This window comes from Pteropus medius, unplaced genomic scaffold (genome assembly GCF_902729225.1).
Source record: "Pteropus medius unplaced genomic scaffold, Ma_sr-lr_union100, whole genome shotgun sequence".
NCBI classification, from domain to species: Eukaryota; Metazoa; Chordata; class Mammalia; order Chiroptera; family Pteropodidae; genus Pteropus; species Pteropus medius.
The window spans coordinates 2066568-2209236 of NW_024344433.1; the positions used below are offsets into that span (position 1 = coordinate 2066568).

The 142669-nt window shown below is 45.6% G+C and overlaps 2 protein-coding genes, 1 long non-coding RNA gene and 2 pseudogenes across 7 annotated transcripts; 2 read left to right on the forward strand and 3 right to left on the reverse strand.

Moving 5' to 3' along the window:
- Window positions 1-5523: 5523 nt before the first annotated feature.
- LOC120610323 (uncharacterized) lies at window positions 5524-5641 on the reverse strand (annotated as a pseudogene).
- Window positions 5642-21183: 15542 nt separating this feature from the next.
- Window positions 21184-28493, forward strand: LOC120610281 (uncharacterized). Of its 2 annotated transcripts, none has more exons than XR_005654897.1 (3): window positions 21184-21707; window positions 23284-23458; window positions 23757-28493. It is a non-coding gene; the product is annotated as an uncharacterized LOC120610281 (long non-coding RNA). The 2 variants fall into 2 exon arrangements; XR_005654898.1 differs by having other exon boundaries at window positions 24988-28493.
- Window positions 25203-31935, reverse strand: LOC120610279 (mitoregulin-like). Of its 3 annotated transcripts, none has more exons than XR_005654896.1 (3): window positions 31675-31935; window positions 25833-26378; window positions 25203-25298 (listed from the first exon to the last, which is right to left on the reverse strand). XR_005654896.1 is itself a non-coding variant. In XM_039872587.1 (3 exons), the coding sequence occupies exon 3, from the start codon at window positions 26127-26129 to the stop codon at window positions 25959-25961; it is 171 nt and encodes a 56-aa protein (XP_039728521.1). In that variant the 5' UTR covers window positions 26130-26276; window positions 30386-30491; window positions 31675-31935; the 3' UTR covers window positions 25203-25958. The 3 variants fall into 3 exon arrangements, 2 of the variants coding, with proteins under 2 accessions (XP_039728521.1, XP_039728520.1); XM_039872587.1 differs by adding an exon at window positions 30386-30491 and having other exon boundaries at window positions 25203-26276; XM_039872586.1 differs by adding an exon at window positions 30386-30491 and having other exon boundaries at window positions 25203-26378.
- A 31-nt stretch (window positions 31936-31966) lies between these two features.
- On the forward strand, window positions 31967-102786 carry ANAPC1 (anaphase promoting complex subunit 1). 2 transcript variants are annotated; one of them, XM_039872584.1, is made up of 48 exons: window positions 31967-32199; window positions 34087-34323; window positions 35355-35516; window positions 38712-38763; window positions 38965-39065; window positions 39632-39714; window positions 40737-40810; window positions 42484-42629; window positions 42829-43049; window positions 43888-44097; window positions 46287-46382; window positions 47737-47827; window positions 47915-47980; window positions 50245-50379; window positions 52239-52379; window positions 52920-52980; window positions 54881-55068; window positions 58968-59042; window positions 59687-59955; window positions 61189-61280; window positions 62016-62164; window positions 64806-64887; window positions 65259-65295; window positions 65395-65465; window positions 67244-67422; window positions 69588-69802; window positions 71984-72102; window positions 75028-75299; window positions 77261-77495; window positions 79562-79653; window positions 80951-81085; window positions 81231-81313; window positions 82180-82258; window positions 82945-83019; window positions 84148-84224; window positions 84760-84850; window positions 84947-85000; window positions 85873-86066; window positions 89453-89539; window positions 91323-91440; window positions 92264-92341; window positions 92668-92735; window positions 93739-93877; window positions 95736-95822; window positions 97146-97241; window positions 98011-98209; window positions 101729-101863; window positions 102424-102786. In XM_039872584.1, exons 2-48 carry the CDS (start codon window positions 34111-34113, stop codon window positions 102537-102539), a joined length of 5838 nt encoding a protein of 1945 aa, XP_039728518.1. In that variant the 5' UTR covers window positions 31967-32199; window positions 34087-34110; the 3' UTR covers window positions 102540-102786. The 2 variants fall into 2 exon arrangements, with proteins under 2 accessions (XP_039728518.1, XP_039728519.1); XM_039872585.1 differs by lacking the exons at window positions 97146-97241; window positions 98011-98209; window positions 101729-101863; window positions 102424-102786 and adding an exon at window positions 97050-97070.
- Window positions 99061-99176, reverse strand: LOC120610331 (uncharacterized; annotated as a pseudogene).
- Window positions 102787-142669: the final 39883 nt, after the last annotated feature.

Genomic DNA, 142669 nt, shown 5'->3' on the forward strand with positions numbered 1-142669 from the left:
AATTCATAGTCATTGAGTGTGTTGTCCCCTGTATTTAACGAATTGTTTTTCTCTGGCTGCTTTTAAGATTTTTTTCTTTGCCTTTACTTTTAGTAGTTTGATTATGATATGGGTGGGCATGGATTTCCCCAAGCTCATTTTGTTTGGTGCTCACAGAGCTTCTCAAATCTGTAACTTTATGTATTTCACCAAATTTAAGGAGTTTTCAGCCATTATTTCTTCAAAACCTTTTTCTGCACTATACCCTTTCTCCCCTGGTACCGAGACCAAGGACAAGGATGTCAGACCTTCTCCTGTGATCTCGCAGGTTCCTGAAGACTCGTTTATTTTTTTAAATATCTTTCCTTTTTGTCATTCAGCTGGATAATTCATATTGATCTATCAATATTGATCTACTGATTATCTTCAGGTTCATTGACTCTCACCTACATTCTGTTAGAGTCCATCCAATCACTGTTTTCCTTTTGGTTATTATATTCTTTATCTCTGAGACTTCAGTTTGGCTCTTGCTGTACCATCTGTTTTTCTGATGAGAGCATCTCTCCATTCACTTCGAGGAGACCTGCCCTTACTTTGTAGAGCACAAATACAATAGTTGCTGTCTAACGTCTCACTTGCAGAAACAGTGTCATCTCAGAGCAGTCATCTCTTGATTGTCTTTTTCCTTGAGAGATGTGGAGATTTTCCTGGATCTTCAAATAGCAAGTAATTTTGGATTGTATCCTGGACATTTCGAATATTGTTATGGAATTGTGGGTCTTATTTAAATCCCATGGAAAATGTTGATATTTCTGTGTTTGTTTGCTTTCAGATCAGGCAGTCAGCCTAGTTAGGTCCAGGCTGAGAGTCCCTGTCTGCTTTCTCTGGGCTGAAACTACTAAGTGATGTCAGTTCTGTTTTTAAGGCTCACGGTGCTAGTCCAAACTGTTGCTGTGCCTGTTGGTGGGGGACCTGGGAGCTCAGTTCGGATATCCTTTGCTGTGTCGGGTCAGCTTTGGGGTGAGCTCAGACATTCATACTTTGCTTTAGGGGTCACTTTATTTAGCTCCCTCCTTTTTATGATCTTCCTGACACTTTCCAGTTCCTAGGAGACCCTGCCCCTCCAACCTCACCTTGGTCTTCTGGCTGAAAAGCCAGGTTTTAGTTTCTCTGCTCTGCTGTTCCAAAAAGCAACAAGATACAGGGGCGGGGAGGCGGGGCGGGGTGGAGAAGGAGAGAAAAGGAGAGAGGGGAGGAAGGAGGGGAGGAGAAAGGAGAAAGGGGAGATGGGATTCCCCCGAGTTCTCAGGACTACAGTCCTTTTGGCCTGAGAGAAAGGGTCTCTTTGCTCAGTGTTCTGATCACCAGTCTGGCTGCCTCTTCTGTCGCCAGCACCACTGTTGCTACACTGCCTGGGGGCTAGGCCAGACAGATGGAAACGGAGTTTTCTGCGTTCCAGCATGGGGGCCCTCTCTCGTTGTTCAGCCCAGCAGCCCAGGGCTTGTCCTGGAGAGACAGTCTGGTCTGTCTCCCAGCACAGGTCTGGCTTCCACACCGTCTCTGCACCTGGGCCCTGGGACACTGCAGGAAGGAAGATGGGAAACGCCACCAGTCTGGCCGTATTTTGAAATCTGTTTCCTTCCCTAAACTTTCTGCTCTTGTGTAATGTTTAGAGTCCTCAGAGAGCTGCCCCATGCCTTCTGTCCAGGGCGTCTGGCTGCCTTCATGGGGAGGGTGGGTATCACACTCACCCCTATTTGGCCAGAACCTAAACTACACCAGCTTGTTTTAATTCTCTGCATAGTGCTATCACTTTGCATCTTTGTTCACTGATTCACCTGCCCCAGTCCCTCCCCAGGATGTGAGCCTCAGGAGGGTAGTGACGTGGCTCATGTTGAATACTTCCCAGCACACAGCAGGCGCTCAACATGTGTCCTCGTACAACTGAATCTACCCTCTCAGCCATAAAGGCTTCGGGGGCAACTGCTTACCTCTTTTTTAACTCCTCCTCTTCATACTCTCTCTTCATCATAAATTGCTTTACATATGTTTTCAGAAAAGATTCATGGGTCATCTGACAAACAGGGAACAGGCCAGGGAAAGCCCAAGAGGCTTGAGGAAAGGATGGGCAGCTGTGTCTATGAGGGGTTCCCAAGCAAGGTGCAGAAGGCCACTCTGGCATCTGCCACTCAAGGAATTGCTGCCTCAGGGAAGCGTGAGCTTCAGAGGAGTGCTAGCTTCAGGTGGGACTTGAGCCAGTGACTAAAACAGTGCCACCAAGGACCTAGATCCTCTGTGTTTATCAGCCGGGCCTGTCACTGTCACTGCAGTTGGCTTCATCCTTAACCTCACGCAGTGCTGACCCCCAAGCACACATAGCTGCCAAAAATGAGGGAAGACTCTATGGGTAAGGTGATTGGGAGGCATCTACCAGAAGTGCTCAAAAAGCTGATAGCCTTTCTGCTTTCTCCCAAGGTGGCCTCCTCGAAAGGACAAAGTTCTGCAAACTTATCTTTGCTGGCAAAGCCAGACACAAATGAGCAGGTGAAGGTCCAGCCTGTCCCCAGAGCCTGGGGGATGGAGTACACAATACACACACGACCGAAGTCCTGAGACTGAGCTGTCCTCTGTTATGATTCTGGTTTTACACCGTGTCAGTCATCATGGAGTCATAGAGCCTGTGGCCCCATCTACCCACTGAGACACTCAGCCCTGTACTCTCCCTCACCTTTCCACCCAGCTGTCCCACCCAGCCGTCCCCCCACCCCCCACCTTGCCAAGTCTACTACTGATCACTGCACTCAAACACCCCGTTCACACAGCAAGGCTGGGCGTTGAGGGGTCCAGGCCATCTTGTCCACAAGTTCCAAGTTCAGATGGTGAACATGGGGAGTGCAGACGATAAGGGACCCTCCCCAAACTAATCTGAGCTAGTAGGTCCCTAGCATCAGTCAGTGCAGTGTGGAGAGTGGGCAGGAAGGGACAGCCACATGCCCACTCACTTTGTGCCTGCCCAGGGCTACTACCACCCCAAGCCGCCTCATCACTGGGTTGAAATAGACCAGCGGTAGTTAAAGGACACAGTGACAGCCCCTGAGCAGTCCGCGCCCTTCTTTGTGGAGGACCATCTGCCTCGCACACATGAGTCAGCACAGAGTCGTCAGGGCTGCTCCTCTGTGTCCTCCGGCCTGATTCTGTGCTCGGAGCATGGCAGGTGCTCGGTGACTGCACGGTGACCAGAAGATGACCAGGAGACAATTGTGAAGCTGAAATGCTCAGTGCCTTTGGGAAGTGAGGGTTGTCTCTGAGTCTGTTTTGAGGAAACAGGACACAAAGCAGTGAGGTGACAGCCAGCGACAGTCACCTCCTGCCCCCAAAAGACCGGCCCACTAGACACTTCACAGCAGAGGAAGCCAAGTGGTCCAGGGCACAGGATCACCAGGGAAGTGCGAGCTGCAAACTGATGAAGCCCTTGGCTGGCAAGTGACCACCAGCTTCTGTCTTGTCACACGATGGGTCTGCCGGGTGCTCCTCGGCCAGCGGGCCCAGCCTGCTCTACATGTGCATGAGGTGTTGTATCTCCACCAGTCCCTGTGGGTTGTCCCACCTCACTTACACCTTAGACCATGAAACTGCCCAGGGCAGACTATACCTGCTCTCTGGTGCTCACCTGTGCCCTTGCCATTCTGCTGAGCACCCAGGTGAGGGGATGGCAATGTTTATTACCTCCAGCAGACCTTGTGGACCTGACACTCTACCAGTTATAAGAGGTCAGGAGGTGGAGGGGAGTGGGCCTTATGTTGACGGTTTAGAATCCTGCCCTCCCAGTGGCTCTGATGTGGGAGCCCCTGTCCTCACAGGAGGCCCTGTGTATGTAGGAACCCAGCTGTGGGTACCAGCACAGCCAGCATGATTAACTTGGCCCGTTGCCAAGCCACGCCCCTTGACGCAGACCCCAGGACTCATTTCCAGGGTGTGTTTGGCTTCTTGACAACCTCTTCCTGTTTTGGAAGGTAAAAAGTGGCATTTAAAAAGCCAAAGAGGTTTCATTGTTTAAAAAGAAAGATTCCACTGCCTGCAGAAGGGACGTGGAGCCTTGATGGCAGAGCTGCTCTGGCCTCTGTGAACTGTGCCCTTCATTTAGGCTAACTGTCTCGTGCCCCTCTTTTTGGCCTGAGCGTTAGTGAAACTGTCCCCTCTCATGTCCCCATGTCCTTCTCACGTGTCAGACTATAAAGATGCACACACTCATCAACTGCGACACACTCATACCAGCACACAAGACAGTCTGTGGGGGCGCACCCTGAGACAGCTCCCTCCCTCAGTCACGGAAAGGGAGTCACCAGCGAGAACTTCCTTCATTCGAAATACCCCAGCTCTGGCTTACTGTAAGAATGAGTTAAAGGATTTAAAAAAAGGATGGAACTCAGGAATTAAAGATTCTGCAGAAAAATGACCTTCACCCAACAGGAGGGACATGGTTTCATGTCCCTTTAGACAAGACTGCAGGGTCCTAAGAGGTGGCAACTCAGTGACAAATCTGTTGCTCCACGAGGTAAGGGTGACCGGGCCTGTCTCATGATGCCTGGCATATAGTAGGCACTCAGTACATACCTACTTACTGATTTATTGAATTCAAAGAATGTCCAATAAGGTCAAAGTGGTTTTTTTTGGGAGGCAATTCTTATAACACATGTATTCCTCTTTGCAAATTCAATCATGCGTGATAACTCATTAATTTTTAAAAATTATTTTTAAACATTTTATTTGAAAAAAATTCAAACTTAAAAAAAAGTTGCAAGAATAAAAACAGTACACAGAATACCTCTTACCTAGATTCACCAATTTTAATTAACCTGCTGATATTTACACTCCATGCATTTAGAACCAGTGATCTTGTGTGATTTCAGTTTCATAGGAACAAAATGATGATAGGCATGCCAAATGCTCCATAAAACAGATTATTCAGCGACATTAAGGGAAAATATGATTATATCTGAGTTTTAGGATCTCAAATCTCTAGAATTTAAAATGCGAAAATATGTATATCGTGAAGAATTAAATACATACTGAGCACATGCAGGATACACACTGAGCACAGAGCTTTGCATCTGGGATAATTTATTGACTTTGATGATATTTGAAATTTTTATTTCAAATGTCACCTTCAGAAGCAGGAGATATAGACTGGCATCGGTTATACTTACTCGCAGCATGGGGCATTACCGTAATGAAAGCGCGGACTCGGCACCAGCACTGGGCATGCCTGCCCTGTCTTTCAGGAGTGCACCTCCGAGAAGTGGGTGAGAAAACACCAACCAATGAACGGAGCGCACGCTTGCAATGACTGTTTCTGGCAGTAGTCTAGTAAATAAGAAAAAAAATGTATTCATTAAACAATCCTCTACAATCCAACCTACAGTGTTTTTTATTTTTATTTTACTTTTATTTTTATTTTTTTTTTAGGTGAGGCAATGCTTAGTTGATCTCACAGATTGCAAGAAACTTGTCAGCTTACAATCCCTAATTTCTTTTATTTTTTTATGCCTATAGCATCTGGTTTTCCTAGGTGGTCTCCCATCCAAGTACTAACCAGACCCAACCCTGCTTAGTTCCGAGATCAGACAGGATCGGGCTTCTTCAGGGTAGCATGGCCATAGACCTACAATGTTTTTTAAATGTATGTTTATTGCTTTAATGAACAGTTCCAGGTTTGTTTCATTATTGGAAAAGTTGCGACAATTGTAAGGAAAATTCCCACCCTCAGTTCAACTTCGGATAACTTACATTTCACTTTCAAGTCTCGACTCCGTATTGCCATTTCTGTGCTTTCATTTTAGTGTATAAACCCACGTTAAATGTTAAATAAAAAATGGGAAAGTCATCAATTATGTGTTTTGAAAAGAAAGAGACTTGTCAGCTGCAAGTTTTAACAAAGCCATGGGGCTACCCCACCTGATGTGATGAATGCAGAGGAAATGTGAGTTCAGACCATTCATAGTGGTGGGTGGAATACGGGAGGGTGTGGCAGATTTGGACTAAATTCTGACTTTGCCGCTTCCTAGCTATGTGACTTTGGGTTACTTAATTATTCTCCTTGTGTTTTGGTTTCCTTGTTTGTAGAATGCAGATAGTAATACCACATTTTATAAGATTACTCAGAGGATTAAAATGAGGTGTGTGTGGAGTGCTTATTGCAATCTCTGGCACACAGTAAGGGCTCAAAAACAGAAAATAAATTTCAGTACTGAAATTACATTAGTATCAGTTTAAAATAGATTGTTATAACTTTAGGATGTGGTATGTAATCACTATAGTAACCACAAAGAAAAAAATCTATAGAATATACACAATGGAAATGAAAAGGGAATAAATATGTCACTTCAAAAAATCAAACAAAGGAAGGCAGTAGGGAGGGATCAAAAAAAAAAAATCTGAGACATAGAAAACAAATAACAAAAATGTTATAGTAAATCCTTCCCTATCAGTAATTACTTTAAATGTAATTGGATTAACCATCCCAATCAAAAGCCATAGATGGCAGAATGGAGAACAGGATCCAACTATGTATTACCTACAAGAGATTCACTTTAAATCTAAGGACACTCATAAGTTGAAAGTGAAAGCATGGACAAAGATACTCCATGCAAACAGTTAACAAAAGAGAGCAGGGATGGCTAATAATAATAATATCAGACAGAATAGTCTTTAAGCCAAAAAAACTGTTGCAAGGGACAAAGAATTTTATTATGTAATTATGTTACGTAATAAAAAAAAAAGGTCAATTCACCAAGAAGGTGTAACAATTAAAAATATACATGCACCAAACATTAGAACTCTGAAATATGTGAAGCAAACATTGACCAACTGAAGAGAGAAATAGACAGGTCAACAATAATAGTAGGAGACTTCAATACCCCACTTTCAATAAGGGACAGCACAGCAGGCAGAAGATTAATAAGACTATGGAGGACTTGAACAATGCTGCAGACCAACTGTAGCCAATGGACATACCCAAGATACTGACCAATGACAGTAGGATACACATTTTTCTCAAATGTACATGGAACATTCTCTGAGACAGATGGTATGTTAGACCTCAAAATAAGTTTTAATAGGTTTAAAAGACGAAATCATACCAAGCATCTTTTCCCATCATTGGTTAATTACATTAATCAATGTAATTGGTTAATCCAATTACATTTAAAGTAATTACTGATAGGGAAGGATTTACTATTGCCATTTTGTAATTTGTTTTCTATGTCTCAGATTTTTTTTTTTTGATCCCTCCCTTACTGCCTTCCTTTGTGTTTGATTTTTTGAGGTGACATATTTATTCCCTTTTCATTTCCATTGTGTATATTCTATAGATTTTTTTCTTTGGAATAAAAGTAGAAATCTACAGCAGAAGGAAAATCGAAAAATTCACAAATATGTGGAGATTAAACACCACACTCTTCAATAACCAATGGCTCAAAAAAGAAATCACAAGGAAAATTAGAAAATACTTACATGTAAATGAAAAAAGAAAACACATAGTACCCAAACTTATAGGACACACTGAAAGTAGTGTTAAGGGGTACATGTATAGCTACATACATACGTTTACACTGAAAAATAAAAAAGATCTCAAATCAACAACCTAAAAAAGAGGAGCAAACTAAACCCAAAGCTAGCAAAAGAAAGGAAATAATAATCAGAGAAGAGACTAGAAATAGAGACTAGAAAAACAGTAGAGATAATCAATGAAACAAAAGTAGTTCTTCAAAAAGATCACCAAACTGACAAACCTTTAGCTAGGTGGACTAGGAAAAAAAGAGAAAAGCCTCAAATTATTAAAATTAGAACTGAAAATGAGGATATTACTTCTAATTCTATAGAAATAAAAAGGATAATAAGAGAGTACTATGAAAAATTTAAGTAAAAAAATGGATAATCTAGATAAAATGGACAAATTTCTAGAAACACAAAACCTATGAAAACTAAATCACAAATTAATAGAAAATCTGAATAGACCTATTACTAGTAAGGAGATCGAATCAGTAATCAAAAATCTGACAAAGAAAAGTCTTGTACCCAATAGCTTCACTGGTGAATTCTACTAAACATTTAAAGAAAAACCAATTTTCGATTTTTTCCAAAAAAGTAGGAGGCAACACTTCTCAACTCATTCTGTGAGGCCAGCATCACCCCGATACCAAAGCCAGACGAAGACACCGTAAGAGAAGGAAACTACAGACCAGCATCCCTTATGAACACTGATGCAAAACTCTTCAACAGAATACTAGCAAACTGAATTCACAGCATATGAAAAGGTTTATACACTATGACCGAGAAGAATTTATTCCTGGAGTGCACAAATGGGTCAACATAAAAATTCAATCAATGTAATACACCGAATTAACAGAACGAAGGAGAAAATCCACCTGGTTTTCTCAATTGATGCCAAAAAAGCACTTGACAAAATTCAACACTTTTTCATAATCAAAACAGTCAACAAACTAGAAATGGAAGGAAAATATCTCAATACAGTAAAGGTCACGTATGAAAATCCCATAGCTTGTATTCCTATTTAACGGTGAAAAATTGAGAGCTTTTTGTCTAAGGTCAGGACCAAGAAAAGGACGCCTGCTTTTACCACTCTTATCCGACATATCACTGGAAGTCCTAGCCAGAACAATCGGGCAAGAAAAAAGAATAAGAGGCATCCACATTGGAAGGAAGAAATGAAATCATCTGTCCGTAGACAACATGATCTTATACATAGAAAATCCTAGAATGAATAAACAACTTCAGCAAAGTTTCAGGATATAAAATTGACATACAAAAATCGGTCATGTTTCTATACACTAATAATAAACAATTTGAAAAGAAATGAAGACAATTCCACTTATGATCGCATCAAAAAGAAGAAAACACTTAAGAATGAGAAAATAGGAGCAAAGATTCAATATTGAAATTTCAAAATAATAATCCGGAAACATGACAAGGGACTGCTTTAAAATCTTGACACATGACACACAGAAGTACTTACTGGAGATATATTAAGTGCAATAGTCAACCTTAGAAGAAAATATCTTGAATTATTCCAAATATACATTTCTAAATGTTATTTTTAGAACTGCATGAACTTTGTCACTAAGCATGAGGAAAGACCATATAGAAAATCTCAGAAACCTTCAAACAATGTCCTCTATCAAAAGAAGAGTATGTCTTTGGGCTAAGAAAACCCACCAAAAGTTTAGAAAGAGACCTTAACTTTTGTAAATTAATCCATTTCTAGAATGAGGATTTTGGAAGAAAAAATAATGAATCACAGAAGTGAGAGGCTCCCAGCCTGCTGACACCACAGTTAAGAGCCAGTAAGAGTGGGTCCCCTGTGATGGCCTGGGAGCAGGGCCCCAGGAGTAACTAGTTTCATGGAATTTGAATACGCATCCTTGACTGCTCCTTAACCCCTGCACTTCTAGAAACTTCCCAAAATGCAGGATAGGTTGTCTTATCACACTTACATGCATATACAGCATTTGTTACACCAAGTTAAAAACTATCTCTTTCCAACTCTGCCAAAATCCTGATCTTGCGCGTATTTCTGACCCAGATTTCCAAGACTGGCTGCAGGGGTCTCAGTGCCTTCCCAGTGTGCCTGCTGTGATTCCCAAGGGCTGTTCTCCTTCCAGCCCTCTGGTGGCCCTCTGGTAGTTGGACCAGTGGTCACTGTTTCAGCTGCTGCCAGAATTCCTGCCTCACGCTGAAGAACAGCCATTGAGCTTGCTCCTCCCATAGTGCAGGCACCCCTTTCCTCCTGGCGCCTCCCCCGAACAGAGGCCATGCCGCTTCTCTTCAGTAGCATTCTCTCTAAGACACACTTGGACTTCCCAAACCCAAGGTGGCTAGGAAACTCTGATACACTTTTTGCCTCAGAAACCAACAAACTCCACTGGCAGACGTGTACTGCACGTGGTAGGGGGGCCAGGGCAGGAACACTATTGCCTCTTTTATTTTTAGCAACACTACAATGGAAGTAACGGAGAAAAAAAAGTGGAATGCATAAAAAAGGCTGCCGACAGTGAACTATCATAGTGGATTCGCACACAGCCTGCCTCTGCAGACTGGTGTCCCTGATACCCAGGGTCCGAGTGTAAACTTAGGGCTTTTCCTCATCAGGGACCTTGGAACAAATCGGATCACCTGAAAGCCCTTTGGGAAAGAGCTCCAAAGTGAGAGAGGCAGGTCTGGTGACACTGGAGGAGCTACTGGCGGCCGCTCCCATTTCATGCCGAGAGGGTCACTGTGATCCCACTGTCTCTACGAGATGAGACTTGGCAGGACCCTATCTCTTCGGTAAAGGAGGCAAGCGGACAGCGACCCACTGCATCTTCATAGGGCCTCCAGCATCGTCACCTACAGTGGGAGAGAGGGAGGCAGGAGGCCACCAGCAAGGACCAGGGAGAAAATGGGCCCTGATGTGACTCAATTCGCTTCCCACCTGCAGCCCTGACACTACTGCTGTATGTCCCCCTGCTCAATGCAAAGAGCTTCTGGCCTTTCTCCTCCGGGAAGAGTGATTGGGCTGAACCAAGGTGAAGTTCATTAGCAAGCGAGGCTGAGACAGAGGAGGGTCCTTCTGAAGGACAGGAGGTGGCGGGTGGTACCATCATCTGACGTATTCTCCATCCGCTGAGGTGGTGGGTCATGGGAAAGGACGCTGAGATGACCGGTGCTGCCTTAGTGCCCACCTCCAGGGCTCACGGCCCAGAGCACTATGTCCCAAAGCACCCGCGCTGCTGCCTGGCCTTTCACCTAGATGGCGCTGCACGGCCCCACAGCATAGCCCGTGGCCTGGTTTCTGTGACAGCCAGCCTAAGCCTGGGGCCCACCAGCAAGGCCACCTCCCACCACCGGCCACGCCAGAGTGTATGCTTCCAACCACGTGAAGTGGAGTGGTGCTTTTAGGACAGCGCCCATGTTTCAGCATGTGTTCTAGGAGAGGCTCCGGGGGAGGCCGGCAACAGCAGGAGGCTGGGGACAGCAGGAGGCTGAGCAGAGCCCGAGAGGGACACTGTTACACAGGCAGGAAACCTCTACCTTGAACTCACTTCACAGACATTTTCAGGCCTGCTGTGTACTCTAATCAAACACGCGCCCCAGTCCCTAGGCCTCAGGGACAAAGACTCAGGAGCTCTCTTGAAAAGCCAAGCCCAGCATGCAGATGGTTCCCTGCCATGGAAGAAGGTGCGATCACCTGGCCTCTGCACCAACACCTTGGGCCAAGGAAACACCATTAGGAGCTGCGCTGACAGACACGCTCGCCCTGGAGAGGTCTGGGCTCTGGTGGGGGCTGGGGTTGAAGAAGGACGAGGAATGAGACCAAACAGGATGCTGGCTTTTCTGCTACAAAGACTGCTACTGTGTTTCTTGTTTTTCGATCTTGAAAAATGACAATTTTCCAAGGAAAGGTTGGCCAAAAGAGGGTTGCTCTATGAACATCCAAGAGGAAGCAGCCAAGAGATGAGCGATGCCCAAGCGCACAGTATAGAGAGCTACAGGAGGAGATACCTGTCGATGCTATGATCACAGAACACGCGCCAGTATCGAGGTGAGAACAAGGGGCATTTAGACTAACATCATGATGAGAAGGAGAAAAGCACCCATCCTGGGGGTAGGCTGAGTTTTTATTTGTCACCTACTTCTTGATAATTGCAACGACGTGCAGGCTGTGGTGAGACGGCCCAGCTGCTTCGGTCTTGTCCCCATGCCGTGCTCTCCTGCCCCCGTCCACTGTGCCCTCTGTGGGTAGGTCCTTTCCTCCACATTGTCACATCTCCACATGACACATCTCTCCAATACTTCAAAGGCTATTTCAAACACCCCTGATCTTACCAGCTATGGAGCGCGTCTTCATTTGGACAAATTTTATGACCTATAGCACCTGCTACCTGGCATTGTATTTGCACTTATTGATACATATAACCATAACAGTAATCAATAATTACAGCTCATACTTACTCTGCTTTACTGTGTGCCATGCATTATAAATACTGGCTAGGTGTTTTACGTGTCTTTTGTTTTTTGTTTTTCCATTAAACCTCATTATGGTTTATGGCATTGGTATTTCTACTGTGTTAAAGGCTTGGACCTTGACAGAGATGGCTCAATGACTTGTCCAAGAGGTTCTGAGTTAGAAACTGATAGCCCTGTGCAAATCAAAAACCATGAGATACCACTACTCACTTGTTAAAATGGCCCAAACAGAAAACACTGGTAATACCCAGCATTGTCAGGAAGAGGGTTAAATGGGACACTCACAAATTGCTGGTCAGACTGTAAAATGGTATAGTCACTTTGGAAGGCAGTTTGGCAGTGTTTATAAAGTGAACGAACACCAGATGCCTCAGCAACCCAATTCCTAGGTGTCTATATCCATGAGAAATGAAGACACATGTCCACATACGAAAAACTCATACATACATATTTAGAGCGGCTTTCTTCATAAATGCTTACATGGCTGTGCCTCTCCTGGACACTGAAGGGTCCACTTCAGCACTTCTGTCACACGAGTGCAGCCATTCATAAGAATTCGGAGTTCTGCAAAAGCGGGGTGTGCTGTCACGGAGGTCTGCAATGGACATTTTGAAACACAGATACGTTCACAGACATTTTGTTTATATTTCATTGGTGAATGAGAAGAGAACTTGTTGACTCTTCTGTGAGGTGTCATCTCAGTAAATAAAGTCTCCTTTCAGACAACGCTTCCCTTCTACTTCTACTGACACCACAGAGTGGACACAACCTCCTTACCATAGGACAGAGGGAAATTCCTGATGTCACTGGTCCCCTGCCGTCACCCAGTGGAGGGGAGAAGGGTGCTTTATTACCAGCTTCCACACCATTGGATGTAGAAGCCCAGGCTTCTTACAATTTGTGGGGGAGTTAATAATGTTCAGGGTTTTTAGCTGTGCTTCGTGGGAAGGAGAAGTGTGTCTACTTAATCTTTCCTAAAATAAAGTCACAGCTATTTTTCCAGACTAGAGAACTAAGCAGGAAAACAAAATGCCTAGACTTCGCAATTTCTACAAAATGACCCCCTTGGAAGGAAAATACAGCCAGCCTACTTTGCTGGAATAGGAATTCCATGGGTATCAAAAGCTTAAGAAACATGCAGCCACACTCAGTTCTCCTTTCCCTGGGTGACTAAGAAATAAAAAAGTAGATGAAACTTAATATATGAGGCAGTCAAATTTATAAGCACACACTGGGTCTTTTTAAAGGAACAAGATTTGTATACACCCTGAGAACTAAAAAAATCCCTCACAAGAAAATAAAGTGAAACACAATGGAATCTCTTTGTACTTGCACGTCAGCCACATAGTCAAGTGCAAATCTCACTGTGCTAAATTGTTCTTGAAAAGCCCTAGACCTAATGAGGGGAAAGCAGTGGCTGGTTCCTGTTGAGTGACATAAATATGTGGTGAAATGATCTCAGATCACGTCGACAGCACATGAGACCACAAAGCCCATCTCACAGGCAGATGGAAAGGGCAGGTTAAGTCCTTTAAGGGTTTTTCTGCTCAGAATTTTACCACTGGCAACTGTTAGGGGCCACTAGGGCTTCCTCGGGGAACCTGCTCCTCTCCTGCCCTCCCTACCTACAAGGGAACAGTGTAACACCCCTGATGTAAGAATTGGGCTCTCTGGGTCACCGTGAGGCCAAGTATATGCACTACACCTTTTGAGCTATTAGAATATGGGGCCGTTGAGTCAAGGTCACAGGCCCACGCCCACCAGTTCAACAGTTCATATGACATTACATTAATCCAAATTTTTCGTGTGCCCTTTAAAAAACCACCACTGTGCCAGGTCTCTTAATTACAACCCACATTCACAGGGTTAAGCGTGTTCTGCCTGTAGGACAGAAGGAAATCAGGCCACATCGGCTATCTCCTAGCACTTCCTGAAAAGTCCCATCCTCCCCACATTTTCTTTCTTTAAAAGCACTGGAGGTCACTCCAGCTATAAATGTAAGCAAATACACTTTTACTGATTTATTTTTAGTTTTTTTTTTCCTGCCTCCAATTTTCCCCCTTTCTATTACTATGAGCAGCTCGCTCTCCCCACCCCTGCAGGAATAGAAGGGCAACAAGCCCAGTTAAACGTTGCCATCCCTTCGGGTTCCTTTTCAGCTATGCGGGCACATCTGACCATCTAACCCAGCTGCAGAGATACAGATGGAAACCGCTAGGCAGAGCCTCGGGGAACCCTTTTAATGGGGGTAGATTGTTTGTTTCAGCTTCTAAGCTTTCGGTTATATTCGAGATTACAGGTAATAGTTGTTATAGTTGTTGAGCTGTGGCGTACTTGCTCTAGGTATAAGTCATATCTCATCTGGCAGATAAGCCTTAGGATCTGACCTATGGCTTTGTTGCCACTGTTTAGTTTCAGTGTCTCTGCAGCTTACATTCAACTTGAGTTTGTTTTTCTTCTTTGAAAGAGGTTTTTTTAAATCACTAAATAATAGTAAGCTTTTCTGGTGTCACTCAATAATTTCTCCCATTCCCCCACCTCAGCAACCACCAATCTGTTGTATCTATGAGCCAGGTTTTTTTTTAGATTCCGCATATGAGTGAGATCATATGGTATTTGTCTTTCTCTGTTTGACTTATTTCACTTGGCAAAATACCCTCAAGGTCCATCTATGTTGTCACAAATGGCAAGGTTTCATTCTTTTTTTTGTGGCCAAGTAATATTTCATTGTATATATGTACCACTTCTTCTTTATCTAGTTGTCTATTGATGGACACACAGGTTGCTTCCATATCTCGGCTACTGTAAATAGTGCTGCAGTGAACATGAGGATGCACATGTCTTTTGGAGTTGGTGGTTTTGTTTTCTTCGGATATATGCCCAGAAGTGGGATTGCTAGGTCTTATGGCAGTTCTATTTTTAATTTTTTGCAGACTTGCCATACTGTTTTCCATGGTGGCTGTACCATTTTACATTCCCACCAATAGTGCACGAGGGTTCCCCTTTCTCCACATCCTTGCCAACACTTGTTATTTCTTGTCTTTTTGATGATAGCCGTTCTGACAGGTGTGAAGTGGTGTCTCACTGTGGTTTTAATTTGCATTTCTCTGATGATTAGTGATGTTGAGCATCTTCTACACTCTAATTTTAAATGCTACTGAAAAAAAGCAGCACTATGTATAAATTAGAATCACTGCCATTTTCATTCCTCAAGGATTAAAATTCTATTACATGTAAAAATCTCAATTATTTTACCTGTAGATACAAGCTTAAAAAAAAAACACCACAGTTCCCTTTTAACTGATACATTAGAAAGCTTTATTTTTCAACTGACATACATTGTGAATATAAGAAATTCAAAGTTTAAATACTATCCCAAGATCTGGAGATGAAGAATTGGATGTGGGAAAACAATCACCATCAAGCAAGTACGGCCAGTTGCCAGTAACCAGAAACAATCAGAAAACTAAAGTTATCAACAAAAATTAAAACTGGGAGGGAGATTCCAGCTCCATTCATTTGTAACTGGTTTATGCCTTTGCATTAGAGTAAAGGTCTTTTAAAGGAAACAAAAAGCAGAAGGGTTGAACTCATCCCCACCAATGATTTGAAATTTAAAAGTTTAACTTTGTGTTGAAAGGAAATACCTTTGCCTTCATTTACCCTCTGCTTAGAGGTGAGGCTATTGTGAAACAAGTGGTGTTCCTAGGTCCCCAGAGGTAGACAAACATCATTTGCATATAAAATAAGATATTTATATTAACCATTGTTCTTTGTAAACAGAACTAAAAGCAAAGAACTCTGCACACACTGGTCAACTCCTCTGAGGCGTGCCTTTGGGATGAACACCTGCCCTCCCCTTTTGCTCTTCCCAGTCCCTCTCCCAGCACAACGCATCCCCCCTTCCTGACTAGAAAGCCCCACCCATCCTTCCAGGTCTAGTTTCTCTTCTACAAAACCTTCCTGATCCTATAGTTAATCTCCCCCTCCCCTGTGCTTCCACCTGGAGCCCTGTAACCTTTACATTCTGCCTTTGTGATAGTGACGGTGTCTACCCCAGTGGGCTACATGAGGATGACACGAGATAATGCACATGGGTTGAGTTCCAGAAATAGAAATATTGTTATTATATATCTGTAGGTTTCTTCTCTAGTACCACATAGAATACCTGGGAAGAATGCCTGGTACCTAACAGATGCTTAATTTCATTCAACAAAGTAACATACACTTATTAGGCATCCTTCCAAACAGTTCATCCTTATAATGGAGAAAACATTAGAAAATTCTGCCCTTCACACTTCATATGCACAGAGGCGCCATATTAGAATTGTGAAGTGCTGTGCTAAAATATAAGTGTTAGGGTGTTTAGAAGACCACACAGGGCCTTCAGGGGCTGTGCTCTAGACAAGCACAGGGACACGCAGCCCACAAGCATGGTGGCCGGCTGCCTCGACCGCTGGTGCCCTCTGTCTTGTCAACTCTGTCTTGCTTTAAGATCTTTTGATGCCATAAGAGGAAGTTAATGGAGGTTCTTAGTGTGCAGCGACGCATGGGAGCTAGTGTGGGAGAGAAGAACTAAAGCAATGAAAACTTGGAAGGAGAAAAAAAATAAAGTAAAATAAACCACAGAGAACTAATTTTATCACGAGGACACAGACCTCTTCGTCTCGTGGCCCTTAAGTAGCACCGACTCAGTGGTTTGGAGCCACCCAGTGTCACCCAGCCCTTTTTTCCAGTGTTGGCAGTGCCTGGGTGAGATGTACCAGTCCCTTAAGCGTCACCCTTGATTTTATCTGAAGAAAGTACAGCTCTCACTAACACAGAGATTTCCTTTTTGAAAAAACACTTCCTAAATGTTATCTTCAATTGAACGCTGAAATCCATTGAATAGGGTGATTCATAGGATTTATACCTCTGGTGAGTCAGAAACATGGTTAATTTTTATCAAAATCCTCAAAGAACATTAAATAATTTAAAGATTCAAATATGACCCCATATATTCTGTACTAAACATAATGTTATTTCAGAAATACACTTTGGCAGCCTCACCTCAGACATTAATTGCACAATACTTAACAGGAAAAAGATCCCGTTCATTCCATCCACTCAGCAGATGACTCACTTGGGAGAAAAGGTCCATGTTTTGGGCTTTTTAGGTTGCATGTGGCTCTGATTGTGTGAACGTTGCTCAGAACATTGCTCTTTCCATGAGATTTTTCCTGTTTGAAATTTTGCAGAAACTCCCTGAAACGTCACCATCTCCATGCCTCAAACGGTTAACAGTGGCTGCAAGTGTGGAGCAGAAAAGGAGGGGTCTTCTACTTCTTACTTTGTGCAATCCCGTCATTTCTTTTTTTTTTAACATCAAGCACATGTGTAACTTTTAAAACAACTAACAAAAAAAAAAAAGTAGCATGGCACTTATTTATAAAAGAAGGAACTAATAAAATGTATTCACACTCAGATGTGCTAGTTATAAAATATATTAAGTGAAATACTTCATATCTGAGATGGGTCTACCAGAAATGTAAGTGAAATTTTGGGTGCAAAGGGCCTTTCAGGAAACGTGACCCATGAGAGCATTTCATGAATAGTCCGTTACCCTGCCCCCAGGACAGACAGCGCTGACAGCTCAGACACACCGCTCAGTCTTCTCTAAGCTCTCTAGGCACCTAAATTATAGTCTCCTACAATTTAATCTCATAAAATGCTACTGCAAGGAGTCAGTCTTACAGTATACACAAAACAGTGAAACACAAAAGGAGCAATAACTGTAAAGAAGACTGCAAATTCTGTAAAGTCATGGCTAAAATTGACATTTTCCATAAGAACAGATAACATAAACATTTTTATTTTCGATAAAAATATTTTAGTATAGCACTTCTAAAACTAAGCTTTAAGCGTAATTAAAAATTATCCCAAACATGTCATATTAGGTCAAATTCAATTCACTGCCCTCTGAGGCCCGCCGCCGAGTGGTTTTTCACATAAAGAAAACTCCCATTTCCTCCACTTAATACGTAAGAATGTATTTAAATTCTTTCAAAAATAATGTACGTTCTCAGCCTGGACTCCTGGAGAGCAAACTCCTGATTATTACCTGCTGGCCAATGTGCGACTGCATCTTATTTATTCAGAGCTTCAAGGTGAGAGAAGAGTTTTGAGCCAAAAGTGTTAGGGAAAATAATGGCTGAAAATGCCACATATTTGGCAAAAGATGCCAGCCTACAGAATGAAGAAGGGGAACAAACCCCAAACAGGACAAATTTAAGGAATCCATGCCAAGATGAGATACAAACTTCTGAAAACTAAATACAAACATCTGGAAAGCGGCGAGAGAGAAACACCAGCTCAATTAACTGACGGGACAATTTGAAAGACATTGGTTCCTCATCGGAAACCAGAAGCCAGAAGAAAGTAACACGATATTTATCAAGCGCCGAAGGAATCACCAACCCAGAATTCTGTATCTAGTGAAAAAACCCTTCAGGAATGAGGGGAATGAGACACTCCAGATAAAGAAAAACTAAGAGAGTCTGCAGCCCACAGGCCTAGACGAAAAGGTCAGTTAAAGCAGTGGTCCCCAACCTTTTTGGCACAAGAGACAGGTGCACCCATGAGAATCTAATGCCTGATGAGCAGAGGCGGAGCTGAAGCGGTGATGCTAGCGCTGGGGAGCGGCTGCAAATACAGATGAAGCTTCGCTCACTGGCCCGCTGCTCACCTCCTGCTGTGCGGCCCAGTTCCTGACAGATACTGGTCCGAGGTCCCAGGTGTAGGAACCCCTGGGTTAAAGGATGTTTTCCAAACAGGAAGACCTCAGTAAAAGAAGGAATCTCTAAACATCAAGAAGGAAGGAAGAACAGTGAGAAGGGTGAAAATGAGGATGGATATGATACATTTTCTCTTGAGTTCTCTAAATTATGCTTGGTAGTTGAAGCAAAATTATAATACTGTGTGATGTGGTCCTCAATGTATGTAAGAGAAATACTTAAGATGATTATAAAGGAGAGAAGGTAAAGAGAATTAAAGGGAAGCCAGTTCTCTATACATTACTCATATCGGAACGGTGATACTAGAGGACTGTTTTAAGTTACATAAGTGTAATACCTGAAGCAAATACTAAAGAAGCTGCACAGAGAGAGCCACTTACAACATTACAGGCAACTTAGAATGGAGTGCTAAGAAATGTTCAAGTGACACACAACGCAGGGAGGAAAAAGAACAGAGGAACGAAAAAGAGAGGAAATAGAGAAGGAAAGCCCAGCTCACCAATGATTTCAGACCCCTCCAGTACTTGCCTGCTTTGGATGCTTTTCAGCACCTTCAGGGAGCTGCTCTTTGCACAGCAGCTTGCCCAGAATTTAGTTGTCATGACTGGGCAAGCTGCTCTGAGAGGAGCTTACTCAGCCATCATTAGAAGCAGTGTCTTCTCAATTAGTTTTATTAAAATGCCTTTCATTTATAATAGGCTTAGATTTATTAAAGAAGCACATTAAGTCAATAGCGGGAGTATTCTATAATTTCTCAATTGGGAAAGTTGACATAAATTAATTTAACAAATTAACTTCTATTATTTTTATGTAAAATAACTTGTCATTTTGATATTTTTCAGAATAAAATTCTAGGCTGTTTTATGTTCTCTTAGATGAACAAGAACAGGGAAAGGTGCAGCAGGAATTGTCAAACCAGATCTAAGGAAAAGAAGGCACTTCGCATATTCTTGGTCACTGATGACACCTACCGGCTCACTGATGGCAGTGGTTTTGTGCGGGGTGGAAGTGAGGGAAGGTCATTGTCAAAACACAAGTGCATTTATTGACTCGAGTTCGGATGAAAGAAAGGAAGGCACTTTCCTTGTGCTGTGAGGTGGAAGTGTACCCAGCATGAGCAGGCTAAACCCACCCACTCCTCCAGACCTGCTCTGCTTTCAGTGTTCCCGATCCCACTGAATGTCACCACTGACACCCACCCTCCCTCACCTGCCATATCCAATCCATCACCTCTCATCTCTACCTCCACTTCCTAATGAGTCGACCTTACCTATTGCACACTTACTATGTTCCAGGCATTGTTCCAAGTGCTTTATTTCTGTCAGCCCACTATTCCTCACACGACCATAGCCAGGAGGAAGGAGAGGGGACCAGGCAGAGAACTCTGGCTAGCATCCCATACCCAGCAGCCCCTGGAACTGGGGCCAATCCTGGAAGGTGGCTTCAGCTTTTTTATTCAAGGTGACACCTGCCACCCTCTGACCACCACACTGTGCATGGCTCCCAGATTGTCTACTCACATCCCTTCCGTCCCCTCTAATCCATCACCAGAGACTAGCCAGACAATCCCCCAAACATAACTCCAAATTGTGTCCCGTCCCCCAGTAAGTCTTTCTGCTTTAGGACAAAGACCAAACTCCTCACTGCATGGCTTACACTGTCCTCCACGGTGCTCCTTTATGATCATGTCTGGTAATTTCCTGGGAACAGGATCACCCAGCCTAAGAGCATGACTATTTGCTACAAACTGCTTTCCGGAAACGCTGTGCCTTTTACACCCTGGAGGGTGTACACGGATGCCAGGATCATCGCACGCTCCCCGGTACTAAGGGTTGTGATTTTTACAACGTCTGTGATATATTATTTCCTCTGAAATTACTAGATTATCTCTGAAGTTAACTTTTCCTAGGTATATGAATTGTTTGTATTTCCTCTTCAGTTCAAGTCCTTCCCTCTTACACGCAAGGACTCCATTCTCCGCTGAGTCAGTAAAGCAACAGCTCCCTGGAGGAAGGCCGCAGGACAGGGGCTGGCCGCCAGGGGGACGGGAATGGTGACAATTAGAAGGTCGGGTCTGGAGGTGAGGCGGGTTAAAGAGATGCTGGGGTCGGAAAGCGAGAGGCTAGGGGACGAGCGGGGAGGGCACTCAGCCGAAGGTCACGGTCTCGGGGGCCCTGGACTCCGGGGTGAGGTGGGGAGCAGGAGGGCTCAGAACCAGGGCTGGCGGGGGTGCTGGAATGCGGCGTTACAGTTGGGAGGGTCCGCGGGTAGGGGCCGGCTCCCAGCATTTGGGCACCCCGGTCTCGCCTGGCCAGCGCCCCGCCGCAGCACGGCGCAGGCGCCACGGGACAGCCAGACTGTCCCTGAGGCTTCAGCGCCCCACTGACGCGCTGCAGGGGCTGCAGAGGGTCGCGCGATGCCCTTTTCTCCGACTCTGCGCGGGCGCGCCCCAGTCGCCAGGGAAACCGCTGCGGCGGCCCCAGTAGGTGACGTCACCGGGTGACTCCATCAGTGCGCGCAACCCTCGTAGGCCCCGAGCATTCGGATCCCCTGTGCAGGTGGTCTTTTCCTGGCCTGTCCAAAGGAGAAGTAGCGACCTCGGCGTCCGAGACTGCACGTCCCACGATACCGCAGTATTGCCACGACAAGTCCGCTGGGGGACTCGGAACCGGCTTTGGTTTTCTGATGCCAGTATGCTAAACTAACCTTAAGATACCATTTAAGCATCTTAAACTCTTAAATTAATCGCAAGGGTAGCTCTCCAATACTGCCTCCATGGGGTACACGGTTGTCGCACACTCATTTCAAAAGGCGTTTTTTTTGTTCTTTGCCGTTTGGGGCATCGCTGAAGTTTCATTTCTCTGCGGTTTTGCACGTTGTCCATCCTGAGTTCTGCGAGGAGGGTGATTCCTTGGGTTCTACAGCACACTGGTGAGCAAATCATTATGGTTCCCATCTTACACCTGCTCTCAAGGAGATTGTAATAACATTTCCCCAAGTGGGACTGAATCCTATGATTCCAATTCCCAGACTTGCCACCACACTAAGAATGGTTATCTGAGCTCACTTTTCAAATGATAAACCACATTAATATAAATGTTTTTCAGTGCCACATACGATATAATTCCGCAGACTGTGATATTTGTGGTTTTACCTTCATGTATAACAAGTGACAAGTGTCCACCTCACTGAATTTTCACACTAACACACCCCCATGTGACACTGCCCAGATTAGGATACAGACCATTCATTATCAGCACCCTACTAATCTTCCACTCTGAGTCCCTACTTACCCCTAACACCGCCCACCAAAAGTAAACACCAGTGGCGTGTCCTGGCAGTTTGTCCGGCTTTTCACTCAACTTGTCGTCCATGAGATGCACCTGTTTGTTATCTCTGTGCTTGCTTGTGGTCTGTTCATTCTGACATTTCATTGTGTGATCTACTCTAAAATATTCATTCATTCTACTGTTGCTGGACATGTGCGTAGTTTCCAGTTTAGGGCTATTATAAGGAGTGCTGTCTACATCTGTGCACAGTGGGAGCACACATGCACAGGGCTGGCCCACAGCACATGTGTCATATCCGGCTTTAGCAAACACTGCCTATTTTCTCAAAGCTGTATCAGCTTGCTCTCTACCATCAATGTGGGTTTTTCCCCTTCCCATCCTTGACAAAGGTTGGTACTGTCTGCTTTTTGTAGCTCATGTCTTTATTTTGAATTAATTTCTCCATTACGGCTCATGATACTTAAAAGTTCACTTAAATAGTCACAGTATTTCCATTAAAAATGTAACATATGAGAAAGTAATTAAGTGCTGTAAAATATTTTTAATTGGGTTAATAAATCAGTACTTCTAAGTGATCTTTTTTTTTCCTGTTTCCACCAGGCCTGTTAATTTATTCACTGGAAAAACTATTCATTTACATAATGTTTTAACTGGTTTCAAAAAGTAACTTTTTTGGTAGGGAATGGATTTTGACATCATTTTCACAGAGCTTCTACAATAAATATACATGGATTCACACCTTAAATTATTTTTAAATTATAAAGTATTTCAAGCATTTGGATGAGAATACACAGTGACATAAATACTTGCATACTTATGACCTCACTTTATCGAATCTTGCCACGAACTGTCTCGTGGCTTAGGAATATGTTGACCTGCTTAGGCCGTAAGTATCAGTTAGCGTGGACCACAAGAACCATTTTGCCTGAGATCTGGAGGGTGGAGGTGAAGCAGCATCCACAGTATAAATGTTCTGGAGGTTGATGTGGTCACTTACCTGCTGCCTCCTCTCCTTGGTGTGGGGTCCTTCTTCAGTTCCCAGTTCCAGATGTTTCCTTCTGTGACAGAGGACACCAGCTTTACCTGGAGGACTCCCCGTTTTCAAAATGGGGGGCAGCAGGAGACTGACATGAATTCCGGTCTGTCCTCATGGGTTCCAGCTTGTCCTCACTGTCCCGTTTACATCCACCTTCCCTTCCTGACTGCCTGCTCTGCAGACTCCAAGCTTCAGCACTGGATGAAGGCAACAGCTTTATAGAGACTGCTGAACCACCTCTCAAAAGCGCCTACCTTCACCTTACTTCATATGAGAAACACCTGCCAGAAACCAACCCAGATGAGTGTGCCAGAAGAGGATGCTGGGCGGCCATTTCCTAAGTGATCTTGTAAGAGGTAAGCAAAAAGAAAAAATGCAGTAAGACATATCATTTAGAAGATCCTTATTTATTTTAAATGTCTATAAATAAATTAGGAAAAATATTCAATATCTGATTTATAGGGATTTCTATATTTTAAATGGAAAAGTTACAGGGTCATGAATATAGCTTAACTCTATGCTGGTAAAAGTAAACCCTCCCTTACATATGTGTCTATGTATAAGCAATGAGGAAGGATGCAAAAGAATTTATTACTCTTGTTCACCTCAGGTGGAAAGATGACTTTGATTTTATATATTTTGTACCATATCCAGATTTAAAAGCATTTATTCCTTGTGAGTCCTGGGACAGCATCAACATTGAAATGACAGGAGTGTGGCATGTGAAACATGTATTTTGACGAGTCAACAGTATCATTTCCAGGGTATGCCACTGGCATTGTAACCCATCTCCCAAACTCCTCATTGCCAATTTCAGCTAACATATATGGAAAAAGTAACATCTCCACGTGAGAGAATACTTTTAGGGGGAAAACACAGTTAAGTGGGGCAAAGGGTAGAGGGCTAGAGGAGAAAGGGCAACAGAGGAAATGTTGAGGGGAGTGCCCCACCACAGAGCTGGGGACACGCAGCCACACTGTAGAGAGAAGAGAAGCAGAAAACCAGTGAAGAATTAAGAGTGGCATGAGGTGATTTTCAACCACATAAGGACCCACACAGGGCTCAGGGGGTAAGCAGCACATGCCCAGAGAGGCGGGAGTGAAAGATCATTGAGGTGAGACAGAAGAAGGAGATGAGTGTTGGGAGGCACACATAAGTACCAGGAAAGGAAGCAACGTTGGAAAGACCAGGTCCACCCGTAACATGGCACAGAAACAGGCCCCTACAGACAGAACTGCTCATGATCCAGAGGCTTAATTGGGCACATACCAACAGTCTGGGAGCACATGTACCCTAGGAAACCTACCTTGTCTCAAAGAACCTCAGAGGGCTGCAGACTAGGATACTTTAACCAATTGCAGCCTGGGGGTGGGGGGTGGGGGGGAGGCGGGACAGAGCTCTAAGAACCAGCATTTCAGCCCCAGAGTACTGCATTCGCAGAATGAACACAAAGCTGGAAGTGACAAAGCATAATGGCCCCAGTAAAATGGGAAAAAAATAAAGCTTTCTGTGGAAACAACTTTTCTGAATTTTCTTATGTTAACATGACGCTCTTAAATTTGCTAAGACACAAAATTAATCTTTACAGAAATGAGTGAGTGCAGTGTTCTGGAAAACACCTCTTGCAAATCAAAAACAACCAGGGACTTAGTCATGCACTGTTGATTTTTAGATAGTATTTATCACTAAGCCCTATTCAAGAGGGTTTCTCCTTTACATGTATATTACGTAATGTATATTGTGTATATTTGACACAAACAAAATTTTTGCCAGTAAAAACTTACACTCTACTGGGAGTGTGCTTTCACTCTCAGAAGTGCAAAGGTCTTATATACATCACCCTCACCTCAGTTATTTTCACACGGCTCTCTGCTTTCCTGAACAGGTCCAGTAAAACTGACCAAAATGATTCATAATGGTCCCAGGCCAACCCTGCTTTGCAGTTGTACTGAGGAACTCGCACAGTTTCCTTAAAAAACAAGATTATCTGCTCCAAAACACCAAAACATCAGTTTTGAGAATCTAGATCTCCTGAACTGTATGGCAGGAGTTTCCCAACCTCCTCATTGCCGATTTTCTTTTTAATAAAAAGCGTTCAAAGATGTTTAAAACATTTTTATTTTAAAAATAAAATTGATTCATAAAGTGCAGGGAAAAATGATTTCTGTTCAGTGCTTTATATCCATCTTCGACAAGCTGTTGGCAACAGAAAAGAGTGAAAAAAATTAGACGTACATAATCATTAACTTCAAGCTATCTTAGTGTGAAGTTATACCATGAACTATAAGAGCTGGTGATAAAAGTAAGAAAACCGAGACCCTGAAAACTTGCACAGCTCTGATAAAAAAGCCAAGACTAGATGCAAGGCTCCTGACTTCCAGGGCATTGCTCCTTCCACTTTACCAGGGTGCCAATAACCTAAGAATTCCGACTGGAGATTACAAAACAGGAATGCAAAGATGTACTATGGCTCTACCAAGGATATTATTGAAAAGAATGATAAGGGGGGGAAATGGTGGCAGGAACACCTCCACAGTCCGTTCTTTTTTTCCCTCTCCTTCTTTCCAGTATTTACACCTTGAAGTTGAACGCTGTCAACCTGCGACATCGCACGTGGTAAGACATTTCCAGTAAACACCTGCCAATGAACTGAACTAGGACACCAACATGGAAGTTGTTGGGGAAAACAGAACTTTCTCCTGCAGTCTCCAGCCACTAAGGACTGCTCACCGACACTCCGGGAGGAGCCTGGCTCGGGCCGCATGGGGTGTGAAGCCAGTGGGCTCAGGCCGGATCCCCGCGCAGGCGAGACGGGGGTAGCAGCGCGGGGACCAGCAGGGGCCTACCGCACGGGACTCAGGCCAGGTCCAGCTCTTTCTGCGTCGCCGCCAGCTTCTCCTGCTGCCTCCGCTTCTTCCAGTTCAGGTAGCGCCTCCGCAGCCGGTTCGCCTGCCAGCCCACGAGCACTCCGGAGGCGAAGGCCAATAACACACAGAGCTGCAGCTTCTTCTCGGATACGCCCGCCATCGGAGCCACCAAACGCGCAGGGTGGACTACGGCGCCGGCGCCGCGACGGAGTCAAGGCGCAGCGCATTCACCGAGGCGGCAGAGGGGGCGTGACGTGCCCAGCGCGGCCAACGGAGCGGTGGTGAGGTCAAAGGGAGCCGCGCGTTCCTGGAGGAGGCAGAGAAGGCCCTCCTGGAGTGTGGGCTGCGTCTGGGACTTGCAAGGATGGCACTCTTGTGATCACTCCAGACTGAGGACTTTCCTATGGGCCTGATGAAGTAAGCAGGCCTGTCAGAGAAGTTCAATAGCAAAGAACTGAGGTGGCTTCCGTGGGCGCGGCCCCCTCCTGCCAGCAGCCCACGGAAAATTGGGGGCCGCGGAATTACCTGCCCATTGTGAATATTCTTGGGAGCAGATTCTCCCCCAGCCCAACCTCCGGTTTGGAACGCAGCTGATGCCCAGACTGTAGCCTGCGAGACCCTGCAGGAGGACCCGCGTGCCTGCAGTCCCCACCCACCCGGGCTGTGGTTATGTTACACCACGCGAGAGAAACTAATCTGTCCCTGCAAGGGAGACCGCTCCTGGAGCCTGAACTCCCAGACTGGGGGCTGATCAGCCTCTCTTCAGACATCATCAGTAAACGGACTTTCATGCTTGAAGCAAAAATCTAAGTCAGTAGGGATTTGATAGAGGCAGTATTGGGTCCAACGTGAATTCACATCTGCCATGCTTACTGGTCATTTTATTCAGCAAATATTTGTTCAGTGCTGCAGTGGGCAGTGGGAGTGTAGAGATGCATAACCTCTGTCCTCAAGCAGCTTGGTGCAGTGTGAGATGGGAAGAAGTATTATGACACACTCCGATGAACGGGAATATGTAAAATATGTAGCTTAGGATTTTTAAAAGAAAAACCGTCAGTACATGCTTTCTCTCATACTCTATCCAATCTCTGGCCTGTTGGTTCTGTTTTCAAAGTATAGCCAGAAGTAAACCCCTTCTCTCCATTTTTCACTTACTGCTGCCACTTGGGCAAAGCTGCCATCACCTCTTAGCGGAGCTACTGCAATAGCCCCATCAGGGCTCTGTGCTTCTCTATCTGCCCACATTTTGTACTCAATACAGCAGCCAGAATGAGCCTTTGAAATCAACTTGGGTCATATGTTGCTTCTGCTCAAACCCTACACTGCCCAAAGCCCCTAGAGTGGTCCAAGGGATCCCTAAGATGGTGTGATGCTCCTGCACCCAGGGTGCTGTCAGGCTTAAGGGACAAGAGGGCCAAGTGCTGAGAGCTCATGGCTCAGGACAGGGCTGTCTCCCCAATTGTCATCCTAGTCACCCCTGCCCAGGTCCCAGGTTCCCCACCTCCAGATAATTCTCCATTGGTGTTTAGCACCTCTAGGTCGGTGAAGAAGAGGCCAAAAGAGGGAACACACTGTGCCATTGAAGTGACGGGGGATGAGCCCCTGCTCTCAGCAGCCCCCACAGACCCTCCCCTGAAACACTTCAACCTCAACCCCCTGGCCCACCCCAGCATTCCCACCTGAAGCACCTCAGGACACTCAGAGTCTCCTTCAGTTCCTTCCCCATCCCAAGGACACCAGATGCCTCCTGATCACCTCCCAGTCTGCTTCTGGCACATCCATCGCAGGGTCTGTGGTCCCAGGCTCAGCCTCACCCCCATATCTATCCTGCACCCATCATAGAGATGAGAACACAGAGGCTTACAGATGTCAGATGGCTGCTTAAGGTCACGCAGATCGGAACTGAGAACTGTCCAAAATTAGTGCTGCATGATGATGTCCCCTCTTAGGCCCCTGAGACTTACCTGCTCCAGACTTGGAGCATATCCACATGGCTGGTGAAAAGCTGACAGATAACTCAAAGTACCTGCGAGGCAATTGCAAATTAAGTACTTTGATTGCGTTGGACAACCTAACATCAGATTGTCAGGTTGGTGTTGGCAATGTCAGTGCTAGAGCCTTTTGTTTGGAATCTGACTGCAGCAGTTAATGTTTGCAGATGCATGTCCTTCTACCAGCAGTTCCATCCCAGCTGGGGATAATCTATATTGTGGGCTGAATTGTGACACCCAAATTACATGACTTCATAACCCCTGGGACTTCAGAATGTGCCTATATTTGGATTTTTGGTCTTTAAGGAGGTAATTGAGGTTGAGTTCAGTGGGGTCTGTCCATATGGCTGATGTTCTCAGCAGGGGAGGGGAGGACACGTGGAAGCACAGAGGGAAGTCCATGTGACACAGAGATAGAAGATGGTCACTGATGAGGAGATGGCCCCTCAGGAGAAACCAGCCGCATTAACGCCCCAGTCTCTAACTTCCAGCCTCTGGGATTGTGAGAAAATAAATGTCTACTGTTTGCACCATCCAGTGCAGTCCTATGTTATGGCAGCTGAGCAAACTCTTACAGTTTGTTAGGACACATGTTCCTGGCAGCACTGCTGAAACTGAGTTGAAGGAATCACATCCTGGTCCAACGGCCTTGGAAGGCTGCGTCGTTGTGGCCAAACGGCCTCCATTATAGAATAGTATGAACATAAGTGAAGCCATGGTTTCTGACCTGGTAGCCCCCTGTGATATGTTCTGTGAGATGCCAAGTAGCAGGGAAATGAATAGAATAGCTTAATCCCATCCTCTCCTTTCTATGTATGAACCATGGTGATAAGTGTGATGGTCTATGAGGCCTGGAGAAGGTCTGCAAACAGTGGAGCTGGTGTGGAGAGTTAAACAATCAAAACTAGCAAAATACAGAGATGGCACAAGTGTTTGTTTCTACGATTCTAACTAGGCGTGGAGAGTTAAACAATCAAAACTAGCAAAATACAGAGATGACACAAGTGTTTGTTTCTACGATTCTAACTAATATGTGAACAGTATTTCTACTCTACCAGGAAGCTGGTGGAGGAGTGGGGTCCAGATTCCTTTGGGCATGGGCCTGTGAAATGCCATGTATGCAAGCCCTTGGAGGGCCCCAGGGGAGTCCCCAGATTTGAGTCTGAGTTTGGGGCCACCTCAGTCATCTCAGGTTCCTGGCTGTGGAGATCCCTCTGGGCCAACTCTTGGCTCATTCCAGCACTGGATAGTGGCCTGGCACACCTGCACTTGGAACCGGGGTTGGGGTGGGTGGACCTGTTGGCCATCTCCTCCACCATCTCTGGGGTGGAGGGGGGCGGGGCTCTGCAGAGACAGAGTGTGGTCCTGGGCCACAAAGCATCAGAGCCTGCCCAGGCTCTGCTCCTGGGGTAGATGCCCACCACATGTTCTACTCCCCAGATCAGGCAGAGGCGTACCTGCAAGACATCCAGCCAGGGACAGGACAAGATGACACATGAGGGCTCAGGATTAACAGGTGGGTAGAGGAGCTTGGTCCCCAGCACTCACCGTCCCGTCCTGTCAGCCATGACCTGAGGTATGAACATGACGGACCTGCCCACCTTCTGACCCCTAAACAACCTGGTCCTGCTCAGAGTGGGTGCCCCTTGTCTCAGGCTTTCCCTCACCACCCCCAACACACACATGTGCACATATATGCAAACACATGCATGCACGCACACACACACACATATAATGCAGGTTTAGGGGTGTGGGGCTGCCTAGGTAGGTTCACAGTTGAGGCCTAGCCTAGCCTGCCCTGGGTTACCTGATGGAGCCTTGTGCCAAAGGGCCAGCGGCATCAGAGGTGAGGCCTGTGTCAGTGTCTATGGCAACAGAAACATCTCTCACTCGGGCTGTCCTCAGCCAGAGTCTCGGAAAGTCAGGAAACATCCTGCTCTCTTGACTGTCTCCAGACCGGGGCCTTCTCTAGAATGTGAGTGGCTAACCACCAGAGTTCTAATTTCTCTTGGGATCTGTCACCAAGGGAGCGAGGCCACCTCTTCAAGGTTCCATTACCTGGGCCCCTTCCTCCAATCAGAGCCACCCAAAGCCCCTTCTGGGCTGTTAACTGCTCCCCATCCTCGCTCAGGTCACCTGCACACTGATATCCAGCACAGCCCTCCCCATGGCTCCTGGAGCACGTGCCATGTTCCTGGCTTGGAGGGGAGAGCAGAGTTCAGATCTCCTTTTTTCTGACCAGTTCTCTGTCCTGGAAAAGCTTTGTGCCTCTCGGGGCCTCCCCAGTTTCCCCACTGCACAATGGGGACAATGCTAGAGACCACATCCTAGGGACATTGTTGGGTGTGGGTGAGACCACACCTATGACACCTGTGGGCTGGCATCACTTGAGTCTGATGCACAAACTTAGAGTTGGAGGACTTACAAGGAGTGGGATGTAGCATAAAACACCACTCAGAACGGGCCTGGGGTCCAGCCATGTGATCTTGGGGAAGTCACTGCCTGTCTTGGCCTTGTTTTCAGGTTTGCACCTTTAAGGGGTTGGAATTAGAGGAAATTTAGACCTTGTCATCCACTGGCCTAAAACCTTCCGATGGTCTCATGTTCAACTCAGAATCAGACCAACGCCCTCGTGTGAGACCAACGCCCTCGTGTGGTGGCAGCCTCCACAACAGCCCCAGTGACTCCTGCCTCCTGGCATGAATGTCCCTGTGTGTCCACGGAGTGGTTAATAACTGGCTTCTGGACAACAGAATACAGCTAAGGTGACAGGGTGTCAGGTCCGCATTTAATTACTAAACTATCACTTCTGTTACTCATTCTTGAGTTCCTTCCTTCTCTCTACCTCCATTTTAATTTCTCTGTGTGTGTCTGTCACATCTCTGGAACTGGGAAAGCAAGCTCCAATGTTTTGAGTTGCCCTATGTAAAGGGCCCAGAGGAGAGAACCAAGGGAGTGTCCGGGCCAACAGGCAGGAACTCAGGCTCTCAGTCCAAACTGCATCCTGACAATAACCAGGCGAGTGACCTTGAGAGAGAATCTGCCCCCAGTCTTGCCTCAGAAAACACAGCCCCTGCTTCATAGAGACCTTGAGGCAGAGCCAAATTGTGCCCAGATGCCTGGTCAACAGAAATTGTGAGATATTAGTATTTGTACTTTACAGGTGCAATGTTATGTTTCAGTTTCCCCATCTGACAATAATAATAAACATACCCTCTCTGAGGTTATGGAGACTATTAAAGAATTGTTTGAAAAATGGTGGGAACACCTGGCATATCACAAGGGTTGTGTCTATATGCTATAAATAAGTTTAAAGATTCTTCTTTCATTGTCTGTAAGCTGCCAAGGGTGAGGACTAGCGCCTGGCGGAAGGTAGGAAGTAGCACTCCATTACATTTGATGAATAAGTGAATGAGCGACCCTCTTGAGCTCAAGAAAGTTTTGTTTTTCATGAATGTGATATTGTACAGTTAAATCCACAGACAGGGAGGGCAAATAAAGCTGGGGTTCTTAACCCAGGTCTAGGAATCGCCTGGCGGGGGGAGGGGTGTTTGTGAAGCTCAGAAATTACATGCAAGGTTTGTGTGACAGCGTCCACACCTTTCATCAACTTTTCAAAAGGCCGAGCCCCACAGGATTAAAACACACTGGCAAAGAGAGAAAATCGGCAGCCTCCTACTCTCTCTCCCAAGCCTGAAGGCAGGTTCAACTCACCGGGAAGTCAGCAACACTAGCCAGAAAGTCAGCTAGTTGAGTTAGAAGGCGGTTCAGGCTCCTAACGACGTGACCAGGGTAAGACATGGACGCCAGCAGAGTGCTGTCACAGTACGGACTCCAGCAGACGTGGTCCCGCTTCCGGGCTTCGCCTGTGCTGCCGAAAGCGGAGGCCCAAGCATCCTGCAGGCTGCGCGGACTGCTTAGGGGTCAAGACCTCGAGCTACTTCGCGCCTCCTGCGAGGCCCCACCCCCGTGCGGCCCCGCCCCATGAAGCCCCGCTCCCGCCTAGCTCGGCGCGAAGCACGACGGGAAGCTAAGATGGACACCTCCGTTTGAACGTATCTCCAGAGCGGCTCACCTCCCGTCCGCCTGTCTTCAGCCGCTGCTCGCTCTTCCTCTGGAGTAAGGGAAGGAGAGGGAATGAGAAGCTGCAGCGGCCGAGGAATCCCCGTGATCGATTCTGCCGCTGCCCTCGGGGAGCAGCCGGGGCTCGCCGCGCCTGACGCGTCCTGAATTACTCAGGTAAGGGTCCGGCCAGCGGCGCCAGTGGTCAGCGCGTGTCCTCTGACTCCCGCACCCGCCTAGGGCCGGCAGCGCAGGACCAGGTGAGGAGACCAGGAGCCTGGGGGAGGCCCGGCCTACGGGCCGGGCTCTCTGGGCACGTCTCCCCGCGCCCCTCCTAGCGCCAGGGCTTCCTTCCCGAGTAAACGCGGTGTCCATGTGCGGCCTCGGCTTCCAGTTCGGCCCCTTTCCCTCGGAAGGTTGTCTTACAACCCTCTTGTTTTCACCGACCCTTAAAGAGGCCGAGGAAGCTCTGCCTTTTTGCGGAGACTCAGCTAAAGGTGCCTTCTGGGGCTTTTGGGTCTGCTCTTGAACCAGCTTCGTGGGTACCCCTGACAGGGTAGTTTTTGTTTCTAGTATGGAAAGCTGACGTCTTGCTTTTTTAGCACATCAATTTAATCCAGTACTTTGCTGGGGAGCTCATTATGTTGCCCCTGATAAGTAAAAACACGTACACATTTGGGGTACTGTAGATTAGACACGTTGCCTTAAACAGCACAAGAAGACATTATACCGTGAAAACAATTGTGTAATTTATAATTTTGTAATTTTCTCTCAAAGTTTTGAGATGTTGGTTATCCGGTTGACTATAGAAAGGCCAGCTGAATTTTGTTTTCTGTGAGTTTTATAAAGCGCTATCTCAGTCATATCTCAAGTTTAAGTGTTCTCAATACTGACTTTTAGCAGGAGGAGAAGTGTCATGATTGTGACACTTAATTCACAGCAAAATAACCGCAGCTCTAGAGGAGCTGCATAGGAAATACTGGCTTTGAGATATTGCATCAAAGAAAGCAACCTGGGCCCAAAAGACCCCAGAGGAGAGACTAAGTCAAATTCAACTATCTTCATCGTGAATGCCTTTTCAAATACTTTTTAAAGTTTGTCGATAGTGCCAACATTAATGTTTGTTTTAATTTATGTACTTGAGGATCGCACCTTAACCGTGATGCCACAAAAAACAGTTTTTAATGTAGATGTTGTCTCGGAGACAGAACTGGCATCCGCCTGTGATACCACATTATACAGTGTTGAAATTTGACTGGTTGTCAGTTACTGTACATAGAAATGTTTTGGAAGTAGAAGGATATGTTTATACCCACAGCTCATCCACATTTTTGCAGTAATAAACTGAACTATGGTAGATTATGTTAATTAGAAGCTAGGACTCTTAAATTTGTAAACAAGCACGACTGTTCCATGGCCAAAGTTATTCGTGCCTCGGTTCGTTGGTTTTGGACCAAAAATTGGAATTAATTGTGGTTATACGTTTTGGTGGATTGGGGCTCTAAATTACTAGATGGCATTTGCTAGTTTATTAAAGCAGTAGTTTAACTTTTGATGAATTAGAAGTAATGTGTGTTTTTCATGGTTTCATTTTAATATACCAGTGATCCTATAGGTGTGCTTTTCAAATGCGGTTCTAGCATCTGAACAGAAATGAACTTAAATGTTGAGAGCCGAGAGGTCATGGGCTATAAAGTACTGCTTGTCTAAAATACTTGTGTGAAGTGTGGAAAAATTCATGCATAGTGCTAGGAAACGTAGGATCGGTATTGTGAGACGTGAGTGGGTGTCTCATTCCATTGGTTTCCCACAGCAGTAAGTGTGTATTGATTATTTGCACTTAAAATGTAACTAGTGTTGGTTATGTCATGGTAAGTAGCCAAAATGCTAACTGTAATTACCTGAAAGAGTGGGATCTGGAATGCGCTTTGATGTTATGATCACTTGTACACCTGCAATGCGCTAAGACTTTATGTCCCTCACCTAAAGATTAATGACTCTTCTGTAAAATTTTATGGTATTTTGACTCTAACAGCTGACCAGAATGTGTTTGAATTCATACAGAAATAATGTTGATATTTGGAACCCATGTCGAACTTCTATGAAGAAAGGGCAACAATGATTGCAGCCGGGGATTTGCAGGAATTTGTTCCTTTCGGTCGAGACCACTGCAAGCATCACCCTAATGCTCTGAACCTTCAACTGCGCCAGCTGCAGCCGGCTTCTGAGTTATGGTCGTCCGATGGTGCTGCTGGCTTGGTGGGGTCCCTTCAGGAGGTTACAATCCACGAGAAACAGAAGGTTCTCTTAAGATTCTCATTTTATTTTGAAACATAGACTGATGCAATCTACTTATGATTTAAGGCTACCCAGATGCAACAGAGAAATTAGTGTGATGCTATATTTCTAGGGTAGAGTAAGATTTGGTAATTTTAATTAAGGCTGAAAATAATGACTTTATTGTATTATAGTGTTATGGTTGTTAATCTAGACAGCTTGTATAACTTCATGGTTTTATCATGAGAGTCACTGTGATTATGGTCCATTTTAAACCTCTTTTCTTAGTACATGGGGACCAGATTTCATGTTACTTGATTAGATAGTAGTTAGAAATGGTTCCTGCTGCAAAAAACTAACATATTTCTAGAGGAGAAAAGAAATGCCACTTAAGTAGACAAAATAGTAAGTAGTTCCTAAGTAGAAGGATGAGATGTGAGTGTCAGAAAGTCATTCTTTCCCACTTTATTCCATTTTCATCTCCCTTTTGGGGTACTGAAATCTCAGGAAGGGGAAGTCTGTGTAGTTAAAGAGCTAAACCTTTTCCTCCTGGTTCATGTTGACGGTTGAGACAAGGTTAGGAAGGTAAATGTGTGCAGTTGTGAAGCAGGGAAATCTGTATGACACACAAGCTCCCCCAGTGTTCCCATGTGTGCCTCACTGGCCCCTCTCCATCATCCCCATACAGTTAATCAATCCTTTTAGTCTCCCAAGCACGTTGGTTTCATTTTTGGATGTACAGGTAAGGGTTAATTTTTGCTTATATTTTTGGCAGCATAATATGGTAGTATATAAAACATTTAATGTAGAATGCTTGAGTAAATTCTCGTTTCTGAAATCCTATAAGACATGTAATACACCCACACACCCCTCTGTGTTAGTCAGAAGCACCAAACTTTCTAAAAGTTTGGCTTGGATTAAGTCTTACTCCATAGGCAGAGAGAGAAGAGGAGACTTGTATCTGGGTGGTCTTTTGATTTAATTAATAAGTATTGCTCCATACTATTAAAAAAAAGGCAGTGCTTGAACATGTCTTACATGTGTTAATTTTTAAGGAAAGCTGGCAGTTAAGGAAAGGCGTAAGCGAAATTGGAGAAGAAGTGGATTATGATGAGGAACTCTATGTGGCTGGAAATATGGTGATCTGGAGCAAAGGGAGTAAAAGTCAGGCGCTGGCAGTTTATAAAGCGTTTACAGTTGACAGTCCTGTTCAACAGGTGAGTTGATTTCAATTTTAGCATTTGATTAGCTCTTTAACAGTTTTTTTAAAAAAAGCTTTAGTCTTCATGTTTAAAAGAAATGGTAAGAACAGAGCATAATGATCCCAGCAGCTGGGTATACATTTTAACATGTAGTGAAGATGATGGTAGGAAAAGGAAACTTTCATTTATTTTCTGTATCTTTTTTTTTTTTATGCTATTCCTTGTCCATTTGGTGATAATCTTTAGACACTCTTTTTTTAATAATTTGGTTAGATATTGTTAATAAAAATTTATAAGGCATTAAGGGTACAAGAATAACTTAACACATGATGATTATAATTGATTGCAAAGTATTTAATAAAGAAAAATCAGTTTCATAATAATACTTAGAGAGAAAGTGAAATGAAGAAGACTAATTTGTGCTCATTGCACTCGGCTGTTGTACCCAACTGTAGTCTTAAAATTGGTAATTAAAGGGAAAGAATTAAGCATTTGCCCTGCCTTTTTGGGAAGACAGTTAACTTGCAGTGAATGAAAGAAAACCCTTATTTATAGACTAATGCCAGCTAATACAGAAGGATGGTGAAATTAGAAAATCACCATTTTGTATCCTCCAGTTTAATCATTAATTCAGAACAGGATTGTAAATGGACACTAATGCTATTTGGTGAAAGGGTGTTAGCAGGGCACCAGGGAGTCACCCTGTGGGTCGCTTGCTGAATGTGAAGGAACAAATGTGTATCTACTGTGGAGCTATCTGTTGGTGTCCACCTCGACCATGTGTGGGGTTTGCCATCACTAATAGTGGGACAGAGGAATACCGTGTACGTACAGCTGTAATGCAGCATTTATAGTAGTTGAATTAATTGTTAGGCTATTGACAAGAGGTTTTGAAGCTTTTTGACCAATGTTAAGTCCTTTATTGGTAAACGCAGAAATCTTGGTTCCTGGACACTGCTTATTACTTATTTCTTTGTTAACTGTTTCCTGATGAACATTGTACTCCTCTAACCATATATTGGGAAGGATACACTGAATTATTCCAAAAATTGAGGGTACATGTAAAAGCATTTTTGTCTAGGAGTGTTGAAGCCAGTAGTCTTTCGATGATCATTTCCCCATGAATCTGTATGGTTAGAGTAGATGTCAAAAGTGCTGTGGTGATATCCAGATAGTTCTTTGCTCCTATGTTTCCATCTTAATTTCTCCAAGGAATGATTGCCTGTTTACTGGGTTCTATGGATATGCAATATTATCTTCTTTTTCTTGTCTCCTTTATCTTAAAATCACTTGTAAATGGAATCATAAGCTTTGTAATCTCAGTCCTTTTGGTCTGGAAAACATTGTTCAGGCTTCTGCTAGTATGGAGAAAGATAATTTTATAGTTTGGTTAGAAATAATTCCAGGAGTATGTGACTCAGATTTAGTTTATTCCTTCATTTATTCTGTAAGTGTTTAGTGACACTCTTTCAGGCAGTGTCCTGGGTTGACAAAGATGAATTTACAGTTTCTGCCATTGAAGAACTCATAGTGTGGCAAGGTGAACAAAAAACAGGCAAACTAAAATGCCGTATTCAGATAAACTGAAGTGCTGTATCATAGCTGCATATTCGCAGTGTGGTGAGAGCTGGGGGCCTGAGCTCTGAAGGGAGGATTTCTTAAAGGAGATGCTGGTTTCTGAGACTAGGAGGATGGAGTTTCATGAAAAGAAGCTGAGCGGGTAAGAGATACAGCATAGATTTTGGATGTTTCAGAATCATTTTGGAATGCACCTCTGATGCCAATTTTTCATTTGCTGAAATGCCATTAAAAACTCCTACAACTCAACAACAACAAAATAATCCATTTCAAAACCAGGGAGAGGACTTGAATGGACATTTCTCTAAAGAAGACAAGCAGATGGCCAGTAAGCACATGAGAAGATGCGCAGCATTGGTAATCATTAGGCAAATGCAAATAAAAGCCAAAGTGACATGCCCCTTTATACCTACTGGGATGGCTGTTATGAAAAAAATGAAAAAAATACCAAGTGTTGCTGAGGATGTTGAAAAATTGAAACCTTGTGCATTACTGGTGGCCAAGTGAAAAAGCCACTCTGGAAAAGAGTTTAGTGTTTCCTCAAAAAGTTCAACTTAAGATCACCATGTGTCCCAGCAATTCCCCTTGTAGGGTATGTACGGGGATGAAAGCAGGGGCGCAGACAGATGGTTGTACACCAGTGCTCACAGCAGTGTTATTCACACTGGCCAAAGGGGGCACAGCCCAAGTGCCTATGGCCAGATAAATGGGTAAACAACATGTGGTCGATGCCTACACTGGAATGTCATTCAGCCTTTAAAAGGAAGGGAATTCTGATACATGCTGCAGCATGAATGAACCTTGAGGGCCTTATGCTAGGTGAAATAAACGAGATACAACAGGACGGATACGGCATGGTTCCACCTTCCTGCGATACTTCGAGTAGGCAGATTCATAGAGACAGGAAGTGGAATAGAGGCTGCGGGGAGGGAGAAATGGGGAGTTACTGTTGAATGGACAGTTTCTGTTTGGGATGATGAAAAAGTTCCGGAAATGGATAACGATGAGGTTGCACTATTTTGTGAATGTACTTAATGCCACTGAATTTGTATACCTAAAAATCGTTAAAATAGCAAATTTTATGTTACATATATCTTACCACAATTCAAAATAACCCAGAAAAATGCCATTAATAATTTCAGTAAGTGAAAGTTGAATGGCTTTTCCTAGTTTATATTTTGTAAGATGGGTCTTTAGGAAGGGAAAATGTTTTTCTAAAGAGTTTTCTAAAGCGAGTCTAAGAATATAAAAGAATGATAAGATCATTAAGTAAGTCTGGAGATTGTAAAATAGCTTGGCAATTTTCAGCTTTCTGATAATCCTTAGCTTTGCATAGGACATAGGGCTTAATATATGTTGAGCCAATGTTTGAGTTCACTTTTGCTGCAAGTTGATTGTTTGATTTTTGTCTTCCCTTCTCTTTTCATAAAATTTTCTTGCAGTTTATCGTTCTTTATACTATTTATCATTATTAGTCTAACTTTATTTTATATGATTCTTTTTTGTTCCTATGGTGTGTGTCGAGCCGACAAGGAGAGACGGTTGTATAGGTGTCATGATTATTATTTAGATGCCATTAGTCAGTAAGTTATTATTTAGATACAATTTTGTTTTTGTTTGTTTTAATTTTAGGCATTGTGGTGTGACTTCATTATATCACAGGATAAGTCTGAAAAAGCCTACAGTAAGTTTCTTTTTAATTTTATTGCATTTTTATGATTCCAAATATATATCATTGTTTTTTCTCATTCAAAATTAGTAGCCCCTAATAATGGTGGGTTAGCCTAGGCATTTTTTATTGTTCTTTGAAGAATTTGTGCTGTTGGGAATTGTAACTTGTGGGTGTTTCTGAAACAAAAACATACCTCTGGTTGTACTCTTTCAGGTAGCGATGAAGTAGAGAAATGCATATGTATATTGCAAAGTTCGTGTATTAACATGCACAGCATAGGAGGAAAGGATTACATAGCTTCTTTACCTTTTCAGGTAAACTTAAATGTTTTTGTGTTTGGTTGGGGAATATTCTTGAATTAATTGGTTTCAGAAGTATTGCACTCTTATGTCTTGCAGTAAATAATAATATTATTTTTACTCAAAATTTAGCAGCTTTTGTGGCTTATCACTTTTCGATCTTTGCATAAAAAATAATTTAATGAAGTGAATTGTAAAGTCTTTTCTGAGAGTTTTTCCCCCAAAGTTTAAGTGACCGATAGGAAATCATTTTGGTTATATTAAAGAAGGTGACAATATTAGTCTTTTTCTTGTTTCTCATCATCTTTTTCCTGTCAAGTGCTGAGGTTAAAGTTGTATCGCTTTGTCACTTTGGTGTCGATATTAGCCCCTGGCAGGAATCTCAGATCGAACTCTTCCTTAGAGTTGATTTTGTCTGAGACTTGCTTGTTAGAGTTCCTTTCTAAAAATATTAGTCGCTGATCACGTTTTTTGTGAAGCTCTTACTGAATTGGAAGGACATCTGATGTTCTCCGATGTTTTCTAAACACATGTCCCAGAGAGCATCACCTTTACCCTGTCTGCCCGCCTTTACCTGGCAGGTTGCCGGTGTCTGGCCTACTAAGTATGGACTGTTGTTCGAACGGAGCACTTCTGCACACGAGGCACCTCCCGGCCCGCCCAGGTACTGAGTTCACTCAGTTCAGAACGTTGTTACTTGGGCTTCTCTGTGTTGGTTCTGAGGTGAAATTGTTTACCTGAGACTTTGGGATGATGATAATTTCCATGGTAACAGCACAGATTTATGCCATTTTCTCTCCTCTCACTGTTGTACGCTTGTGAGTTCTCATGTGGTACTGAGTCATCTAACAGAACAAACCCATGGCTTAAAGATAACAAGACTCACTTCTCAGCTCTGCCATCTTTTTATCTTCAGTTTTCATATTTGTTACAGAAATGCTTCCGTTTACCTCTTAGGGTGCAGGTTTAAGTTAGCTAACGTACATAATCTTTGTCAGAGGGCTCAGGACATGTTAGGTGTGCCAGAAACTGTAGGTGCTCATCAGTGTGTGTTTACCTGTGTCCCGAGCCAGTAGTGAGCTCCTGTCATGACGGGCAGGGACATACAGTACCCATCACAGTGGGGGCAAGTAGTGGATGTGACATCTTCAAAAAATGACTTAGAGATATTGATCTCTTTTTTTGTTTACATAGAAGGCCTGGTTTTTCCTCCTCTTTTTTCAATCACTCCTTAAAAATATATAGCCTTTTTATTTACTTGAAGATTTTCTCCTTTTATTTTTTAGGTGCACTCCTTCATATGTTGGTGTAGGAGACAAAATTCCTTCTTAGCTGCCAAAGACATACTCCTACTAAGAGAGGTTCAAAAACGAACCAGACTGCCTTGTGCCCATTACCCCATTGGTGATGAATACTGTTTGTAGCTAGTCCTGGGCTGTGTGTGAGTGTGTATGTGTGTGTATGAATATGTGGAGAATTACCCTGCATAAGAGGAGAGCTGTCTAGGAAGGAAATAGAAGATACTGTGAAAAACACTGTGTAAAAGTTGAGAGGGTTGCTTTTAGAGATGGCAGGTTTCTAGTTGCTTATGTAACCTGGAAAAGATTTTTTTTGCAAGGCAGGTGTAAAGTTTTTCTACAAATGGAGTCATCTTGTGTTGGTGATCGCTTGTTTGTTTATTATCAGAGAACCTTTACCCACCATGTTCAGCATGCTGCATCCACTGGATGAAATAACCCCACTTGTGTGTAAATCGGGAAGTAAGTGTATTTTTATAAATTCATGTTTTTGAATTGGGATGAGGAGAATGAAGATGCTTAAGAAAATTTGACTCGTTTTATAAAAATAATATAATTTAAGCATTTTACAAAAATAACTATTTTGAAAATAATTTATATTAAAGCAAGAACTTCTTGAATACCGTGCTATTAGCTGTTTTAACAGTTATCCTTGTCCTAAAAAGAGAGCCTGAGTTGATCAGGATGGCTAGTGGATTTGCTGACCTACTTGGGCTCTATTCCTCAGTAATTAATAAGTAAATGAATGATACTTAGATGAATTAAAAGAATTTTCTTTGAAGGAAAAAATATAAATCTTAGGCCTGGACTGTGTGAATATTTTAATATTTCATTTTCCCTGCTCATAAAGACATCATTTGCTGGGGCTCAGAACTATTAATATTTTCTACAGGCATTTCTAGATGATTGTTAAATTTTTCAATGTCATGGTAATTATACATAATATGGACTTGAAAGGTCAAAAAATATTCATACTTTTTGACAAATTTTACTTTTAGGACTTTATCCCTAGTACATATTCTGAAATACCACTGAGGTTTTTATTTTCTGTACCAGGGCTTGGCAGCTGGAGCCTGCAGGCTACATCTATCTAACTGCTTGTTTTTGTAAGGCTTAAGAGCTAAGAACCATTTTTACCTTTTTAAAGGTTCGTAGGAAAAAACAAAAAGATTTATACTACAGAGTTAGTATGTGGTCCGCAAAGCCCGAACTAGTTATTCTGGTCCTTTACAGAAGTTTGGTGATAATTCTGTATTTGTCGGTAACAGTTAACAACCTAAATAAACATTTTAGAACCTTGGATTGAATCATGTGCAGCCATTATTGATCATGTTTTTGAATAATATTTAATGACCTCAGGGATTGCTTATGCATAATGTTAAGTAGGATATAAAACTAAATACTAATTTTATAAAAACATTAGAAGTGTGTGTCTACATATAGGAGACAAACTGGAATACTCCCTAATATAGTAATAGTGGATATTTTGAGATGGTGGGATTATGAGTGATTTTTATTTATTTTATAAAGTACTTCTTATTTTCATAAAATATATATATGTTTTTATTATCTAATATTTTAACCGAGAGGGAAGCATTTCGGAAGCTGTCAAATAAGGACAGAAATTAATTCGTGGTACTATAGAAGTAGAAACCAAACTTACTAGGAAAACCCTATTTTGCATGTTTGCATGTGTAATCAGTAAAGCAGAAACAGGTGTATTGTTTTAGCACTCTTTCAATGATTATTATAAAGGACAGATATCGTATAGAACCAGTAACAACTTGGCAAAATAGTTGATTGCAGTTTATAAATAAGGTGGTTATTGAAGGAGTCGTGGACCTTTTACCTGTGGCTGATGAATTTAATGGTGAGTCAGCACAAATCTTCACTATTTAATCACATGTATGTGAGATTAAAACTGGAAACACTCTCATCTTTAATGTATTTTAAGGAAGCTGATACCCAAAGAAAATTTATTAAAATTCAAGGTTAATTAACATATTAATGGATTTTTATGCCTTAATTGGCTTGATTTCTCTTTGTCTTTAGGGATTGCAAGAAGTCTTTTTGATAAAGAACAGTGTTGTAAAGTCCATTGTTCAAAACTTGGTTATTTCTGTTTTATCTCGAAGGCCTTTTCGGTTCATCACGGGTGCAATATGTTGTAGATCACGCGATGAAAATAGTTTTTCTCAACATGGACCCCTCCATTGTAATGACCTACGACACTGTTCAGAGTCTACATTCTGTGTGGGTTCTCCGGAGAGTTAAAACAGAGGTGAGGACAAGGGCTGGATAGTACTGAAAACCTCCATGTGCTTCTGGAGGAATCATTAGTGAGGTAGATGGAGCTACTTAGGAAAAAAGAAAGATTGGACCTTTAGTAACTTGAATCTCCCTGAGTTCTCACAAGGAAATTACTCTTTTCATCTGATGATTATCTTTTTCTTTTTTCCTTCTTATCATTTTGACTTAAGGAAGAGAATGTTGTCTTAAAGTTCTCTGAACAGGGGGGCACCCCCCAGAATGTGGCCACGAGTAGCTCCCTCACAGCTCACCTCAGAAGCCTTTCCAAAGGAGACTCTCCCGTGGGCTCGCCTTTCCAGAATTACTCCTCAGTCCACAGTCAGAGCCGCTCCACCTCATCGCCCAGTCTGCACTCTCGGTCTCCTTCCATCTCCAACATGGCAGCTCTGAGGTGAGACTTGGGTGTAGAGTGTGTCCTTGTTTTACCAAGATAGTGCAAGAAAAAGATACCTTCTTTTCCAAACTTTCTCTTGGTTTTGAGGGACTTAACAGTTTCTGTTGCCAGCTCTGGGTGTTGTTTAGGGAAGACAGCCAGTATTCCATCTGTGTTACTGTTACCGAGACTTCCAGGTCCACTCTGTCACCTCGTTCAATGAGTCACATTTGGAGGCTGCTTGTGCTTGTCAGACTGGTTACCTCATTTCTACCACTGAGTGGCAGCAGTTTGATGAATATTGATTGCAAAAATATTTCGATATTTTATCTTAATTTGCATTAGCTTTTCTTTTGTTTTTATCATCTATCTCTGTCATCTATCTGTTATCTGTCATCTATCTCTGTCATCTGTTTATCATCTATCTGTCATCTATCATTTATCTCATCTATTTATCATCTATCATCTATGTCATCTGTCTGTCTACCTAGATATCTCCCTGTCTTTTTACATAGGGACATAGTTTCATTGCTGCGCATGTGTCCGAATGTACAGGAACAGAGTTCAGACCTTTTTGAATAATATAAACAATTCATTTTCTGAGGCAGAAAATTAACTAATTTGCAGTTCTAAAAGAATGAATTCTAATAAGAATTCTAAATCTTTAGAATATAGTAAAACACATTCACACGATCCATTTAAGTAGCAGTTCCTTTTTTAAAAACTTATTTTTCTGACTGGAACCTATGCCATGAATGCTCTCTGTGCACAGAACTGGGAAAGTGCTATTGGTCGATGTGTGACAGCAGCCTGTAGTGTTGACTGTGCCATCCTCTCTCCTCTGTTTACTTTGCAGCCGTGCTCACTCCCCTGCCTCAGGAGCACACTCTTTCTCAGGGGTGCAAAGGTTCAACCTTTCAAGCCACAATCAGTCTCCAAGGAGACACAGCATTTCTCAGTCTCCAAATAGCCATTCAAATGGCTCTTTCCTTGCGCCAGAAACCGAGCCGATTGTTCCTGAACTGTGTATTGAACATGTATGGACAGAAGCAATTACCAGTATGAGGTTTGAACTGTATATTTTTATATTCAAAGAAAAATGTTGCTAAAGTCTTAGAAAATACTTGGTATTTTGCTTAAATTTCCTTTTAGTATTCTTAGTTCTTAATACTTAGAAAAGCACATAGATATATCTTAATACCAGCCGTTTTAGTTTAGATCTCTGTTCTTTGTGATCTTTCTCCTTATATGTTCCCTTTAATAATTCATTCATTCATTCATTCAGCCCATCCCAGTGAGTGTGCTAGTGCCTGTGGGTTAGCAGGCAAATTAGTCACTGTTCCTGTTCTCAAAGAGACACAGAAGGACAATGACAGAGGAGACACTGTGAGTTCTGCCAGTGGGGCTTTGGAAAGATGGATAGGTATTTGGTAGGTGGGGAAGTGAAGAAGCGACAGTAGGGCAGATAGGGCAGCAGAGCAGAAGCTGAGAAGTGTGAGTGCATGTTGTGTTCAGGGAACTACAGATGCACCCACCTGCTTGTGCTAGGGGCAAGAGAAAGGGCTGAGAGATGGAGATGCTTTTAGGGCTGCTCCACTTGATGATAGCTATGAGAAGGTGTTTCATACGTGGGTGTAAACTCAGGGTTGAGCAGAGCAATAAACGTGGGAGTTGTGTGCCTGAGAGTGGTGATGGAGGCAAGAGAGCTCAGTTCCTGGGGTCAGGTTCCTGGGGGGTTGTGGATGAGCCTGCGGCTGCAGAGCATCTGCTAACCCTCTGGAGCCCTGCCTCGTCATGCATGTGTGTGTGTGCATGCATGTGTTGTGTGCAGGCCTTTCTCTAAGGTGAGAGTTTTCACGTCCGTCCCATTCTAAAGGGGTCCGTGACCTCTACCCACATAGTGAAAGCCTGGTGGTGTAGAATCAGAAGAGGGCTCAAGTCTCGGAACCATCCCATTTTTGGGGGCGAAAAGTGACGAGACAGAGCTGTCACAGAGAGACAAAGCAAGAGAGGTCAAGTGGGTGATATGGCAGAAGTCAATGTCATGGAGTACAGGAAGGCAGTCTTTCTGAAGGAAAGTGCCAGTAATGCCAATGCTTGAGAGGTGTGGTACCAAGAGTGGGTGCCGAGAGGTGGTGCATGCAGGGCAGTGGGCTCTCTGGTGACCTGTGGGGCTGGGGCTGGAGAGGTGAGCCTAGTTGCACAGATGGTCTGAAGGGCTTTGCCTTTGAGTGGGGGTGGGGTTTGCGATGAGCCAGACTGAGTCTCTGAGTTAGGGAGAGGTTTTGCTGAACTGTTTAAAGGAAATTCACCTTCATGACGAAATATCTCAGTTGTATCTCGAAAATGTAAGGACTTTTTTTACCCAACTGCAATACTATTTTTACACCCAGCCAGTTAACACTAAGTTCATATCATCTAATGTTCAGTCCATGTTCATGTTTTAAGACTTTTATCTTAATTTGAGAGAGTAGGCCACAGGATGGCACCGGAAGTACAGGTGTGAGGTGTGACAGTGGACAAGGACCCAGTTAGGAGCACAAGTGGAGAGAGTAGCCTGGGGAGAGGGAAGGGGAGGGTTATGGCACAGAGAGGGTGGGAGCCTGCATTCTCTGTGGAACAGAAGGTGAATGTGCTTCCTTAGATGGCGGAGGGGACGGATCTTTGGAGCAAAGGAAGGATGGGATGCAGAGTGGAAGTGACTTTTCTGTTTTCCTTCCTCAGATATAAAATAAACACATTCTGCTCTTAAACGTAACATGTCTTTAAGTAGCTTACTGGCAAGTATTGCAGATTCTTGTTTCACAGAGTTCTGGTTTTCTGCCCCATTCAGGGCATGAGAGAAGTGGTTTAAAAGAGTGAGGAAGCTGAGGCTGGGTGAGAGCGGAGATTGGAGACAGGAGAGGACATGTCTAAAGCGGCTGAGCCCTTAGACCCTGGAAGGGGTAGGAATTCAAGTCTGCAGTGCTTCAGCCGTGGTTAACTTGCACAATACGGAAGTAAAGAGTCCACTGGTAATGATTAAGACTATTATGATTTTCATCCAGAAAGTTGTGGACCGAACTCAGAATCAAAGAGCTGAAAGGAATCTCAGATCATGAAATTCACATCTTAGGAGTGTTTAGGGTCTCCAGAGTTATTGCTGGCCCATGCAGTTTTTATGTCTTGCAGAGCATTCTCAAAGCCTTCTAAGAGTTGTCATGGTAGGTTTTTGAACTGCTGTTGATGGTTACCATATTGATGCATTTATTGCAGAGAGAAAAATTCACAGGCCTCCAAAGTGTTTATTACATCTGACCTATGTGGGCAGAAGTTCTTGTGCTTCTTAGTAGAGTCCCAGCTCCAGTTACGGTAAGTGTGTGTTCCTGTTGGTTCTGTGTGGATAAACTTTTGGCTGCCCACTCTCCCTCCTTCCTTTCATAGCTTTATTGAAATAATTTACATACCGTAAAATAGATATGTTTAAGTGTATAATTAAATGATTCTTGTAAATTTATGGAGTTATGCAGCCATCACCACAATCCAGTCTTAAAAGGTTTCTGCCACCCTAAAGACGCTTGTGCTTGATTCTCAGGCAGCCACTGTCCCCATACCTAGCCTTAGGCAGCTACTCTGTAGGCTTCCAGCCTCTGTGGATTTGCCTTTCTCGGCATTTTATAGAATCATGCAGAATGTAGCTTTTTGTGTTTCGCCTCTTTCACTAGTCATAATGGTTTTTAGGGCTCACCAGGGACGTGTGGGGGCTTTATCTCTGGCGCGTGCGGCAGTTCGTCACGTAGGTGCAGCACATTTGGTTTATGGCCCTTCTGTCTGTTCCCACCTTTCGACCATCGTGCATTATGGTGCTGTGAACACTGGAGCCAAAGTCTTTGTGTGGACATACATGAGTTCTTTTTCCTTGGGTAGATATCTAGGAGCGGAATTGTTGGGTCAAATGTTAAATTCATTTTTAGCTTTTTAAGGACTTGCCAGATGTTCTGTGTATATGATTCCATGTACATTCCCACCAGCCATGTTTGGGGGTTCCGGTTTCTTCATCCTTAACAAGATTGCACATCATCAGTCTCTCTGATTGTAGCCATTCTAGTGGGTGTGAACTGGCTTTAATTTGCATTTCTTGATGACTTATGTTGAGCATCTTCTCATGTTCTTATTGGCCATTGCTATATCTTCTTAGGTGAAATGTATATTCATATCTTTGCCCATTTATTTACCTTTTTATTTTGAGATAATTATAAATCACAGGAAGTTGCAGGCCTTGTGTACCCTGCACTCTTTTTACCCTGGAAGTTACATCTCATAGCTTCAGTACGTTATCCAAACAAGGATGTTGACAGCAGTGCAGCCCACAGACCTTGCTCAGGCTTCATCGGTCTTCCATGGACTTGTGTATGTGTGTATTCATGGTTCCAGGAAATTCGCTCACGTGTGTAGGCTTGCACAGGCACCATAGTCAAGGCATAGAACTTCTTATCACCTCAAGGACGTCCCTCATGCTACTCCTTTATAGTCACCTATGTCACACCCACCCACCCGTTCTTAACCCCTGACAGCTACTGATTGTTCTCTATAATTTTGTCATTTGAAATGTTATATGAGTGGATCCCACAGTATGTGATTTTGAGACTGGCTTTTCCAGTCAGGGTAATGCCCTTGATACAGGTGTCACGCGTGTCATTGGTGTGTGTTTTGCTTGGGTGTGTAGCTGTGTGAAGTTTCAAGAGAGTAATGATAAGACCCAGCTCATCTTCGGCTCCATCACCAACCTGCAGGCAAAGGATGCGGCGCCAGTGGAGGTAACAGGCACATTTCTTGAGAAGTCGAAAATGATTTTGCTTTGTAATTTGTACAGATTGGAAAATACAATTTGTGTCCTTTTTTAGAAGTTAGACACCATGCTGGTCCTGGAAAGCAGTGGCAACCTGGTGCTATACACAGGCGTGGTCCGGGTAAGTAGTAAGTAGCACTCTGCTTTTGCAAGACTGCCTCCTTAGATGTTATTTTGTGATGTTACTTTAGTTTGATATTTAATATTTGTTACTTCCTGTCTGTGGGATTTGGCAGAGATTTTTTCCGAGAGTTGAAAATGAAGTCTGCAGTTAGGTTGGTCCTCACGTCACGTCACGGCGGTCTCGGACTCGCTGCCATTAGCTGCGCTGGCACTGGGCCTGGCATAGGGGGCAGCCTCTAATGAGTTAGGCAGATGATTTTTTAAAAAGAGAGTTAAGCCGAAGTTTTGCGAAGATTGTAGTTTTGAAATTGCTAGATTGGTTTCTTTGTTAAGTCTCAAAGATTTTTTTTAAGTTTTATTGTATTCAGTGTATAATGTTGGCTGTATCTTGTTATCAGTTTTAAAATTTATATACACAAAAATAAATTTTACAAATTAAATCATGAAATTTAAATACATTATGCAGTTTGAAGAATAACGAAGTGTACATTCATATATGCTCGACCCAGGGATGTCGCCAGTATGTGTGTCGTCTCCTAGGCGTCCTTTCCTGGTTGTACCCTCAGCTCCCTGCCTTTCTCCAGAGGGACATTCTTCTGACTTTTACAGTAACTCAGTCCCTTGTTTTTATTGGTATTTTGCAATTATGTATGTATCATAAAGAGTGCATTGTTTATTTTTTCCTCATTTTGAATTTTTATTAGAGGGGACAATACCATACACTTTTCCCTGACTTGATTGCTTTACTCAACTTTATACTATATTTTAGATTTATCTGTGTTGATATGTAGCTGCTGTTTCCTCATTCACTGTTACATAGTATCCCACTATAGAATTATACCCAAACTCTTCCCATTTCACCAGTCTCTGAGGTGGTTTGTGTTGTACCTGCTGTTTCTTCTAATAAACGACACTAAAACAATCCTTATACACGGCCTCTAGGCTTCAGAGTGTGCACAGATTCAGCTTGGCCTGTGTGGGTTGTACCAGTTTGCAGCCTCTCCCTGACTCCTGGCCTGCAGTGTAGAAAATCCTCTTTGTTTCCTTGCTAAGTGTGGTGGCTGCCTTGTTCCTGCTGGCTGGGGATGGACTGCAGTGCAGGAGGGGAGGGGAGAAGTGAGCTGCCTTAGGGCAGGGCAGAGGTGCAGCCAGTGCTCCTCCTGCACAGGGGCTGCCGACACTGGAGGGGGAGGGGCAGCCTTGGGGTGCTGTCCCTGCAGCTGAGGTGCCTGATGAGAAGGTAGGAGGTGCCATCTCAGTTGCTGTGGAGCTAGCCTATGAGATTGGCCTGGCCCACAGTCTCTAGTGGGGGCAGGGGTGCCACCAGCAGGTGGGATGAAGCCCCCAGAGCACAGCTCTTCAAGGGAATGGAGGCCCCAGAGGGCCATGCTATTTTCGTCATGTTTGCTGGAGTGGGGCAGGTTGGTGAAAGTGTCTGTTCTGCTTGTCACCCTTTCCCTGACACCTTGGCCAGAAGGAGCAAGGTTTTTGTGGGGCTTCTTTTGGTCTGCCTGCGGGCATTTCTGGGTGGCAGGCGCTTGGAGAGCCCAAGACCTGGTTATGCAAGGAGATTGCCCCACCCAAGACCTGGTTATGTAAGGAGATTACCTGGAGCACTCCTCCTCCTCAGGTCCCTAGCCAGTCAGGTTTCTTCCTTGCCTCACAGAGCCTTCTGTCTTGAAAATTTCCTTCAGAGTTTTTTGTTGTGTTGGCAAGTAGTGGGAGAGATAGCATGGAATGTGTTTGCTCCAGGTTTTCATTACCTGGAGGTCTCTGATAGTTTTTTAAAAGCTTTTTGTATACACTACTTCTCATTGTCATTTTTTTTATTCCTAAGGATTTTCTTTGGGCAATTTTTGTAATTAGCGTTTGGGGAGTATACTCATGTAATTATGTATATTGTTAACATATCTCTTTAGTTATGAGTATTTCCTTTTAATCTTACCAAGAGTTTTCAGCCCGTATACACAAGTTGGTATAATGTCTTGGCTGTGTTGGCATTCCTCTCCTTTCTTGCAAAAAAAATTCTCAGTAATGAAGATAAGGAATAAGATCAAGAGAAATTATACCAGGATTTTTGTAGTTGGATGGTGGAATTTAATGACATTCCTAAAATTTTAATTCTCTGTTTTTTGGCTGTGTTTGGAAAGTATAAAATTTGAAATATCAAAAGAAATATATGCTTATGTGTCATAACATGTTATTAAAGAATAGAATTCATTAAAGCCAGTATTTTTTCCCACATCTCTTTATTGCTTAAAGGTGGGAAAAGTTTTTATCCCTGGCCTGCCAGCCCCTTCCCTGACAGCGTCCCGTGCGGTGCCTCGTCCCAGCACCCCGCTAGACAGCATCAGCACCCCTGAGCCTCTGAGTAAGCTGCTTGGATCCTTGGATGAGGTGAGAAATGAACTGGGTGTTGCCAAAAACTAATAGTTTTTAAAGAAGTTTCGTCAGTTGTTAGTTCTCTTCCACGATTAATTTTTTTTATTTTTTAAAAACGACAGAATTGGAAGTTTAGCTAACACTTGTAGAATAGAAATGTTTTCAAATGCAAATTATCCAGTAAACACACACTGACCTCCCGTGTGATGTGTAAGGTACTTTGGGAGGTGCTACAGAGGAGAGAATGAGGCCTCTCCATCTGGTGTGGAACAGATGTAGTATCTACATAGGGAATTATATTTTAAGGGAGACTATCAAGGCTTCTGAATGATGACCAGAAAGTTCCTGGGAGAGTCGCTGCTAGGAACATACATCCTGATGGGCCGATGTGGCCAAACCAAGGGCTCATCTCATTCCCAGGATTATTGGGGAGCTGCTGACCCTGTTTTACAGATGGATACACAGGAGTATAGGGATAGTACTTGTCTAGAGTCCCACAGCTGATAAGTGGAGGAGCTGGGATTTACACTTTACTGATGTGCTCTTCAAAGAAGAAAGGATGAAAAAGTGATTTTTGCTCTGAACACTATCACAGGAGCATTACAGGTTCATGAGGACAAAGTTATGAGTGTTAGTGTCTGTGTTTAAGTTTACCTTGAGGTTGAAGATAGACTGATCAGATCCCAACTGGTGGTGTCTATGTTAATTTCAGAGGTGTAAAAAGAGCCTGAGCCCAGGCAGTGTCCTGAAAAAGAGGGGAGTGTCACGAGAAGCCTGAAGAGGGGGAGGTGACAGCTTTTGGCAGCTAGTTGGATTTGCGCTGTGCTGGGTGAGGTGCTGAGGAAGGATGCTCAGGGCTCTCTGAGCCACCTGGGTGCCTGCCTCCCCATGCTTAGCAAGTTAGGGAGAAGCAGTATGTATTTGAGACATCTGATTGTAGGTTCTTAGGGGCAGTTCAGAGTGAATTTGGTGCTGGTACTTGTATTAGGTAACGTCTAGGCCCTGACTTTATTTTTTAAACACACTCAATGTTGCGCTCTTTCCATCTAAGCCAGATATTTGCAGCACTGTTGGAGGGGTGCTGAAGTAATGTCAATTCTGTGTGACTGGGGAGAATTTCTTAAAATGTGAAATGGTTCCCAGCTTTCTTGGAATTATGTCAGCCCAGGAACAGTTGCTGTCTTTAAGGTAGTCATCAAGTCACATCCCAGTCTGACACACTGGACGATGGCGTCGCCACCTCTAGGGGATTATGTAGCCAGACTTAGATCCGGGACCCGGGAGTGGGGGCTTATTTTTTGGCAGCTGTTGGAGTAGAAGCTGGAGTATGATAGACCCGTGTGACGCTGTGTCAGCACTCAAAATTGACGAGGTACTCACTCAGACATGTCCTGTGAGTTGAATTACAGGAGTACAGGGAGGTTGGTGGTCAGGACTAGATTTAAAATAGGCAGCATCTGCATGTAATTAGCAACTAAGACCCTTTACAATTTTCGTTTGCATATCTACAATTGAAGAAAAAATGATGTTCTTCCATTTCCAGAACATTTGCCTGTAGGAGAAGCATCCCAAGGAGCTGTCTTAGTCTTTTGCTTTTTTATTGCCCTTCCTTCTCTCCAGGTCTTGGGACGAACTCTGCCCCATCATGTCTACCTTGTTTTCCTGTCACTATACAGCTCTGGCCTGTGTGATGGCCGGAGTGGAGCTGCCTTCCTCACGCTCTCAGTCTAGCTCCATTCCCCATCATCGTACCTAGAGCAGCATGAGAGTAAATCATATGTACAGTTGGTAGATTATATGCAAAAAAAGAATAACGTTTTCTCCTTCATTTCTCAGAACTCCTTCATGTGTGTTGTATTTGTGACTTTTTGTAGGCTGTTCTGTTGTCCCCAGTTCCAGAACTAAGAGATTCTTCGAAACTCCATGATTCTCTCTATAATGAGGATTGCACCTTCCAGCAGCTTGGGACTTATATCCACTCTGTTAGAGACCCCGTCCGTAATAGAGTGACTCTCGTAAGTGCATTTCCTTTTCATTAGAGAGAAGAGGTAACTTTCTAAGAAATATGATTGTCATTTCAAAATTGTGAGAATGCAGAATTTTGTCTGAAAAATGAAAGTGAACATTTCCCATGACTTCTAAAATTTCTTGTAGTGTGTCAATATTTGCACTATTTGTCTTAGACATAAATTTGCTTAACTTTTTTTAAAGTTACTATATTATTAAAAATTTATTGAAAACAAAACTTGTTTAATCAGTTGAATTTTCTGTTGACACGATTTTTATCTTTTCATTAAATGTTAGTGTCCTTTTTTGGTTATGGTGACTCGTATGAAAATTAGACACTTTATTAGAAACAAGAATTTTTGTAAATATGCACATTCGCAGTTTCTGAAATTTGGATGTATTCAGTTTTTTTCTAAAAGTATTGTTTTGATTTACTTTAGAGTTTTGCTTTGATAGGAAAGCCATGTTGTAAAGCATCGGCTGCTTTTAAAGCACCCAGAGACTTAGATGCGCGGATCGCTTACGAGCTCTCTGTTTCCTTCTCCTAGGAGCTGAGTAACGGCACCATGGTTAGGATCACTCTTCCTGAAATTGCCACCTCTGAATTAGGTATGGTTGAGCAGACCTTACTTTGTGTGATCTATGAGTTAAGATTTAGTCATTGCTGATTTATCTTAGTAATTGGGGTTTTAAAAACTTTGCTGTTTTTGAAGCCATGGGATGGAGTTTTTCACTTTACAGAGAGGCTATAAAGAGCCGGGGAGCATTCTACAATGTCCCCACCACGTGTACTGCAGTTAAGGCTGGATGTGCACTTGACAGATGTGCTAGTTCTGCTTCTTTGGTTTGTCTTATGTTGAAGGTACCATGCAGTGAGGTTGCAGCATGTGGACATGTCTGTTCCAGGCAAATCTGAGAAACAAAGACATCTACGCAGCTAAAACAGTTTTGGCTATTTGATGGTTTTAATCTTAAAATAAATCTCAATTGTTAGATGAATTGAGAAATGTACATAGTTGCCTTAATTGAATAAAAATATGATAGTAAAAATACAATCGGAAGTGTTTTAATAAAGTTGGAGCCTGCTTGAATTGTTATTGAAATCAATTTGGAAAATACTAGGTGGAGAATATTTCAGAACGTAGAATAGTAAAGAAAACTAGAATTGAAAGGATTTGCCAATAAATAGCAGTTAAGAAAAGAATACCTGTATGATGTAAGAACATGTGTGACAACAATTAGTTTAAAAATCTAACTGCCAAAGTAAAGCCCTGGCAGATGGTGTGATTTCTGGAATTTGGTAAGTAGATTAGAATGAGTTTTGCATTTTAGGAAATAATCTTTTATTGGTAGGGTAAACAATATTGAGTTTGTGTAGAGAGACCTTGCTTTTCTGCTTGGTATTTAGCCAGTAATGGCAAAGCTGTGTACCTAGAAGTATAAGCCTAAACAAAGTATATAAAACAATTAACAGATTAAATGAAAGAAATAAAACCAAAATGAAATCCTGCTCTCTGACAGCCAATTGGAAGTCAGGTGGTTCAGGCATGTAAGTTTTTGTGCTTTATTCATGAAGTGCTCTCAGCTCTCAGGCAGTATCTGGCTTACACTTGTTTTGGATGAAGCCAGGACAGACTTGTTTATTTGGTTTTCTGACATTTATTCCATGTGATTCCAGTCTTTGCTGTATGTGCACATGTAGCAAGTGGATGAGAGAAGGGATATCCAACCGAGGATGGGCCTGGTGATAGTGACAGTGGGAAGGGAGAAGAATCCAATAAGAGGAGTGGAGGAGAATATTTGGAAAATAGGAAACGCATGTATGTAAAGTGACTAGGAGCAGGCTTGGGCTTTTCCCAGCAGCAGCCTTCACTGCCCTGGGGGAACAGGGTTGCACTATAATTGACACTCATGCTAAGGACACCAGGTCATTAAGAGGCACATAATAATGACTGGTCTGTTTGAGATGGAGCCTGGAAAGCGTTTCAGACACTGCATGCTGGCAAGTGACTAGGAGTGGTAAGGCTTCTTCAGTTGACAGGCATGCTTGCTCACATGGACATCGCCCACGCTCCCCGAGGGTGCCCATGAGCTGTGATGTAGGTGCTGAAGTGCTTAAGTGGGATTTCATGTGAATCTACTCAGGTAGAAATTGTGTGTTTGGTAGAATGACCTTTAATTTACTGTCCAAACTAGGAATATTTGTACTGTTATGGGGAGATATTAATGGCTGGGACAGTGGCTGTTAGTCTCATTCTGTCTCAAATGAAGTGAAGTATTTAGTCACCTTATTTCTGATCTGAAAGTGATGACTGAAGAGCTGCCCTGAGACCTGTGAACGCTGTGGGCTCTGGCAGTCGTGTTGAGCCCCAGCGAAGGGCTGGGTAGCGTGGCGTCCCATTGGTTCTTTAGTAGCAGTCCTCCTTTCACAGTAGTTTAAAAACTTTCGTAAGAGGAAGAGAAGTGTTTGCCTGGGAAGCATACTAAAATCAATCTTTGCTTTTAACAGTACAAACATGTTTGCAAGCCATTAAATTTATCCTGCCGAAAGAAATAGCTGTTCAGATGCTCGTCAAGTGGTACAGTGTCCACAGCGCTCCGGGCAGCCCCAGCTATCACTCAGAGTGGAATTTATTTGTGATTTGTCTCATGAACATGATGGGTTATAACACAGACCGCTTAGCGTGGACAAGAAATGTAAGTATGGACAGTTGTTTTTCTTCCTGAGTCATTCTGTTGTTATCAGTGTAATGTTTGCATATGGGTAATACAGCGTTCGGAGTGTAGAGCAGATCAGTTTACTAATGGACGTACCTGAGTCACCCTTATTGTATGTGTATGTTGCAAATCAAATGTCTGTTAATATCTAAGAATATTTTACTAGTAATTGTAATTACTGTATTTTTATAACGTGGCAAAGCACGTTTGACTGTTATTTTTTATTTGATCTTTGTAAAATGACTGCTAGTCATGCTAGGATTAGCAGAAATAGAGGAAGAAACAGAATCACACAGAGTCACAGACTGCAGATTTGCTCAAAACCAGGCCTAGACTGCAACTCCTGACACCTGGCTCAGTGCTCTTTCCTGAGCTCCAATCTCTGCGCACACACTGCTTGGTCTATCGGGGGAGGTTTGATCTGAGGACAGAGCGTGCTTTAGCCTGAGTCTCCACTCTGTTGTGATGAGAGCTGTGTCCCCCACAGCTTCAGGCACTGTCTCACAGGCCCTTAACTGTCAGATGTAGAGCATCAGTGGGAGTGTGCCTTCCTGGCGGTGGTCTCCAGACTCTGGAGATCACTGCCAGGACACCTTGGCCTGGGTCACTGCAAGATTCACTCCTTTGTCCAAGGAATGCAGCTGTGTTTGTCTATGCAGTTTAGGTTTGACTCAGCAAATTCATTTTAAAAACTATATGTTTTTCTTCACGATAGAAGAATATATGCTTACTGAGGAACATGTTGAAAATGGAGGAATTCAAAAGAGGAAAATAGTAGTGCTTAGAGTTGACCACTCTAAACCTTTTTGGTATTGCCTCTTAGATACACACCATATCAGTGGAACTTTCCTGTATCCGTAGAAATTCTTCAAATAAAACCCCTCATTTCATCATTCCCAGAAAAGGCTACCGTGTGGTGTTATCACTAACCAATAGCTAATAATTGAACATTGTTGAATCCATTCTTTTTTCTTACTGAGATTAATTTGCAAACGTTCTTTTACACAAGTCTTTATATCTCTAGTCATTTCCCAGGCGTTCGGAGGGCTATCTAGTCAACAGTCTCACTGGCCCCGTTCCACCATGTTGGTGGTTGGGGTTGTGGTGAACCATTGCCAACTTAGTGAGAGATTTTACTGTTTCCGTGTAAGTAAATGGGAATGGTTTTTCCACAATCTCATTGGTCATTTATAGTTGTTATTTTTCAACTTGCCTTCCATGTTCTTGCCTATGTTTTAGTCTCTTCTCAGCCCAGCAGCCAAAATAACCTTGTTGGATAAAGTCAGGTCATATTAGTTATTTCTGCTCAGGACCCTCCAGTGCCTTCCCAGCCTGCTCTGAGTAAAGGCCAGAGGCCTTGGTCATTTTCACATGTCATCTCAGAGCAGCCTGCCCTGTCCATTCTGTGTAAAAGCGTCCCCCATACTTTTTAGCCCCTTCACCTGTTTTATTTTTCTCTTAGCACTAAATTAACTATAGTAGGCTACACATTTTACTCACTCGTTTCGTCTGTGTCTCCGCTATGCCCATTGGGGTGTCAGTCCTATGTGGAAGGGGTGTGGGTGCAGGACCCCCAGCCAGTGCCTGGCGCTGGGGATGCTTGGTGGAAGTCTGTAGGATGAACACCCGTAGGATGAATGCCCTTTCCATCGGAATGAGATGCGTTTAAGAGTTCGTGTCTGTTGTAGTGTATGAAAGAGTTGCCCTCTTTAGTTTCCTTGAGAAAAATCAAGTTCACTCCAGCTTTTGTAGTTTTGTGTGTGACTGTTATATAAGACTCGATGATGAGTGCAGGTCATTGTGCCCCATTCTCTGGGCTGCAGCCAGTGCCCCCTCATGCTTCCATGACATGGGAGGACAGAGCACTCACCTGATTTCTTTCGTAAGGAAGGGTGTGGCAGTCTGACTTGTTTATTGTGTGACAGTCCTAAACGATAGCTCCAGAGGGACTTGGTTTTGAGGCCAGGCAGGTCTCTTGGACATTTATTTATAGGATGCCACAGCTAAGCCCTTGCTGTCTCTTGTCCTTTTAATCAAAGCTCTGGATGGAGCAGTCCTCGCTGTCAGATTGTTTTTGTGTCATTTTGTCCAGATTTATCCTCTTTTTTGTTCTCATTTAAATAATGGGGTGGAGAGTAGGGATAACAGCATTTCTGCCAATGACTGCTTTTGTGAGTTTGGGCCTTCTGTAGTTTAGTGGTGTGTTAAATGGGAGCTCTGGACCTGGTGACGATTCTCTCTGGCTCTCACATTCTGTGTGTGATTGTGTCTGTGGGCATCTCGTGTCCTTGGGGATGCTGATATTTTCATTAGGTGGATACTGAGCCCTGCTGTGGGCCAGATATGATGCCGGGTTGTTCATATATGCATTAGGCAAGGCAGACAGCTCCTCTCATGGGATCGACTGTCACAGGAGGGCAGGTGAGTCAGCATTCAAAGGCAGGTGGACTGAGGGCAGGCATCCACAGGAGCATAGAGAAGGGGGGATGACCTGCAAATGTTAAAGTAATGAAAACAAAGCAGGTCCATATGTGCCACAAAGAGATATCTGCATCTGATAGTTTCTGCTGTTCTTTGCCGTAACTCCAGGGCTGAAGAATCTGGGGACATTAGCAGGGACATTCTTTCTGGCTGTGAGACTTAGACTTTGTGTGTACTGTATTTTGAAATTTTAGGTAAGATCGCTCAGGCCATCTGTTGATTTTACTGTTGTCATTTTTGTGTTTTGATAATTTGTATGAGTTGAGCTGTGTTTTCTTTGAATGCTTCAGAAGAAAACCATTTTTCTTGATCAATTTTAAAAATTCATTCAGTTTTATATCTAAATGTTCCGTTTAAAAAATTACTTCATTGTTATCTATGTTTAGTTTTTATATAGAAATAAACTTTCAGAAGAATGAAATTAATTGATAAATAAATATATGTTAGCTTTTGTACAGCATAGGAACATAGCCATTGCCATTTATAGAAAGAATTATGGTTGATTAGTTGACAGTGAGAAGTAGCAGAGGTGGCACAGATTGTATCAGAGAGAATTTCTGGAGATGACTTTTATGTAACTTTATTAGTTAGGAAGGCTGACTGTTGTAACAGCAAGTCCTCAAAAGATCTAATGGCTCACACATGATAAAAACATGTGTCTTGCTCATTTGGTAGTACTTAGCAGGTAAACAGACCACACGGTTATTAGGGACCAAAACTGAGGAGCATCTGCCGCTTCCACCTGAGGCTTCACAGACTGCCTTTAGTGTCAGCTCCGTCTGGTGAGGGGCAAGGGAAGAGTGCCCGGAGGGACATGTTTGGGAGGTTGTACCTGTGAGCTAGGCCTGGAAGTACTGACATCTACTTTCAGAGTCATGCTGTCACAGGCCACATCTGACTCTGAAGGAGGTGGGGCTATGTCCACTAGCTATGTGTCAAGAAGAGAGAAGAGAACATAGATTCTGGAGAGCAGCTACCAGGTCTCTGCCACAGAATTGCCAGACTGTCAACTGTGGACAGACTCTAGATGATGTTCGCTTCCTTCTGTCATTGGGCTACCCTTGGGTAGATTCTTTGAGACACAGCGTATTGGATATGACTCATGGTCCTTGACTTTCTAAAGGACTGAAGATCGTTGTCATCACAGACATAGGGGAGGAGAGGACACCCCCGCGGTGCCTGTGTACCCAGGCAGTGAGTGTTCCAGGTGCTTTATGTGCATGATCTCATTTAACCTTCACCACGACACTAGAAGAAAAGTATTCGTTCACGTTCTTCCAGGGGACAAAATGAGTTTTGATCACTTTCCTCAGTTTCCATCATTGGTGGAACTGATTTCTGGATTCTTTAATGATGAACTGATATGATTTTGTCTTCTCTTTCGGGTTATTTTCCAGTTTGACTTTGAAGGATCACTTTCTCCAGTCATCGCACCCAAAAAGGCAAGGCCTTCTGAGACGGGATCTGATGAGGTAAGCATCATTATTTCTTACTGTTGTAAATTGACTTGTAAATACAGTCGCTAGTCTCCCATTTCCCTGGTGTCCCTACTGATTTGTGTGTACAGGCACACTTTGTCTTACTGCGCCTCACAGATGCTGTGTTTTTTTAAGAATTGAAGGTTTGTGACAACCCTGCATCGAGCACGTCTCTCGGTGCTATTTTTCCAACAGCATTTGCTCACTTTGTGTCTCTGTGTCACCTTTTGGTAAATTTTGCAATATTTTACCCTTTTTCATTATTACTGTGGTGTTACGCTCATCTGTGGTCAGTCATCTTTGATGTGACTGCTGTGATATTTTTTGAGGTGCCATGAACCGCACCTGTATAAGATGGCAACCTTAATGGACAAAAACAGGTGTGTTCTCACTGCCCCCAACCCTGACTCCATGTTTTCAAATGGGTTTTAAAGGTGGCTTGTCTTAATATTTATCACTGGTGTCCAGATTTGCTTAGCTATTTTATGCTTTTATTTTTCAGCATTATGATTTTTCATATTCTTAGATATAACTAATATGAAAATGGAACTTGAATTGTTTTGAGTGAATGTGGTTTTCTTTTTGAATGACATTACAAGGAGGCATTGTTTAAACTTAATGTCCTTTCTCTTTCTCAGGACTGGGAGTATTTGCTAAATTCAGACTATCACCAGAGTGCCGAGTCTCACCTTCTGAGCAGGTCTCTCTGTCTGAGTCCTTTGGAGGCTCCTCAGGTGAAAGGCGAGGACTCATCACAGAGCCTCAGTCTGGACTCCTCCACGCTTCTCTTCTCCCACATGCCTGCAGTGTTTTTTGTTCTTCACCTTGTCTATGAGGAGCTCAAGCTGAACACTCTGATGGGAGAAGGAAGTCGCTCACTTGTTGACCTGCTTGTTCAGTTGGCAAGGTAAATACTGTTTGTGGAGTGGAAACTTCCAGGAGTCTGTGGGTTACTTGATCTTGGCCGTGAATATCATGTTGGAGCCCTGTAAATGCATTTCTGAAGCTGGCCTTCTCAGAAACCCAGCCCGTCTGTAAACCATGGGGCTCTTCAATGATGGTGACTATAAAGGACCTGTGGGTTGTGTTGGAGTTGCCAGTTTTGTCCTAAGATCAGTGGCAAGTCACGGAAGTGTGGTGAACAGTGGAGATGACCTGCTGAGCGTTTAATGTTGGCAAGATGACTGGCTAGTGGTGGAGGTTCTAGAACAATACCTGATGCTCTGTAATAATACCTGCATCCAGATCGTGCCTGCCATTCACGGAGTCCCAGTTTGCCTACATAAATTGTCAAACCAAGTAGAGATCACGTCCCCATTTAGTGATGAGAGCTGCCCAAGTGTGTTTCCAAGGACACAAGTGTTGTGGGCTAGTTGTGGGCTCTGCTGTGCTTTGTCATCACCATCTGTGGCCATCGCTGCCTTTCAGGCTTGTAGTAGATTCACAATAATATTGCCCTAGTAATGCAGAGCCTTGCCGGCACCTTGTGGTTGGCACTGAATTCTAAAGATCACACATAGGTGTTGTTTGTGACCCTTGGTGATAAAGAAAGTTGAATTTGAATCAGAATGTCAACCTCTGAGTTAAGATCATAGCGTATTTCCTGATTTCTGTGCTCTTTCTTGAAATTCTGTTCTGAGACATGTCGGTTTCAATTGATGGTCAATTTCTCTTATGACAAATCATTACTATCACAGAAATCCTTTTGTAATGAAATGATTTCCACACTTGAATTGTGGCTCTTGGAAATAAGCAACACTTGTATAATATTTTACATTTTATAAGGTATTTTTCATATATATTATCTAATTAAACTTAAAACTTCAGAGTGAGTTAACTGTGTTTCCCCATTTTTAGAAGAAAATTACTGAGGTTCGTGGAGATGACTTGCTGTAGATCATAGGGCTGATAAGTAACGAGGAGAATCCAGGCCGTGGTGTTTCCTCAGTGGTTTTGTGTCCGCAGTTTGTCTCGCTAAGGGTGTTTGGGTTGACTTGTCATGTCAAGCCTTTAAAGTCCAGTAAGTGTTTTCAAATTGAAAAAAAAAGTTCGGCTGACAAACCCTTCTAACTCTGGCATTTGGGGGAATTGCTATAATATCTCCCTGTCATCTCTGTATTATGTGCTCTTATTGTTTTAGAGACTTAAAATTGGAGCCTTACTTAGATCATTACTATAGAGATTACCCGACGCTTGTCAGAACTACTGGGCAAGTGTGCACAGTTGATCCAGGTAAGCATTTGTGCCATTAAAGATTTTCTGAACATTGTGGTGACATTTGCTTGTATTTTTCTTAGTATTAGCCTCTGAGTTGGGCAGTGTCTTTCCACCAGGCAGATTTTAGTTTGTGCTTGGTCTCTGACATGCAGTAAGCCGTAACTTCCTCAGTGTGGGGGGAAAATGCTCCCCCTCCCTAAGGTTCTGACTTGCAAAAGTGTAGGGAAAGCTTCCAGTGCCAACAGCCATGGCATTCAAGTTAATTATATTAAAAACGCAGCTCCTCAGTTCATTGGCCACATTTCACATGCTTAGTAGCTGCATGGGGCTAGAGGCTGCCACACTGGAGCGTTTCTATCACCATCGTGCTGTCTGCGACCTGAAGCGGAAGGGCCTCTGTTTGGGGGCCATTTGCTAGAACAGAGTGGAATCCTGCCTGTCTCTTCTGTTTTCTCATCTTCAGGGTCAGAGCACAACATTTTGGTTAGGTTCTTCATATGCTTTGAGCACAAAAACTTGCTAAATTTCCATCCAGGATGGGCTAAAATAGTAGTCATTTAAATTCAACATATTATGATGCAGTCTGTTTACTTACTGTGGCTGAAAACATGGAACATTTAGAGAATTTGGAAAAGTGTTATATTCTGATTGATCATTGGTATCTGTCATTTGAAAACCTTATTCCTTTAGAATAAAATAGCATTGTTTTAACGTATTCTTGTATTTATAAGAGTTTATCCGATTCCAAAGGTCAAACAGGATTTATGCATCACCCATCATTTTTCACTTCCGAGCCACCAAGTATTTACCAGTGGGTGAGTTCTTGTCTGAAGGGCGAGGGGTCGCCACCCTACCCCTACCTCCCTGGTGCCTGTGAAAGAAGCCGGCTCGTGGTCTTGGTATGTATGCATAAGAGGCCTAGCTTCCTTATCATTTTTCTTTTTCTTTTATGATTTTTAAAGTTATACAGTAAAATTAACTTGTTAAAAATTCTGTGTGCAGTTTTGTGAATTTCACCAAATGTATAGATTCTTGTAATCATCATTATAAATAAAAGACAGGACAGTTCTGTCATCCCTCTGCCTACAAAATGTCCATACGCTTTCCAGATTCATCTAAGTATTGCCTGTGTCAGCAGTTGGGGCATCATATTGGGAACCTGTAACTGCTGAGTGCTAGTCTGTAGAGTGGATGTCTCACATTGATTTATCCACTCACCCACTGAAGATGTGTGGCTTGGCTCCAGTGTTTAACAGCTATGAAAACAGCTGCCATAAACATTCAAGTCAGGGTTTTTGTGTGCATATACGTTTTCACATTTCTAAGGCAGGTACCCAGAGGTGGGGTGATGGTCAGATAGTAAGTATGTATGTAGTTTTTTAAGAAGCTATAGACTGTTTTCAGGGTGGCTGTACCATAAACATTCCCACCATCAACGCATGAATGTTCCCATTTCCGTGCATCCCTGTCAACGTTTGATATTGTCACGATTTTTAATTTTTGCCATTGTGATAGATGTATAGTGATATCTCATTGTGGTTTTAGTTTGCATTTCCTTAATGGCTGGTGCTATTTTGAGAGTTCCAGATATGTGGATTGCAAATATTTTCTCTTGGTTCGTAGCTTATCATATTTCATCATTCTCTTGATGTTTCCTTTTCAGAGCAAAAATGTTTAATTTTGATGAAGCCAGTTTATCCAGTTTTTTCTTTTATGGCTAGTGCTTTTAGAGTCATGTCTAAGAATTCATTTTTAACTTCAGGTCACAAAGATTTTCTTCCTTCGTAGAAGTTTTACAGTTTTACATTTTACATTTAAATCTATAATCCATTTTGTTAATTTTTTATAAGATGTGATATTTGGGTCAAGGTTCTTACTCCACTTGGATGTCCAGATCTTTTAACACCATTTGTTGAAAAGACCATTTTTTCTCTCTTGCTTTTTTGCACTTTTGTCAAATATCAATTGACTATAATTATCTAGGTCTATTTCTGGACTCTTTGTCCTTGTCCATTGATCTATCCACACAGATCTGCGTGTCCCCATAGTCTTGATTACTGTAGCTTTGTAGCAGTGAGTCTTGAAATTGGTTAATGTGATTCCTTCCATTGATTCTTCTTTTTCAAAATTGTTTTAGCTATTTTAGTTCCTTTGCCTTTTTATTTGAATTTCATACTCAGTTTGTCTGTAGCTACCAAAAATCTTAATTGAAAATTTTCCCTGGAGAAACACATTTTTATTTATTTTTAAAAATTAGTTCATTTTGAATAGTTAATACATGTTTGAGACCAAATCTTCAAATAGAACCAAAGGGTGTTGGTAAAGGTGAGTTCTTTCAGCACCTGCCCTTCGTCCCCAGCACTGGAGTAGCCTACCCATGTGTCCTTTGTTGGCTGCCCCAGGGAGGGGACCTCCCAGGCTTAAAGGGGCACCATGATCTTTGGTCTGCCTGGGGACATGCTGGTGGTCCCACTTGCCTCCCCTCTGCTCCATGTGGAGGAGGGCTTCAGAGCCCCATGCAGAATGGTGATTCTGCCATTTAAAAAATGGTGATAAGATAACCTAACGTAACAGATATTATTTTAACGGTCGGTGTGCAATTCAGTGGCATTAGATACATTCACAGTGTTTTAAGAGCAGCTTAGTCCCAGAACTTTTGCATTCCTGGCTGCTTGTGTGGAAGCATTTATGTGAAACCTCCAGAAGCATTGGCCTCACCCAGCTTGCTGACTTGTGTGGGCTCAGATGGCTCTAGGCAGAAAGGAGAGCCAAGGGTTGTGGGTATGCCAGCGCTGTTCCACCTCCAGCCTAAACAGGTTAGTCAGCTTGCAGGTATTCACATTAGCTCCCTGTGTTAGATGTAATATTAGTCAAGTCCAGGGATACATCATCCCTAGCGCCTTGTTGGTTGGGGGCACAGAATTCTAAGACCTTCCAGCGTTGTACTAAAATGGCAAGAAAATCATGTTGCTGCATTAAAAAAAAATCTTGCTAGTGGTATAGATTTTGGTGATTGTAGCAAATGTTCAGATGAGACCCTTGAAGGCTGAAGTGGAGAAGGGTTAGTGTTAGAGGATCAGAGGGTTAGAGGGTTAGGTTTCCATGAACTGGAAACAACCCACATATCCATCAGCTCATGACGAAGTTTGGTACATCTGTAGAATGGATACTGCTCAGCAGCAGAGACAAACGCCTAATAGATGCAGCAACGCTGATGACTGCCCAAGGCACGCCTAGGAGCAGAACACAGACTACACATTCTGTAGTTCTATCTGCATGACATTGTGGAGGAGGCAGACTGCTGGCAGGAACGGAGCTGAGTTGTCTCCGGTGCTGGCACAGGCGGGGCGGATGGACCATAGGGGCACAGGGAACCTCGTGGGGTGGGGAGGGTGTTCTGTGTCATGGCTGTTGGAGTGGTTACACGAGTGTGTAACACTGGTTGCAGCTCAGAGCTGTGCACCTGAGGTGGGTGAACTGTCCTGTATGTATCGACACCTCATCATTTGAAAATAATATGTTAATTTTTTTCTTGTGCAGAGTATTGCACTCTACATTCTAGGTGATGAAAGCTCTGTTTCTGATGAATCCTCCTCACAGTATTTATCCAGAATAACTCCAAGTAAGTCAATGTAATGTTAAACTTCCCCAAACAAAATTTTGTAAATGTTGATACCAGAGCTGAAATGAAAAAGTTCAAAATTTCTTACGTGTGTGCTTTAGAGGCCATGTCCTGCACTGTTCTAGCATGTGGTCCACAACCAATTTTCAGAGACCAGGGTTACTTAGAATCTAACAAACTGTATTTTCAGTATGCCTAAGAAAGACTATTTTAACTTTAGGGAAATTATACTTTCCAGTGTGACAGAGTACCTCGTATTTTATGTTTTAAGAGTCGTTAACAGATTTTTATTTTGCAATGTCTTCCACGTGTTATGTGTTTTCTTTACCAGGAAGATTGTCAATATAAAGTTTCCTTTTGTTACCTTTTAGCGTCCCAGAAGTCACAAGCAGAACAAGAGGAAAACAGGTGACCTTTATTCAGATTGTGCTTTTATGTAAAAAATATAAAACATTATTGTGTATGTTACTCTTCTGTGTAACAACTTTGTGTTTTCTTCTCTCACAGGCTTAGTGTCCAGCATTCTACATCAGTTTCTAGTCTAGCCGAAAGATTAGTTGTCTGGATGACTAGTGTAGGTAAGATTGTCTTCATTACTTTTTACGTGTCTTTGAAATGCCGGTGAGAACCCTGCTTTCCCTGGACGCTCCTTCCTCACTAAGCCCAGCGTCCTCAAAGCAAGCTAGACCTGGGGGCACAAGGAGAGGGCTCCACCCTATGAGTCCCACGGGATTCAGATTATGGCCCATCAACCGCACTCCTTTTCCCTGACAGCCTCACAACTTTCATGTAATAACATCTGCGACACCAGCCTTTGACTCTTGGCCTCAGAATGGCGAGCACTGATCACACTGCACATCAGACCTGAGGCCATTGTGATGCTCAGACAGCAGAAGGGAGTATTTCTGTAAATCTGATATAGCAGACATACTTTGGAAGGGTGCCAGCCAGGGCATTTAGGCACCAGATGAAGATTGGCCACATGAAGGGAGAGAGTTCTCCATCCTCCAACCATAACCCTGTGCTCCTGGGTTTCAAACTGAGTAAAATGCTAAAGAAATCATTTATAAAAATAAAGAACTAAAAAAAATTACTGATATGAAGATATAAAAAAGTTTTATTTTAAAAAGTAGTACTCTCATGAACATTATGGGATGTTTCTGAATTCTTATCTAAAGAATTTTTAAGTGACTTAGTTTTTTACTGATCTTTTTTTTTGTATGCCCCCTTGGAAATTAGTCACCGTCAGGTAGTATTATAGATAGCATAGCTATGCTGAAGAATGTTGGATGAGTTCTGTCCATTTGAATGAAATGTGGTGTTCTTACAGAAGGCTGTGTGAAATGTGTGTTTGGAGAACAGCAGTGAAGAGTACAGATACACTGGTCACCAGCATTAGGGGTGGAACGCTGTGGTGTTGGGAGCAGGCCCTGTGTGTTCGCGCCTGGGTGCTGTCCTCCCACACCCCCACCACTGTAGGTGACCACTGCCCTGCCTAAAGTTTGTATTCCTTCCCTATTTTTTGTTGTAGCTTTATCATCTTTATATATTTTGTTTAGTTTTTTATGTTTTTGAACTTTACGTAAATGGGTGTAAATATAAATGTTTCTACTGTCTTATTTTCTTCACTCAGTATTGTTATTTAAAGATTTATCCATGTTGACTCATGTAGCGATAGGTCATTCATTTTCATTGCTATATAATCCATTGTTTGACTATAGCACAACTTATTTATCATTTCTGTTGATGATAGCAATTAGGCTGTTTCCTCCCTTCCCTTTTTTTGCTATAATGAAACAACGTTGCTAATGAATATTTTAATTCATGTGCACAAGTTTGCACGTGGCTATTGTTGGCCGGTAAGGAAGGCCCTGTCCACACAGGCCAAGTGTTTTCTGGTGCGGTCATACCAGCATGCCCTCCGCCAGCCGTGGGTGAGCATCACGGTTGCTCTGCGGAGTTGCCATCACTCGGTATTGGATGACTTTAATATTTGTCTGTTAAGTGAGTGTGTGGACTTCTTTTCCTGGTGGCTTCAGTTTTCGTTTTCCTGATGACCCACTGAATAGATCATCTTTTCATATATTTATTGACCATTTGTGTTTCCTCGTATGGAAATATTTTTAAGTTCTTTGTGCATTTCCTATTGGATTGTTTGTTTTCTTAAGAGTTTTAAGAGTTTCGTAAAGACCTTTCCTACTAATCCCTGATGTCAAGACACTCTCTTGGGAATAAGATAGATAAAATGATTTTTCTTTTTGATTTGCCAGGATGGACGTTTACTAACTTTAGTCAGGGGGTAATTGGGACAGTGGCAAATCTAAATGAAAGCTTTTCTTTTCCTTCACCATCACAGGATTCACTCTAAGGGACTTGGAAACGCTTCCCTTTGGAATTGCTCTTCCCATCAGAGATGCAATTTATCACTGTCGGGAGCAGCCTGCGTCAGATTGGCCGGAGGCTGTCTGTCTCTTGATAGGACGCCAGGACCTCTCCAAGCAGGCCTGTGAGGGAAACTTGCCCAAAGGGAAATCTGTGAGTGTCAGTGCGGAGTTAAAGGTTCAGCTTTAGCCTCAGTAAAATCGAAGTGGAACTGTTCTTTGGTTTTCTTTAAGTCTCTTTGCAAGTGTGTGTATCAGATCATCTTTTTTCTGTTACATGCCAGGTTGGGTTTATAATTGGACAGATCTTATTAGTTGTAAATTGAATGTGGGAGCAGGAGCTTATGTGATCACTCAGTCTTGCCTGGACCTTTCTTCGCCCTGAGTGAGGACATATTCTCCTCAGTGGGGCAGCTGCCATGAACTGCTGGCAGGCAATGGCTTTGTAATTATTTTGCGGAGAAGCGGCAGCATGTAGGTCCTAAATTTGAATGGTTAATGTATAATGGTTTTTACTTTCAGATGTTTCTGATAGGTTGAATTTCTTGAATTTAACCTTTTAAATAGCTGTGAATATATCTGTTTAACCACCTAAAAGTGAAGTCCCAGGAAAAGGATTTTTGTTTAGAATGGTTATAAGGTGTCTTAATGTCATCCTCCTGAACTTCCTCCTTTATCAGTCGTCGAGTCCGTTCTTTTAAGAATGGGCTCTAAGAACCTATGGATAGAAATGAGGTACTTCAGTTATTTCTCTTTTAAAACTTAAAAATAGAACTTTTAAAATTTCTAGAACTCCGGTTAACATTAAGAAACTAAGTGGTAGCACTGCATTTCTGTGAGGACGACGGAGATTGAGGGGAGATGCTTCCACTCCTGGTAAAGTGCAGACTTGGCTGTCTCTCAGTAGCCTGGGGGCCAACAGATAATAATCAGTACGTTGTCACTGTTTAGAATCCCCTTTAGGTCTTAGGCTCTAGATGCTTCTTCAGAACCTGTATCAAAAATCATTCCTAACATCCGTGCTGCCCAGTGGACGTTTGACGGAAGCAGCTCCCATGGGGATCTGGTCTCCAGCAGGGTCATAACCGGGATTCACTTTCAGCTCGCACTTACAGGACGAGTCTTAGTTGAATTGGTGTTTGTCTTGTTTTAAACAGAAACCTTTTTTTTTTTTGCTAATAATATCGTCATCCTTTCCTTCACCAAGATGAGTTTTAGCATTTAGACCTCTTTCATTCACTACAAGTGAGAGCAGTATAACATCATTAGCACTAAAACAAAGTGGTGTTGGTAATCATTCATCTGTATTTAGTTGTCATTTTAAGTAGTTCGGTCTAAATTCAATTTGTTTAGTTATTTGAGGCTATATTTTATAACTCATTTAAATTCAATTTATCAGTTATTTGGGTGTGTACTTTACAGCTAACTCAGCCATTAGAATATAGTTTCTTTTAAAATTAGATATTCCAAAGGAACCATAATGAACTTTTATGAACTAAGAATGATTAGTCACATCTGCCGTTATTTTTTTCACACAGTTTCCACATTAAATGTTGCAAAACTCTAGCATTTCAACTAGGAGTTAATCTTTGTTAAAGGAGTGTAAAACCTTAAGAGAGAAAACTAGATTCCATGCTGTTCCTGGCTGTGCTGCAGCCTGATTGAATTATCTGTACTGGGAGGGCTCCCGTTCAAGCATGCGCTGAGCTTGTGGGGATGGAGTGGGAATCAAAGGATAAACCCTTCTCATTGGTTTTGGTGCCCTCAGTCCCTTCCCTTTTAAGAAATTTTTATTTGGAGCATGCTTATAAAAAGAAGTGGAAACCAGCCACAATCAGTTGTGTTTAAAGTACTAAAAGAGGGGAGTGTTGTCCAGCTTCCTCCAGCCCTGGCGTGTGTCCCTCAGGCTGTTCTCTTCTGCTTACGCTAATCAGAGGTAGTATTTAACGTATGTGGGTTCTTTAGGGTCAGATTCCACGTACAGTAATTTGTTTCCTTTTCAAGGTATTTAGGATATAGTTAGGCTTTTACAATTTATCCAGACCATTTCTTTCAAAGGACTCAGCCTCCTGACTACTGTCCTAAATTTAAACTTTTACTCTTGGCTCAATAAAGAATTTCCAAGTGGGTGACCTAATTGTACTTGAAAAGAGAGTTCTAGGTCAGAGTCCCGAGACACCTTGGGAACCCAGGCCAGCCTGCTTTGAAGTCTGTGGTTTCTCTGTGGTAATAGCCACTATCTGTCATGGACATCCTCAAGTCAGTCTGTGCGTGTTGACTGGTTTGTAAGTTGTCACTATAGTCAAGTCTGTTTCTCAGGTGCTCTCCTCAGATGTTCCTTCAGGAACAGAGACTGAAGAGGAGGATGACGGCATGAATGACATGAATCAGGAGGTCATGTCACTCATATGGAGTGAAGATCTGCGGGTGCAGGATGTGCGAAGGCTGCTTCAAAGTGCGCGTCCGGTACGCGTCAGCGTGGTGCAGTGCCCAGAGCTCAGCGACCACGAGCTCATCGAGGAGAAGGAGAACAGGTAACAGGTGCCAGGAAGGGACATGTGCAGTTGGAAGCACCTCATGTTCATGTTTGTGTCCAGCCTCAGCAAACCATGCACATTTTCACAACATCTGGCATTTATGACGGAAGCCTTATATTACAGACCCTCCTCCTGTCGGAGTCCCACTGTCTGTTATCCAGAAAGGGTGAATCTAAACCATTTTGCTCCTAGTTACTTTGATACTTCACAAACAGCAAAACACTGGAGTCATTCTGTGTTTTGATCAGGAAGATATTTTGAGGGTCCTTTTTCGTTTTTCTGTAGTTTAAATTTACACCAGTCTTTTTTTTCTGATGGGCTAGGTAATGCTCTGTTAGCTTTCTCTCTGGCCACTCTCTAACACTTACTGTGTCCCTTATTATATCTCTATGATGCTAACTTATCCCTTGATAAACTGTAAGACTCAGTAGTAACCAGTGTCACATGGCTGTGACATTCCAGAGCTGTTGCCTTGAGACAGTTCAACTTAGATTTTAAAATTCTCTCCTGCTCTTGAAACTTCCTGGTCTCTCTCAGCTGCCATCTCTGCTACTGTTTTCTCCTTCTAGTTTCTTTACTTCCTCTGGTGCTGCTTCGAGGGAAGGACCATCACACTTAGCCTCAGGCTGCGGAAGATCTGAGTCAGTGAGAATCTCCCTGCCTCTGTCCCTTGGGTGGACCCCAGGTGTCAGTCACTAAATGAGATGGGATGATGAAAGTTGAGTAAGTGTGGAAGTTAGTGCAGGATCTGGAGCCACGATTGGCCATTTCTGCCGGGACTTGGATGAGTTACATAACCTCTGGCTGTCTCCACTGCCCGCTCTGTAAGACTAGGCCAGCCATTGCATTCATGCCTTGCACGGCTGCTCTGTGTGGCCAGTGAGTTACTTCTGCATGATGCTGGGCACACTGCCCAGTGCATAGCCTCACTCAGTCTAGGCAGCGCTTCTGAATAGGGTTCCTGGGTTCTGTGAGGCTGACTCTTTTTACCTTTTTAATATCTTTGAACAGAGTCTGTCTTTAGATGTTATTTATCGGCAGTGCTTTCTCTCTCTTGGTACCCCATGAAGTAGCTAGCGCTGCATCTTACACTCAGTGACATCTTACGTGGAAGGGGTACAGTGTTATTTTCCTTACAGTAATGTGGGTTACATGTGTGATTTCTGCAAAAAAATTCTGTAGGATGTTGCTTCCTGGGCTTGAATTGCCCTGGTTCTGAATTAACATAGAACAGTGTTTCCACAGAATCTTAAGACAGCAAAATTTTCCTCACCAATGACCTCAAAAAGCAGCTCTGAGTGTGTGCAGGCTGGGGAGCGCTGCAGGCAGGAGAGCGCTGCAGGCAGGAGAGCGCTGCAGGCAGGGCAACGCGTGCCTATGAGTGGCCTGGTCTGCAGAGGTAGTGTTCACCTCTGAAGGGTGTTTCTGCGTCTTCAGATAGCCCTGGTGTTGTTTCCTGGTTATAGTGCCACCCCCTTCATAATTTATTTGATTTTGTTTTGTTTTAAGGGGTCTTTGGAATGTGACTTGTTTTATCAAAGAAATAAGTAGCCCACAGAAGCCATTTTAAACTTGAATGTCACTGATGTATAATGTTGTCGGTCCTGTAAATCATCGTTGTGTAGGTGAGACCGATTCCATGTTTGCCCTGGAGACACCAGGAAATCCACTGACCTTCAGTGGAAGGACTTCCTTTCCCTCCTCGTGCATGGCCCACAGAGGGGGCACTTCCCAGTTTTGTTTTGGCAAAAAGGGTGGGAGGAAGACCCAGTTTATGTACTGAGGGCAGCCAGACTGAAAACAGCACAGTGAGAACAGCCGGAGAGGACAGTGTTGTCTTTTGGGAGGGTTCACATCAGAGCAGTTTAGGTTTCTCTTTTTGGAGACCTGGGAGAGGAAGCCTGGGTTATAGACCAGCTGGTTTCCATTCAGAGCAAATACGAAAGAAGAGAAAGGAACTGCATCTCCCCTGAGAGTTTCTAGTGGCAGTGAGAGTATTAGCATGAGAACGACTGTGCTCGGACCATGTTTGGGTGACTCATCTACATCTTTTGTGGGTTTACAGGACGTGACTTCATCTTACACAGCATGCCTTCTTTTGAAATACTTGTCTACAGATTGCATTCTAATTATTTTTCATAAAAATGTTTCACATGTTGGTTTTCATCCTGATTGTAGATTGCTCCAGTTGTGCCAGCGCACTATGGCCCTTCCGGTGGGACGAGGGATGTTCACTTTGTTTTCGTACCATCCTGTTCCAACGGAGCCGTTGCCTATTCCTAAACTGAATTTGACTGGTATGTTAAATTCTGGTCTCAGTGAGGAAGGAAAATGATTAAGTATATGTTTAATGGAGTTGTTTTGAATTATTTAAGTAAAACCAATGAAACACTCTTTCTATCCCAAGTGATTTTATATATTGTTTATGGCTATTCTCGTGATTCTCTCAGCTCAAATAGCAAATCAGACCGAAAGCTGAGGGAAGTAGAATATAGCCCATTGCTAAGTTTTGCTTTTAATGAGACCATTTCAAGATATAAAAAGGCACTTGGGAAAGTTTAGAAAGATATCATTGGTAATGTGAGCTTATTGGACTTTAAATAATCTCAAAGTGTAATGTGTAAAAATATTTAGAAATATTTGAAATATCTTAATTCTTATTATGGATACATGGTCTTTGTAGGAAAACAAGGGCGTATACTTACAGCAGTCCCACTTCCAGGAGTTCGCAGTGCTCACCTTTTTCTTCATACATTTCCAAATATTGTTTCTCTATTTTGTAATTCTGTATTTGTTTATCAGAAAATCTGAATCTGTTTTAGAAACAATTTAAAAATTTACCGGATAGTGAACATCCTTTCATATCTAGCACATCTATGTATACAATTATGTATAAGTATGTGTGTAGTATTGAATACACGTAGTTTTAATCAACAACTTCATTTTTATTTGCTCCAGAGTATTTCATATAATGGAATATAGTTTATATAAATAGCCTGATATTGTTGGAAGTTATTGTTTGTTTTTTTTTTCTTTTTTTTGCTACTTTAAATATATCATTGTGCTGTATTCGTTGTACTTGGAGTGACTGCTTAGAAGCAAAACTCCTAGGGCAGCAGGGTGCTCAGACTCTGTTGTCAGTGAGCGGCTTGTCTGCGTGCCTTCCCGATGGGCTGTAGGAGTTTTACTTCTGCCAGATCTGAAGGTGCTGCTTTCCCAGTGTTAGCAATCACAGGAGGTTTTACAGGCGTGTTCACTGGTGCGGGTGTGAATGTGTTCTGTAGGTGACAATTGTATGTAGTCAGAATTATTAAAAATCCCTTAGAGCAGGGTCTCTCAACCCCTGGGCCGAAGACTGGTACTGAGTACTGGTCCGTGGCCTGTTAGGAACTGCGCTGCACAGCAGGAAGTGAGTGGCGGGCAGGCGAGCGAGCGAAGCTTCATTTGTATTTGCAGTTGCTCCCCAGTGCCAGCATCATGGCCTCAGCTCCACTTCAGATCGTCAGGCATTAGATTCTCATAAGAGCACTGGTCCCTGGTCCTGGCGCCCAAGAGGTTGGGGACTGCTGCTTTAGAGTATATGTGGTTTTATGAGACCAGTACAAAATGTATGTATAACGTATACAGTAATGTATTGCATTTAATATATGCAAGTATAATTCTGCAATATTTCAAAGTTGCATAATTTTAAAAGTTCAGAGTCTCACTCAGATTTGTAACGAGCTGCGCTTTCAAGCAGCATATGGAAAATGCCATCATCTGAATGAAGAACCATTCCCTTCTCCAATGTCACACCTACTCTGGAGTCTTTATTTCAGCGAGGACAGCAAGCAGAGTGACCCTCACTATCTTAATTATTCTCTCAGAGATAAAGCAACTCTAGCAAAATCTGAGCAATTGTTGAATCTTGATGGAGGGCATGATATATATAGGTGTTCATTTCATTAGTCTTTCAACTATTTGAAGGTTTTCGTAGAAAAAGTTTGGGTTAGAAAAGGACATGCAAAATTGGCAAATATTAAAATGTATTAAATCTGGATGGTGATGCTTGGCTGGTGTTAAGAAATAAATACATGAAGCATTGTCTTCTTTTTTCTGAATACATTTAGTTAAATTTGCACAATTTATGACATTCATCTCCGGCTTTATTCTGTTAGCCATTCTGGTACACCCTTCCAAATTATTTTGATTTAATAATAAGTTAATTTAGGAAAAATGCTTTCTTATAAAATAGTTCCTTAACTCACCGATATGGCCTGTCTTGTTTTCGAATGATTTTATTATTGAAGTAAATTTGCTTTATCCTTTGCCTTTCGTTTTCTTTTGTGTGCATATGTTATGTATAAGATGAATTGTTGTTTTAGAAAGTTTATGCATCTTATTATTAATCTCTTTGCTTTTTTTGAGAAAGTAAAAGTTTAAGTATTTGCCTATAGACAGTGTAGAATTCAGTATTTGCCTGTAGACAGTGTAGATCAAAACCAAAAGGCCCAAGCCAAGGAATTCAAAGAGAACATGACTTCATGACTGTTTAATTTACATTGCTCTTAAATAAATTGACCATAAAATTAAATTTAGTGAGTACTCTCGTGGTTCACTGGGTAGCTCATCTATAAAATGATGCTTTTTATAGGACTGTCTCTGAATGAGTTTGGTGTTTTTAATAGTAGCATGTAGGTATCTATATATAGAGAGAAACATATATAGGTAGTAGTTGGAGATAGAGCACATTTGTAAAGGTCATTGTCTCTTTTTAAAATGTCATTTACCCTTAATGTTCTGAGAAAAATATGGGATGGCGTGTTTAAAATTAATGTCAGTGTCACCAGCCACATGTTGGGATTTAGTATTCACATAATGTGATCTTAGTCTTCATTTTAATTTTTTTTGATAAGCTTCCTGCTGTCTGAAAGATTTCAAAACAGTGGGTACACTAATCAGATCTGTATGAATTTAAATTGGTATCAGCTTTCTTATAACCCCATGTATTTTGGCAAAAGGACAATGAATTATTTTAACAATTGAGGTTTTCTGCCTTCAACTGAGTTTGGTCCACATGTGTGAAAGTCTGAGTGTGCCCAGTAACCTAGTGTCATCTCAAGTGTCAGGAGACAAAGGTTTCGAATGTAGGAAAAGCTACCTCAGATCTCAGAAATCTAATTCTAATGATCTTTTGGTTTGGGTCTACCATCCTCCCCACTATAAATGCGCCTGCTGCCCAGGGCGTGCCCCGCCGCGGAATACAACTGTGGACCTCAGTAGCGGGAACGTGGACGTACCCCCCAACATGGCCAGCTGGGCCAGCTTCCACAATGGTGTAGCCGCTGGCCTAAAGATCGCCCCGGCCTCTCAGATTGATTCAGCCTGGATTGTGTACAACAAGCCCAAGCACGCTGAGTTGGCCAATGAGTACGCGGGCTTCCTGATGGCCCTGGGCCTGAACGGGCACCTCACCAAGCTGGCCACTCTCAACATCCATGACTACCTGACCAAGGTGAGCGCGTTCCCTGGGCTGTCGCAGTGGTTCCTCGTTGCTCCTCGTTTCTCTGTTTGCTCATCCTTCCTTATCCTGAGTCCATCCTGCTCGTAGGCTGTAGAGCAGCTCTCAGAGGTGTGGTTGGGGTACGTCACTTCCCTGGTTGAACCCGTGCGGTGGTCATCCATTGCTCTTAGTGCATGTCTAGGGCCTGTGTGGCTCTCCTGTAGTCCAGCCCACTTCGTACCACTCTTGCTTGGCTCCACACACACCAGCTTGGCACTGGCCATTCAGCTCCTTGGCAAAGCGGACTCTTCCTTTTGGTGTAAACTCTTCCACTTCTAAGCCATAAAAATTCACCCACTTAAAGTATACAATTCACTGGTTTTTAGTGTATTCACAGAGTTGTACATCCACTGCTGCTGATAATTTTAGAACTTTTTCATCGCTTTATAAAGGAGCTTCAGACCCAGTAGCAGTCACTCATTCTTCCTCCCCCGTCCCCACAGCCCCTCGTCTACTTCCTGTCTCTGGATTTGCCCATTCTGGGCATTTTATAGAAACAAAGTTGTACACTACGTGGCCTTTTATGATTGGCTTCTTTCCGTCAGCGTAATGTTTTCCGGGTTGGACCATACTGTACCTTGTATCGGTGCTTCATTTCTCATATTGCTAATAGATGCAGCATTGTACAGATATGCCATATTTCATTTATCCATCAGTTGAGGGATATTCGGGCATTTCCACTTTTCGGCTATTGTGAATAATGCTGTTATATACATGTTTTTGTGTGGACATATGTTTTCATTTTTCTTAGGTCTATTGCTAGAAGTGAAATTGCTGGGTCGGGTGGTAACTCTTGTTTAAATTTTTTGGGAACCACCAAACTTCTCCAGAGTGGCTGCACTGTTTATATTGCACCAGCACTACCTAGTCCCAGTTTCTCCACATTCTTGCAAACACTTGTTACTGTCTGTCTGTTTCCTTATAGCCCTCTGGGTAAGTGGGAAGTAATGCCCCACTGTGATTTTGGTTTCATTTGCCTCATGGCTAATGATGCTGAGCATCTGTCCATGTGCTCACAGGCCATCTGTAAGTATACTTTGGAGAAATGTCTATTCAGATCCTTGGCTTATTTTTTAATTGGGTTGTCTTATTGAGTTGTAGTCTTTCTGTATTCTAGATACAGGTCCATTAACGGGTAAAAGATTTGCAGAATTTTTTTCCCATTCTTTCGGTTGTCTTTTCACTCTCTGATGGTGTCTTTGAAACACAAAAGTTTTTAATTTTGATGAATCCAGTTCATGTTTTTTTCCCTTGGTTCTGCATTTTTGATCTCATATCCAAGTCATTGCCTAACCCCAGGACACGAAGATTTATACCTTTGTTTTCTTCTCAGGGTTTCGTAGTTTTAGCTCCTACATTTAGTTCTTTGATCCATTTATAGTTACTTTGCGTATAACGTAAGGAAGGGCCCACCTTCGTTCTTTGGCATACGGCTGTCCAGTTATCATGGTGCTGTGTCTTGAAAAGACTGCTCTTTTCCCACTGGATTCTTTTGGTGCCCTTGTGGTCAGTCCACCATCAGTGTGTTTGTTTCTGGGTCACCTCGGAGCTGTTTACATGTTCTCTCACCTGACATGTTTCTCTCACTTTCTAAAGTCGAGTACCCCACTCTCTGCCCCTTCCCTGGCTAATTTGTACTTCTTCTTCACATTATGTTTACTCTTTTAGAGATTCGTAAAGATTCTCCATCCCCTCCTAATCTAAACTAGGCTCCGTTTAACACTTCGTTCCCCATTTGGGCACTCGCTTCAGGAGCAAGGACCATGTCTGTTTAGTTTAGCTGTTGTATTTTTGGTGCCTCTCACTGTGCCTACCACATGAGAGTGCTTACTGAAAGTACTGGCGGGAAGTATTTTATTTGGAACCACCTACCTGATTTGGAAGTGACCTAAGTTTCAATCTTTCTGTCTTAGGGTCACGAAATGACAAGCATTGGACTGCTCCTCGGTGTCTCTGCTGCTAAACTGGGAACCATGGACATGTGTGTCACTCGGCTGCTCAGCATCCACGTCCCTGCTCTCTTGCCCCCAACGTCCACGGAGCTGGATGTCCCTCACAGTGTCCAGGTGGCTGCAGTGGTCGGCATTGGCCTGGTGTATCAGGGGACAGCCCACAGGCACACCGCAGAAGTCCTGTTGGCCGAGATAGGTATGGCGTAGGTGGTGCTGTGTCTTCATAAGCATACATTCCCAGTCTATGAGAAACAAAGTAAGGATGATGGAGAAAATAGTAGCTGTTCTAAGGATAGAATGAACTGGTACTAAAAAACAAAAATGGAAACCTACAATTAGTGTTTCCCGAGGCTGGTATTACTGTGCAGGTTATTAGTCTGCATTTTTATTTGGCCAGCTCAGTATTGAGCTCCAATGACCCTGTTAATAAGGTAGCCTGAGGTCTCAGTCACACGTGAACATGCAGTCCTCCCGCCATGTCTCTGCTAGGCAAGGTGCTCTGCACTTAAAACTCAGAGTTCCTGAAGACACAGTGTTTATTCCGTGGGACAATAGCACTTCCAAGAGAATGGAAGTGATGACTCTTACTTTCCTCCATTATGTGCTAGGGTGTATGTTGGTGCTGAAATGCATTTCTGTGATTTTAATTGAGTCTAAGCTTTTTGGAAATCTGTCTTACGTGTCGTCATCATTGGCATCACCGCATGTTCAGAAGTTCAGGTGTACACTTGCATGTCTTCTTCTGTCCTATTCAGGACCTTTTCTATAGATATGTCAAGCTGTGTTGTTGAAGACCCTTTATTCTCTAGATTGATTGTAGCAGTCAGCTGCTGGCACACTAATGTGACATAACACGCAGCACACAGTTGGCCCGGGTGTCTCTGCTTCCAGCTGTAGTCTGTGGGCTGCTGCCCTGGCCCTGCTCCCACAGCCTCATTCTGGGGCCCAGGCCAGAGGGTGTGCTGTTCTCATGGTGACGACAGAGGGTGAGAGGAGGACAAACATGGAAGCACAGTGTAGGCCTTTGCTGCCGCTGTGCAAGCTGAGACCCCAGGCCAGTGCTAGTCACATGCTCAGATCCCTACGAGGCTATGTCAAGGGTGGGTGTGTGTGTACTTGCACTGCAGGCCCTGAAGACTTGAGGCCAACAGTTTAGTTTACTGCAGTGATAAAGTAAGTTATCCTCAAAACTGAAATTTCCCTGTTACTTAAATACGTAGTAGTGTAGGTTGTTGGTCTGCCAAACGCTTATTGAGACGATACTCCAGGCTGGCTTCGAAAGCTCGTTCACCCACAGGGCAATTTCACATTCTTTGCCTCGTGATACCGTCGTATGTGTCACAGCCAAGTACACTCTTTGCTGTCGTACGTAGAGGGTTTCCACATGCTTGCGTGTGTGCATGCTGCTTCTAGTCTGTCCTTTCCACATATCTTTGTCATGAATGTTCTGAAACGTCGATTCCATATTGTTTAGTATCATTTGAGTTGGTGTTCTGTAAACTGCCTAATTGTTCCTGTTTTCATGACTCTTTCTTTCTAAATTCTCTGCTATTATGCATAAACATTACATTGATTGCTTTTATATAATATTTCTTTTTTTAAAATGCATTTTTCTGCTGGATATAAAATCCCAGGGAAAGATTTTTATATATAATACATTTTGTTGCCCTAAAGAGTACAGTTAGGATTATGGGATGCTTTTTAAAAGAATGAATTTTCCACCCGGCCAAACTTTTAGGGTTGTTACACAGAAATTCTACTAGAGTAGGGCAGCTCAGTTGTCTATAGATTCAAAATAAGTGTCTGGAAACAATATTTAATGTGCTTAAAAACTTTTAAGTTTCCTTCCTGTTCATTATCAGTATTTCAACATGTTTTCACCACATCTAATGAATGGATTTAAAAATAAAGCACAGACAAAATGCAAGAGATTAAAATTTAAAACTGTTTTTGAGCACCCCTCTCTTTAAAAATATTTTTCCTCTGTTGTGATTTTTTTTTTTTTTTAAGTAAAACCCAAAGCTTCCTAGTGTTTTAAAGTCATTACTTTCAAATCAACAAATTAAAAGAACCATTTGGGGGCTTTATTTTGTAGTAAATTGACAGTTGTGGGCACCATTTGCGATGTCACATCTTTCTGAGTGGGGTTATACTGAATCATAGTTCTTATGTGGCTTACTAGAATGTTAACTCTGATCCTAACTTTTATGAGTTAGGGGCCTGAGAGGGCCAGCTTGAAGCATGTTGTGTCCTGTTTCATAGGCCGGCCTCCTGGTCCCGAGATGGAATACTGCACAGACAGAGAGTCCTACTCTTTAGCTGCTGGCCTGGCCCTGGGCATGGTCTGCTTGGGGGTAAGTGCAGTGCTGCATTCCGAGGCTTGGGGACGACACCTGTGTTCTGAGACAAATGACGTTTAGCACTTTCTTCTGAATATGCTCTGCCTCTCTGTGACTTGACTTACCCTGACTCTCAGCTCCCTCTTTTTGGGTATTTTTCAAGGTGCTAGTTTCGGAAGTGGAGAGAAATTGTGTGAAGAGTGGGCTTTGAGGTTTCTATCCCTTGACCTAGAACTAAGTGCCCATGAATGAATCAAGGGAATGAAGTCTCTCAGAAAGAGTTTAAGACACAGATGAAGTGACAGCCCACTCAGGAAACAGAAAATAGTGAAAATGTGTATAGGACGGGGGCCTTTAAGAGTCTGTAGCATTGCTAGAGAGAAACTATAGCCTTCTTTTGGCACTTGGTGGTCACAGCCTTGCAAAGGGTTGCCACAGCAGCATTTTGCTTTGTGATGGAAGACGGCAGGCATCACGTTGACCCATCTGATCCGTCCCTGAGACGTGGTATAAGGTTATCAAAAACGTTTCGTTTAAGGACTGTATCAGCTGGAATGAGAGTTCCTTGAAGAACCACCATCACGTTGTCACACTGAAACTAGATTGTGCAAAGCAAGCTGACTGTTAGCTATCTGACTCTTCACATTTACATGTGAACCAAAGAGGCAGATGGTACAGTGTGAGGGCTTCACAGTGGGAACTGGGACCTGGATTCTGGTCCTGACCAGTGACTCATGTCATTTACCTAGAGAATTGTCTAGCGGTTAAGCAACTCTGTAGGTTATGGAGTCAAACTGCCTTGTGTCATATCCAGCCCTGCCACTTACTAGTTGTGTCACTTTGGGCTTCATCTCTTTGCCTCATTTTTCTCACCTATGAAATAGTAGCTATTGGACAGAACTGTTACATTGAGAAGTGAGCCTGTGTGGGACGTGGAATGGTTCCCGGGGCAGAGTGAGTCGCTTTTATGACCCCAGTTACCATTGCTGGGGTGGTTCGTAGGCGTAACAGTGCAGCGGTTCCAGTGTTCACAGTCAGGTGTCAGTCACATTCCTAATGGTTTCTGATCGTATTAACTGTATTTTGAAGCCTTTATGCATTTTGTGACGTGAAAGTATTAACCTGAACATACAAATATTGTAATTTTAATGTGAATTATTAAGAGCTTGAATATCTACTCAGTAATAGTGATTTTAATTGGGAAAACAACCCTGTAACACCCTGCTTTGGAGTTAGTTCGTTATTTTGTTTGTATATGTTATGAACCTTATTTCATAAGCTTCCCTTTCCTCATCTGTCTCTCGTGTTCCAGCACGGCAGTAACTTGGTAGGTATGTCGGACTTGAATGTTCCTGAACAGCTTTATCAGTACATGGTTGGAGGCCACCGGCGCTTTCAAGCGGGAATGCACAGAGAGAAGCATAAATCTCCAAGTTACCAAATCAAAGTAAGTCCACATCAGTACAGTAATTTGAAAGTAGTGGTTTTCATACCAGCCTTAGTAAATATGTTCATTTTAAGCAAAGACTAGTATGCAGAAGAATTCTATAATGATTCAGAACTCTTATGTGAATAAACTTGCCTTTTGATAGGAAGGAGACACCATAAATGTGGATGTGACGTGCCCAGGAGCCACGCTTGCTCTGGCTATGATCTACTTGAAAACCAACAACAGGTGTTGTGTCCGCCAGCCTCCACCCCTCCCCGCCACCGCGGGCAGTGTAACTTCCTTTCTGGCATCAGCAGTCAAACTGAATTATCTTACTGTATTTATTTCCCCTCTGCTAGATCAATCTGATTTCAGTTCTCTCAAACACTTCAGATTATGTAGATTTTTTTCTAGAAATAATGTTTTGCTATTTTAATGATATTTGACAACTTAGTTGCCAAATTTCATTCCCGTTTTATAGTTGATGTCACTGACAATCAAAAAATGCCCACATTCCTTCTTATTAAATTTGCATGTCGTTGTGAGGACTGGCGAAGCCAGAAGTATTTAGCCTTATTCTGTTCTTGATTCCTCTGTGTGAATATGGTTTCTGCTATGTTCAAGGGCTTTCCTTGTGACCACACGTCTGCCTTCCCAACTCCCATGGTCAGTGCTGACATGAAAGCAGACCATTGGTGTTTTATTCTTTTACATTTTTGCATAGGAGAGTAAGTTGGATAGGAGACATTAAACCATGTTTTAAGTCTCTTAATTTAAAAAATATTCTGAGATTCAAGAAATTTTTCAGTGTTATAAATTCCCTGCTTAGAAAAAGTGAATGTATGCAGTATTGAAAATGGGTAAACAGGTTTTTATTCATCTACTGTTGGGATGAGCGTGTATGTCAGTGCTTTCTTGTCACCAGAACAAGATAACACTAAACACAGCAGCCCTCATGGAGTTTATGTTACGTAGTAAGATACACACACACATCGTAGAGCCAGAGTCATGTGCAAAGAGAGCAGAGTAGGGGACGGAGTGGGGAGAAAGGTTTGGAACTTGTGTCAGGCGTCTTCTTGAGCAGTGCGCTCAGTGATGCCTTCCACCAACAGATCCGTCGCAGACTGGCTTCGAGCTCCTGACACTATGTACCTGCTGGACTTTGTGAAGCCAGAGTTCCTGTTGCTTAGGGTATGGTCCTCGGCGCTGTTTCATTTTTGTTAACATGAAGAGTCTGTCTATGGCTCTCAGGATTAGCTTGCAAAAATGTAAATGTTTCTACCTGGGAAACTTTCACTTTTAATCTGTCATGTCACTGGTAGTGTTCTTTTGGAATTTCCCACATTTAGCTGTGGAATGCAGAGAAGGCAGCCATGTTGACAGATACTTGGCATTGAGGTTCCAGTGCTTTTCATGTTATTATCCAGGACTTCCTATTGAGCAGCAATGATGGGCTTCACCACTGCCCTTGTTGTTAGGGTGCAGTTTTGCTATTAAGAGTGAGATTATTGACAGTAACTGTTTGACATAATTGCCTAAATTATTCCCTCTAGAATGTTTAAACCTGTGTGTTTTTAGCATATGAAAGCCTTGAAATTATGTAGGCCACTGTGATTCTTTTATGGAACAAGTTTTAAAATGTCCTCTCTAACTTCCCCAATCTTCGATGGTAATCAACTCAATTTTAGTTTTTTGTGTTGAAATCTAAGTCTTCATTTTACTTTAACAAGTAGCTTAGGTTGGCCATATGTACTTATTTGAAAAATTACCATTGGTTGGGAACTGATTCTCACATTATTTTATTTAACATGATCATTGTTAACAAAGTCTGGGCACTTGCCCACTCTGATTAGTTTTATCTGTATATCCTATTTAAGACCCTGGCTCGGTGCCTGATCTTGTGGGATGACATTTCACCAGATTCCAAGTGGGTTGATAGCAATGTCCCTCAGGTAAGTACGTGCGACAGACACTGTTGTGGCTCCAGTGGCATAAAATTGTGGTTTCTTGTGGAATTTTCCAAAACCCCATGAGATCTTTTTCTTAGGAAGGTGTATTGATGATTACAGTATCTCTTGAAAACATAGGAACTTTGATTTTAAGCTTCTGTGCTGACCACAGATCAGCCTGCCTTTTCATCCCCAGATCTCAAGAAATTGTAGTTTTTAAAAATTAAGTAGACCAAAGTACTCTAAAGTATTTTTGACATTTTTATCCTAATTAGGTACACATTTATCTAAGGTGCTATTTTACTTTATTTAGTAAATAAGAAGATTGTATCATAAGTGACTTCTGAGTATTTACTGGCTTACCATAGCATTCTGAAATGTTATTCTCCTGAGCAGTCTTCTAAAAAGGATGTTGATAATAAATCTTCAGATTTCTTCTGTTCTGTGTACTTGAATTCATATGTTCAGAAAAATATATAGCTTTTTTTTTTTTTTTTTTTTTTGTAGCCTTTATGTGAAGCAGATCAAATCCATTCTTGGTTGTTAAAGCTAGATATTGATTTTGGTTTTTTTTCTGATAAATTCTTGTTCAGTGCCTGTGCTAAAAGGAGTGGAATGTGTGTCTCCATGGTAGTTACAGATGAACACATTGATTATTTGGCTTGGCCTGAGTAAGGGGCCTAGGAGCTAACCTCTCCTCCAGTAGACTTAATCCTAGAAATGCCCCTCCACCGAGAAGGGTGTGTCTCTGAGAAGAGTTCCATCCCGTTGCCTTGTCTTCTTTCCCTGCTTCCACATCCCCCACTTCAACTCTCCTCTCAGCTGCCGTCTTTCATTTCATCTAACTAGCCCGAGTACCATTATTGTGTTACTGATTCAGGATATGCTTAAGTCTTCCAGTTCATATTCATTCTGGCCTGTTCAGTAATTGATCTTAATGGGCTTGTCTTAGATTTGAGATTAGGCTGCTGCATGAATATGATTAAAATATAGGCCTTTGAATGAAATGATTTGGTAAAGCTTATTTTATATAAACGTGGCCATGACAAGCAGTATGTTATTTTTTCAGATCATTAGATATTTGTGACTTGAATATTAATGTTCAAGTATTCTTGTTTTCTGTCTTGATAGATTATACGAGAAAATAGTATCTCTCTCAGTGAAATCGAATTGCCTTGCTCCGAGGATTTGAATCTGGAAACTTTGTCGTAAGTTATGAAGCGTGGGACACAGATGAACCTTTCTGGTTCCTGTCAGATAAATAGCAGGAGTGTGCTGTGTGGGGCAGCTCTGCCCTTGGCTTGAGGTTCTGGATCCCAGTGTTTCCAACTGTTGCCGATCACATGTCCACAGAGATTTTGTTGGTTTGTTTGCTTTTGTTTAGGTCTCTCAGGAGTAGTGCTTATGCCCTCAAAAACCAGTATTGGAGGTTTAACTTGTACACATTCCTCTTTTATCCTTTCTATTAAAAAAATGGCAGTGGTTTTCCTAAATTATCTTCTTTGCTGCATATGAAACGTGCAGGCTAGAGGCACCCTCTATCAGCGAGGGCTGCCTGGTGCTTCTGCCGGAGAGCACGGCCCAGGAGCATGCCAGCAGAGTAGAGGCGCAGCTGGGCATTCCCAGAACAATACGAACTAACTGAGAGAACAGGAATGATTATTGCTTTTCTCCAAGATAATAGTAATAATGGATTTTAAGGCAGAATGATGATGGAATGCCATTTCTTGTAATTGTCTCCAGGCAAGCACATGTCTACATAATTGCAGGAGCCTGTTTATCTCTGGGTTTTCGATTTGCTGGCTCAGAAAACTTATCAGCATTTAACTGTTTGGTAAGAAGTATCTTAGTTTACTCTATTCTGTTTTCTTTTTTCACAAAGCCTTCATATGCTTCTCTTAACTTTAAATGTCTTCTTTTGTTTTTCCAGCATAAATTTGCAAAGGATTTTATGACTTATTTGTCTGCACCTAATGCTTCTGTGGTAAGTCTTTTTATGATGAGTCTCCTTGGGAATAAAACTTGAAGAAAGTTCACTGATAATTTAGTTACTTACGTATTGTCAAATATCTCTGCAGTTTGTTTGAATTTGAATGGGAGATTTGAAGTTTTGGCTCATCTTTGAATTTTTGTTCTGGGATATTAGATAAGAATGTGATTACCCTTGAGGGATGCACAGGTCTCTAATTTCTATGACAAGAGAATGGATAAGAAAAGCCATATCCTTCATGGATTCATACCGTCTGCTATTCTGTCTCAGTACTGAATATAGGTAATTGTTCTTTAAAAAAAATGAGTATTTAGTAAAAATGCAATTGTTTTTGAGGCATTGCTGCTTTCATGACAAGAAGATAGCAAGATTTTTATTTCCTGGTAAAAATCACACAGATTTATGCAACATTATTTGTAATATGAGAAAATTAGAAACATCAAAAAGTCTAAAAGTAAGGTTTGATTATGATGTATCTGTACATTAATGCGTAATGAAGATATCAAAATTGTGTTCTCTAAAAATTTTTACGAGTAAAGAGTGCTTATAATTTTTAGATTAGAAAGATTAATGTATATAGAAATATCAATTTCATTTGGAAAACACAAATATAGGAAAAGATTTGGAGAAAAAGAAAGGCTAAACATCTATAGCAGTTCTTATTGGGTGTTAATATTCCAGCTGACTACTGTTACCATTTCAATACTTTATTTTCTGAATTTTCTACATTGAACTTAAATTTCATAACCAGAGAAAATATTTGTTTTTATAGATTTTTTAAAGTTACAAACCCTTCTGGTCTAACAATGGCCACTTTAGTTTTGATCATGAAAACTAACACAACAGACATCTTTCTGCACTTCCAGACAGGTCCTTACAACCTGGAGACGTGCCTGAGTGTGGTGCTGCTGTCTCTGGCCATGGTCATGGCCGGCTCGGGGAACCTAAAGGTTTTGCAGCTGTGTCGCTTCTTGCACATGAAAACAGGTGGCGAAATGAACTATGGTTTTCACTTAGCCCATCACATGGCCCTTGGACTTCTATTTTTGGGAGGAGGAAGGTAAATGAATATCTGTCTCTTTCCTCAGTGAAAAGATCTCATGAGTAAGATCTGTAAGAGTAATTGTTTGTTTTGAATTTGAGGGCACCTGAGCATTTTTGATTCTGACTAGCCATTAGCTTATCAGGAGACCTTAGCAGGCTTAACCCCCAGTTTATGCCTTGCTCAGTGGAGGTGCTATCTTGTCCGACAGTGGAACGTGGGACTTGGCCTCACTGCTGTCCTCAGAGCCTCATCGCTGAGCCTCTAGTCCCCTCTGTGTAACTACTTTATCATGAGGGTCATGAGCCTGTCAGTCTCCACGTCCCCTGAGGTTTTCTCAGTTTTCAACCTCACTCTTTGCGGCATCTGTCTTTCCTGACCACGTCATCCTCTTATAGGACTTCCCTGGTTTTTCATGATTGTATTGGGTAGAAATGCATGCGCACGGAGTGAGCTCATGGCGGAGCACAGCTTGGTGAGCCGCCCACCTGCAGAGGTGCAGCTCGGAACCCCTCTCCCGCCGTGTCCCTCCTACCTGCCAGCGCTTTCCTTGTGCTCAGAGAGAACTGCTAGTTGTGTTCCCACACCTCAGCCTGCTTTTGCCTTGTATTGGAATTCAGATGGACACATGCACCATGGATTTTTTTCGTAACTTCTCTTGCTCAGCATTAGTTCTGTGAGATTCTCCTGTGTTGTGTGTCGCATTGGTTTGGTCACGTTTCAGTGCTGACAGATTCTGCTGCATGATGGGGATCAGCGACTGTGGCTGTCGACCTGCCCTGCTGTTAGCTGTGTGCTGTGTCTAGTTTGGGCTGTGAGGAATGATAACGTTATGAATGTTCTTGGCCTTGTCTTTTATTTGTCGGGTGTAGGTCTGTGAGTGGATTGGGTCTCAGGGCATGTACACATGTGTGTTCACTTTCTGTATAGCATGCCGTCTGCTCGGGAGTGGCTGTGTCACTTTCTGTGCCCATTAGCACACGTGAAACTCTATTGCTCCCCATCCTTGTTGACACTGGTCATTGTTCGTTGTCTTGATTTTAGCCACCTTTTAGTAGTGTCTCATTGTGGTTTTAATTTCCATTTCTCTGAATAATGATATTCAGCATCTTTTCATATCTTCAGTGACCAACTGGAAATCATCTGTGATGTCCAGATCTCTTGCTACCTACTTTAATAGTGGTTTCTTTTATAATTTTTATTTGTGATAAAATACACATAACATAAAATTTACCACCTTAAACATTCTTAAATGTACAGTTAGGTAGCATTAAGTATATTCACTTTTTCGTCTTGCAAAACTGAAACTCTGTTTCATTAAACAACAGCAACTCTATCCCCGACCCTACACCCACCCCCACCCCCAGCCCTGGCAGCCACCATGAGGTTTATCATTGTGATCCCAAGGCTGTGGTTGGTTTCCTGTGGCTTGTTTTTAACTCTCTAAATGGGGCCTTTTGAGGTACAGAATTATGAATATTTTTATTTTGTGGTTTGTACTTTTTTATACTTCTGATGAAATATTTTTCTGCTGCCCCCACCATGAAAATATTTTTCTATTTGTTGTCTAGAAGGTTTTTAGCTTTCCCATTCATTTGGATTTAAAATAGACTGGGAACTGATTTTTTGGATGTTTTTATCCAGTTGGTGGCCCACGGTTGTTGAAAAGTTTGTCTTTTCTCTGTGGCTCTGCAGAACCACCTGTGTTATGCCTTAGGTGTTCGTGGACATGTGTTTATTTCTGGGCTCCTGGGTTCTTTTGGTCCATGTGTCTGTACCTGCACCAACACCACAAGTCTTAATTATTGTAGTTTTATAGTGAGTCTTGATGTCCTGAGAGGAAACCCAGACCAAGATTTCTTTCTCAAAAGTATGTTTTTCTGTTTCTGGTACCTTGCGTTCCATATCGGTATTGGAATCCCTTTGTGATTTTCACACTAAAGAACCTAATCAGAATCGCACCGAGTCTGTGTGTGGATTTGGGCCTGTGGGGTGTGTCCCTGCATTCATTAGCTCTCTTGTGAGTGACCTCGGTCCGCTGACATGATTTCTGGACATTGCGTAGGCTCATTTCCCCTTGTCTGTGAAATGGAGCCGTGCAGTGGAACGTGGAACTTGCCTCTCCAGAGCAGAGAGTCAAGACTCAGAAGGGTGGCTGCCCTTTAGCAGGTTTTGTAGACTTGTTCTTTAATTGTGTAGAATTAAGAATGGCTAAAGAAATAGTAAAATTCTTACTTTATGATTTTTGAAATTCTGTTTTCCTTTAGAAACAAGCCCCTCACTATTTCTGTTCTCACTTAGCCCTGTCCTGCCTTGGTCCGCAGTGCATGGTCCCTGCCTCCCTCTTGACTCGGTTTCTCCCATGCTGCTACTGCTTCCCTTTCCTGGCAATTCTGGTCGGGAAGTGGTTATGTGCACCTGTGACAGCGTCTGCATTTCCCAACGTAGTGCTCCCTGATGTTTAATCTCAGAGTTCCCGACGTTGACATCTGGTGTTTGTCTTTGGGTTTGGGTCTTATCAAAATGGAAAAGAGGAAATGGCCTGTTCTGTGCACATGTCAAAATATTTCCTTACAATTTGAAATCTTTTCTTCCCAATTCATTGTGTGTGAAATAAATGCTAAATTTTTGCTTGATAACGTAATTATTAAAAAAAAATAGAAATATATATGGGGGTGTGTATGTATAATAAAATATATATGTACATCGAATAGCTACAGTAGTGGTTTTATGTGATGTCCTTTACCATCTTTATTTAGATTCATCTGCCTGTTTGCCATGCTGAATTTGAGCAGTAGTGAAATAGTTTAAGGAAAATTTCAAAAGATTTTACTTTACTAAGAGTGTATTGCTTTTATATGTTTATCATATTGATAAGAAAAAAACTTTATATTTTGAGAAATAGTTGTTTATATCATTGCAACTTTTTAATAACATCTGCCTTTTTCACTTAGTTCATCATTCTGAGGAAATGCTCATGCTTTACAGAAATGGAAAAGAATTTTTGAGCTACCCAGTAAAAAACTCTGTTTTTTAAGTCACATTCATAATGTTATAAACAGGCATATAGAAAACTGGGAAAGAAGGTGGTGTTCTTTGTACATGACATTTTCAATACCTACAGTCTCTAGGACTGCATTCATGGTCCTCAGTACTACACTATTTTAGGTTAAAGTTTTGCTTATTATTAATTTAGGTTTTGTAATTTAATGTTTGTGTTTGACATAGTAGATGATCTTGAGGTGGCTTGTGGGCTAGCTGAAAAGTGAAATGTTCACATCATCGACACACTCGTGTTTTCAAGGCCCTGCCATCAAGCATGCCTTGCCACTATAAGTACCTCGCTGCCTGCCTCAGTTTGGCAGCATTAGTAACCCACCTGTCCCTTCTGAATTTGCTCGCAGGTACTCGTTGAGCACCTCCAACTCCTCCATCGCTGCCCTCCTGTGTGCCCTTTACCCACACTTCCCCGCTCACAGCACTGACAACCGGTGAGTCTCATCGTCTTGTCCTCCACGTGGTTCTTTCTTAGGCTCCTGAGGGGATAATTTGGTTGTTCTTTGTTCCATGGACTCATTTCCAAATTAGCTTTATTTTGTTCTTGAACTTAGTTATCTTTCTGGCTGAATCTTATAAAAAGTGTCTCTCAACACAGTACTAGAGCAGAAGAGAACTTTGGCCATTTCCAATGGTCAGGCATCCACCCGTACGCAGTCAGCAGGTGGCCTAAGCCCAGCAGGTGGCCTAAGCCCAGCAGGTGGCCAGCAGGTGGCCAGAAGGTTATCCGTAGGGAATCAGCCGCTGATTCATGGTGTCATTATTTCCAAGAGAGAAATGTGCCTGATTTAGTAGCATTGTCTGTATATGAATTCTTTTTTTCCTTCTTTTACTCGAATGCTGGTAAATTTTGTATAAGTGACATAGGAGGGACAAGAAAAGCAAAATACAGCAAAAAATTGGAGTTGATCTAGAAATACAGTGAGCGGTGCAGTGAGCCACCGGTGCAGTGAGCAGTGCAGCTCACATGTGCAGAGGCAGCCCGACAGCCCAGAAGCTCCACCTGCAGGCACGGAGGGCCACCCGCCCACAGTGCCTGGGTCCTGCAAGTGGAGGATGGGGGTTAGGGGAGCTGCTCACATCCCAGTGACGTCAAGACCAGGGTGCTCCACTGCAGGCACCCCAGCAACCCCAGGGGTGGGCCTTATGTAGTCAGAAGCCATCACTGAACTGCCCTGTGACCCACAGTGGGGGAAGGGTCACTGTTGCACAGAAGTAGTGTGACCTGGGGTCCAAGCATTAATGATTGGTTATACATAAGAACATTGTTGTTACACCAGCATGGCTCAGATATGTGGTCTTGCTGGTCAGTTTAGGGAGGGAAGCCTTTTGTGTTAAGATCAGCTGTTGAGAAGGGCGTTGTGGAGCCATGCGCAGGTTGCTGGTCATAGTGTCAGTTTAATTCTTAAAGGGGTATGGCAGTACGTACCAAGAACCTTTATATAACAGAAATACCAGGTGTTTTTCTGTTCATGATTGATTTTGTTTCTGATAGATTTGTAGGGGTGGTAGATGTAGGTGGGAAGCGGGAAAGTGTGGCTATAAGCAAAAAAAAAAAAAAAAAAAAAATGAAGTCTTATCCTTTAATGGGATATCTTAAAATGTAAAAAGTTTTTGTGTGTTTAAATTCTAAAATATAAATTTTAAAGTTTAAAAATTTGGAAACGGCACACACACAAAAAAAATCTTGTCACGATCTCACCCATTATTTTTTGGTGCACTGTATTCTAGGTGTGTGCGTGCGTGTGTGTGTGTGTGTGTGTGTACATTCTTGTAGAAGAGCTTTCTTATCAAGGAAAACTGACAGTTTTTCTTCCCCTTCTCCACCAACCCTTAAAAAAAAGAAATAACTAGAAGTAAATCTCTTAAGAAGCGAAAAGACATGCCCGTGTAGAACAGAAAAGGATATCTGAGAACTGCTTTTGTAAGTGCTCAATTTATTCGTACATGTTTTCATGGTAAGGTAATTTTTACTTCCCTGTAAAACCTCGTAACTGAGAATTCAAGAATTCTTGGGTCAAGGATTAAATGAAGTTCTGTTTTTAAACAGAACTTCCCCGTGATTTCTTAGTTGGATCCCCTCATCTTCCTTCAGGGTTGCTGTCATTGGAAGATAGCACTGTTGTGGCTGTGTGGTTCAGCTTGTCAGTCACAGCAGATTGTAGAGTAGTGCTGTTGTCATCTGTTGGTCACCTCCTGTCTGTTTTCTGCTCACAGATATCATCTCCAGGCCCTACGGCATCTGTATGTGCTGGCTGCAGAACCACGGCTGTTGGTGCCTGTGGATGTGGATGCCAACACACCCTGCTATGCCCTCTTGGAGGTCACCTATAAAGTAACTCTCCCCGTCGTGTGTGTGATTCATTCCCTCACCCGTCTTGGCAGGTCAGGGTATTTCCAAAATGTTGTCCTTTAAGAGGTGACAACAGTGAGTTGAACTCTTGTAAAAAGAGAAGACTTCAGAGTCTCCATCTCCACACATCATGCCACTGGCCATGCTCATTTACAGTCTGAGGGCTGAGACTTCGGGGGCCGACTGCTGTCCCTTCATCCTTACAGCTTGGTGGAGGGTCCCTGCTAACTTTACATGGCTGGTGGTAACCTGGGTAGGACTGTTGTGAGTTCATTAGCAGAGTGTTTTAAAGCCCAGGGTCCCGTGTTGTACGAGAGGCCTTTGATTTAGAGGCAAGTAGATTACACATCACATACCCTTCCTTCAGTCAGAAAATGATTAAGTATCTCCTGTGTGTTGCAAGCATGCTAGGCTCTGGGGCATAGGATATGACGTTGTCTTCTTCCTTTGTGTCCACTGGAAAGCCAGGCATGGTGCCTTGAGAATAGAGTGGTGTTTGGAGGCACGTGTGAGAGGCGGGGGTCAGGGAGCGCTCCGTCCAGCTGAGGTTGCCGAGATGTGCCCATTGTGGGCCCCTTCCCAGCAGAGACAGCGTGAAGCCGGCCCGGGCAGGACTGCAGCCCTGAAGCGTCAGGGTGGGGCCCAGGGCCTTCAGGCTTAAGCCTGAGATTTGAGTACCAGAGAGGACCTCTTGCCACCTGTCAGTCTGCCAGCTCAGGGGCGGGGTGAAGTGGGGAGTGGGGGTGTTGCTTCTTGCAGCTCCCTGCTCCACGGTAATTGCAGCTGTTCTCTAACATTTGCGAAGGGCACTCAGTGGTACGAGCAGACCAAAGAAGAGCTGATGGCGCCCACCCTTCTTCCGGAGCTCCACCTCCTAAAGCAGGTATGTGGGATGGGACCTAGGGAGCTCTGTCCGGGGGTGAATTCTAGCAGGGCAGCACTGCATTCAAGACAGTGGAGCAAAGGCCTGCACTTTCTCAGTGTCTGCAGGAGATTGGGGAGCATCCCCCGCAGGAGCTGCCAGGGGGACGCATGGGGTGGGGTGAGCCTCCGGCATGACTCGTGCGCACCATTGTCTGGAAGCGGCTCATCAGCCTGCCAAGATCTCTTTCCAGCCCAGTGTTCTTCCTATGAGAAGCACAGGTTTCGTTTTGTCAGAGCAGCACTTTTTCAACATTGGGTGGGCCCTGTTTTCATCTGTCTCGGCAGATCAGAGTTAAAGGCCCGCGGTACTGGGAGCTGCTCATCGATTTAAGCAAGGGGACGCAGCACTTGAAGTGAGTACGTTGAATTCCCAGCCATATCTGGGAAGTAGGTGAAGTATGCGGGGAGGTGTAAAGTGCAGATTATTGTCGAGAGTGGCCCTTGTCACCATCGGTCTCATCTAGGACAATCCATACAGTACATATTAAACACAATGGTCTGTGTCTTTGAAACAGAGATTGTGTTAGAAAATGAAAATTTTAATTTAGAAATAAAACCCTAAGTATTTGTTTATTAATGAAGAAATTTGAAATTACTTAAGTTGGATGATAATAGAATTGTGTGGAGCAATAATGAATGAATTCGTTTATGAAAATAAGGCTCGTGTGTCTACAATGGGGGTTCTGTGATGGCTGACATTTGTTAGGTCACATCTTCTCTCGCATCTGTTTACCATTCTCTTTTTAGATGATTCTCATAAAATTAAGATTATGGTAGGTTGGTTTTGGGTAGAAACAGTCATATGCAAGTCATTACTTTAATGAATGGAGTGTGTTAATTTTATGCCTGTGGTGGTATGTAAATTGTCTTTATATTTCCAGAAAATTTAACAAGCTTGCAAAAGTTCTCTAGTTTGGTCTCAATTTCCATTTCCCTCAAACTATATAATAGCTGTATTCTGTATTGTTGTCTTTAAATTTGCAGCACCATTTTCTTTCTGCTGCTGCACACTTGTCAGTACACACCTATATCTCTGTGTCCCACGCACAGTGCTTGGAGGTACAGGGGACATGGAGACGTGTCAGAGAAAGTACTGCCTTTGATGCTCATGGTGAGCAGACAGTTACATGTTTTCTCGTTTAACACGTTCTTGTGAATCTTGATGCCAAAGAAAGACAACTTCCTTTTGGCTTTCTTGTAGGGACTGATTTAACTTTAGACACAGTATTTGATCATATGTCTTCATGGAAAATGGTAAAGACTTTGCCTCCTGTGAACATAGTATTGAGAAATATGACGTTTCTAGCCAAGAACCTCCATAATACCTCATATCAATTCATTCTGGTTTTCTTTCAGGTCCATCCTTTCCAAGGATGGCGTTTTATATGTGAAGCTCAGAGCAGGCCAGCTCTCCTACAAGGAGGACCCAATGGGGTGGCAGAGCTTGCTGGCCCAGACTGTCGCTAACCGGAACTCTGAAGCCCGAGCTTTCAAGGTGGTGTGGATTAGTGAGAATGGAAGGACTGCACACCCCACTCGCCCACCCAGAGTATGGGGTTCTGTGGTAGCGTTCACGGCCATCAGCTGGACCTGCTCCCGCTTGTTACTGTGGGTGATACAGGCTGAGTGATGCGGGTCTGTTTGCTGCGTTAAGTGATAGCCGTGGTAAAAGACAGGCCATCTACCTGGACTCTAAGGCTGGTTCGCCTCTGGTGGCAGAGAGAGTCACAATCTGTCTTAACTTTGTAAAAATATTAGTTTAATAATTTTACTTATTAATCTTCATATCTGTCAAGATTTACTTAATTCATGGCAAGAGTAGAAAAAGGTTTTTGCAAGGTAGCACTCAGTTCCATTTTTAAACCTTTTGTTGCTTAAATCTCAGTGAGGATGAAGTGAGGGCAGGTCTAGCTTTATCTTACTAGTCGGCTTCGTTCTTCTAGTGCCTGATGCTAGTACGATAGTATCTAGAAGGAACAGAATATACGAAGCAATTGCCTTCCCATGGGGCCAGCACATATTTTGCTTTACATTCTAGAACGCCAATGTTTCCAGCGCTAGAAATGTGTTCCATGATGCACCGTTACTGTTTCTGAGTTCGACCCCAGTTTTCAGGAATTCCATGAGCAGCTGTGCTCCTGCTGGAGATGCGCTGGGAAGCTGGGGAAAGTAGTCGCGGCTAAGGGTACTTATGTAGAGCAGAAATGTGGCGGGCGGACCAGCTCAGGCAGCGGGGAGGGCAGTCTGTGTTTTTCCAAGTAAGGACACGGCAGTTTATTTTAATTCAGCTCATCTAATTCATTTTAGGTCAGTTACTTGTGACTGAGCCTTTATGATGGTTCCCAGGGTTTAGATAGATGGGTTTGACATCAGTGACTTTTGTTTGGCAGTATTCCATCAGGTGTTGACTAGATAGTTCTGTAGGACTCTGGGTCAGAGTTTGACTTAAATCAGCACTGTTGCTTCTTACGTAAATTAGAGCCCATCTCAGAAACCCTAATCCAATTTGTAAAGAAAATAGGTAAGTTTAGACTTGAGTTTGAATGGGGAAGTATATAAAAATTAAGACATCCCAATTTTCTGCCTGCTGGGAATTCAGAAGTAAAATATAAACCTTTGGAAAATGGTAGTATATACATATTCCATTTTCAGTCTTGAACTTTGAGTGATATTCTTTTTTTTTTTTTTTTAAAAAAAAGGTTTTTGCGGTAAAATAAATATAACATAAAATTTAGGGTCTTAACCCTTTTTATGTGCCGTGCACAGGTAAGTGCTGTTAAGAGTGCTCATGTTGTGCAAGCAGCACCACCACTGTTCCCAGGACCCTTTTCACCCTGGACTGCTGAAAATATGTCCCCATTAAGCAACAACTACTGCCTCCCCTGCCACCCCCAACCCCTGGCAGCCTCTGGTCTGCTTTGTGTGTCTGATTTTGATGACCTAGTACCTCGTGTAAGTGGAATCACACAGTGTTTGTCTTTTTGTGAGTGGCTTGTTTGAGCGATATTCTTTTTTCCTTACCTTTTCAGTAACAATCCAGTTTGTTTTTCATTTAGTCAGTGAAGGAGGGGCAAAGCCTTTTGTGGGTGAGTTGTGTAAGGAAGTTGTGTTTATTATTGGCCTTTTGTTAAGTCAGTAGCTCGTGTTCTCTTGTGCAGAAAGCTTCATGTAACTTCTGAGCAGAACACATTGATGAAGCTCTAGCAAATTCGCATAGCCTTGGGTTTTGTGGGATCATTGCGTGAAAAAAGTGAGTTGGATTTCTTAGAACTGCATATGTTACAGTTTGAAGAGTAAAGAAAATAATCTTTGTCATTTTACTTATATTTGTTATTGGTTGGTTTGTTCTGTAGCCTGAAACAATTTCAGCATTCACTTCTGACCCAGCGCTTCTGTCGTTTGCTGAGTATTTCTGCAAACCCACTGTGAACATGGGCCAGGTATGTATGATATGCTTTGCTCGGCTCCAAGACTGGAGCTTGTTATTATGTCTGCCCGTGGACAATGCTAGAAACATACGTACTACCCATCTTTGAGGTCGGCCCTCAGGCATATTGTGTGATTTTTGTTTGGCAAGTATAGATTTTCCATAGCGTAAAACTATTAAATTCAGTAGCTTCCAACTTTGATAGAAGAAACGGCTTAAAATTTCTAAGACACTAGTTTTGATAGGTGAACTTTCTATGTCCCCTTTTGTACCAATTTATGTTTTCAGTGTCTGCTACCCTTTTCTCATTTTTACTTAGTTTTGTTTCCTTTGTATTTTATAACCCTCCTTCCTGTTGGTCATTAAACTGTTGTTTTTGGGGTTTCAGTTGCCTAGCAGATCACTGACTTAATCCATTGTTGCAGATGGTAGAGTTTGGATGTGGGAAGGGTAGCCTGTTGCCTACCAGTACGTATGGCCTTGGGAAGCATTTCCAGCCTCTCCAAGGGGCAGTTTACTCATTTCTAAAAATGAGACTATAGTAGAGCCCACCTTACGTTCTTGTTTCGAGAGTGAAGGAAAATAACTTTTCCCCCTTCTCATTTAATGAATTTTCACTATGTACTGGCAGACCTCAGAGACATTGCAGGTTTGGGTACAGACCATCACGGTAAAGTGAGTCATGGTATTTCTACTGGTGGAGGGTCTCGCCTTTGATTTGTAAAAGGCACGACATTTGTGAAGTGCAATAAAGCAAAGTCTGCCTGTGTTGTCCACTCTGTGCAGTGTTTTACATCATCTCTCATTTAATCCTCACCCTTAGGGCAGTTTCTTTATGGTTACTGTTTAGAGATGTCACTTGCCCAAGGTCAGAGCTAGTAACCACAGAGAGTGCACTCAAGGCCACAGGTCTCTGATGAAGACCTGTGCCCCACTCCCAGCCCCAGCTAGACGTGGCTTTGCTGCCTCCCCCAAGCTTGTTCTTTTCAGTGTTTCTCCTGCAGCTTTGTGGGTGCCAGGTCCCCTTTCTGGATCCTGCCTTTGCCAGCACAACCCAGGGCAAGCCTCTGATCTCCTGTTTACTTATATCACCCCAACTTGATCCAGCTCTCTCCTCTACAGCACGTACTTTCTTAACTGTTCCTTGAGACTTAAATTTGGATGTGTTTCATCGTTTAATGTTGCACGTGCTCTGGTTTATAAAGAGCCAGCTGTTGTGCCCTTTGCTGCCTTTCTGCAGAGCTAAGACTGGGCACTGGCAGCTGCTGTACAACTGGTTCTTGAGTTGACTGGAATACACACTGAAGTGCCACAAACAGCTTCTGATTTTTCACAGAAGCAGGAAATTCTGGATCTCTTCTCTTCAGTGCTCTATGAATGTGTCACCCAGGAGACCCCGGAGATGCTACCTGCGTACGTGGCAATGGATCAGGTATGGCCCAGAGCCTGGCCCAGTTCTGACAAAGGTAGCCTGTGTTTCAGTAACACCCTGAGCTGTGAGGTGAGGTTCCCGAGTGTCCATCTTTTTAGTTTCTCATCTCATTTAGAAATTCAGAAGTGAAGCCCTAGGAAGATGAACACTCTGTTCATATCAAGAAGCTTAGCATTTAGCACAGCAGGGGTCCTTGGTGGTTGTCTTACTCTCGCCTTGCCTTTCTCCCCGTCTCTCCCCGACTGATGGCAGCAGAGAGCACTCCCTCCTCTGTCCCCCATGTGGCCTCTTGGCACCCTGCAGTGGCCACTCCACAGCCATGCTCTCGGCTGCGCTCTGAACCTGTACCCTGCCACCCACTCGGGCAGCTGTCTAGAGGAGCATCCCCTCTGGCTGCTGCCGCGGTGACTCTGCAGATGGGTCCCAACAGTGGTGCGATCACGGTATTGTTTGGCCTGACCTGACCACGTCCAGGGACCCAGCTGTGGGCCTTTTGGCCTTCTTCTTTCAGAACCTTGGAGCCAGGAGGGAGCTCACATGCCCTTGTCACTTTCACCCAAGAGCTAGCCCAGTAGGGCCTTGTTGGAGGGCTGGGCCATATGTCCATGCTGGGTGAAGGGCCCTGTGGGCGGCCTGCATCCAAGCAGGGTGGGGCCCTCCACCTTTCAGTGGGCTAATGGGCCATTCCCGAAAATACCCCGTGTCCCCTATGAATGGCGGTCAGGGCGGCCTTACTCACATGATGCACGTTGTTTTTCTTCCCCTCAAGGCCGTGCGGAGACTGGGGCGGGGAGAGGTGTCCGAGACAGCAGAGCTTTGGCAGATCAAGTTGGTGCTGGCCTTCTTCAGCTCCAGAAGCCACCAGGAGCGGCTGCAGAGCCCCCCGAAGCGAGGTTTCTTTATGAGCTCAGAGTTCCTCCCAGTGGTCAAGTGTGCAATTGACAACACCTTGGACCAGTGGCTACAAGGTAACGGGGGCGGGCCGCCTCCGCTCTCCCTTGTCCTCAGTGGGAGGCAGGCAGGTGTGAGGGCATGCCGGAGGGCCTCCAGCTCACTGTTGGCACTGCTTGTCCGCTGCAGTTTCTGTAAGATGTTTCACTCTGCTTTGTAAACCACGGTGAGAGTATACGGAGCATTTTCCGTGTCTCTTGATACTTAGTTTCACTTTCTCCAGTGTCAGATCCCATTTTTTTTTCTGGCCTTTATTGTTTCTTAGGGGCACGGCACCTCCCCGAGGCCAGTGGCCATCTTCTTCCCTCCTCTGTACCCGAAATGGTATGCGCTCACTGAGCGGATGCTTGTTTTACCAGCTGTGAGTCTGTGAGAACCTTAGGCGGCATGTGATGGTGGTTTCTATTCATGGAAGGGCTGGCTTATGATGGCAGGGGAAATGTGGTCACGCAGAACAGTGTCCAGGTGCGTTTGCCCACCTGAGACAGTGGCAGAAAGCTGTCAGATATGTGCTATGCAGCTGAAACTGGCTTTTAGTAGTCAGCTCCTTGATCTTTTCCTTCTTTTCAGTTCATGCAGATGCTCGCAGTACACATTGGACAGCGGCCTGCTTTGGGTGGGTGCAGACCCTGGTGACAGCTATGGTGACAGTCCGAGATTCTTTATTGTACTAGTAATCAAGAACCTAAGAGTTTGAATAAGTTAAAAACTACCTATAATACTATGAAGTAAATTTGAGGGTTCTACATGGAAACAGCAATTTCAAACTCCTAGTGCGTATTGTGAACAACTGTTGCGTCTGTAATTTTCTCTTAGGATTTGAAAGGTCTTCTAGTTGAAATTTTTAAAAAATTAATTAATTTATTTATGCCTACAGCATCTGGTCTTCCTAGGTGGTCTCCCATCCAAGTACTAACCAGGCTCGACCCTGCTTAGCTTCCGAGATCAGACATCGGGCTTGTTCAGGGTGGCATGGCTGTAGACCATGGGCCATTGCTCCACTGGGGCGTGAACCCAGGACCTTCTGCTTGTAAAGCAGATATGCTAACCGCTACACCGTGGAACCACGTCCTCAAAAAATTTTTTCAAATGCAACTTTTGTTCTCATTTCTGGGAACTAGACAAGTTATTTCATAGTTTTCGGTGTTCCGTTTTCATGGAATTTTGCATGTGGTCATGTCCAGCAGACTTCTGCTGTTGATAGGACACATGCCTGCAAGTCTCTGACTCGCTGATTGCATATGGTGCAGTGATACTGGTGGCAGCTAGAGCCTTCTGTGATGGCTTCCAGGACTGCTTCCTATAGCTCTGCGGGGCCCGTGGTGCTCATGGTGTTGCTTTGAGCCACCACTTCAGCTGCCACCCTCATTGCCAGGAATGTGTGTTTATTGTCTAGAGAAGAACCATCAGTTTTTAAAACTCATAAATCAGTGGTCTCCACTCTCACAGGGACTAGCTGTTCGTTGGCTGTGGCTGGAGAACAGTAACCTCTGTGGGGGTACGGGGCCTACGCTTCAGCGTCGGAAGCGTTCTGACATTGTAGTCTTAAGGTCACAGATGCACACGTGGACTTCCAAACCACAGCTGTTAAACCTGAAAGTGCACTGGATTTTTGTGTGGATGTCTCCTCAGTGAGATTTTCATCTTGAGCCAAGAAAATGGGTTTTAAGTTAAGAACCTAAAGAAGTTTTGTTAACTTTTAAGTATTTTATTATGGAAAATTTAAAGTGTAAGACAGAGCAAACAGAACAGTTTAATAAGCCCCAATACCTGGCTTTAGCAGTTACCAGAGTTCTGCCATCCCTGTATCTGTACCTGCATCCACTGCCACTGTTATTTTCCAAATTGCACCGTTTCACATCTCCACCAGCAGGGGGACATGGTGTGGTGTTCTCCTTTGTCCTAGATGTCATTTTAGACAGGTTGGTGAGTATGTAGTGGTACCTCATCTAGTTTTAATTTGCATTTCCCTGGCAACTCATGGTGTTAACTGTTTTATTATACTTTTTTGTTATTCATATCTCCTTCTGCAGCATCTGTTTAAGCCTTTACTCATTTTTAAATTGGTTGTCATTTGATTATTGAGTGTAGGACCTTCTACAAATTCTGTCTACAAGTTCTTTGTGAGATGCTTTGCAGATTTTTTCCTCCTACTTTTTGCCTATTCATTTTCTTAAGGGCGATTTCGATGAGCAGAAGTTTAAAATTTTGATGCAGTCTATTGGTTTGTTTTATATTTGTTGCTTTCTGAGTGCTGTCCAAGAAATCTTTCCTACTCCAGATCATTAAGACTTTTTTTAAAGTTTTCTATTAAAAGCTTTACAGTTTTAGCTTTTATATTTAGATCTATGGTTCATCTCAAATTAATCTTTTATGTGAGGTACGATTTGAAGTTTAGGGTTGTTTTTTTTTTTTTTATCCCCCAAATACTGATATCCAGTTGTTCCAGGACCATTTGTGGAAAAGACTTTTCTTTCTAATAGAATTGCTTTGGGGCTTATGTTGACAATCAGAGGCCTGGATCAGTATGCGTCTGTTTTTGGACTCAGTTCTGTACCATTGGTCTGTTTGTCTTGATGCCAGGACTGTAGTGTCTTTACTGCAGGTTCAGCAGAGAGTCTGAAATCTTGTAGTGGAAGGTGGCGTTTTGAGAGGGAAATTGATAGCACTGAGTGCTTACACTGTGAAAGAGGGAAGGTCTCAAGTCTCCAATCCAAGTTCTTTCTTTGGGAATCTAGAAGAAGAGAAGCACAACAAACCCAAAGCAGGAACTCGTGTTAGTGACTGTGACAAACCCTTGCCTCGAGCCCAGCATTTGACCCCGTTGAAGAACAGGGTGGCCTTCAGGAGCTTCACCCGTGGATACGGAGACGTTCTCACCCAGGGCCTCCAACAGACGTGTTGGCTCGCACCTTGTATCCCTGACTTGAATCAGAGCGTGTGCACGTTCCCATTAGTCCCCGTGGCAGAGCGTATCTCACTAGGTGGCTCAGGCCTGCTTTTTTGAATCAGTCACTGTCAGAGGGACAGGAGCATCTGCTGCCCCAGACCAGGCTGCTTAGAGCGTGGTCCCCGAGGCAGCAGCACCGTCCTGGAGCTTGTTAGAAATGCAGGTTTTCTGGCCCCAAAGGAGAAATTCTGGGGGTGGACCTGCTCCTGGTTGAAGGTTGAGAACCTCTGACCAGGCTATGTAGGATTCAGTCCTCGGGCTAATGCCAGTCACCTCCATTGTGACACAGCAAAGGGAAGAGTGGTAAAGTGGGTGTTTGGGAGACACCATGGCGTTCGACTATGCTTTAACAGCATTCTCCACAGTCTCCGATTACACATGTGCTTGCGTCCTTCTTTGTACAATCTCTGTCCCCATGACACTGCACTCTGCGGTGACAGGCACTGTGGTCTGGTGGCCACCATAGCCCTGGCGCCCAGCATAGTGCCTGCCTGGTACACAGTCAGTGCTCACTGGGTTCCCGAGGAGGGATGTGGGAGAGGAAGACGTTTGGACGCAGGTCTGCAGCCCCCTCCGTCTCTCACAGCCGGGGGCGACGTGTGTGTGCATGCCTACCTCAGCGGACAGCCCCGGGACGAGTCTCAGCTGAGCGCGCTGGCCTGCTTCCTGGTCTACCACTCGGTGCCGGCCCCGCGGCACCTGCCTCCTGTTGGACTGGAAGGTAACCATGGACCCTCCCTTGGCAGAGCCTGCACTGACACTTCTTTTCTCCTGTTATGGTGGGAGGCGTTTCTAGTGAGTCATTTTTTCTAGTGAGGTTTTGGTGGGTGTTTCTTTTTGGAACCTTTTCTGGGGGGGAAAACTCTGAATTTTACACGTGTGTGGACTCTGTTTACATTCAGAAAGGATGGCTTCTTCTCCAGAGTCCAAACACCTGTATGTACTGATAAACTCAGTGTTCACATGACTCTTCTCTCTCAGTTGATTTTTATGAAAGTTAATTTCGTTGCTTTTTTATTCTGTTTAGTGTGCGTGTGTGTGTGTATGAATAGTTTCCCATTTGGGTTCCTTCTGAAGTACAGAATAGATGAATTTAAATTTTTATATCAAATTGTATTTTACAGTGCATTAGGGAAATTTCCTATTTAAATTCTGTCATTGGGTGATTGTTTTCAGAGGGCAGGATGCCAACTTTAACATGACTGTGTCTGAAGCATCCCTGAAACGGGATTGCAGCCCAGTCTCTAGAGGTGTGACTTCCCCCCACCTGCATTTCTGTAGGGAGCACAAGCTTCGCTGAACTGCTCTTCAAGTTTAAACAGCTGAAAATGCCCGTGCGAGCTTTGCTGAGATTGGCTCCTTTGCTCCTTGGAAACCCACAGCCGATGGTTATGTGATCATGTCTGGTGGAAACCTGCCCTGAAACATGACTTCTGCCCGAACCTGGGACCGAACAACAAAGCTAGAGACATTTGTAAGTTTTATAATATACCCAGGGGGAACGGGCTGCACAGCCCTCAGTGTGCTTCAAAATCTGAGTGTTTTCAATATTGCAGAGACTTGGTTGCTGTCGGCTTGACCTATGATCTATAAGTGAGTTAAAATTTACTTATGTAAATAAAGTTTTCTGCTTTGTTTTCAAAACCCTTGATGACTCTCGTTTGGGGTTTCAGAGACTAGAGCAGTGGGGGCTGGGGTGCAGATTGGTTTTAAAGTCTTTCATCTGTGGTGATTCAGGTAAAGTGACTTTACGCTCAAAAATGCAGTTTTTAAAGAAGTTTTTAAAACTTTACTTTCCGCATCAGCAAAAGGGCTTCTAGCGTTCCCTGAGATGTCCCAGCTGTCCTGTCTAAAGTGAGTCTGTACTTCCTGCACTAGTGCTGTTCACCTCAGCGTGGTCGCTCACCTCACACAGGGGATTTATGCCCCAGAGAAGACTCGCCTGACATGAAGCCGCTCTGAGCAGAGACTATGGGGGCCTCCCACTGTAGACGGGGCTTCTGGAAGTGCCCACTTCCACCTAGAATGTCGGCTGTGCACCTGTAACAGGTTTCCGGACTAGATGATGGTGAAAGGTGGCTATGTAAAGGTGCCCCAGCTTGAGGATTCCGATGCAGAAAGAAGACGGCTCCCCGTGCCCTGTGCTTCCTGGATGGCCACGGGGACCGTAAACTGGTAGAAGCTGCAGGATCCATCCAGTGATTTCACATGTTCGTATCTTGAGTTGTGTTTAGCTTTAAACGTAAAAATTAGCACTAGAAACATTTCCATTGAGATTGTGGCAGAAACCCACATGGGCTTTGCCTCCTCAGAGGGGCTGGTGTTTCCCAGGAATGCAGCTGGAGGCCGAGCCTTCTCTCTAGAGCTCGGCGCTCTGCCTGCCCCAGGGATGTGCTCCAGCGTGGCACGCATGGTGAGGTGTGCTGGCCAGGAGGGTGAAACGTGCCACTGTCACACTTGAATAGTTTTTCTTCTCTGAGTAAAAAAGAAAGAAAAAAAAACCGGTAGATTATAGAAACACCATTGGAATCAGGATTCGAAGGACTCTATCTAGGCAGCAGTGGCTGTATCTTTACTCCTACTTGCTTTTCTCTAATGGAAGAATGCCAAGAAGTCAGTTGCCCACGTAGGAACTCCTGGCGGAGCGAGGACAGCCCTTAGAGTACTGGTAGCAAAGGCAGAAGCCAGGTTTTCTGAAGGGGCACAGCATGACTGCACCGAGGGCTAGAGGTGGCACTGGCTTGTGTGATGGGCTTGCTTATAGCCGTGGGGCCAGGGAACACCCAGGCAGGGTGCTCCTCTGCAGACATGCCAGGATCATTCTCAGAGAATTGGTTCCAGCTACTTACGGGGTCTTGACGAGAGCCCTCACTGTCAAGAGTGGTTCAGCCTCCTCAGAGCTGTGGCAGAGGAAGAGCTGGGGCACATGCCCAGTTCAAGTGGCTCCATCTAGTTCCTGCCTATTGGTAGGAAGCAGTCAAGTCCCTCCGCCTCACATGGCTCCTTCCTTGTATCCACAATGGGGAGAAGGGGACCGGATGCTGGGTAGTGCTCGTAGTGTCTGCCGCAGCGTGGCTCCTGACCGACTAATACTCCCCACCCCATCTTTGTGACTTGCACACATGGAAGCTGTGGAATGGCCTCTGTAGATGGCTGTAGCTGAAGGTGCAGTCCGGTTGTCGTTTTCCAATGGACGCTGACATCTGTGCAGAGGCAGGGACTTTCGGAACTCAGGCGTGGAGCCAGGTCACAGCAGGAGGGGACTGCTGAGCTCAGCCCACAGAGCTTCCTTGGTGCTGCCCCATCTTACTTAGTCTCAAAACCAGCCACGCCATAGTTTATGGTGCAGGGCAGGTCCCAGCCCCTTCTGTTACACCTGCACATGACCGGGCAGATCAGGCTCAGTGGACCTGTGGTGATCCCCAACCCCCCACCCTGCCCGGTGTCCCTCCCAGTCTCTCAGTTTTACTTCCCTGGTGTCAGAATGACAGTTGCTACTGTCATTGGAGGCCGTCTGCTCTGTTCCTCCCTAACCCCCCATTTTTAGCTCCTCTAAACAATTTAAGGATAATCTCTTATAAACCAAATCGAGCCGGGTTTTGCTTTGGAGTCAGTCCGAACTTTTTTTACTAGCGAGTTCAGATTTATTAATACAAATGACATGACCGATTTCAGTTGTGTCTCCATTTTACATTATGTTTAGTGTGTGTTTTATATTTACTGTGTCTTTGTTTTGTCTGCTTGCTTTTTAAAAATTGGTATATTTATACACTTAGTGGTTAGGATGGCTCACGTTACTATGAGTACAATTAATACCCACATCTTCATAGGACCCCTTGGACCCCTCTTGTTTCCAGCTCTGGTGGCTCCCTGAGACCTCCTACCTGCCCCCAGCACCCACTTGTGAGTCCCTCCCTCTGTCTCTCCCTCTCTTATTCTGCAGTGTCGGAGTGTATGGTGCTACCCCTGTGTCAGCCTTGGATGGACACCAGGGTGCTCTGGTGGCTGACGTTCCCCTCATCTGTTCACCAGCCAGGCTGCTTCATGGGTTGTCAGGAGGTGTGCCGAGCACAGCTGTCCCCAGGCGCTAGACCTCAGGTCTCCTCTGGTCTTCCTCCTCTTCTCAACTTTTCCGTGGCCTCTTCCCGTCATTTCCTTGGTCTCTTCCGGTCATTCCTTTGTCCTCTTCCAGTCATTCCCTTGGCCTCTTCAGGTTCCTTCTCCTTGGTGGTCCAGATCTTGTCCCAGACTTCCCGTCCTTTCTCCCTCTGCCTCTCCTCAGTCTCCACAGAGCCTGCTACTCTGGTCCCCTTGTCCCCTTGGGACCCCTTCCATGTTACTGCTAGACTCTCCAAGACATCCAGGGGTCAGGGGCCTTTGTTGGCTGACACGTACGGGAAAGTTAGGGGCTAGTGTGCCATGGGTTCCTGTCTATCAGTCCTCAGGTCTGAGGAAGCTGGAGGTCCCATGCTAGGGAGTGGAGGGGGCATGGGAGCCGCAGGAAATGGAGAAGTGAGGTCAGTTGACCCCTGCCTTATAAGGGGCTCAGGGCAAGTCGTCCATCATGTTTTTGAGTGACCAGATCTCAGTGGGCCCCAGTCATAGCTGTCTTTTTGTTTATTGTGGTAAAAGTGCTCTTCTCTTGGAATTCTGAGATTCCGTATGTATATAGCCATTCTTGGTCTGCCAATGAAAAGCCTGCGGGTGAGTTAAACTTTGTGGCAGCGTGGTAGTCTCCATGCTCAGCTGGCAGTACAGCGGGTGACTCGGGCTCAGGCTTGAGCTCAGGTCTCAGGGTCACCCCAGCACAGCCTCTGCCACGGGAGGGGCTTCTGTGCCTTGACCTCCAACTGAGTCCGGGATCAAACCTAAATTTAAACCAAAGAAAAGACATTCTGAAGTGACTCGAGGAAGGCGGTCATTTGTTGTAGGCATGTTGTCTTGTGCACATCCTCACAGTTCTGCTGTGCCCTTGCTTCCTCCGTCAGCGGTCGTCTTCCTTCAGAGGCTAGAGAGCCCTCTGTCCCTGACACAGCCTTCGGGGGCCCAGTTCAGGGTAGCTCGCTTCATGTGCTGACGTGTTGGACTTTGTCTTTCCTTGGGGCACACTTCCCTGCCCCAAGAGTCTCCACGATCACCATCCCTTTTCCAGATAGGATGACCTCAGTGTTTTTCAGCCTAGGAGGTGACTGCAGGGCACAGAGGTCTGGCCAGCTGACCCTGCAGAACCCCTTCTTCACATTCCCCTGGACAACCTGTGGCCCCTACACCTGCATTCTCCTAGATCACCTGCCACCCCCACACCTTCACTCCCCTGGACCACCTGCTGCCTTCACACCACACTCACCTGGACCACCTGCTGCCGTCTTATCCCCTGGGAACCTAGGGGGCACGCTGGCTCGCCCAGCTCCAGACCCAGTGTTGTGGGCTCTGGGCCTGGATCTGAATGGGAAGCACTGGAGTTCCTGCGGGAGGGCCCTGATCCAGCCTGGGTGGCCCAGCCTCCCTCCCCATTACCTCCTGGCAGTGCTCCGGGATGACGTAGGCTCGATGCCCTGTCACCTGGAAGCACTCCGCCAATAGCCTTAGGAACTCCTTGTAGAGCCAGAGTCAGTGCTCCTTGCCCAGCAGGGACTGGAAGGTGCTGGAGTTGGACGGGGGGCCCTCCTCCTGCACGTCTGAGGCGATATAGCTGTCTGGAGTCAGGGAAACCTGTCCTGGTCCCAGTGACGACTCTCAGCCTCAGGGACAGCCAGTGCCCGGGCAGTGTGTCCATGAGAGGGTCGTGGCCGGTGGGTAGCAGGACCATCCTCAGCACAGAGCCTTTGTGGGCCGTGCTATGCCCAGCCCAGCCTAGGCTCTTAGCTCTCGCCATGTCCCAGTCGTGTCCCCTGTCACTTGTCTTGGTAGCAAGGGGGGCTTCCTGGCTACTCCCCTCACCTCTTACTCATGGCCCTTTTTCCTCATGACCAAGCAACTCCTGATGGTTGTGTCTTCTCCATGGTTAAGGGGAGCTACTGCTTGGGTCCTGGGCATGGCCAGTGGGATTGGGGGAGATCATGGGAGCTGACTGGGGTCAGGTCCCGAGGAAGAAGTGGATCCTGTTGTAGAGGTGTCTGGGCTGCCCAATGCAGCTTTTCCACATGGACAACAGGTACTGTGGCACAGGGCACAGGGTCTGGGTGCCCCAGGGTCACAGGAGGGTGGAGAAGGCACTTCGGTACCTGCCCCTTCCTCCCCTCAGCATTGGTGCTGTGCATGTACCTTGTCAGACAAGAAAATGTCAATTTCCAGGAAATTGGGTAATGACCCTCTGTAAAGGAAGATAGAGGGGTGAGGGCTGGAGCAGCCCTCCTGGGAGGTGGAGTCGGTGCGGGGGAGCACATGGACAGTCAGAGGGAAGGGGACCGGAACCTTCTCCCAGGCCGTCTCGTGGCAGTAGAGGACTGAGCGTGAACACAGGGATGCTGCTGTTCCTGCCACCGGCGCAGGCAGAGTGGGCCTCCACTGGGCACAGACTGTGCTTATGAGTGTTTGCTGCAGGGATGTGGCTTATTTGCTAAGCTCAACAAATCAGCCTCCCCAAGACCCGGTTGTGGCTGGGTCTCTGGGACGCCACATGCTTGTCATTTCGTCATGCTTCCCTGCCCCATGTGATAACCGAGCACCTGTGTGGTGGTGGAGAGTTTGTGGTCCCCGGGAACACAATGCTGCCCTCCCTTTCCTAGATCCCCTCACCCGCTGCAGTCAGTGACCCAGCAGGCATGTCTGAGATTGGAGTTGTCCCTGGAGGCGCTATTTTCCAGCGAGGACTTGGGGATGCTGGGTCCTGTCTGCCCTCCACTCCTTGCCCAGGACCATGACATTTGCACAGCAGGGAGGGTGGAGGGGTCAAGGTCACAGGCCCTCCCTGCCTCTTCTCCAGTCAGCCTCGTCACAAAAGAGTGCTGCCCAACAGCCCTATCTGTGATGGCAGGATGCTGTCCGTGCTGTCCAGTATGCAGCCATTTGCCACACGTGGAGATGGAGCACGTGGAGGGTGGCGGCTAACTCCTCAGAGTTGAATACTCAGCCCCATATGTAACTTTAGAACATATCCACCCCTCCCCCCACAAAAAAATGATCCCACCTGCTCATCTGGAGTTCCTCTCCATTCCTGCCTCCATCCTTAGGCAGCCACTGATTTGCCCTCTTTGGAAATTTCATATAAATGCAATCATGTGATGTCTGTTCTTTTACATCTGGATTCTCTCACTAAGCTGAATGGTTTTGAGAGGTTTGTCCACGGCGTAGCACGTGTCAGTACTTAGTTGCTTATGACTGCCGAATTGTAACCTACTGTGTGGTTTTATTTATCTGTTCACTAGGTGATGGGCATTCGGGTTTTTTCACTTTTTGGTTACTACGGATAATACTGTTAGGAGCATTTGTGTTCACATCCGTGTGTGGATATATGCTTTTGTTTCCCTCGGGTGGATAACAAATGCAATTGCTGGGTCACGTAGTAAATTTATGTTTTGCTTTTTGAGAACCTGAGGCAATGCTTTTCTTTTAAACAACTTTATTGAGATATAGTTGTCTTGCTGTGAGACTCACCCACTTAGTGTGCAATTCAGTAGATTTTAGTATATTCACAAACTTGTGTGGCCATCACAACAATCTAATTTTAGAACACTTTTAACAACCCCAAAGAAGTCCTGCACCCCTTAGTCATCACCCCCAGTTCACTTTGCACCCTCCCACTCTCAAGCCCAGCTCTACATAAACATGACTTGACTTCCAGTCTCTGTAGCTTTGCCTATTCTGGAATGTCACATAAACGTAATCATAACACATGTCCTTCGTGACTGGCATATGTCCTGCGAGATTCACCCATGTTGTATGTGTATCAACACTTCATTGTTTTTATTGCCTAATAATATTCCATTGCATGGACGCACCACGTTTTACTGATCCATTCATCAGTCGATGCACATTTGTTTTTCTACTTTTTCTACTTTTTGTTTATTATGAATAGTACTGCTACGATTGTTGGTGTGCAAGTTTTTGTGTGGATCTATGTTTTCATTTTTCTTGGACTGGAATTGCTGGGTCACATGCCATTAACTATATTTGACCTTTTGAAAACCTGCCAGACTGTCTCCCAAAGCAAATGCTCTGTTTTACATTCCCACAAGTAGTGTGCGAGGGCTAGAGTTTCTTCACATTCTGGTTTTTTTTTTTTTGTTACTGTTACCTGTATTTTTTTACTATAGCCATCCTGGTGGACGTGAAGTGGTACTTCATTGTAGTTTTGATTTGCATTTCCCTGATGGCTCATGGTATAGTGTTTGTTGACTGTTGGCATAGCATGTCTTCTGTGGAGAAATGTCTTTTCAGGTCCTTTGACAATTTTTAAATTGGGTAATTTTTCTTTTTATGATTGAGTCATAATGGTGCTTTGTGTATTCTAGATATAATTCCTTTATCAGATGTATGATTTGTAAATATTTTCTCCTATTTTGTGTTTTGTCTTTTCACTTTCTTGATGGTGTTTTTGAAGCAAAAGTTTTAAATTTTGATGACATCCGATGTATCTTTTTTTCCCCTTTGGTTGCTTGTGGTTTTAGTGTCATATTTAAGAAATGACTGACTACTCCAAAGTCATGGGATTTATGCTTATGTTTTTTTCTTAATAAAGCTTAAAAGTTTTAGCTCTTACATTTGGCTCTGTGATTTACTTTGAGTTGATTTATATTCTTTGCATGTGGTTACCCAGTTGTCCCGGCATCATTTGTTGAAGAGATTCTTATTTCCCCATTGAAGGTTGTGTCACTCTCGTCAAAAATAGTAGGAAAGTATTTAAGCAAACAGAACTGGCTGTAAGTGGGATGGGCTGCCTAGCTAGGTGTGGGTGCCCTGTCTGAGGTATATTAGCTTCAATGGCAGCACTCAGGGTCACGGAGAGGAGATGGTTATGGGGAAGAGGGTGGGTGCCCCCCCGCAAGGCTTTCCACCTCTAAGGTGCTGTGATTTTTGTGGGGTGACGGCAGAGTGTGTGTCTGTGTGTGAGTCAAGTTGGATAAGGGGATTTAAGTGCTTTCTTCCATTATTTTGAGCAGCCTAGCTTTTTGTCTATTGTTCACTGCAGATGAATGGGTAAATTAGTTTGAAAAACTAGATTTCACTATTAAAAGTCATTTGTAACTTAGTCATTTCAAGTCCTTTATTGGTAAATAAGAAAGCAGTGGCCCTGAGAACACCGGGGTCCAGCCCAGGACCACACATAAGCACTACATGGCCAGAACCAGGTCCCGCAGAGCTCTCTTTTTCCGGGGAACCTGGGTGCTGAGCTTTGGGTGGAGTGAGCTACAGCCTCTGCATGCTTCCTTCTGGTTGATGCCCTGTGACATTTCTCTTCTGACACTGTTCCTGACCCTGGCTGGGGCTGTGGTCTCTGTCTCCAGTCCCGGCCCCCCGAAGGGTTATCACTGAAGCCAGGCTGCCCTTCAGCTAGGCTCCTGCTTCCACATTCTTTGGGCCTCACAGCAGGCAAGTTTCTTCTTGGTGAGATATGACTCTGAAAATTTTTATTTCCTTGAAATCTCCTGCATAAATAGGGGGAGGGAAGACAGTTCGGCCTCGTCACTACTTGGACTCCGAGACAGACGCCTCATGAGACCAGTCGTCAGTATCCACGGTCACCCCAGCACAGAGCTGCAGGCCAGAGGGCTTGAGAGGAGGGCAGCTGAGTCAGGGGGACCTGCCATCACCACCCTGTGCACTTTCATGTGATGGCTGGGGTGGGGGGTGGGCTGGCACACTCCAGGGGGGTCAAAATCTTGCGATGTTTCAAAAGAAGAAATCCCAACTTTTATGTGAAATCTCCAAACTTCAAACAATGGCAAGAAATTTAAAAAGTGCCCAATAACATGATTGGATAAAGAAGTTATGGTTCATATACAGTAGGACGTTGCTCAGCTATAAAACAGTGAAATCTTACCATTTGCAACGACATGGAAGGATGGACCTAGAGGGTATTATGCTGAGCAAAATAAGTCAGAGAAGGGTAAATACCATATGATTTCACTTATATGCAGAATCTAAGGAACAAAAGAAACAAAATAATTGAAAACAGATTCAGATACAGAGGACAATCTGGTGACAGCCTGGGAGTGGGGGAGACTGGGAGAAAGGGGTGAAGAGATGAAGTACAAATTAGTAGTTAATAGATGGTCTCAGGGATGGGGAGCACAGCATAGGGACTGTAGTCAGCAGTCAGGTAATGGCTAGGTGGAGAGCCAGAAGGGTGATAGAGTAATCAGGGGGATCATTTCATAAACTATATAAATGTCTAACCAATGTACTGTATACTTGAAACTAATAATAAAAAAAATGCTAAAAACAACAAAGATGGTCAGTGGAGGGCACCCAAGACTCGCCAGTTGCTGAGCTCTGCAAGGCTCTGAGAACCACAAGATCGGCCATCCAGGGCAGCAGGCGGTGGGGGACCTGCTGGAACCCTTTTCTCCCCTCCTCCCTTTCAGGCCTTATCTATGCAGGGCTAAGTCGAGCGGGTCTTGCTTTTCCTTCTCTCTCAGCCTTCCTGTGACTTTGGTGTTAAATACCGCAGATTCTGGAGCAGAGCAGGAGAGAGCTGGCAGTGTCCTCCATCCCTCTTCCCTCTGTGATGTCTTGGTGGAGCTCTCCCAGCAGGAAGGTGGAGTGAGGTAGGGGAGGGGGATGGCTTAGTCTGTTGCCTGAGCTTTGGACTCCATTCTCACTCTTCTGTGATGACAGCATTGTGGTGATGCCGCATGGTGGTGACAGTCATTGTACTTGCCCTGGCATTGGACTCTGCCCGCTCTTCTTTGAGTTGGCCAGTAGCAGAGAGCAGCTGGGCTCTTTCTTCAGCTGATGACACTGAGAAGGAGTCTGTGGGTTTCCTCACTCTCTCCTCCCTGGTGAGGCTTGGGAGGTGATGAATGTGCCCTCTGTCCTTTGTCCCTATACCTCCAGACCCCTCTCCGCATTTGGTGCCCACTGCCACCCCACCTGGCTGTCTCTGCTGGGGCAGGTGGTGGTAGGGTGCTGGCTGCTCCATACCCCATTCTTTCCACGGGGAGGTGGGGCTGCTGTGCATCTGGGAGAGGTCAGGAGGATGACTCTGCAAGGCCCTTGGAGGGCCATAGCAGGGGCTGTACATGGTTTGTGGAAAGGAGGAGCACCGGCAGCACACATGGGTTTGGTAGACGCCAGCTGCTGCATGTGGAAGAGGCACCCACTTTCTTGAAGCATGTCTGATGAGGTCCTGAGGGCACCTGCTGTTTGCAGAGGCTGCCTGTCACAGTCACACCATTGGCCCCAGGGAAGAACCGGATCCCACAGAGATATAGCCAGTGGTGATTGGCGCCAAACCCATGGGACCTGCTAATTCCCAGTGGGTCTTGCTCTGTCCCGCACACACAAGCAGCACGGTGGTGCCCAAGGACCACTGGACCGTCACTCCTTGGGTCCTGGGTTCAAGTCATTCTCACCAACATGAGTAACCGAGCCATCCACGTTGTGCCTTGAACCTCAGGGCACAGCGATAAACACAGAGATATGTTTATCTGCCCAGCGCAGTGCGCTGTTTCCCCAGCAGGGACTAAGGCGCTACCACTAACGGTGGAACCACGTGCGTTTGAGCTGCGTGGGTCCCCTTACGCGTGGAGTTTTTCCATAACTAAGCAGTTGGCCATCTGTATCCTGGTTTCACATGTGTAGATTCAACCAACTATGGATGGAAAACAGGATTTCGGTCCGAGGCTGGGAGTCCGTGGGTGCGGCGGCCGACTGCACCCACTGGTCCACGCCATCTATATCAGGGACCTGAGCACCTGGGGAGTTTGGTGTTTGCCGAGTCCTGGATTGGATCCCCCAGGACACCGAAGGTCGGCTGTCATTAGAATTTTGGGAAGTCAAAAGTTATACAGCAAATGTTCAACAGCAGGGGTGGGCGCCCCTAACCCTGGTCGTTCAAGGTCAGCTGCTCACTCCATCCACCAAGAGACTATGAGGAGGACGTGGACACATGACTACCGGCACTTGAGAGAAGGGACCTCTGTGCAATCCATCATGCACTAAACATAACCCTGGGCTGGCGGGCTCACCTGACGATGGCTGACTGGGAGCAGGTCCACAGCATTCCCAGATCTCAGACCTTGGGACCCGTCATGCTACACTTCTGCTTTTACTCCGCAGAAGATAGAGTGAAAGGAACCAAACTCACCCCGTACCCAAAATAACTAAACGGAGGCCAAAGTGCATGATAAAACAAACCCCAGCCAGTTTTCAAGGCATTGGTCCCTGGCTGTATAGGCCATGGTCCCTGAGAGAGGAGCAGCAAATGTGGTATGCCCTACATCATCCCAGATAACGGCCTGGATGTTGACCAGAGATGTGGCTGCCCATGCGGAGTCCCTTTGTGGAGGGATTTCACTGGTCGACAGACAGCAACAGCCTTCCTGGTTTTTCTGCGGCTCCTCATCCAGGAGGAGGCAGGGATCCAGGGCCCCATCCCTCTGGAGTATGCTCATACAGCCCAGCTGCCTGTCCCCAGCCCTCCTGGGATGTGCTGGGTCCAGTAGTCGCATGTGATGCTGTACCTCTGGCCTTTGTAGCTCTGTCACAGGCCTGGACAGAAGCAGAGGCCCCGGGCAGTGGTCCCAGGCTGGTACTCCATGCTTCAGCAGCATTATGGAGATGCCAGTTCCTTCCATCTTTCACGTTGTGTTCCACACCTTTGTTCCTTTGCCACCCGGAACCCAGCACTTTGGCCGCAGTGCGTCAGCCTGTCTTTGCCCAGCAGGTCCCTGAGGGCGGCTTGGCGTTGGCCCAGAGACATGGACCCATCTATCAGCAGGAGCTGGCTTCTCAGCAGCACGTATCCTTTTTCGCATCCACCAGAAACAGCTGGAAGGTGAACTAGAATCAGGGGCGGAGGTGGGTCCCCTTCTGTTTCACACCGGTATCCCTACTGTGGTATGACAGCCAGCCCTCATCCCCATCATCGCACTGGACCCGACCCAGAGGCTACTTTCCCTGCCACGTACTCAGCACAATGTGCACTCACAGACCGTAGTGGGGTATTGTTCCCTCATCTCCAAGAACACATGTAGGATAATGCTGCCATGCAAAGTCTCCTTGTCCTGAAGGGCTCTTCCTCTGGGATCTAGGGACCCTGGGGGCTGTTTCCATGGATAATAGCTCAGGTCTGGTACCAGGCCCAGCATGAGGCAGTCAGTTGGGGTCATGCCCCAGTCACTCCTGCCTGTTCTGGCTGGCTCAGGGGCAGAGCCACCTTCAGCATCAGGTGGCCAGCAGGTGGCACAAGCCGCATGCTGCTGTGCTGTGCCTGGTCTAGGCTTTCTGGTCACATGGAAGTAGCATGCAGGAACTTCTGGTATTTCTGTAAACACGCAACTAGGAGCAGCTGCCAGCAGGGTGAGCGCAGAGGGAACGTAGTGAGAGGTCTCCTGAGGACAGGCTATAAAAGGAACACCCTGTGGGTTTTTAATTTAAGAGCATGCAGTTAACCTTGGTGACTCATCCAAAGACACGTTTAGAAGCCAAAGGACAATGATACTGCAGGTTGTGGATTGTAACCTGGTCCTCGGTCTACCCTGCCCATCCCCACTTGGCAAGTTTCAGGGACCAGAGTTTCCCTCCCCAGTGCAGGGGACCTGCCTTCCAGCTGCGGGCCCGGCTGCACCTTCTGAACTGCATCCCCTAATTTTCCTATTCTTTGCCCCTGGCAAGTTGCCCGCATCTGGGTTTTTGTCCTTTCTCGGGAGGAAAGTTTACTTGAATCTCCTTCTGCCTATAATGAAGTTGGCACCAGATGGATACGAAGCTGAAGGGGGGGACATATCACAGAAGAACAAAAAGTGGCAGGTGGTCAAGTGGGGCAGTGAGGATCGGGTGCTTTTAATTGTAATATGTAGGGACACAAAATATTGTGGCAGGTGAGCGCACCATGAACCTGACCATCTTCCCACGCAAGGCGCATAGCTCAGTGGCTTTAAGCACGTTCCCATGGTTGTGGTCACCACCACCATCACCTCCGGGACTTTTCCTCTTGTAAGGCTGAGACTCGGTCCCATTGAACACCCAGCCCCTGGTACCCACACTCTACTTCCTGTCTCTACAGATGTGACTATTTTAAGCACCCCATGTAAGCAGAGTCATACAGTGTTTGTCCTTTTTTGACTGACCTATTCACTCAGCATCATGTCCTCAGGGTTCATCCATGTTGTGGCTTGAGTCAGAATTTCCTTTCTTTTAAGGCTGAATAGCATTCCACTATATGGATGGACCTCATTTCATTTATCCAGTCATTTGTGGATGAACATTTGGGTTGCTTCCACGTTTTAATTATTGTAAATGATGCTACAGTGGACATGGGAGTACAAATATCTCTGAGATCCTGCGTTCAATTATTTGGGCCACATACCCAGAAGTGGAGCTGCTGGGTCATAAAGGCAGTTCTATTTTTAATTGTTTGAGGAACCTCCATTCTATTTTCCTTGGTGGCCACACCATTTTACAATCCCACCAACAGTACACGAGGGTTCTAGTTTCTCCATATTGTCACCAACTCTTGTCATTTTTTTTTTTTTTAGCAGCCCTTCTGATGGGTGTGCAATGGTGTGTGGACACCAGGACTTTCTCTGGAGTGGCGTAGGCTCTCTGATGTCTCCTTGAGGTAGTGATGTGATGGTGAAGAAGATGTCTGCCCCTCCCTCCCCTCTGAGCTCCCCCTAGAGCCCTCATGTGGGGGCATGTCTGCCCTGGGGACACACTCAGGTCACCGGCATTTTTCAGGGTGTCAACCGGCTGCTGCTTTCAAGAGGACACAGCTCTAGATCCTCTGTGGACAGGAGGAGGCAGCTTGGTCTGAGTCCCAGGAGTCCCCTCCCTGAAGGGGGCAGCTCCAAATTCCCTTGGAGTCGCCTGCCATTGCTGCTGTGGGTGGCCTCTTATTCCTAGATTTATTCGTTTAAAAACCTTTGTGCATCTCTAGGACATGACCTTGGGGGTGGATGCAAGCCAGGCAAGGCAGCCTGCCGTCACAGAGCTGGGGTCATGGAGGATGGGGACACGGTGCTGAGTAGTGCAGAGTTCCCCAGGGGACGGCCAAATGCTGGGGTGTTAGGGTGGCGCCCCAGGCAGGCCTGCGCCTGGGCCCTGATTGGCCACTTGCTTGGTGTCCTTGGCAAGTTCCTCCCCTCCTCTGAGTCTCAGTTCCCATGTCTACACCATGAGGGTAGTCGTTCGACCATGGAGATGTCAGGAGACTTAGGGGAGCCGATGAGGCGCACAGAGGCGGCTGCAGCAGCTTGGGTGCTGTCGGCCTCCTCCTTTGTCCTCTAGTCGCCTGCTTTGCATGAGGTGGGAGAAACGTGTTGTTGAGGCCACATTTGGACAGAGGGGAGTGAGGTTGGATGCGAGAGTGGAGTCTTTGTCGCCCACCCGCACTCAGGTGATAGCCGACAGCAATAGCACTGGCAGGTGGACAGACGGACATGCTCCCTGTAGTGGGGGAAGGAGGCAGCGAGCCTGGGGCTCCAGCTCGGGTGGGGACTCTGCCCACCTGGCCAAGGACAAGTCCCTAAATAGGAGTGGCCACTTCCTGGCCAAGCTGGGGTCGTACATGAGAAGGGCTCAGCTTGAGAATTGATGGCTCCTCCCTGACATCAGCCTCTTTCCTGTGGTCAGCCAATGGCCCAGCTGCCCAGGACGGGTGCAACTCCTTCAAAGACAAGAGAATTCAGTTTGATTATTTAAAAAAGTGCATAATCCATTGAGCATAAGCGCGAGGTGTTTGCTGGCTGACTGCAGCGGGCTGTTTGTGCTGGTGGCTTCATCACACAGGATCAGTAGGGTCATTCTAGCAATAGTCCCAGCGGACAGTTCACGTTTGGCCTATCCCGGATTTCATCCCACTCTTTCTTTACTCTATGCCTGTGTGACAGCAGGGTGCCCCACTTTGTGGATGGGGAAACCGAGGCTGGCATGTGAGGGGCCCCCTCTCCAGGAGAGAAACTGAGTTCGAGTGTCATCTTTAGGGCAGGAGGTTTAACACACAACCTGCTGCCACCTACGGGGTGGCACACGGGGTCCTGTCAGGGCACTCATGAGCTGTAACCCTCACGTTCTGCTCCGTGGTCCAGGTCCTTCCCTGTCACAGCCCTCTGCTAACTTGCTGAGGGCAGGCATGACGACCACGTCTTCTCCTGAAGGTGAGGGTGAGGTGGGAGCACGAGCAGCAGAATGCGGGGCCAGCACCCCTGATGAAGAGCCAGGAGGGCGTAGGTGGGATGTTATTCACTGAGTGGGCATTCTTTGCAGATTCACTGGAGTTTAGTTGCAGGGGGCCTGGCACCTTCCTGTGGCTTTTGAAGTTGGACTGTGGGTGGTGGGCCTTTTGCGGAGCCTGGGGCCATGGCTGGGGGTGCCCCGTGGTCCTCCATGCCTGGCAGTTGCACCCTTCAATTGGGGGACCATGTGGTGGTGTCGGTGTTATCTGGGGGTTGGCCTCAAGCACATCTGCCATGACCTCTGTGTGATCTCACAAACGGGAACCAGCGTTCCTCCCGTGTTGGCCTGGCAGCTTCCCAAGAGGGTGAGGCGGCGGCCAGAGAGCGTGGTCAGTATGCTGGCCTGCAGACACCAGCCGTGGGCGCCGCGGATTCTTGCTGAGGCATTTTCCCAGGCCCGGTGCTTGTGCACATTTGCAAAAGTTGTGCAGTCGACCTCCATCGCTGTCCTTGCTGTAAAAAGCTTCAAGGTTTGTTTCCTAGTGAAGAGGAAAGAGGGTCCTGGCCCTCGAGAACCTGGCCCACCTTCCAAAGGGGGATGTGCCTCAGTCCTTGTTTGCTGTATCCCTGTCTCTCTGACTGAACTGCAGATACTCAGGCTCAGCCTAACTGAGCTTGGCTTGACTTTTGAAGATCGCACTGGCCCGTCTCTCTTGGTCCAGAAATGCATGGCGTTCATCCTTAGGGCCGGGGTTCCCCTCTGGGCACCTGGGACACCTCTGTCTTCGCCCACGTGACCTCCAGACACGCCCCTCCTCCGTTGGGTCAGAATGCACCAGCTCTGTCTGCTTCTTTTGGGGAGCAGCGGTGCCCAGGCTGTGGATCCTGTGCTGGCGTCCTGAGGGCTGCCCTGTTCTAGACAGGACAGGTCACAAGGTTCCTTTCCGGCCTGTTGTTCCACGAAACTGTGACTTTATGTAGGGACCTCCCTACAGCACACATGTTAGAGGTAGACCGAGTTTTTGGGAATGGAGGTGGGACCCTTAAAAATATGGAGATGTGATTTACATAAAATAACAACCGACCCATTTTGAGTGTACCCTAAGGGAGTTTTGATATTTATGTACAGTGACATAATCATTGCTGTGATCGAGACACAGAATCCTTGTCACCCCAGAGAGTTTCCTTTCACCTCTTAGAACTCACTCCTCACCGGGGCCCCAGCAACTGGGGACCCGCTCTCTGTCCCTGTGGCTTCGCCTTTTCTTGAACTTCGGGTAAGTAGAAGCGAACAGAATGTAGTCTTAGCATCTGGCTTCTGTCACTTGGCCTGATCGATTTGAGATTTGTCCAAGTCGACATGTGTCAGTGGTGGGTCCCTTTCTATGGTGCGGTGGTTTGCGTGTAAGGATGCACCACTTGGCCTCCTGTCCACCATGGATGGACGTTCTAGCTGTCCCCAGAGTCTGGCGATATGCCAGACGTTGCTGCAAGCACTGTGGCTGATCTGTGTGGACTTCTGCCTTCGTGTCTCCTGGGCAAGTCTCTGGGCGTGAGTCAGCTGGTCACAACGTAGACGTGTGCCAGCTTTGTACAGTGCTGCCCACTTGTTTTCCAAGGTGGCTGGCAGCAATGTGTTTCCAAAATAGGCACTTTTAGTCTGGGACACCCATCTGGATTTCCTGCACCCATGGGTATCTCTCTGTGGATGACAAATGGCAGGGGCCGGGGGGGAGGAGGGATTGACTAGTTATGGCGACTCTCACAGCTTGCTGACCTGTCTCATGTCCTGACCTTTATTCCCTGTGCAGCAGAGACAGGCAGGGTCAAGTTTAAATCCAAGGTGACGAGTATCTGGGGTCAAGGAAGGTCGTTGTCGAATGCTTGACTTGGGGTCAGTACTTCTGTGTCTCATACCTGGTGACACTGATGCCCAGTTATGAAAAGAGTTAGTGAGGGGTGAAAGCACTCGCTGACCTGGTTTTGGGCTAGAACTTCCTGCAGGTTTTCAGAACTGACAGACCTTTGCGGGTGGTGGCACCTAAGTCGCTGTGTATTAGCTGGAGCAACTCTTGCTCACGGAGACTCTATATCTTCCCAAGGGCAACCTGCGTGCTTGTCCTGGGGCTCTTCACCTTGCTGCTCGGGGCAGTCTGTCAATAGGCTGTGTCTGTGGGCCTGTGGCATCCCAGGTCCTGTGACTTGTGGCATTTAGACCGTGTTGCTTATTTATCACTAGGTAAAATTTGGCCTCTGAATAGAAGGCTCTCTCACATGTCCTAGATTCTTGGCTGTGGCCTCACTCGCTTTCCGCAGTTTCTGAGGCTGCAGTGGCCATGGGGCCCTTTGTTTATTTATGGCTCAGCAGTAGGAGTCCGGGCTTCAGTTCGGGACGTAACTGCAGGTTAAGGCACTGGGTCAGGTGTAGACAAGGTCATGCCATCTGTAACCTGTTTTGAGCTGTGTCTATCATCTCACTGAGCGCAGTGGCTAGACTAGAAATGTCACACCAGGAATGTCTGGGTGACATCTCTATCTTTGGACAGGTGTGGGGGTCCTGTCCCAGTGCTGGAAGCTCTGTGAGGCTCATGTCGGTGGCCAGTGGGCCACGGGAGGCCATGTCCGGCACACAGCCCTCCAACCTACAGGTACCATGTCTTTCCTGAGGTCAGCTTCTCCTGTCACCTCCCTGGGTCTCAGTGACAAGGTCCCCCCACCTCCTTTCAAACCCACCTGTGAAATTTCCCTGAAAGACAGCAGTGTGCAATGTCACCTAATCTGTCTTGAATCCAGTCATCCCCGGGGTCCTGGGGAGGATAGTGGCCTCCTGTGCACACCCCGGCTACCCAACCAAGAACATGTGGGAAATGGCAAGCTTTTTCTGTTTTCAAATAAGTGGGTTTGGATGGAGCCGGGAAACTGCGGAGTTTGGTTACAAAGTGGCTATAATTGTAGGAGAAGCATTTTCTTTCCGTTTTGAAGCACGTCACACAGGACATACAATTTAGAGTAATTTACAGTTAGAGGAGGCTCTTTCGGGGGGCCACTCCTCCTGGTTGGAAGGTGGCCCCGGGCTTGTGAGGCTCTCAGGGTGGGGTGGCCCCTCTGAAGTTTTGGGAAGGAGAGTGGACGTGGGGGTGGCAGGAAGATGACCAGACTCCACCTCATGGGGACCAGCCCACGGCGTTGGGACGACAGTCCTTGTGGATGGTTCTGGGGGGCGAATGCGTGAAGCCTTGTTCTCTGCAAACGTGCTGGAGGCCTTTCCCCTAGCTCTCCTCCCAGTCTCTGAGCCAGCAGCCGTGTCCACCTGCAGGTGCCCTCTGAGGGCTGCAGCATCTATCCAACAGCCAACAAACGCCTAGGGTTTGTCAACCATCTGAATGTCAAACACGTATCACTCTAGTGTGTGTGTACGTGTGTGTGTGTGTGCACGCAAACAGCCATTATGGAGACAGCTCTGTGCTCCCCATGGCCTCATGGGGTCCTTGGTCTGCAATCGGCCCTGAGGTCCAGATGTGCTCAGCCCACCACCCGCTCCATGGGTCCACCTGGACCTCTCTTAGGCGTCTGGAACTCGACTTCCTGGTTCTCTTGGTGCCCCACTGCCAGCCACTCTGCAGGATCACCTCGACTCAGTTCACTCCACCCACACTCCTCCTTTATCAGACTCCTTGATGTCCCTCGATAAGCCAGCTTGCCCCTGCCCCAGGGCCTTTGCGCGGGCTGTTTCCTGTACCTGAACACCTTCCTCTGACCGCCGCGTGGCTGGCCCTTTCACTCCCTTCAGGTTCCCTCACCCTGCAGGCTTTGCCGGGCACTGGGTACAAAATCGCAGTTTTCTCCTCCATCCTTCTTTTTTTTTTTTTTTAAATAACCAAGAAATAATCCTTGTATCGTGGTCTTTATTAAAATACCAAAAGCACAGGAAAACTTTAACCAAACATTTCTATTTCGGGACTTGCCCAAGCATTTCCAAAAAAAAAAAAAAAAATCCCAGTTCACTTGAGTTTACGGAAGGATTTTGCCTGCTTCTGCAGATTCACTGGTGGTGATGAGGACACTGAGAAACCAGTTGTGACCCAAGAAATTTTGTGAGATTTGCAATAAAGTAACCCTCTGTCATCCTGTTGTCCCTTAGCTGATCCTGCCTATTGCTTTGTTACTTGTCACCACGTGAAGTTACTTTTGTTAGTTGTTTATCTCCTTGCTCTCAAGGAAATTTGCAAGAGCTGACAGCTTTGTCTTATTTTCTGATTATCACCAGAACCTAGAACAGGCTGCCCTCTGGAGGCCGCTCAGTAAGTATCCGCTAAGTGAACGGAAGGGATCCATTTGTCGGGGGTGCTGGAGAGATCGGCCTGGGCAGACACTGGGCACTAGTGCGGTGATTGGGTCTGGCTTGATGAAGGCATGGACTGGAGTGAGGCCTCAGGGGTGTGATGAAGGGGTTTGGGGCAGGGGAGGCTTGGCATTGCAAGACAGGGCTGCAGGCCAGGCTGTGTGGGACTGTCAACAAGGCTTGCATTTCAGACGCCAGCTAGGATTTCCCCAGAGGTTCCCTGATGTCTCCTGGTGTCAGGTCCATGCCTGTGTCCCATGACCTCAGGCCCTGCCCCAGCTCCTCAGCTCCCACCATCTAACCTCATCTTGAAAGGCTGAGCTGATGCTACAGACTGAACTTTAGAGGAAAAGTTAGAGTCTCTTTAAAGTTAAGTGGGAAAGACCAAATAAATTTGAACTGGATGTGATACAACGCAAAGATATGGGAAGGTGCCAGGTTGTACCTGGGTGTTTGAATTGCTTTAAATTTTCCTTCCAGTTGTAGAAGACCACATGAAATGAGTAATTTAAGATTACGTTTTGTTTTTAATGAGTGTTTATTTTCATGGGGAGTCATGTGCCTCTCTGCTCTGACCACCCGAAGTCTTGGTTGTGAAGCTATAACTTGGGCATCCCTGTCGGCTTACTGGAAATTGCCCAAACTGCCAGCAGGGAGCCTGGGAGATGTTAAAGAAAGTTATCTGAAACGTGGGAATACGGATAAAGGATGACTCCATGTCCTTTCACTGTCATCCCACAAACTGCTTTGCGTGCTGCCGTGACTCCAGGTGGGGGGCACCCCTGGGTGCGTAGTCGTGGAGTCCACACCACTCAGGCTGTCCATCCTTTTCCCTTTGAGATGGTGGCGAGTGGGGTTGAGGGCACGGGGTGGTTGTGAGAATGGAGGCGGAGTGGGGGAGGGGGCACGGCATTCCAGAAATTGCCTCGTTTGCATTTCCTCAGTTCTGAAGTTGAAATATCTCTCTGTACTAGGAACCTTTGGAAGTGAGTCTTGTTTTTCTAAAACTTAACTAAACATTAAAAAACAAAAAAAAAATCCCCTGTAAGGAAAACCATACTGAGGGCGCTGGGTCCTACTCAAGGTTGGTGGGCTTTGCGTGTCTGTGCCTCTGATGTGTGGCTGGGCCTGAGGATGGTGTGCAGCTGGGACTCGAGCGAGGCCTCAAGGAGAGTCAGCTCGAGGAGGAGTGAGTGAGTTCCCTGGGGACTGCAGCTGAGCCAGATGGAGCTGGGCTGGGCCTGTCCCCAAATTAGGGGTGATCATGGAACATGCCGCTTTGTGCAGACGCCGTCTCTTTTTGGTTTTTGCGACTCTTAAAGGCATTCGCCTCCTGGGTCCCACTGAAAATGCCATTTTTCACAAGGTGGCTTCCTAGGAGCACTCTGCATGGGTGCTGAGTCGCTAACCTACTGTGCTTTCTACCTCCTGGGAAAATGGGCTTGCTTTACACACCGACTCAGTTTGGCGGGGACGCTATCCTGGTGAAGGACGGGGACAGGGGCTGCCACTTTGAAATAAGTATGTGGGCTCACCTGTTCAGGTACGACGCAGCTTCTCATGGTAGCCACAAGTGGACTTTGAAGACTTACAGATAGTGGGATAAATGTGGGGGTCAGTTTCTCTGCCCTACCACTGACCTTCCTGGGGCCGATATATGTGTCTATCGTACATGCACATATGCACACACACAGGAGACCATGTTTTTGAAATAACACTATGAGGAGGCCTTAGGGCAAGCTCGCCCCAGCTCTCTGCTCTGTGGGCTGACTCCCAGCGGCCTGGCCGTCTGTGGTTCCTGGACCCGAGGCCAGACCACAGCGAGGCCTCCCCACCATTGACCACACCAAAGTGGAGGAGGGAGCCGCAGGGCACCCAAGAAGAGCTTTCTGGCCCATGAGAGGGGGGCCAGGGACCAGACTTCAGGATGACGAAAGGTTCCAAACCCTGTACCTCTGGCTTACAGCCCGACGGGACATAAAGGATGGTCCTGTGCATCCATCTGGACTGAGACTGCTTGACTAGGTGTCAGTGAACCATCTAGAAATGGATAGTCCTCGTTCCCTACACCACTGAAGGCAGGGTGCGGGGTAACCTTGCAGGTGGCAGACTCATGTCCACCAAGCAGCATTGTGATGAGAGCATTTCTGTGACCCTGCTCCAGCACGATTCTCCCCGCTCATGTCCTGCCCTCTTGCTCACCCCGCCCCGCAGCCAGCCATCACATTAAATGTTTGCGGGATGAGGCCTCGTTTTGGAAGCTGTAGGTTCAGTAAATGAGGGAGATCCCAGCATTTTGAGAGTCTCCTCCTCGTTGCTCGGAGGGAGCAAGGCCACTCACAGAATGAGGAGGGCCTGCTGGGCCTGCTAGGCTCTGTGGTTGGAACAGCGGCCTTGTGGCAGCAGGGCTGGGCGTCAGGCTCAGGTGTTGGGCAAGTGCGGCTGAACACTGGCCATGTCCTGGACCTCTGGGGCTCCATCTGGACAATGGAAGTGACAATGCTGGCTTCCCAGGGCTGGGTGGGTGCTGTGGGAAGCAGGAGGCACTGTTATCACTGTGTGGGGGATGTGTCGCGGTGGCATGGGGACGGTCCACGGAGTCCAGCAGTGCTCAGAGCTGGTGAGGGGCTAGGACCTAGGCCCTCCCTTGGTGAATGTGGCCCCCAGCCGCCCCCTCTGCCCTGCCCAGTCTTTTGTCCCCACTGCCCACCCCGAGACCTGTGGGCAAAGTCTGGGCTCCAGCTGGGAGCATCACCTAACAGCCCTGGGGACTCCGAGAGAATCTGGCCAGAGGAGGGGTGCTGGGGTGCTCTGACGCCCTGTCACTTCTGAACTAAAATGCAGCCCCAGCCCTCAGGTTGACCCCATCCCAGGCACCTGTCAATCCTGCTTCCTCCAGCTTCTGGGTCATGGGCACAGGATTTAACAAAGCTGTTGACACAATCTGTTTCTTGAACACGATAGAAAAGCAGGTCCTGATACATTGTTAAAGAATACAAATCACAGACTGATATGTGCAGCCAATTTTTATTACAAATGTACACAAATATGTACAGTTCTGGAAGTTACAAATGTGTATGACTATATACAGTTCTGGAGGTTGCATGCTAAGCCTTTGACAAAAATTAAGAGTAAAGAACTTTAATTTTTTCCTCTACGGACTCCGTCCCCTTGGCGTCCCCCCCACCCCCACCCCACCGCCCTGCGGCATTTTCAGACAGTCCTGAAAACCTGATTTATCACGTAATCCACACAGTACACGCTTCCCTCGCCCCAGAAAACACGAAACCAGCCCTGCAGTACACACTGGTGCTGTCTGTGACAGGAAAGAAGCGCATATTCCCAGGGTGTCACATTCTCCCCGTAGTCTCAGTCCTAACAACTCAGCTCTCCCCGTTCCTGTCACCGCCACCCGCCGACCCCCTTCGGCAGGACGAGCTCCGTTACAGGCAGTTTTTCTTCGTCAAGCTTCAGTTTTCCAGAATGTTGCTTTACCTTTTAGGAAAGCCCGGATCACACCCAAGGAAGACCTTATTCAGACTCGAAGGAAGTTACAGGAGCCTTGTGATGCTTCTGATTTCCCCCATTTTTTCCTGATGCTTTTCCATGATAAGTTTCCTTCGTTTTCAACCATGCAGTTGCCTTATTCTCCTTCACTTTGATTAACAAAGACAAATCAAGATTGATGTAAGAATGTCCTGAACACCAAGGCTTCTTGAAGTGGCCTTATCAGTTAACTGTTCCCTGTCGGTAAACTCAGTCACCACCAGGGGCCTCCGTGGGAGGACTGTGGGAGGACTGCCAGCTTCGAGAGGAGAGTTCGAATGTCCAAATCCATCCCCTGAGGGTCCCACTGACACTCAGCTTCAGACGCTGCTGCCGAGCTGCTGGCTTCCACACGCTGCCCGCGGCCACCTCCCTACCTCTGATTCTGCCCCAAGCCACCAGGTAATTAATTTCTAAGATACTGGGTGGGTGAGGAGACTGGGATTAAGCAACGGGGCTGCTTGGGTGAGCTCTGCACCCTCCCCTCCTGCGCCATCCTCAGGCTGCTGTGCAGGCCGTCACCCCTCTACTTCCCTCTTGTTGGGTGACTATCTGCAGGCAGCTGGGACCTTCCCAGGACAATGGGCAGCACTCTTGTGGCTGCCCCATGCTCTGGCCTATCTTCGTGTACTCTGGTAAAGTTTGCACGAGTGGGAACTGATCTACAGCTTGAATATTTAATAAATGCTTAGAAAGAAAGCACCGGCGCCAGAACAGGGGAGAGCCCTTGCTTAGCAGGCCCGGCAGAGGGCCGCGTTCCCCTGGGCAAGCTGCTCACCAGCTGGCCTCTCGCATGGGACTCTCACTCATGGGGGAGCACTGGGCTGGTGCCTGAGGACTTAAGGCTCATTTTTCACGGTGATTGGGCGCTGTCCGGGATCTCCAAGCCACCAAGGAGCCTAGGAGGGTTGTTCCTTAAGGCTCCTTTGGCTCCTCCCTCTCACCAGGGACCTCTGGGAACGCAGGGAAAGCATCAGACTCAGCACCAGTGACAGTGCAGGGGCTGCCCAGTGTGACGTCGTGGAGCCTGTGCACCTGCTTTAAGAGTGATGGCACCTGTCCTCTGTTGTCCTTCACCCAGAGACTCAAAGCCCTGGGCCCTAGCCAGAGAAAGTGTGCAGGGAAGCTCAGGGTGAAGACAGGGACAGCCCTGGGCCCCCAAGGTGTCTTGGGCCGCAGGAGGTTGCTGCTAGCAGGGCTCCAGGAGCAGGCAGAGCTGTGGGGACCTCTGAACCCCCTGCTGAGATGGCCGAGGGACCCCAGGCATTTCCTGCCTCACACTGGTCACTTCTGCTAAACTTCTCCAGCCTGCCAATGGCAACTAGTTGGCTGGGCAGGACATATTACAGTTGAGACACAGAGTCAGTGCCTACACAGCGTTCCCGCCCGGACTCTGTGTCCTCTCCACATTCTCCTGCCTGAGAGGCTGTGGCGTGGTGGGAGTTGTAGACCCCATTGGCTTGCGCTTAATGTCTACCACGGTCTCTGCTGACATTTTGGCAGAAAGGGCCTGGAATGCAACCTTGCAGGCCCATCTCCATTCCCAGCCATGTGGCCAACATCGCCGGGTCAGACCCTTCGGGGAGCTGCTACTGCAGGTCGGACTTGGCTCTGTATTGAGCCTGGGACTCGGGCCGGCCTGTGTGCAGTCAAATTCCAGCTCTGCGTTTCCTGCTGGGTGACATGGACCATGTCCTCACCCCTGGCCCTCAGGTTCCTTGTTAGTAGAAGGGTAATGGTAGATGCCCCCTTACAGAGTCAGGAGGATGAAATGAGACCATATTACAGAGCTGGGCTCAGCGCCCGTGCACTGAAGTCCTCGGCTTGCGTGGGGTTCCGTGTGGGGCGGGGAGCAGGGTTTCTGACCCACCCCTCTGGGAGAAGCTGCTCTCAGTTGCCCCTTCCGCCCACATCACTGCCACGTATTTTTCCTTTAAGACTTTGAAATGTGTTTTGTACTTGGGTCTAATGAGTCATTAGTGATGACATATGATTAAATGCAGTGGTGACAGATGTGCCATGGTGGTCATTCATTCTTCCGGTTACCTCTCCAGTGACTGTACACTGCTTTCTACACACGGGTGCTGGGGACCGGGCAGGGCAGCTATATGCCGATCATCAGCCTGGGCAGGAGGAGGTGCCACCCAGGCCTGTGAGGACTCAGGACACATGCGGTCTGAGCCCGCTGCCGCGCCCCACAGGGGACAAGTTTTCCCTGCCCGGGGAAGATCTTTTTCAGTCTTCAGAGAGGGATAAAGACTCTGTTCCTGCTTCCTGCAAGCTGACTCACCTGTGGTTTTCATTCCCAGAGCCTCCTCCGCTGTGTGTGGGTTTGGGGGGCGGTATGCGCCCTGCTTCTCCCACGGCTGAGCTGGGCCCTCACCACACCCCAACCTTCCAAGGAAACCTTCCTGGCATGTGGTGTGCCATTTTTCAGTGGCTGAGAAAAAAAGAGAGTGACGTGCTATTTCACATCATGTTTTGCACATTTTTTTGTTCAATAAAAACAACAACGCACAAGAACCAAACTTCTGCTAAACTCACCTTTTTGAAACACCTCGTGGCCTCACGAACTCAGCTGGTGTGGTCCCCGCTCCAGTCTCTGGCCACACTCAGCACCAGACATGGCTGACCCCTGTGCCCGCTTCCTTCCCCCTGGTCAGGGCTGGCTTTTTACTTTCCTTTTTATTAGTTTATGGCAGATCACATGAATCTGACGGTAAGCTCTGCAGACAGGCATTAGACCTGACCCTTTCAAAAGATTTCTGTAAAAGTAAATCATACTCACTGAAAATGCAAATAATTCAAACACAGAAAAGTGCAAGGAAGAAAGTCAATTTCTGTTGAGAGCCAGTCCCCCCAGAGGTAACATTGCCCATGGGGCTGTGCCACCCACTTCTCTTACCTGTACCAGGTGATGTCTCTGCACCTGCACCGGGTGATGTCTCACAACTCTACAGGTGATGTGTACATATTGTTATGCAAATGGACTCATAATGGCTGTCACTAGTGTGGGGACAGACCAGCACAGTAATCCTTTATCATTTCTGTCCCACATCCCCCACTTCCTGACTCTGGGTTGAGTATCTAATATTTTGTAACAACTTGGTTTGTAACAACTTGGTTAACGGCCTTGGCTGATTATTCGACACACGGTTTTGAGAGTCAGGGTGATGAGTGTTTGAGGACACAGGGTCAGTAGCTAAGCTGCCAGGTTTGGAGCCCGACTATACCTGTGTGGCCCAGGCCAGGACATAAATGCTCCAGGCCTCAGTTTCCTCCTCTATAAACTGGGGATTGATAATGGCACTTGTGCTAGTGCCCCGCTGTGCGTTGCCCAGTGCCTGGCATGTGGCAGACATTGATGGGATTCTGTGGGGCACCTGCTGACGGACTGTGGGAGTGAGGGGACGGCAGCCCTCTTTCATGCACACCCACCTGAGCAGAGGCAAGGCTGTGGGGTAGAAGGCAGCTTGGGACTTTGGTCCCTGGAGATACAGAGGAAGGCACTTGACCCCATCTAAATGGGCCGGGGAGCATCCCCCTGAAGGGGTGCCCACGCTGCCTCACCCCCGGCCATAGATGACAGTAGGCGGCACCACATTCACTGGGGCACCAGTGGGCTGAGAGGTGGCCTTCTTCTAGTATCCTGGTCTCGCCCCTTCACAGCCTCCACAGAGTCTTAGGTGCCGAGCTCATCTTGGCCCTGTCCCCCTCTTCTCTGTCACGTCCTTGACCTCCATCCGACAGTCTTCTCTCCTCCTGGGCCCTTCGCCTCCGTGGTTGCAGTACTGCGTCTGAGGCGCCCCAGAAGTGGCGAGGAGCTCCGAGGTTCATTTCTGTCCCTCAAGGAAGGACGCGGTTGCTTTTGTTTTCTGTTCCTGATAAAAAGAAAGGTGGGAGGGAGGCTGGGCTGCAGTCCCACCTGGGAGAGTTTTTAAAATTCTCACACCCAGCCTTCCTGCAAGGGTGCCACACGGGACCTATCTGCCAGGCTGGCCCTGGTACCACGCAGGAGGGGACATAGAGGGGGGTGATGGAGGCCTCCCCGAGGTGGCAGCGAGCGGGGCTGCACGGCGGTTTCCGGGCCTGCTGATCGGTTGAATTCTCTTGCTATGTCAGCTCCTGAGGGACGGAGCTGTCCTGTGAACCAGTGCTAATGTGGGTTGCCAGGGTCACCACGACCGATATACAGTCAGGATGTCTGTCGCATGGAGATACGCGGGGACAGCTCCGTTATGTTCACCTGCACAGCGCTGTGTTTGCAGTGGCATGAGGAGGACAGGTGGAGTGCTGGGAGGTTACCTGGGCAGGACAGGCGGGACCCCTGGGCCAGTGCATCTGGGGGAGTGGACAGGAAGTCATGTGATCTCAGGCAGATCCTTCCACATTTTAGCTCCTCTTTTTTTCTTCTTTAAACTGAGGAGCAGCAAGCTCCTTAGATGCTGTGCCTGAAGAAGGGTCCTTGGTCAGTGCATGTGGAGGACAGGGACCCCCTGCATCCTTCAGTTACAAAGCAGGCTCTGTGGACACCTGCAGGAGGGCACTGCCAGGGTGTCCAGCGAGCACGTCAGACCCTCGGCTCGGACGGCGGATGTGTCAGATGGGCCTGTCGTGCATCTTGCTCTGTGCCTGTCGGTCCTGAGATGAGCGGGGAGGTCGAGATCTGACTTGTGGCTTTGAGCTCTGGGCCAAATGGAGGAAGGGGACGAATGAACGCTGAGAAGTCGCCTTGTGTCCTGGCCCGTGGAAACACCAATAATAACAATGCCTGGGATGGAGCTGTTTTCTAGAACATTCCACACACGTTCTTGGCTTGACAAAGTCTTTAATGTTTTCACCTTTAGGGTATCCAGGTTGTAAAGACTTTGTATACCAGGTAAAAGTCCTATCAATCACCCACGCAGTGACAGCAGCGACGCCCACTGGATGTGTAGTCCCCCACACGCTGGCCATTGTGACTTCTGACTTTTCTCTGCTCCTGGTCAAGTGCCAGTGTGTCTTGGGCACTCTTGGGCTCCGGCTGCTGTTCCCACTGAGGAGTGTCAGATTGTCACTTTGCATATCACCGTAAGTGTGGGGACCCCGCAAAAGACATCCTGAGGGTGTCTGCAGAGGGACGCTGGTGTTCAGAGGTAGCTTTTCTCTTTCTTTCAGGTTCAGAGGACTTTTCCACACTCACTGCTGAGTTCAGAGCATCTGGTGTGAAGTTGATTCTAAGTGCTGGAGATGGAACATTATTTTTCTCCAATTTAGGTTTATTTCTTTTAAATGTCCATTAATTTTTGTAGAAATGTCTTAGCTAAAGCCATGCCACTGCAGCTGGTGCTTGTGCTCTGAAACGAGGTGACAGGTGGTACTCAGAGAGGCTGCCCCAGGAATGCCCTCCAGGGGCAGAGCCCCCTTGGCACCAGCCGCCACCTTCTCCCAGAGTTGCCCAGGGGCCAAGGACCACCTGGAGCAGAGGGTCAAGCACTAGACCCTGCAGGCTCCTTCTCCCGGGCTCTGGCCTCTGCTGAGCTCTGCTGTGCATGCCCACATGCGACCCCGCAAACAGCTGTGGTTGTACCTGATGTTCCTGGCTGAAGTAGGACCCCCAGGCCCTGCAGACATTATGAGTCTCACTCAGCTCAGGCCCCCCCTCTGCATCATTGGCTGGTGGAGCTGCCCACCTCCAAGTCGGGACACTGAAAGGTCACATATTGGAAATGTGGCAAAACCCTCAGAAGGTGCCGATGAGTGTCACTCTTCTGTGCCTCTTCCCACGGAACCGCCAACTGGGGAGCAGAGGCGACACCCCAACTCATGGGGGGCAGAGGTGACACCCCGACTCACGGAGGGGCAGACGTGACACCCCGACTCACAGAGGAGCAGAGGTGACACCCTGACTCATAGGGGTGTGGGGACGTGGCCCAGAGAGCCTCGGTTCCTTGTGCTCGAGCACAGGCACCACACGGGGGGTCTGGGACCCCAGCTCCTTCGCCTCCCTGTCGTCTGTGGCTTCTTTGAGTCCCTAGCAGCTGCCTCGGCTGCCAGGCCCTGAGGCCTGTGTCCATTGGTCAGCTTTCCAGGATGGCGGTGTCCCTGGGTGCAGGGCACAGCAAGGCAGGTGAGTGGATGTCGAGAGGCTGACGGGCGGTGCTGGGCTGAGGGCAGACACAGGTAGCTCATCCTCTCTCCTGCCCCTGCAGTGACCTTAGTGCTCTTGTCAGACCCCGGGCGACCCCACATGACTGGGAAGGAGACTCCTCTGGGGTGAGAGGGCCCTAGCCCCACAGAGCAGCACCGGGACAGGCAACTTTGTGGCCCACTGAGCCCGCAGTCCAGCCCAAGAGGGCAGCATTTGGTGTGGCCCAGGCCCAGTTCCCGCCAGGTGTAACCCGGCGCCACGCGCCATGTGACAAAGAGATGTGGCAACTTCACGCCGGCCGCCTCTTCTGGAGTGGCTGTGGGCCTGGCTGACCCTGTGCTGTCTTGGACAGCAAGGCTGGTGGCCATGAGCCCAGCCAGCATGGCGAGGGCCCTGACTGTGCCTAGCATGTGGCACACTCACTGCTCAGGACCTCAGACCGAGTTGGAGCTGGCTGACTCCACTTCTCAGAATCGAGCCTGCATCCCGCCCATCCTAGCACCGTGTCTCTTCTAAAGACAAGGGGATGTGTTTCTCAGGGTGCTGGTGCGTCTTCACAACCGTTCCCAGTGCCTGGAGCAGCTAGCATTTCGGTGTTTTCTTGAGGTTTCTTAAAGAAAATCTCTCACGTTCTCTGGGGGTGTGGCATGCGGCTGCTGGGAACAGACAAGTTTATCTTAGAGAGAAAACTGTTTTGCAAAAGGTTTCCCACAATTATGGTCTGAGGGAGGGTCCCTGCCAGCTTTTCTTAGTCACTTGGGTTTAGGGCGAAGGTGGTTTTTCTGTTGTTGTTCCTTTTTCTTTCTATTTTTTTTAATCTGAAGGCCAGCCATCTGGATACAGGCACCCACGGTAATTACCCGGGCGAGGAGACAAAAGGACTGGCCATCAGCAGTTTCAGTGTGCTGCAGGTGGCTGGCGGCTTTTGGTGGAATGTCACAAAGTGCCCGGGCTGGGGGTGAGTCAGAAATCCTTAGGTCACTTGTGGTTTTCTTTCATGGTTTTGCTGTGACTATTAACTTGTTTTTACTTAACAAGAAAAACAGGTGTTCGAGTGTCTGTTGGAAATGGGGCTGCCTGCTCTGAGCCACACGCTGTAGTGGCATGGCTGTCTGGCCTGGCTGATGCTAAGTGGAGACCTGAGATGGGGGGCGGCCAGCAGACCCTTCCGATGGGCACCCCTGGGTGCCCCACGGAGCCTGAGACCGATCCTTGTCATTTCGGGAATGAGGGAAGTGGTGGGAGTGATCACTCACTTGGTGAATTTGAGCTGTCCCTTGCAGCCGGCCAGCAGGGCTGCACAGACCCCCATGGAAGTGAGTACATGTTGACCTTGCCTTTGAGTGCCCCACGTGGCCACAGGAACCGACAGCTCTCACCTCAGGTCCTCGGCTTTTTGGATGGAAATAACTGCAGCGTGTCTGTGCAGACACTGCTCCAGGCTCTCTTTCCAGCTGGCCCCACAGCCTCTCCGTTCCCAGTATGGCCAGCACACTCCCAGTCCGGGGCTCATGAGAGCCCTGCTGCCAGCTGCATACGCCGGGCACCCTTAGTCCTTGGCCTGAAGGGACGGGCTCCAGACTTTCCTGGGGAGGCCTCCAGAAATGACCGGAGCTGGCTGCGACCAAGGCTGCTGTCCTCATGGGGAGGGCAAGGAAGGGGGCGCCAGTGCTGCCGGCCCCAGGGCTGGAAGTGGCTGGGATCATCCAGATGACGCAGACCGGGAGGTAAAGGTGCCCCAACACCCCCCTCACACGCTTGCAGTAACTCTGTGACCTTGGACACTTCTGGGGGCTGGGGTTTGAGCCTCCGTATGGAGCTCAGGTGGGCGGGCTGCCAACTAGTGATTGCCCAATGCATATCTTCCCAGTCCTCGACCACCAAGCCAGACCCAAGGCTGCGGGGCCCCCTTGATGTCTGGGGTGATCAGTCTTGGCCTCCCTGGCAGGGGGCTCCAAAGACCAGCTGCCATGCCACATACTGCAGCTAGCAGGAGCATCAGGGCGGCTGGTGAGTCAGATGCTCAGGTTATTAGAAATGAATGTCACAGAGGTCACTGCAGAGGAAGAGGGCCAGCGCAGCACTGCCACCGGCTGCTCTCCAGGAGGTACCTGTGGCGCAGCCGGGCAAACAATTACTGCCGTCACCTTTGCTTGGTGCCCTCATCCCCTAGTCCCTGGAGACTCCTGGCACATGGCACTCAGGTCATCGGTGGGATGAGTCCATTGCCTCCCTTTTGGGAGGTCAGAGGTACTGCTTGGTGGACACCTGTCAGTGCATCACTGGTCACTTTCAGGGCTACCCTTTGCCTTCTCTTCTCATATATAAGTAGTAGACGGACATGGGACGGTGTAAATAAGAAGGCAAGCAGACATTTGGCTGCCATGAGTGACAGGTGCATCAGACTGGGGCGTCTGCACCCCTGCCCACCTGGCCAGACATACCTGCCCTGCCAGTCACTTGTCAAGGGCCGAGACGGCTCTGCTCAGCCTCTGGCCACCCAGGAGGCATCTGTCCTGCAGGTGGAGACCCTGAGGCCTGGATGCTTGGGGTCGAAGGTGGACGAAGGTCTTGAACCCACATAAAGTACTCCAGAGGCTTCCCTCCCCCCTGGCTAGCACTGATTGAGCACCTGCTGTATGCGGGGCCGCTACCAGACTCAAAGCACGTAGCCGTGGCCCGTGATACACGAGACGGAGCTGCTGTCACATTCCCTGGCGCCCGAAGGTATTAGCAAGGAAACGGGAGCAGTGGCTGCAGAGAGGGTTTGCCCTCTTACTGGGGAGGCAGCCCTGGGTTTTATTTTCTGTTGGGTGGGAGATCCGGGTACATCGTCATGCCAGCACACTTACCTGCTGCTTACCTGCTCACCAGACCTGGCGTGGTGCCAGCATAGAGGGCGGGAGACCCCACGGAGCTGCCTGTGCCCCTCTTCCTCTGCCTCATTGGCTTCCCTGGACTAGGTGCTTCTGGGTGAGCCCTGCTGTATGTGACCCATGTCCCTGTCTTCCTGGTTATGGCAGTGCCTCCCCGTTGCTGTCCCATCATGTCCCAGTGACCACGGTCTTTCCTTCTTCCACAGCCAACACTCACCAGAATGTTCTCACTTTGTGCATAGCAGTGTGCGGCCCGGGGACAGATGAGCCGGCCCAGCCTGTCTTCATGGGATCTTCCTCTAGGAGAGGAAGGTGCCAGGGGCCAGTGCGACCTCCTGGCACAGGCCCCGTGCCCCTCCAATCAGTCAAGATGGCCGCACTGTGGACACGAGGACGGTCCTCCTTGACAGGGCCCGGGAATCAGGGAGAGTGCTCTGAGGGGACAGCGAGCTGTGAGAACAACTCACACAAGTGCCGAGGAGCAAATGGGAGAGCAGCCGCACCCCAAGCCCCTTAATGAGATGTCTCTGGGGATTTTCTTCCCCGACTGTCAAGGCCACCTCGAGGGGAGGGAACGGCCTCCATCCCTGAAGGGACGGTCTTGGGCTGGACATGTTGTTTCTCTCATTTGTCGACCTGCCTCAAGGAGGAGCCATGTCCTGTCTGCTTGAGAGACTGGCGGTGAGAGTCTAAGGCCCTGGGCCACGTTCACAAGGGATGTGGTGTCCCGCTGTCCAACAGAGCTCTTTCCTTGGTGCTCCTCACACCCCCCGCCACCACGTGAGTGTTGCCCTTTGGGGATAAAGGGGCCAGGGCTGGTCGACATTGAGAAGTTTGCCTCCATGTTGTTGCACTGACATCTGACGAGCTGCACTGGCCTTGCTGGCCAGTCTCTGCCTCACGGTGTCTGGGGCCCCAGCTGGGAGATGCCGAGTCTGGTGGTGACCTAGACGGAGGCCTGAAATCATCGGCTTGCTTCGATGGTCGTGACGCCTGCTACCTGCTGGGACTTCAGTGGGCCTATGGGCCGAAGCACCTACACATGACCTGCACATCCTGTTAGCATGGCGGCCTCAAAGGGTCACGCTTCTTGCACAGGCTCAGGATTCTAACTGCAAGGTGGGAACCGCATCCCTTTCATGATCCAGCTTGGGAAACAAGGTGTGACACCTGTGCTACATGCTTTTGGTTGTAAGCAAGTCCCAAGCCTGCCCAGATAGAGAGGAAAGACATCAACCCCACCTGCTGATGGAGGTATGCAGGGTTCGAGCTTGGGGAGGGGGCCGTTCTGCTGGCCACTTGTGGAAACACCATCGGCCACAGGGCACTCAGACAGTGGGGACCGTGATCGCTTCCTGTTTTGTCTGCCTGGTGGTGCTGGTGGCTCAGGGTCAGGAAGAGCCAAAGGTGGTGGAGCAGCCAGGGATGGAGGGAGGATGAATCTGACCAGGACAACTCGTGTGGAGGCCAGGGGCTTGGGGACCCTTGCTTGGAAACACCATTTGTTGGCTGTGCACACTGTTCCAGACTTGGGTCAGAGCTCTTGCCTTTGCCAAAGTGTTTGGTGTCATGCCTGGGACTGAGCCTGCGCTTTACCAACCCGGCTCTGACCCTCCTGGCCCTCCCCCTCCCCCGGGCAAAAGTGTGCCCTTTCTCCTCTTTGCACCTGCCTGAACTGGAGGGTTTCTACCTGACTGCTGCCCTGAGAGTTTAACAAGTGGACCTGAGAGGTGAGGAGCTTTGTGAGAATAATTTTAATATTAAAGCATCTATTCAAATGGGTAGAAAACAGCCTTATTTAAAATAATTTGTTAAGTACCTTTTTTATTATGTCGTTCTGAACTCCTGGTGTGTGACTAGCTTTCCTGCATGGCAGACATAATTATTTTAAAATGCCTGCGACTCAAGGATCCATTAATATCGTCTTCCTGGGCCTCATGTGGGGGTCTGTCACGTAGGACAGAAGGTTATTGTCCCTGGTCTAAGGACCAAGCTGAATGAAAATGCCCCTGGGGCAGGAAAATTCTAGCTAGAGGGCACAGCCCCTTTAGTGAAGAGCTTTAGTCCTTTTTGTGTCTTTCGTGGTTTGATATGCAGATGCCTGGATCCAAAGTGGTGGACACGCAGGGACCATGAACCACATGGGATTCCCAAGAACGGCTGCGTGTGGGGTTATGAGGTTGTTGCTGGATGGTCGGCCACCAGGAGGTCTTGGGGTGGCCAGCGGCAACACCAGCAGCAGGTAAGCAGATGGTGCCTGCAATGCTAGCAGCCATTAAAAATTGTGATTTCCAAGAGTATTTAATGACAGAGGGGAACAGGAGCAACTGCTAAGTGGGTTGCACCAGTATCCAAACCTTGTACCCAGGATGGTCTGCTGAGCCGTCTTCAGACAGTGGGTGAGAGGCCGAGCCAGCTGACCCTGCTTCCATCCCTAGGGAGGTGAGGGGAGGATGTCTGGGCGGAGCCGCAGAGCTCTGGGGCAGGCTAGCATGACTGACAGACCAGAGGGGTGGAGGGTCTCAGTGGGCAGGAGGAGGCCAGGCTGCTGGGCAGACAAGTCCCCACTGTAGGGCGCTCCTATGAACCAGCCTTGCAGGTCACCCAACTCCTGCTCTCCCTGTTCTACTAGAGGCCGTGGGCAGCTGACCTCTCATGGGGGGTAGTCCCTCAGGCTCCCCTAACGTCCTGTCCCTCAGCATACTCTCCCATTTATTGTGGAATACTGTTTGAAAGGCAGCTTGGAGGCAGTCCAGCCTCATAAGTAAAAGACCAGCTGAAATGAATCCATGGGGCTTCAAAAAGAAATTCACATTTTTGCGCCTCCCACTGGCAGGTACAAAGTCTTGCTGGAGAATGGGCTGTGCTGTTTATCTCGTGGGCTCCAGGGTTCAGATGGGGTGGAGGGGGAGGGGGTCTGTTCACCAGACTCAGGTGTGGATGTATTTACTGCCAGTGGCTTACATAGAAGTGAAGAAAAAGGGTGTCGCTTGTCTGAGCAAGGTGAGGGCATGGAGAGAAGGAATTCTGGTTCCAGAGTTAGCCACTGGCCCATCACGGCAGCCCTGTACTCCCTGGATCACTAGGAGAGAAGGAAGGGGCTGAACTTCAGACTTATCTTCAGGGCTTGACAACCCAGGGTCTGGCAGCCTTGTGGCCACCTTGTGGCTTCCTGGGATTCAGGCAGAGGGCACCCCAACCTTTTTCTCAACCTTTCCTGCTTCCTCTAATACTTGTCAGCAGATGTCCCTGCATTCATTGCCGCTTGTCTAAATTCTTTCTGAGGAAAAAGTTTTGGACATTCTTGTAAAAAAAAAAAGAAAAAAAAAAGAAGCTTGCATTAATTCAGGAGGAATACACGCTTATTGTTGAACATTTACATAGCGACTCTGCTATAAATCCTTTGGTTCTTTTTTTTTAAAAAATTTATCCTGAAATAATTATAGAGTCACAAGAAGTTGCAAAGATAGTGCAAAGCTGTCCTGTGTACCCTCTGTTTGGTTTCATCTTACATAATTATAGGACAATAACCAACGCAGCTGCTGGCATCATGTGTGTCTATATTTTTATGCCTGAAACCACCAGTGCAATCAAAATTCAGATTGGACCATCAGCACAAAGACCCGCTGGCTTTTCCCCTTCTGGTCACACTCCCCTCTCTCCTCCAGCATCCCCCGTCCCTAGCATCCATGAACCTGTTTTCCATGTCTGTTTTGGTTATGTTGAAAATGTTATGGAAATAGAATCATACAGTGTGTAACCTTTGAGAGGGCACTTTTTTCATGTAGGAGAATTCCTTTGAGACTTTTCCAACCTGTTGGGTGGACCAACAGTCCATTTCTTGTCATTGCTGACCCATGTTCCGTGGCGATGGTTAATTCTATATGTTAATTGGATGAGGTCATAGAACCTAGATATTTGGTCAAACATTATTCTATACATTTCAGTGAAGGTATTTTTACAGATGAGATTAACATTTAAACCTGTAGACTTTGACAGGTGGCCCTTCATAACATGGGTGGGCCTCACCCAATCAGTTGAAGGCCTTAATAGACAAAAGGCTGACCTCCCCTAAGGAAGAGGGGATTCTGCTAGCAGAAGGCTTTCAGATTTGCGCTGCAATATTCCTTCTTGCCTGGTCTCCAGTCTTCCTTTCACCCTATAGATTTTGGGCTTGCCAGCTTCCACAATTCTGTGAGCCAATCTCTTAAAACCCCCGTCTCTCTCTCTCTCCAGTTCATTCATAGTATGGTAATATCAGTTTGTTTAACTGTTCACCTACTTATTAAAGGACATTTTGATTATTTCCAGTTTTTAACTAGTATAAAAAAATAAAGCAACAATAAAAATTTCTGTATGCCTTTTTGTGTGGTCATAAGTTTTTATTTCTCTGGAATAAATACCCAGGAATGCAACTGCTGGGTCTTAAAGTAAGTGTATGTTTAGTTTTTTTTTAACGAAACTGCCAAAGTATTCTCCAGAGTGGCTGTACCACTCACCCATTAGCAATGTGTGTGTGACCCAGTTTCTCCACATCCTCACCAGCATTGGGTATTATCGCTATTTCCATTTTAGTAATTCTGGTAGGTGTGTAGTGCTATCTCATCATGGGTGTAATTTACATTTCCCCAATGGCTAGTGCTATTGAACATCTTCTCACATGCATATTTGCCATACCTAATCCTTTTCGGTGAAATGTCTCTTTATCTCTCTGTCCATTTTCTAACTGAATAGTTTTTTCCAACGAATTTGTTTAATATATACATTCTAAATACGAGTTTTTTGTACAGCTATATGATTTTCAAATAATTTTTCCAAGTCCGTGGTGGGCAGAATTTCCAAGACTCCTGCCCCCTAGATTCCTGTTCCTTGATTATTCAAATACTAATCTAGGTACTGCTGTGAAGGGACTTTTCAGAGGCAACTAAGGTTACTAAGTGGCTGACTTTGAAAAAGAGAGATTACTCTTAATTATCTGGGTGGACTCAATGTAATCACATAAGACCTTAAAAGTAGAAGAGGAAGCAGGAAGCAGGGGATACCTAGATGAGAGAGAGAGAATTGAGAGAGAGAGAGAGAGAGAGAGAGGAGAGAGAGAGAGAGAGAGAGAGATAAGAAAAAGGAAGAGGAGGTAAGGAGGTCAGAATCACTTGAAGTGTGAGAGGGATTCAACCCACCGTTGCTGACTTTGGAGGTGGAGGAATGGGGCCCCTAGCCAAGGAATGCAGAAGTCTAGAGGCTGAGAATGACCCCCGGCCAGCAGCCAGCAGGAAAAAGGAAACCTTGGACCAATGCCTGTATGAAACTGAACTCTGCCCACAACCAGAATGAGCCTGGAAGACAGGTCACCAGGGCCCTACAAGGCACATAGCCCTTCTGCCATGGGGGCACCTGGGGCAGAGACACCGGTGAGCCTACCAGACTCCTGGCCTATACAGCTCCGTAAGATAGAAGGTGGGTGTTGTTTCAAGCTGCTCAGTTTGCGGTAGTTTGCTGTGGAAGCAATAGAGAACCAATGCGCAGTCTGTACACGGTCCTTTTGCCCTCTTAACAAGGTCTTCTGCAGAGTAAATGTTTTACGTTTTGATGAAGCCCAATTGATCAATTATTTTCTTTTACAGATTGTGCTTCTGGTGTCAAGTGTAATAACTTTTTACCAAGCCTTACATTCTGAAGATTTTCTCCTATGAATTCTTTTAAATGTTTTATAGTTTACATTTAAACACATGATCTATTTACAGTTAATTTTTGCACAAGATGTGAGGTGTAGGTCAAAGTTCTTGCTCTCTCTTTGTTTTTGATTATCCAATCATACGAGCACTTTTTGTTCAAAAGACTACCCTTTCTCCAAAGAATTGCTTTTACGCATTTGTCAAAAATCAGTTGGCTTTTCTTGTGTGGGGCTGTAATTTGGTTTTCTGTTCTGTTCCACTGGTCGATGTGTCTTCTTTCTCTGCCAATGCCACGTAGTCTTGATTGCCGTAGCTATATAATAAGTCTTAGAGTTGGGTTGAGTGACTCCTCTCATTTTAGCATTCTTTTCTGAAATTGTTTTAGCTATTCTAATTCCTCTGTTCTCCAAAAAGCATCAGAACAATCTTGCTTATATGTACAAATATCTTGCTGAGATTTTGATAAAAATTACGTTAAATTTGTACGTCAGTTCAGGAAGAATTGACACCTTTACCATGTTGAGTAAGTATTACAATCCGTGAACATAGTATGTCTCTCTATTTGTTTTTTGATTTCTTTCGTCAGCAGTTTTTAGATCTTAGCATGCAGGCCCTGTACATGTTTTGTTAGGTATTTCATTAATTAAAGAGATTTTAAATGGTATTAATGTTTAGTTTTGGCTTTCATGTATTCATGCCAAGATATAGAGATACAACTAATTTTTGTATGTTGATCTTTTACCTTGTGACCTTAACGAACTCTCTTATTAGTTCTCGGAGGTTTTTTTGGTGGATTCTGTAGTTTTCTCTGGAGACCATCATTTCATCCACAAAGAGAAACACTACTTTCTTCCTTTCTGATCTGTAAGTAAGCCTTTCATTTACTGTTCTTTTCCTATTGCCTTAGCTGGAACACCCAGAATTATGCTGATGAAGTGGTGAGAGCAGGCTTCCTCACCTTGTTCTTGATCCTGGTTGAGAAGCACTCAGTTTTTCATCATTACGTTTGATGTTGGCTGTAGTTTTTGGTAGATGTTGTTTTCAAGTTGAAGAAATTCCCCACTGTCCTAGTTTTTTGAGAGTTCTTGTCAGGAAAGGGTACTGAAATTTGTCCAGTGCTTTTTTTCCTGCATTAATTGATATGGTCATGTGATGTGTCTTCTTTCCTCTATTGATGGCGGACTATCTTAACTAATTTTCAAGTATTGAACCAAACTTGTGTCTCTGAAATAAACCCCAGTTGGTCATGTGATATTCTTTTTATATGCTGCTATATTTTATTTAGTAATATATTTTTAAGGTTTTTAGCATCTATATTCATGAGATATATTGGTCTGTAGTTTTCTTTTTTTGTACTGTCTTTGTCTGGTTTGATAACAAGTGGTACAAAGTTCATAAAATAAATTGAGACATGTTCCCTTCTCTTCTATTTTTGGAAGAAATTGTGTTAAAATTGTTTAAACATTTGTTAAAATTCCTTTCAATGAAATCGTCTGAGCCTGGAAATTTCTTTTCAGGGAGTTTTAAAATTATGAGTTAAATGTGTTTATTAGTTACGGGGCTATTCATAGTATCTTATTTCATGTTGGATGAGTTGTGGGAATTGGTAATTTTTAAGCACTTGGTTCATTTCATCTAAGTTGTCAAATATATGCATGTAATACTGTTGGTAGTATTTTCTTAATATCTATGTTATGTCTGCTACATCTGTAATTTTATCCCATTTCATTTGCGATCTTGGTAATTTGCGTCTTTTTTCTCTTTTTTTGGAGTCAGTCTTGTTAGAGTTTTGTCTGTTTTAGTGATTTTTCAATGAACCAGCTTCTTGTTTAATTGATTTCCTCTATTGATTTTCTGTGTCCAATTGTAATGATTTCTGCTTTTTCTGATTTCTGATTTGGGGTGCTCCCCTTTCCCTCCAAGCAAGAGAGGCTTGGACTGGGTCATATAGAAAGTAGAGAAGGGAGTGGGGTAGGGAAGCTCTTTCCACCCTAGTTTGAAGGGTTGCCTGGGGGAGGGGTGGAGAGGTGGCAGGGAACAACCCAAGGGATGGGGAAGGAGTGTCCCTGCAGACCCCGCGCCTTCATTCTCTGTCTGACTCTAGCTTGCAAGCTGGAGTAAGCTGGGGGCGGTGAGGGGATGGACACCACCAGGCTCCCTGGGGGACACAATCCCATCAACACCTCATACCCCAGGCAGGAAGAAAGGAAGAGGAAGCTGAGGCTCTGTGAGCCTAGTGCCCTTCCCTCTCCCAGCACCAACCTGGAGCTCTGCAGACTCTTCATTTGCATTAAAGGAGGATTTTTTTCTGAAAAAGTTTGCCTTTGGGGACTAAAATCGTCTATCTGTCTCCAAGATTTCCTTCGGTTCCTGGAAGTTGAGATGGCCTGGAGGGGCCCTGTCTGACCTCGGGGCCTCGCTTTGTCTGCTCCTGAGCCTGCCTAGGTTGTCCCGGGGCTGGGAGCAATGTGGCAGCACAGCAGGGCACTGCAGTTAACAGAGGACCTGGCTGCCTTTCATGTCCCTTTCACATATAAATACACAGGGGGATGCTTCCCAGTCCTTTCAGAGTTCAAACAGCTCTTACAAAATGGCATTTTGATGAGCTGAGCATAAACGAATTGAAAACATTCAGATAACATTTCCCCAGGGTTAAAAAACCGAGGAAGAAAGTGCTTGGC

Coding starts and splice junctions, on each gene's coding strand:
- LOC120610279 (XM_039872587.1), bottom strand. CDS start 26,129: ATGGCGGGCGTATCCGAGAAGAAGCTGCAGCTCTGTGTGTTATTGGCC.
- ANAPC1 (XM_039872584.1), top strand. CDS start 34,111: ATGTCGAACTTCTATGAAGAAAGGGCAACAATGATTGCAGCCGGGGAT. Junction 52,380..52,919: donor TCCGTAATAGAGTGACTCTC/GTAAGTGCATTT, acceptor TCCTTCTCCTAG/GAGCTGAGTAACGGCACCAT. Junction 61,281..62,015: donor AGTGTGCACAGTTGATCCAG/GTAAGCATTTGT, acceptor CCGATTCCAAAG/GTCAAACAGGATTTATGCAT.